The following is a 105,545-nucleotide window of genomic DNA, read 5'->3' as shown; positions in this document are numbered from 1 at the left end:
AAACTACTTGCATTTACTCTGAAACAGATCATAAGCTAATACACAAGACCTTTAAACTTTTCAGTTCAATTCCATGAATAATTGTTGAGTGGTTACTGTGTGTAAGTTGTTACTAATACCAGGTACTGTGAAGGAGGGGATACACCCATGAGTAATCAGCAGCTGTAAAAGGATAGAAAGGTTCATATTTGTATTGTGCATTTGCTGGGGTTTATCCATAAGTTTCTACTGCAGATTCCCTGAACTCCCTTCTGATGTTAACTGTTTGTTTCCACTTGCAGGGTCCATTCCCAATGCTAATACTTCAGATGCCCAGGAATGGACAAGTGGGGGAGTGGGATGGAAATAGCTTCATTGGTCATCTTCAACAATGTCTCCTATTTTCCTGTTTTCTGTTGTCCTGTCCTGTTGACTCTAGTGGTATTCCTTATTCCAGGCTATTTCCCTTGGACTTCACACTACCATTGTTTCTGCCTTCCATTTGACCTGGTGTCTTTCTACTTCTCTGTCAGTCTGATACCTATTTATCTGTTTTTTTGACTCTTGGCCCAATCAGACTCCTGATATCTCTGTCTTGTTGTCCATTCATCTACTCCTTCACCAGCCCTTGGCTCACATTGCAATCTACCTTTCCCAGCAACTTACCCAGACCAATCGAGCCCACACCAATATATGCCCAACTGCTGCTAATGTCCAGTGTACTCTTGATTAAAAACAGCTTATAGTAAAGGAAGCAGTGAAGTAAATAAAGCTATTTATATGTTTAAAATAACTAGAATTAAAAATTCTAGGACCTAGAGACATACAGAGTGAAGAAAGTCAGAGAAAATTATCGTATATTAGCACATATATGTGGAATCTAGAAGAGTGGTACAAATAGGTGAATCTATTTGCAAAGCAGAGATGGAGATACAGATGTAGAGAACAAACATGGACATCAAGAGGGGAACAGGATTGGGGTGGGATGAATTGGGAGACTGAGATTGACATACATATGCTACTATGTATAATATGGGCTTTCCTGGTAGCTAAGTGGTAAAGAATCTGTCTGCCAATCCAGGAGATGCAGGTTGCATTGGGAAGATCCCCTGGAGAAGGAAATGGCAACCCACTCCAATATTCTTGCCTGGGAAATCCCACAGACAGAGGAACCTGGGGGCCTATAGTCCATGGGGTCACAAAAGAGTCAAACATGACTTAACAACGAAACAACAACAGTGTAAAAAATAGATAACTAATGAGAACCTACTTTTAGTGCAGGGAACTCTACTCAGTGCTCTGTGGTGACCTAAATGGGAAGGAAATCCAAAAAAAGAGGGGATATATGTATACATAAAGTTGATTAATTTTGCTCTACAACAGAAACTAACACAATATTGTAAAGCAACTACACTAAAATAATTTCTTTTTATTCTAAATGTTAGTAGATAAACCTTGAATAATCTTTTGTTAGAGTATAAGACACGGGACATAAAAATTAATGGAATGCATCACATTATAGGTATCAATCAGTTGAGAAATATTTGAGTGCCCACCACTGGCAAGGCATTGTACTTCAGATGATCTCTAGAGACTGGAATATGTTTCCCTTTCAATGAATAAACAAGGTAGCAGAAGATATTCCTTGGGGAGATTGTTAAGAAAAATTCCACAAAGAAATAAAACCCAAAAAGCCTGCAAAATCAATTCCACCAATGCCATAGCAATTAAAATGACAGATCTTAACTTACTTCTGGCTGAATTGGTTGATAGCATATTTCAGCAGGGCTTGGAAAACCAGTTTGGTGTTTTAGATAATCTGAGAGAGGTGACTTTCATTTTGTCACGTGGGAGTACCAATAGTCCAGTTCCTCATTCCAATCCACTCCATGTTTATGAGAGTTCATTAGCTGGAACAAGAAGAAGGAAAAAATGTCAATGCAGGAAGTCATCCAATCCTGATAAGTTGATGGTGTTATTTATCACTAAGGCAGTCCTGATTAAGGGTTATACGTGTGTACAGTTGGAGGAGGGACAAGCAAAGGGGAATATAGCTAAGTAAAGTGAAATAGAGCTGATGTATTCAGAGCTTACATTGCTAGAGGTGAGATCAGTTACCTACTTGCAACTGAAATTTCAAACTTCTGCTTAGCAGGGACCTGCATGGACAAATGGTGACTGATAGTTGGAAAAATCAGCAGACATCTTAAATTTTATGATGAATGAATGAACAATGAACCCGGAGACTAAGTCCAGTTTTCAGCTGCTGGTAATTTTTACCTTTTTATTTAAAATCACAGCACCTTTTTCAATTAACGCCTATGTGACTGTGACTTACTACAATGAAACCAGCAACTACACTTCAGCAGAGACATGCGAATGTGGTGTTTATGGCTTAGCCTCACCAGTGGCTAATGCTATGGGGGTGGTAGGCATCCCTAAGAACAATAACTACCAAGCTTGTGACTACAACACTGAGTTTACCTATACTAAGAAGCCCTGGATTGCGCTGATAGAAAGAGGTAATTGTACATTTTCAGAAAAAATTCAAACAGCGGGCAGAAGAAACGCTGATGCTGTTGTGATTTACAATCTTCCAGAGACTGGCAACCAGACGATACAGATGGCAAATTTCGGTAAGAACCGATTCCCAAAGAGGGTTAATGTCTTTGTTTATCTTAAAATGGTATTTCTATCTAGAATGGGTCTAGGATCTGGCAATGAGACTGTTACAAGTGTATTTTAAATTTTTTTGCCCAGCACTACTCTGAGTTACTTTACTATTAATATTTGGAATTAATTTGTTTCAAGAACAAAAGCAATTCAGGAAGTGGTTCCTGTTTTCCTTCATGATATTCTTAGCTCTATTAGTTTTCTCAGTGCATATTATATAATTGCTTTTTAATAAATGTGCCTTTACCTGTAAACATTAAAGAAAATATAAATGTTTTAATTTCATTCTTAATTTGTACTTTTCATTTTGATTCAGGGTTGTATGTATTCAAGTATGCAGTAACTGCAAAACTTATTCATTATTATGATCAAACAGTAGCATGTTTTAAGTGTTCAAAATGTTTACAGAAATGAGAATTCAACTATCTGCTGTATGCATGTGAGATTTTAATATTTGTGGGACTAATACGTATAAAACTACTCTGTAAGAAACATTATACATTTAAAATGGTATGGCTGAAATTGGATATCTCTGTAATTCACACCAAAAGTAAAGATTTCCCTTAAAAATGTTTACTTATGACTCAAGTAAATATAATTATCTAATGTATTAACTTTGTAAAGGAATTTACCCCTTAGAACTACTGTTTTAATTTTGTTTGTTTTGTAAAAAATGCCAGTTTCGAAATAAATGGTTTTAAACCAGTGAAGAAGTAGACTTCTGAAACAAGTCTTCTATACTTTAGGTGGATATAGGTATTTTTGACCCCAGACTTGGCCAAAGGAAAAAAATAATTTCAAACAGAGTAAGATCTGGTCGAATGCAATATCAGGATAATTAGTATTCTCACCACCAAATTTTGTGTTTGAGAAAATTAATGTAAATTAAATCAACCAGATTTCAAAATTGTAAGAAAAAAATTAAATTTGTGTTGAGTAGTAGAATGATTGAAACATCCAGGTTGTGTACATACAATATGGCAATTTGGTACTAATGTTTGAAAACCAAGCTGCTTGTTCCTCTGGGTATTGAAAAACCAGGTAACATGGTAGCAGTACAAAATTGTTGTAAATGTACAAAACTCTACTTGCTACCTTTTATAACATATGCTGGACATCACCAGAACCCAAGTATTCACATTGTTTTTTCTTCTGAAGTTAAGAGTACTCCATAAGCATTCCCTGTGTTCCTATATTTTTACAGATGACTTTTATTCTTGTAAAAATAAAATGAGGCACTTCTGTTGAAAATTAGGAGTTAAACCTCTTCTAAGGAACCTATGTGCTCTGTTTCAAATTAGAGACTCTAAGTATTCAAGGTTTCCTTTTATATGGACAGTCACATTCTGCTGTTTACTCCCCTGGTTTATTTAGCATAATTTTTTAACTGAAGTATAGTTGATTTACAATGTTGTATTAGTTTCCATGTGTACAGCAAAGTGATTCAGTTATATATATATATATATATATATATATATATACACATACACACACACACATGTATATGCTATATAGTAGGTCCTCATTGGTTATCAATTTTATATATAGTAGCGTGTATATGTTATTCCCGAAATTCCTAATTTATCTTTCCTTCCCACCTTTCCCCTTCGGTAACCATAAGTTTGTTTTCAATGTCTGTGAGACTGTTTCTGTTTTCTAAATCCTCTGGTTTTCTAAAAGTATAAACAGTATCAGACTAAACAGCAGTCATGTTTTCAAAACTTGCTTTGCAACATGAAGGGCCAACTACTGAAAAGTAGGTGCCCAACTATTGAATTTAAAAGATTGCCAAAACAGTAAATCTCTCCAAAAGGCATGCACAGTCATTTGAGTATATGTCTCTGAGTACAGTTTAAGAAACAAAGCAACTACATTTATCATTGAATATATGATACCAATATAATCAAGGTTATGTGGTCAAAAACATTTGTAAAAACTACAGCATTGCTCCTGTTTTAAAATAAGCACACGGGAAAAGATAGCATTATCACAGTAATTGTAATAGTTAATATTTATTGCCATTTAATATATGGCAATAAATATTAACTAAATAATAAATAAATAAAACAGGCACTGTTTTAGGGTCTTTATTTTAACTAATAAATGGTGATCTTTAACACTGAATGATCTCAACCCCAAAGAATTAAAATTGTAAGTTTAGTGTTTTGCAGCTAAACCTGTCAGCTAGTGTGTTATTGGAGTTCTTCCTTCCTAGAAATTCCTCTTAGATAGAAACTATTATGTAATGCAGTTGACAAACAACAAACATAGGGAATTGTGTGGATATGAAAATTCAATGACCAGCCCCTAGGCCATTAAAGACTGAGTCATTATTATATAACATAAGCCAAAACTGTGTTTGTTTTTGCTATCTTTCATTAGTGTGTGTGTGTGTGTGTGTGTGTTTTCAGGCACAGAGCATGGGGGAACAACTCCTGCTCCTTCTACAAAGGCTCTAGGCTTTACCTTCCATCACCTTATCTTTTATCACCCCTGAAAACCACCTTTTCAGAAAACCACACTCTACCCCCTCAGGGCTGTAGCACCCTTTCACTTCCTTGCTTCCCACTACCTCTTCATTCCTTCAGTCTCATTTTCCATGCTAGGCCTCCCTAGCCTTTCCATAATGCTGTGCCTCTTTATGTCTTATTGATGTCAACACCCTCCAACCAAAGGCTGCTAGGAACAGACCCGTAGTTTTAAAAATTGGATTTATTACTTACTGCAGCAAAAGGGGAATGCATACCATCAAAAACGGTGGGGTATCTTAGTAAGAGGGCTTTAGAAAGGATTTCTAGGATTTGGGCTTGCTTCAGATGACTTGGGGGAGGATTTACAGAAACAGGCCTTTGACCAGACATCCCAGTTTGCCTGAGACAGGAATTTCCTGGATTGTGGGTCTTGCAGTGCTAAAGCCAGGAAATTCTTGGGAAAACCAAGCTGAGTAGGTCACTCTAGCTGGCATTGTTCTGGATTTGGATGCTGTCATAAAGTAGGGGGTAATTCTGTGATTGGATTTCTAAATAAATCTTATTTATAAGTGGGGAAGACTAATCTGAACCGGCAGATAATTGGTAAAGAAGTAATCATCACTCATGTTTGTCAGGATGGAGATGTTTGGTCATTTTTGTGCCTTGGATGCTGTTCATATTTTGACTGGATTCAGACATAATTACAGAATGGTCTTGTCTTTGTCTTGATCCATCATGGGTACAGAATGAACTTCTCTACTATTGATGCTCTGTGAAATTATTTATGTTCAATAAGAAAACACCAAGTCCTGATTGTTAGTACCAAGCCAGGTCCCAAATATCAGGGGCTGCTTGTCTCTTTCTCATCAACAATACACTATGTCTTTGTCTTTACTGATGTGCAAATACATTATCTCCCCCCATTTTATGTATCAGTGCTTCCCCACCCCCCTATACCCTGCCTTCAAAGTCCCCAAGAAGCCCAAGAGATGTTTCTGCACCCCTTACCTCTCAGGGTTTCATGATATGGATACAGAATGTCTTTACTCCTGGGCCCAATTCATTCATAGCCCCCCTACTAGCAGAATCCTTTTTCTGATGGAGACAACTTCAGTCTGAGACATGCTCTCACTGAGGAAGAATGGTGTATAGCCCAGTAAAGCTTTAATTCTAAATTTCCCAGTTTACAGTGTATTTGGATTTGCATTTTGATGTGACTGGAAATAGAAAGATATGTTTATGGTATCCTTAAGTAATTATGTAACTTCTTAACAACTCTTTCCAAATATTTTGGAGACATCTATCTATCCAGTTGTCCCAGATGTGCAAGAAAAGGCAGGACTCCTCAGTTATTAACGCAGAATGAATTAATTAACTCTGAATGAATACGTTAAGTATTGGCTTTCTGACCAAACAGGTTTTTTTGAAAGTTAAACATGCTATTAATAGGTTAATTGCCCTAAGAAGCAATTAGATTTGAATGTATTGTAGTTTATTTTGGCAAAGTCAGTAATTTGAAAGGGATAAAATGGTTCTTTATCTATTTGACTATGTTCAATGAAATGGATTACAGGGTGCTGTCTATAGTCTTTCAGAATCCCCCAAACTCACCAATTCCCAAGCAGTTATGTGCATGGAAGGAAGAGTTTCATCAGAACAGTAAACTCACATGTTTTAGAAAAATGTTTTCCTAGAAATGAGGGGGTAAATAAAAATATAGTATATAAATGAAATGAGAAAATGATAAAAACTTCAATAAGGCTTAGACTCTGATACACACACACACACACATCAGTTCAGTTCAGTTCAGTTCAGTCGCTCAGTCGTGTCTGACTCTTTGCGATCCCATGAATCGCAGCACACACACACACACATACACACACACACACACACACACACACACATATATATGGACTTCCCTAATGGCTCTGTTGGTAAAGAATCTGCCTGCAATGCAGGAGACCCGGGTTTGATTCCCGAGTCAGAAGATCCCCTGGAGAAGGAAATGGCAACCCACTCCAGTACTCTTGCCTGGAGAATTCCGTGGACAGTGGAGCCGGGCAGGCCACAGTCCATGGGATTGCAAAGAGTCAGATATGACTGTGCAACTGACTTTCACTTCTATATATAAACTCATATATATATATATATATATATATATATACACACACACACATACACATATATATATACATATATATATATACACACATGGGTGTGTGTTTAATTCAAGAAAACTAATCAGTTCCATTTCAAATGAATCTCAAATCTGCCTGGCACCATCTCCAAGACTTCATCCTCAGACCTCTGCAATAGCTTTCTAACTCATCTCTCTGCTTCTTTTGTCCTCATCTAAGCCCACTACCCACTCTGAAGCTAAAGTGGCTTTTGAGAATAAAACCAACCACACCTTGTTTAAAACCCTCAGTAGCTTCCCATGGCACTTAGAGTACATTCAGACACCTTTCCATGTCCTCACCTGGCCATGAATCACCTGGCTCGTGCCCACCACTCTGACCTCATCTCCTCTCACCTCCCCGCACACCACCCCCTACATTGAGCTCCAGCCACACAGGGCCCCTTTCAGGCCCTCAGTCCCAATAAACCATTCCCTACCTTGAGCCTGAAAATACTTGAAAGCACCCTCTTCTTTACACTCCCACATCTCATTAAGCATCAAGTCCTGTTGATTCAATCTCCAAGCATTGCTGAAATCCGTCTTTTCCCACCTCTGTTGCTTCAACCCAAGCCCAGGCCAATATGATGCCTCACCTGCATGCGTGCTAGGTTGCTTCAGTCATGTCCAACTCTTTGCGCCCCTATAGACCATAGCCTGCCAGGCTCCTCTGTCCATGGGATTCTCCAGGCAAGAACACTAGAGTGGGTTGCCATGCCTTCCTCCAGGGGATCTTCCCGACTCAGGGGCCGAACCCATGTCTCTTACGTCTCCTGCCTTGGCAGGTGGGCTCTTTACCAGCTGAGCCACTGGGGACCTGGACCATGACAATAACCTCCCAGCAGCTCTCCCTCCTACTCTCGCCCCCCTACAGAGTCTTGTCTTCCACCCAGCAGTCAGAGTCATCCTGTGGGAAATGGAATTCAGTCCAAATTAGAATAAAACCCAGGCTTCATGCAGGTTCTACAAAACCCTGGGTGATGAGACCTGATTCCACACCCCTCTCCCCCACATTACTATGCCTCTGCCACTCTTGTCTTTCTTGTTTCTAAACCAAAAGAGCTAGCTTTTGCACTTGCTGTCCCCTCTACTGAAGTCATTTCTCTTTCATGTTTTCATATAATGCTGCCTCCAAAAATATAACCGTGTCACTACTTTCTTGACATGGCAGCTAGAACGATCTTCTAAAAATAGAGGTCAGATCACATTGCTTCTCTTCTCCAAACCAACCCCCACCCCCAGTGACTTAACATTATTCTTCAAATAAAATCTAAACTTTACCATGCCTGAAAGGACTTGTATGATCTGGCCTCTGCCTGCCTTCCCAACTTAACACTGCCACCCACCCTGCCTAAAGCCTAACCACTCTGACCCTCAGGTATTTTCACTAACCCACAAAGCTTTTTCTGCGAGGCCCTTTGGGCTTCTTTTTCTCCTCATCACCATCATCACTACAACACATGATATTCAGAGTATTCAATACTCTGAATCCCAGTTTAAATGTCTCTTCTTCACAGAAATCTCCCCTGACCACATTAATTTCAATCAAAACCGGGTCCTCATTTCTGTTGAAATCTCTTATAAAGTGTAATGACTGTCTCATTTGCTTATTATGCGTCTCTCCCACTTGATTGTAAGTTCCAGGATGGCAGAGAACATGTCACTCATTGTACAGAGCATAGTGCATAGTCTTCCCTAGTTGTTAAGTGGATGAAAGGTTAAGAAACTAAAAAGCAACTCCCTTTTATGTATGAAAAGATGGACAAGTTCAAATGAAATTTAGGTGAATTCAGCAAACTATTTCACTCTAAAGTTGTTTTTATTTTTCCCTATGCAGGTAATACTTTCTCTTTTAAAAAAAAACAAAACACAAAATATAAAGTTCTCCTTGACCATTGCCCCCAATCTCAGGCCTCTCCCAAAAGATAACCATTGCTTCATTCAGTAGGTAACCTTTCAGGCTTTTTGTATTAATTATTGCATATGTATACCAATAGAACGGAGAAGGCAATGGCACCCCACTCCAGTACTCTTGCCTGGAGAATCCCATGGGCGGAGGAGCCTGGTAGGCTGCAGTCCATGGGGTCGCGAAGAGTCGGACACGACTGAGCGACTTCACTTTCACTTTTCACTTTCATGCATTGGAGAAGGAAATGGCACCCCACTCCAGTGTTCTTGCCTGGAGAATCCCAGGGACGGGGGAGCCTGGTGGGCTGCTGTCTATGGGGTCGCACAGAGTCGGACACGACTGAAGCGACTTAGCAGCAGCAGCAGCATACCAATAGAAAATACAAAATCAACTATCTTTTATTTTTCACATTAATGAAGTTATTCTGCAACTTGCTTTTGTCACTCAACAGTAGGAACTGGAGTTATCTCCATGTTAATAAATTCATATTTAGATTGTATCAATTTTTAACTACTGCATAATATTTCATAGTGCAAGCACACTCATAACTTATTCAACCACTCCTCTATTAATGAACAATTAGGTTGTTTTCAACTTTGTTTTTTTATAGACAATACTCCAATGAACATAATTAATGCTGATACCTAAGGAAGCCAATGACATTGACCTTGCATCACTATTGATGTTGCTCTTACATCTGACCACTTTGTTAAACTCTTATTTTATTTTAATAATTTGTTCTTGAATTTTCAGGATAAATGACCATTTTCTCTACAAAGTTTTGTCTTTTATACTAATTGTACCTCTTCATTCTTTCCAGTGGTCTTATTCTACTGTCTAGGGTTCCAGTGGTGGTAAAATGTACCCCTTTGACTTGTTCCTGACTTTACTACAAAAATGCTCCCACTGTTCCACCAATAAGTATGTTGTTTGAGAGAAGTTTCTGGGGGACACTCTTTATCAAGTTTCAAAACTTTAGCAAAGCTTTTGAATCTTGTTATCCTTACTGGCAAGCTATAATATAAATACATATGTATAGGCATATATTTACGGGAACAATAGGTAAAAGGGACAGTTTTGTTTTTCTTCCTTTTTTTTAAGATATCATTGTATTGGTGCCTTTTTTGTTTGTTTGTTTGACTGCACTACACAGGTTGAGGGGTCTTAGTTCCCCAACCAGGGATCCCACCAGTGCCTTCAGCAGTGAAAATGCCGAGCCCTAACCACTGGACTGCCAGCAAATTCCCAGGTGCCCTTGATAAAAAGATTGAAAACATTTTTGTTGCTCATACATATGACTTCAAGTTGAGTGTCAAATTGTAAGACACAAGTGAAATTTAAAAATATCTTGACAAATTAGAAAAAGTGTCTATTAAAACAAGATGAAGTGCCACAGAAAATAGTAAAGAATAATAAATATAGAGACATGTAAAACAGAAAAATCTTAAGACAGGTTTATAACCAAAATATTTGACAGTTACATTGTGCATGCGTGCTAAGTCACTCAGTTGTGTCCGACTCTGTGACCCTACGGACCATAGCCCACCAGGCTCCTCTGTCCATGGGATTCTCCAGGCAAGAATACTGAAGTGGGTTGCCATGCCCTCCTCCAGAGGATCTTCCTGACCCAGGGATTGAACCTCCATCTCTTACAGTGGCAGATGGGTTCTTTACCACAAGTGCCACCTGGGAAGCCCAGTCACATTGTACCACAAGTTAAATAAAGAATGACACACAGTTATTTTAAAACTAGCATGATCATAAGATGTACCAGCAAGTATATAATATGTTAGGCCTGGAAAATACCATGGTTATGCTTGGAATTCACAAAACTCTGAAAATATCATAAGCCTTACTATAACCTGGCTTACAATAACAGGACTTTAGTACCTCTCTCTCATATTCTCACATAAATTCCCAAGTGTCTGTCTCTCTTTCTCTCCCTGCCCCCACCTCCCACCATATAGACACAAACATACACAACTGCATAAGTTTATGTTTTTATAAGTGAGTTAAAGATACAGTACCTCTGAATGTTGGTTTCCAGAAAAATAACAAAATGAGTAAATTCACTATGAGCTATTTAAAGGACATTTTATCTCCCCTTTCTCCATTTTAAAATCTAGGAATATATTTTTTAATCAAGGAATATTTTGTAAGTCTAAATATGTGCTTTTTGTTTATTGATATATTCTCTGCTTAACTCCTGTCCTCTTTCTCCTACACTAGATGGAGAAATGCCTGAATAGCATTGCATACAATAGAACAGTTCCTTTTTTTTTTTTTTTTTTTTTTTTTAATTTTATTTTATTTTTAAACTTTACATAACTGTATTAGATTTGCCAAATATCAAAATGAATCCGCCACAGGTTTACATGTGTTCCCCATCCTGAACCCTCCTCCCTCCTCCCTCCCCATTCCATCCCTCTGGGTCGTCCCAGTGCACCAGCCCCAAGCATCCAGTATCGTGCATCGAACCTGGACTGGCAACTCATTTCATACATGATATTTTACATGTTTCAATGCCATTCTCCCAAATCTTCCCACCCTCTCCCTCTCCCACAGAGTCCATAAGACTGTTCTATACATCAGTGTCTCTTTTGCTGTCTCGTACACAGGGTTATTGTTACCATCTTTCTAAATTCCATATATATGCGTTAGTATACTGTATTGGTGTTTTTCTTTCTGGCTTACTTCACTCTGTATAATAGGCTCCAGTTTCATCCACCTCATTAGAACTGATTCAAATGTATTCTTTTTAATGGCTGAATAATACTCCATTGTGTATATGTACCACAGCTTTCTTATCCATTCATCTGCTGATGGACATCTAGGTTGCTTCCATGTCCTGGCTATTATAAACAGTGCTGCGATGAACATTGGGGTACTCGTGTCTCTTTCCCTTCTGGTTTTTTCAGTGTGTATGCCCAGCAGTGGGATTGCTGGATCATAAGGCATGTCTATTTCCAGTTTTTTAAGGAATCTCCACACTGTTCTCCATAGTGGCTGTACTAGTTTGCATTCCCACCAACAGTGTAAGAGGGTTCCCTTTTCTCCACACCCTCTCCAGCATTTATTACTTGTAGACTTTTGGATTGCAGCCATTCTGACTGGCGTGAAATGGTACCTCATAGTGGTTTTGATTTGCATTTCTCTGATAATGAGTGATGCTGAGCATCTTTTCATGTGTTTGTTAGCCATCTGTATGTCTTCTTTGGAGAAATGTCTATTTAGTTCTTTGGCCCATTTTTTGATTGGGTCATTTATTTTTCTGGAGTTGAGCTGTAGGAGTTGCTTGTATATTCTCGAGATTAGTTGTTTGTCAGTTGCTTCATTTGCTATTATCTTCTCCCATTCTGAAGGCTGTCTTTTCACCTTGCTAATAGTTTCCTTTGATGTGCAGAAGCTTTTAAGGTTAATTAGGTCCCATTTGTTTATTTTTGCTTTTATTTCCAATATTCTGGGAGGTGGGTCATAGAGGAACAGTTCCTCTTAAGTAACCTCTCCATTTTCAGCAATCCTTGGTTCCTAAGTCCTCTTACCCTAGCTAGTTCTCTTCCATCACTCAAGCTTACCTTCCCTAGACAGCAAGGACTTTATGTAAAGAAATTATATCCATTTCCATCTAAACTCACAAGTCTTATGTCCTACTCATTTAGGTAATTATTAGATATGCCAGAGCTACTTTAATAAAGTATCCCAGGGAGAACTTTACTAGTTGTCTCTAGAAACAACATGATTTAAACAAACAAACCTGATTTCTGATGATAATATCAGGACCTTTGACAGAACTGTGGAACAGGAAATTGGAGGAAATCATATTTCAGAGCATCCCTTATCACATCATACAAGGAGCAATGTACTCTACCTAAGGTTTTAGATTTTTAGACATATGTCATATTTGTATCTAAATTTTAATAATATATATTATGTGATTTTCTAATGACTTTACATGCAGTGATACATAGTGATACTATATGGTTAAATAAATTGGTCTCTGGCAGTGATCAGTACATTGGCATCTCCTTAGTGGAAAGTACAAACAGAGGGAAATGAAAATTTGCTTAATAATTCACTTGCTCTCAATTTTTAAAAAATGATTGTCTCCATATCATTATCCCTAAGATCTGGAGCTCTTTTCGTTCAGTATTGTACCTAATTCCTATTAAAAACTGGTTTTCCTTGCCCTTTATGAGGGCAGTTGTTAACAGTAAATATTCTATTAGCTATGTGCTGCACATAGTGTAATTAATCATTTCAAAAATCCATAAGGTACAAAGTGTTAGTATTCATATTTCCTATCTATGGAAACTGAGACATAGAAATGTTGGTTAACTTTCCCCTCATAGTCATAACAACTAGTAGATTATAAAACTAAGGTTTGCAATCCTAACATCAGAACCTGTGCTTTTAAACAGTACACAATAATACCCTTCTGGTGAGCATACACAACACAAGGTGCCATACAAAATAGTACCAAAACACGATCGCTGCCCTCAAGGAGGAAAATGTAGTAGGGAAAACTGATATCTACACAACTAGTTAAAGGCAGAATATAGAAAGCACTATTCAGAGAAGTGTTGAGATTGTTGGAGCTGAAGGGGTTAAGAAATTATGAGGTCATAGTGTTGGAAAGGTCATCAATGTGGGTGGATGTTAAAGTTATAAAAGATAATAGCAAAGAACTCAAAGATCAGGAGTGGGAATATAAAAGGGAGAGCTACCCGAGGAGGCAATTAGGAAGTGAAATATTTCTGTTAAGATTTCAGAAGTTGAGAAGATCAGGATGATAATAATGTCCAGAGTCTAGTCATGACAGTGGAGTGACTACAGTGGAACAGAGACAAATGTCCCTGAGGTTGAATCACAAGGAGGCCAGACTGTTGAATGATAGAAGAACTTAGGGTGGAGAGAATAACTGTGATTCAAATGCCAAAGTCTCCATGTTTGTGGGGGAATGACTAGGAAGTTGGTCCATGACCAAATAGGGAGAGAAGGACTTGGAGGTGGTAAAACCAAGTGCCATGAGTCTCTTGACTGCCATGAGTTTCCAAGAAATGGGTTTTACTCATGATGGTTGGGGGAAAGTGGTTTGGAAACAACCATGTGGGAGTGAGGAAACCCCCTATAGCTCTGAAATATGTGGGATACAGAAGGATGAGCTGTCTCTATTAAAAGTAACTGAAGGAAAAGTGGTGTCCTCTGGGGTAAGATGGGTCAGGGACCATAAGGAAATATCATAAGTTTTAGTATAACCCTCAGTAAAGAGGAAATGAGGGAATTTTACCAGTTAAGCATATGTCATGGAACCAGAGACCTGGAAGACTCAATGGAAACTTTGGGGGAAAGAGCAGTGGAAGAAGAAAGTAATGAACAGAACAAAGAGGGGAGCACAGAATGAAGATTAAACAAATTAGCTTCCATTTGGGACAATAACTAAGGATGATATGAATGTGAGATCAGGAAGCATTAGTGTGAAGATAAAGATGTCTTAGACAAATAGAGGACTTGGTTTACCAGTGTAAAAGGCTGGCAGTGTATATAAAACATAAGAGAATTATTCACAAGAGAGCAGGAACTCTTGAAAAAGTTGAGAAGGGCAGAGCTGAATACAGTAAAGCTGAAAATATGAAAGAATTGAGATCAGTAGGGTCCTAGAACTGTGGCTATAGATTACAAGAGTGAAAGAGGGGAATGTGAATGTTTGAGCAGGGAGGGAGAGTACACTGAAGGTAATAGATGCTGAAAGACCCGAAAGTAAAACTAACCAGTCTTAAGCTTCCAAATGGAACTTCCTTAAAGTCTTAAACCAGGTGTAAGTTGGGACTTGCATCCAGTGGAGGATGTTTCATAAAAATATGAAATCCTTATAAAGAGTGAGCTCATGACAAAAATTATTTGGGTCCATCTAATAAATTAAATGTTCTGGGAAATGATCTGTTTGTTATGACTAATGCTTTTAGTAAAAACTGGTAGAAACCTAGTCAAGGCCTTAGGATGTCAAAACTGCAATGATTAAATGCCTGGTTGCCCTGCATTCCAGAATTGAATTAAATCCAACCTACATTTACTTGTATGTATTTTTAGCTTTTAAATGGAAATATAAATTGAGTTCTTTTCCTCAGAGCAGTCAATTCAGTGATGGAGGCTGAGTAGAAGGAGTGGAGAATCGGTCAAATAAGATGTTTGACATTATTTTAGCTCTAAAAAAATACTTCCATGGACCAAATAACGGTTTGTCAAATTAATTTTCCCACTGATTATTTTTATTAGCCTCATATAGGATATAACCGCATCTAAATGCTCACTAACTTGTGTATGGTAAAGATCATTTGCAATTGGAGGCCACAGTGGTTAATTCTTAGAAATGTATTACTATTCCAACCATACAGGCAAATGTTCTTAGAAAATTAGTCTTGTTCAAAAGCCAGGATATGCAGAAAGGCTGTATTTACCAGAGGGCTTTGTGGAGAATTCTTGGAACAGAACTCAGATGGAGAGAGGGGTTAGTTGCATTTTGGCTGAAGGAAGATGTATGGTTTCTCTGACCATTTCACAAAGAACACATCCTTTCTCCTCAGAAAACTGCAGCTCTTTGTCTGAACAAGAGAAGCTTAAAGAAGGCCTAAAGAGAAATGCTAGGGCCCTAACCTGATGCATATTATACATGACACCTCCCCCATCACTCCTGGGATACAAGAGGTGAGGTTAGACACTAGGGCATAAAACCCCTGGGTGCCACTCGTCCTTGTTTACATATCCATAACCTGGGCCTAGGGATAGCTCTGCAGTGACTAAGATGTAAGCTCCTAGGGAGAGCAAGTTCTGGCTGACAATTGGGTTTTCTAACATGGGAATAGAAAGAGACATAAAATGTGGGGTCTTTTGTTTTTTCATCTAAAAAGCAAGGATTTATTTATTCATTTAACAAATACGTGCAAGGACCAACTATTGGTCCTATCTTCCCAAATTTTACATTTCATAGCTCACTCACTCTCAGCCTTCAAAAATGTAACAAGGGCTCTATGAGAAGCAGTGGCATGTCATAGTGATTTAGGGCATGGGCTTGGTAGGGAGACAGATCTGGATTTGAATATCAGGTCTACTGTTTGTTTTCTAGCTGTGTGATCTTGAACAGGTTATTTAACTTCTCTGAATTCCAGTCTTCTCATCTTAGTTCTCTCATCTGTAAAGTGGGTATACTGCAGTACTACCTTATAGCATGGTTGTAAGGATCAAATGAGATAACACATGTAAAGAAAGCACTTAGCATGGTGCCTGTTCTATCACAGACACTCAAAAAATTGTAATAGTAGGATGATGATGATGAAGTAATTCCACTTCTTGATTTATTCCCTCTCTTTTCCTATCCAATTCTTTCTCACTTTAAACTCCTGGCCAAAATTTATGTCCTAATGAAGACTTTCTTGACTAACAACTTACCCTGATCTCTCCCTTGGTATGGTGGTGGTTTAGTCGCTAAGCCATGTCCGACTCTTGTGACCCCATGGACTGTAACCCCACCAGGCTCCTCCTTGAAAATCCAGGATTTTCAAGGCAAGAACACTGGAGTAGGTTGCCATTCCTTTCTCCACGGGATGTCCCCAACCCAGGGATTGAACCCATGTCTCCTACATTGGCAGGCAGACTCTTTATCACTGAGCCACTAGGGAAGCCCAACAGATACCATCAGTTCAGTTCAGTTCAGTCGCTCAGTCGTGTCGGACTCTTTGCAACCCCATGAACTGCAGCACGCAAGGCTTCCCTGTCCATCACCAACTCCCGGAGTCCACCCAAACCCATGTCCATCGAGTCAGTGATGCCATCCAACCATCTCATCCTCTGTCGTCCCCTTCTCCTCCTGCCCTCAATCTTTCCCAGCATCAGAGTCTTTTCCAATGAGTCAGCTCTTCGCATCAGGTGGCCAAAGTATTGGAGTTTCAGCTTCAACATCAGTCCTTCCAATGAACACCCAGGACTGATCTCCTTTAGGATGGACTGGTCGGATCTCCTTGCAGTCCTAGGGACTCTCAAGAGTCTTCTCCAACACCACAGTTCAAAAGCATCAATTCTTCAACGCTCAGCTTTCTTTATAGTCCAACTCTCACATCCATACATGACCACTGGAAAAACCATAGCCTCGACTAGACGGACTTTTGTTGACAAAGTAATGTCTCTGCTTTTTAATATGCTGTCTAGGTTGGTCATAACTTTCCTTCCAAGGAGTAAGCAAATTTCATGGCTGCAATCACCATCTGCAGTGATTTTGGAGCCCAGAAAAATAAAGTCAGCCACTGTTTACACTGTTTCCCCATCTATTTGGCCATGAAGTGATGGGACTGAATGCCATGATCTTAGTTTTCTGAATGTTGAGCTTTAAGCCAACTTTTTCACTCTCCTCTTTCACTTTCATCAAGAGGCTCTTTAGTTCTTCACTTTCTGCCATAAGGCTGGTGTCATCTGCATATCTGAGGTTATTGATATTTCTCCTGGCAATCTTGATTCCAGCTTGTGCTTCCTCCAGCCCAGCATTTCTCATGATGTACTCTGACATAAGTTAAATAAGCAGGGTGACAATATACAGCCTTGATGTACTCCTTTTCCTATTTGGATACCATAGCAAGGATTAATTCACTGATAGTGACTTGAGTGCAAAATGGCAGATGGGATGAGCTGTGACCTAGAAGCAGTACTAGACAGTTGGAGATCCAGGGAGCTTGTTTCTTTCATGTCAATATACATAGCACTTAGCACAGTAACAGACTAACACTAAGCCCTCACTGATGATTGATGAATGAGGCTAAAAAGAGAAGCGTATACTCTCCCAAACAAATATTACCTACTTCACAACTCTATCTATAGTAATACCAGTGTGTTGGGGTTCCTCAACTTAGTAATAGCCTTGCTGGCTATTAACATGTTCTTTTTATCTCCATCGTCTCTCCCTTAAGCTATTTGGTGTCTCACCTTCAGCTGGCAGTCAGGACATGACTTTTGTTAGGCTGCTTCTATATAAAGCCCTGGCAATAGGAACTGCCTAGATTACCACCAGTGATTCACACACTTACACAGAGGGCTTACACCCACACAGGTTCATGGGGTGAAGGATCCAAATTCCAGTTCAGGTCTTGTTTCACTGCACAATATCGTGGAATTAAAATGACTCTTCCACTTCTTTATATAAACTATTATAGATGTAGTGATCTGTATCATACTATGTGAATTTGGGTAGCATGTAAGAAAAACCTCATTAATTCTCACCAGTGTTTAAGTTAAAAATGTGGGGTTGGCACTTAGAAGAGTGGGGAGATGATTAACTGCTTCAAAGAATAGAAAACTGTTTTTATGTGGTACATAAAAGCAACTATTTTCCTGCAAACAATCTTTGCCTGTTCATTAAAAGAGCCCCAGTAGTGCTTCTCTTTGACATGATTTTAGTACCAATTCATTTGTGTTATTGTATTACTTGAAAATAATAAAGCTGCATTTCGTATGTTGTTAAAATTTTAATAGGAAAGCTTGTGTGACAGGAAATCACTGAACTCTGGAAGGGCATTTGAAAGAATATTTTTTTCAGGCATATAACAGTAATGTAATCAAGGCTAATGAAATATAGAAATCTGCTTCAAAGAACAGTGAAAATGATTTTAATTAATAATCTAATTGCTTTTATGTAAATGAATGCTTCCTAAGGCACTAGAAAAATTGGTTTTCTTGTACAAGGTAACTGTTCTCAGTGCAGAACTTATCTACACCATAAATTTCCTTTCATCACAGAATGAGCCCTAGCCCTTCTCCAAAATAATGAAATATTATTCTATAATTCCAATTATAGCACTTGCCAACTTCAAGCAAGTCTGATTTAGTAAAGTTTTTCTCTCTCTGCAAAATAATTTCATAATGAAAGTAGAGCTCTATTTTCTTTATTCTATATACTTGGACTGTATTTCTGGCAATGAAAAAAGTGAAATCTAAAAGAATATCCACATTGTTCATTTGTGAAAATTGTTTTAACTCTTGGATATCCTATTAATACTTCTCTGAAAAAAAAATCAATGTCCACAGCCCATTAATCCTCACTCTGTGAATGCTTAAAATGTTAGTAAAGTGGTAAATAAAAGATGCATCTTCTTCAAGCACTAATACTTCACATACCTGGTCCCTTAGGCTGCCATTTAATGGACCTGTGCTCTTAACCTGTAATTACATTTTAAAAACATGCAGTTGTGGTGTTCAGTGGTTTTTTTCTGACATTTATCTGGGACATTTTTATGCTATAACTTCTTATGGGAATATTTCTATTCCCTTACAATAAGATCTTGGAGACAGTATATACTGGGTTGGCCAAAAAGTTAGCTCAGGTTTTTCCATAAGATGGGATGGAAAACCCAAATGAACTTTTTGGCCAATCCATATTTTTAAAATACCTTCTCAAATTATGTACCTATTGCACGTGAGAGAAAGAAAATACCACTCAGAGTAGGAGGGTAATTCAAGACTTCTTTGCATTCAGCAAACAAAAGGGCAAAAAGAAACAAAAAAACACAAAACCCCTATTGTCTTAAATGTACCTGCAGATAAATTTAATTACTGCATAGATTGTAGTATTCTGATTTCTGAAAGGCTACACAGTAAAGCACCATGTTTTACTGAAATATGAAAAAATAGGTAATCTAAATTCCTTTAGTATGTTTGTTTTCCTGTCCTGTAGTTAGTTTCACCCTTGTCTTTGACATACCACTAACATTCATAACAAAAGGAAAGCAGCAAAGACTAATATACACCACAAGGCAGATTTCTATAATGCTCCAATCATTATCTTTGCAGTTATTATTTATTTTGTTAATAGTACAAGCAATTGGATGCTTCAGAAAACTCAGAGTACAATGATTTCATTGAGGGCATTGACCTAAATGAGTCTGGAAGAATTTTCAGTTTGATAAAAATGAAAACCTTTTTGACTCCTTTTTGACTCCCAGGGCTCTGAGAGCTGATCTTGGCGCCTTAGCGAGAAATTCATTAAAAAAACAAACAAACAAAAAAAACAGCCAGTTATATTCTGGCCAGTTCTATTTTTTTGAGTGCCAGTTGGAACTGGGTAGAGGAGAAGCAATAGTCTCTGGATTTTGTCTATTTTCATGATTTGCTTCTTCTGAAGCTATAAGCAGGAACACGTGGTCAACTAAAATGTGCCGATTATAGTTTATACAAATGAGCTGTGTACACCCCCATTTGACTGTAAGGAATTTGTAGGGAAGATCCTTGGTGGATATTTGTTACTATACCACTGCTGCTGCTGCTAAGTCGCTTCAGTCGTGTCCGACTCTGTGCAACGCCATAGACGGCAGCCCACCAGGCTCCCCCGTCCCTGGGATTCTCCAGGCAAGAACACTGGAGTGGGTTGCCATTTCCTTCTCCAATGCATGGAAGGGAAAAGTCAAAGTGAAGTCGCTCAGTCGTGTCCGACTCTTCACGACCCCATGGACTGCAGCCTACCAGGCTCCTCCGTCCATGGGATTTTCCAGGCAAGAGTACTGGAGTGGGGTGCCATTGCCTTCTCCACAGAGGATATTAAAAAATATTTTGATCCAACAAAAATATAAAAATAATTTTCGCTTAAAGAAAAAACACTGAACCTAAATCTCCATTCTTCTCTAAAATCAAAACACCCTCTTAATTTACAGGAAGGAACACCTACTGATTCATAGGATTTGGTCTCAGATAAAACCCTGGGGATGCGGGGAGGGGATAGGTAGAAATGCATCTTTGCAAACCCTGCACAAATCTTGAATTAAAATTCACCTCTTCACAGATATTCTCTTGTAGCAGAATGATTTAGTTGTAACAATGTAATAATTACATAAAATATAATAATGGTAAAATTGTTTCATTTGTTTACATATTTTTGGAGCGATTACCTGACAAGGAGATGCTCTTGCTTCACAAAACACAAGGGAATTCCCAAACGCATGATGAAGTCTTCGTTTCTTTGGGTCGAGATAACGTTTAAATCTTCCTTTTGAAACCAGCTAAGTGAGCCAGACTTATTCATGCCAGAAAGACTCATGAATCTGTACTAAGGGTTTATTCATTGCATGTGATCATTGTGGGGAATTCCTTTTCTCAACCCGCTGTACAACCAGATGACACAGCATTTTTCAATTCCAATCTTATAAAAGAAAGGCCCAGCAGAGGGCATGTTGAGCATTTTTATGGCTAATACAAACACCTTGGTACTTGCCTCAAGGATATTTAAGCAGTAACATGCTATATTTGCATCTGAAGTAAAATTTCCAATGTCTTCTGATGTCATATGGCAACTCTTTCAATTAAGAGAACACCAAGATACTCAGTCAAGTTCAGCCAAATAGATTTAAATAAAACAAAAATCAATCTAATTGATTACTTTAAAACCAACTACCTTGAAGATGTGAATAAATTCCCAGAATGAATAAGACCAGTGAGTTCATAGATCCTCTTTAGTGGTTACATGCTCATGGGAGTAAGGCGATAGACAGAATATAAATATGCTAAGTTATGCCATTAATTTAATTATCTGCATGCAGCTAGTCCACTGGCAGTGTTTAAATCTCAGGCTAATTTTCTTTGATCACTCAAGCTACTTCAGAGTCACCTCTTATGGGTCTGAAGGGAATGCCTGCATAAAACATAAGATGAAAATATGCTGAAAAATGTATTTCAAAGCCAACTCCAAGTGTCTTTGATAATCTGCTCTTTTGTATTATCTGTATCACTGCTTCCCATATACTTCTATCTATAACCGAGATCTGACTCAACTCTTTCTTAGGGGACTAATAAACAGTGACCCTAAGAAATCTAAACCTTCAGTATAATAATTCTGGTGAGCACCTAGATGCTTGGGGCTAGTGCACTGGGACGACCCAGAGGGATGGTATGGGGAGGGAGGAGGGAGGAGGGTTCAGGATGGGGAACACATGTATATCTGTGGTGGATTCATTTTGATATTTGGCAAAACTAATACAATTTTGTAAAGTTTAAAAATAAAATAAAATAAAAAATAAAAGTTGATTTCAATATTTGAAGGAGAAAGCCAGATAGGCAAGAATATTATTTACATTTTAAGAATATAATTCTAATAAGAGAAAGATCATCAGAGCTTTGGAAAATGACCACTACTTTAAGTATGAATGCCTTCTATTTCTAAATACTTGACAAACTGCAATGAATGAGAAAATTGCAAGACACCAAATGGCACCCCACTCTAGCACTCTTGCTTGGAAAATCCCATGGATGGAGGAGCCTGGTGGGCTGCAGTCCATGGGATTGCGAAGAGTCCGACACAACTGAGCGACTTCACTTTCACTTTTCACTTTCACGCATTGGAGAAGGGAATGGCAGCCCACTCCAGTGTTCTTGCCTGGAGAATCCCAGGGACAGAAGAGCCTGGTAGGCTGCCATCTCTGGGGTCCCACAGAGTCGGACACGACTGAAGCGACTTAGCAGCAGCAGCAGCAGCAGTTCTCTTACATTTTTCTCCATCTTTTTTTCTGCCCACACATCTAAAATGTTACTCAACTCAGCTATTTATCTTCCCATCACAGGAATTAAAAATCTTGCTTCTCCTCTCTGTTTTAATAACCCTTTGCCACAGTTAGTATCATATATGTTTACATGACACCGAAATAAATAAAAAATACTAGTTGAACAAGGCAACTGAATGTTCTACTTTTAGCCAGTTGTTTTGCTATTATCTAGGTAAGGTTGACTCTTGAATATCTCCTGAAATTATTCATCTGTATCTCTGTTGTCTTCCAAAATAGTGCACTTGAAACAATTCTTCCTATTTGCAAGTACCAGCCCTGTTTTCTTCTGCCATTATATATAATAATTTAAATGGTAAACATTCAGTGTCTAGAGCCTACCTAATTCACAGGCATCTCAGTTAGTCCCTTGGTTAAGACCAATACAAAAACAAGACATTTGTGGATAAAATAGAATCAATCTAAAGGAGGAATTCTTAGGCTGGAGTCCTTGGAGATGCACAGATAGGTCATACAAAGTCTCTATGCCTGAAGTATTCTTTTTTTTTTTTTTTTTTTTTTGGCCACGTGGCATGTGGGATCTTGGTTTCCTGACCAGGAATCAAACCTGCACCTTGTGCATTGAAAGGGTGGAATTTTAACCACTGAACCACCAGGGAAGTACCAAGGTAAAGTATACTTGAAGTTACCAGTACATGGAGTAGATTTTTTTTTAATCATTCTAAATGTCAAGAGCAATGCAGTCCAATAACATTCTGCAATGATATAAACTTCTATCTCCATGCAGTCCAATATTATATAGCCACAGCCTTTTGTGGCAGTTGAGCACTTGAATGTGGCTAATGAATTTTTACTTTTATTAAATTTAAATAGACACATGAAGTTGTTGACTACTGTATTGAACAGTATAGCACTAGATGAACATTAACACGGGGTCACTGGGATAAGCTTCATGAGGTCCATGAAGTCCTTGAAACTGTGCACATATTTGTGTGTGTTCATTTACTCTGTACATAAGTTTCATCAATGGACATGAGTTTGAGCAAACTCCAGGAGATAGTGAAGGGCAGGGAAGCCCGGCATGCTCTTTAGTCTGTGGGGTCACAGAGTCAGACACGACTGAGCAACTGAACAACAACAAAGTTTCATCAAAGTTTCAGAAGGAACTCTGGCCCCCCAAAAGGTTAAGAATCATAGCAAAAGCAGAAGTAGTGTCCCTGTTTGGGTTGTATGCCTCCTAACAACATAGTTAGAACTAGAAACTTGGTGAATTTTATTGTTTTTTCAAAAATTTAATGTCTTAAGAAAACATCTGAATCCCTCGGCAAAAAAAAAAAGGGGGGAGATAATTTCCTAGAGTTAAATTCAAGTAATGTATTATACATTTCTACAACCAACACACATTTCTCTTTTCAAAAAACTTATTTTGAGATAATTGTAGATTTATGTGCAGTTGTATGAAATAGAGATCCCATATACCATTCACCTAGTTTCCCTGAATGTTATCACCTTATGTAACTATAGAACAATATTACAACCAGAAAATTGACATTAATGCAATCCACTGAGCTTATTTAGATTTTACTAGTTTTACATGCACTCATTGCATGTTCTGGGACTTCCCTGGTGGCTCAGATGGTAAAGCATCTGCCTACAATGTGGGAGACCTGGGTTCAATCCATGGGTCAGGTAGACACCCTGGAGGAGGAAATGGCAACCCACTCCAGTATTCTTGGCTGGAAAATCCCATGGATGGAGGAATTTGGTAGGCTACAGTTCACGGTGTCACAAAGAGTCAGACATGACTGAGCAACTTCACTTTACTTTCTATTACATGTTCTATGCAGTTTTATCACATGTGTAGGTTCATGTGATCACCACCACAGCCAAGGTTCAGAACAATTCCATCACTACATTGTTCCCTCATGTGGCCCTTTTATAGTGACACACACCTCCACCCCATACTCTTTCCTTGACTCTGCTGCTGCTGCTGCTGCTAAGTCACTTCAGTCGTGTCCAACTCTGTGCGACCTCATAGATGGCAGCCCACCAGGCTCCCCCGTCCCTGGATTTCTCCAGGCAAGAACACTGGAGAGGGTTGCCATTTTCTGCTCCAGTGCATGAAAGTGAAAAGAGAAAGTGATGTCGCTCAGTCATGTCTGACTCTTCACGACCCCATGGACTGCAGCCCACCAGGCTCCTCCATCCATGGGATTTTCCAGGCAAAACTACTGGAGTTCCTTGACTCTAGGCAACCATTAATCTGTTCTTCATTACTACAGTTTTTCATCTCAAAAATGTTATATAAATGGGGTCATACTGTATGTAATTTTTGCAGATTGGCTTTTTTCACTCAGTGTAATTCTCTGGAGATCCATTCAGATTGTTGCATATATTCATAGTTCATTCTTTTTTATTGCTGAGTAGTATTCCATGGTATGGATGTATCACAATTGGTTAACTATTCACCTATCAAAGAACATTTGGGTTCTTTCCAGTGTGGAGCAACTATGAATGAAGCTGCTATAAATGTTCATATACATATATTTTAGTGAACATAATTTTTCATTTATTTAAGATAGAGGCCCAAGACTAGTATTGCTGAGTTATATGGTAGTTATATATGTTTAATTTTATACGAAACTACCAGACTCTTCCAAATTTGCTGCATGATCTTACATTCTCACCGACTGTGTATGTGTGATGCAGTTTCTCCACGTTCTCACCATCATTTGGTGTGGTCATTTTTTTAAGCCATTCTGATAGGTATGCAGTGATAGCACATTGTGGTTTTAATGAACATTCCCCTAATGGCTAATAATGTTGAACATCTTTTCATATGCTTATTTACCATCTGTATATCCTCTTTGGTGAAATGTGTGTTCTTGTCCCAGGGGGGGAAAAAGCATCCCAAATAGGAATGGGTTCTTTTTACATAGGAACTTGAATAATACCAGTGGATAATATAGTTTTATAAAAGAAAGAAATGCTGTTCAATCAGGAATATTTACTGGCTATCTGCTAAGATAGAAGCCTTAATATTAATTGATACTTACAGTGGCTCAATGGTAAAGAATCCTCCTACCAATGTAGGAGACATGGGTTCAATCCCTGGATTGGGAAGATTCTCTGGAGAAGGAAATGGCAACCTGCTCCAGTATTCTTGCCAGGAGAATCCCATGGACAGAGGAGCCTTGCGGACTATGGTCCACAGGGTTGCAAAGAGTCAGACATGACTGAAGTGACTAAACCACCACCACCACCACCACCATCCCAGTGAAGATGTTTCTGTGGAGAAGTAGAAAAATAGAATCCAGGAACAATACTTGGCTTTTTGATACCTTGACCTAGAGAGAATTGAGAGAATACAAATGAATGGAGAGATAAGAGAGCTTTTGGTTAAGTATTAGATTAAGTCATTTCATGAACGTGTTCTCTAGTAAGTACCAGTACCACAAATATTTTATATCCTTGGTATGTTTTTGATATATTTAGATGTCATTTGTGGCCTTGTTTCTTGGGTCATAGTTGTATATACTCACCCAGATAGAGAGCTGTCTACTTCAGCTCAGGCAGGGCAGATTAGGTCATTTCATGAACATGTTTTCTAGAAAGTACCAGCAGCACAGATATTGTATATCCTTGGTAGGCTTTTGATATATTTAGATGTCATTTATGGCCTTGTTTTATGGCTCACAGTTGTATATACTCATCCAAATAGAGAGCCACCTACTTCAACTCAGGCAGGGCAGCAGAATTACCTGCAGGCAGAACTATTACTCTCCTCTAAGAAGAGCTGGACTCAAATACCTGCAATGATGATTCAGGCATGTGTGCTACGTCACTTCACTCCTGTCCGACTCTTTTTGACCCCATGTTCTGTAGCCAGCCAGGCTCCTTTGTCCATGGGATTTCCCAGGCAAGAATAGCAGAGAGGAATGCCATGCTGTCCTCCAGGGGATCTTCCCAAATCAGGAATCAAACCCAGTACTCTTATGTCTTCTGCATTGGCAGGCGTGTTCTTTACCACCACCGCCAAATAAATCAAGACCAAATTCCTAAATACATTATTCAAGATCAATAAAGTCCTAACCTACCTTTTCTGTCCTGTCTCCCAATACTCCTCCTCTTATGCTTAAACAAACTGAAATAATGTTCCCTGAATCCCCCTGCTCTTTCCTGACTCTGAGCTTCTGTTTCTGCTATATCTTTTACTAAAATATCTTCTCTCACCTATAAAAATCACACCTACCCACCCCTCAAGGCCCTGCTCGGACAGATGCTACTTTCTCCATGAAATCTCCCCCAAATCATTAAGTCAAAAGCAAACATTCCCCCCTCTGCATTCACATAGGACTTTGTACCCCCTTCCAGCATCCATCTCTCTAACCACTCTCTTGTTTAAATGTCTTGCCATTGCAATAACATAGATGAGTCTCAAACGCATTTTACTAAGAAATCAGATGCAAAAAAACGATATACTTAGTGATTCCATTTACATGACATTCTAGAAAAGGAAAAAAAAAACATAGGGACAGAAAACAGATGAAGAGGTGCCAGGTGTAAAGGATGGGTGCAGGGGGAGACTTGACTATAAAGGCATAGTATGTGGAATTTGAGGGAGTGATGAAACTTCTATATTTTGATTGTGGTAGTGGCTACATGACTATATATTTGCCAAAATTTATGGAATTGTATACTAAAAAAAAAGAGAAGTTTATTGTGCATAAATTATACCTTAACAAACACAGTAGGGAAAAATTAATACCAGCTAGTCAGCAAACTAAAGAGGTTGCCCTACAGTTCTTGCCATCCACTTGCATGTGTGTGCTTAGTCATGTCCAACGCTTTGGGACCTCATGGGCTAGCTACATGTAGCCTGCTAGGCTCCTCTGTCCATGGAATTTTCCAGGCAAGAATACTGGATTGGGTTGCCATTTCCTCCTTCAGGGAATCTTCCTGACCCACGGATCAAACCCATGTATCCTGCATTGGCAGGCAGGTTCTTTACCACTGAGCCACCTGGGAAATCCTGCCATCCATTTAGTGTTTTTCAAATGTGTTCTAATGTACCAGGCTAAAAGCTGGGGCTACAAAGAAGAAAAATACATGATCCCTTCTCTTAAGGAACTCAGTCTCTGATGGAGAAGATATGTAAATAAATAAATGCACCATAGCATGGAAGATACTATATATGATACAGTGGAGGTATAAAGGAGACAGTAGTCAGATGGACCTAGATTGTTGAGGTCCTAGCCCTTGAAGCCTAGAAATTTCTACTCTATTCAATACACAATGAGAAGTAACATAGCTATGTTTTAGAAAATACAGTATGGCAGTAACATGAAGGATGACTTGGAGTGGGGCAGAGACTAAAAGCAGGGAGATCAATTAGAAGGCTATTTACAATTGTCTAGAAAATTAATATCACTTTTATTCCTTATTAGTAGGCTATCGAGATTAGACTAGGCTTTCAACTAAAGCTTTTATTGACTATAATCTAGATGCACGTAGGCAAAAACAAAAAGAGGGCTCACAAAATTTTCCTTGGTATAACTGACTCCCAGTAGACTAAGATATTTAAAGGAGGGATCTGGTTGCAACTATCTTAAGACTTTGTAGACATCAGAAGCTCTAAAAAATATTTATTATTCTAATGAATAAATTCAAGAATGTGTGAATTTTCTTTTAAGTCACCGAAGTTCCAGAAGAGAAAATCACAAATCCTGCATGCTCAGTGATGCTTATCACTTAACATTTTATGTCATTCGACAGCCCAGAGGGTCAAGGTTAGCGAAACATTTTATTTTCCCAATTTGAATACTGACTGCAGTGATCAGGTGGGATTAGTCTAGCACATTTTTCCCCTGGAAAGTCCATTCTTTGCTTGTTCACTGCTATGTAACACGACTTGCAGTGACAGGGCTAAGATTCTGTTTAAAAAAATAGGATAACAGCAGGCATTATAAATCTACACTAGAACTACCCTTGGGCTTCCCAGGTGGAAAGTTAAGTGAAAGTGAAAGTCGCTCAGTTGTGTCCAACTCTTTGTGACCCCATGGACTATACAGTCTATGGAATTCTCCAGGCCAGAATCCCAGGTGGTGCTAGTGGTAGCGAACCTGCCTGCCAAAGCAAGAGATGCAGAAGACACCAGTTCAATCCTTGAGTCTGGAAGATTCCTTGAAGAAGGAAATGGCAACCCACTCCTGTATTCTTGCATGGAGAATCCCATGGAAAGAGGATCTGGCCAGCTACAGTCCATGGGGTTGCAGAGAGTTAAGACATGACTGAAGCGACTTACCATGCACACACTACCCTTAAGCAATTGACCATTCCATCTATCTTGGAACTCGAAAATTTCTGCTGAAAATACCGTATGTGCGGCAGAGTTGAAGGCACTGATCTGAGATAGCCTGGTTCCTGGAATGTACGTGCTGAAAAGTGTTCATCCTGCCTTGAATCCAAACAAACAGAAAGTCCTAAAACCAGCAGGATGTTGGGCCCTAAACTCCTTGTAGAGCCCAAACATATGCTCTCATCGGGTCTGGAAACAAACATCTCAACCATCTCCACCTCAGCAAAACTAAGATATTTAATGAACTGGTGGGATTATTAAAATAAACTTGATGAACCTCTTCAAACAAATAGGAGTTCAGGCTTTCAATGTCTACTTGCTCCCTCTCTTTTTCCCCCCACTACACAAAAACTAAACATTGCTAAGCTACTTCATTGCCTCTGCTAAAAGGCTTTCTGTGGCATCAGAGCTGACAACATCCAGAATATTAAGCAGTCATTGGTCTCTGCATCCAAACTACTTTGCTCTAAAGAACATGAAGGATACTGATCCGATCTGCCCCCAGAGTTACACAGACACAGCTTAGGAAAGAGTGTTATCCACCCTCTGCTAACTAGAAGATTGACAGCTAAGGGAGAATTTATTTTATGGATTCCTGGATGTGCTGTGGTTCAATGGATCTGGGCATTTTTTCCTTGTGATGGTTCTGTTAGTACTTTACATCATTAAAGTTCCTATATTTTATATGGCATGATTTGTGATAAAGTCAAACCAAAGTAAGTTTTGTAGTCATAAAATACCCTTTTGTTGAAGACGTGCTTGTCTCTTGCCTGTTTCCTGTGACCAACACAACCATGACAGTTATCTAATTATGGTGTGACTGAACTTAATTACTGTGTGAATCATGAGTGGGAGACCAGCTAATTTCATTTGTCTCAACTGTGTGTTAGTACCTGATCATTATTGCCAGATGCTTGTTTACTCCCAGTTTTTGATCGATTTTGAGCTCTGGCCAGCAGCAGCTAATCCTAATGCATATTGTTGGCAGCTGTGAATTTTTGACTTTGCCCCTTGGAATACAAAGGCCACCTTTGCCCACACTTTAGTTTCTAAACAGTAAACCTTGGCCTCACAGGTGATTGTGATTATGCACTACACTATAACTATATTTATTCTTAAACTGCTTTTCAGAAGCTTCAGTTTTACTAGGAATTACCAAATCAGGCTCCTATTGAAAAGGAATCCCATTCTGTCTGTAGGTTAAAAAAAAATACTGCCCATGTACATTTTGAAGAACTTAACCCCTCCCTAATTTAGTAAACTGATCTTCTCCATGCCTGCCAGGCCCACTCCCTTCTCCAGCAATTCTGTCATTTGTCCTAGGCAGTGGCAAAATCTTAGATAATTTATTTTAGCTACACTAGCTGATCTGGTAGGCTTTAATCTGAAGGAACACTAAGTGGTTCAGAATATATCTACACAATTTTTTCATTATTATTATCCCTATTTTGTAGCTGAGAAATAAGAAACAGAAACTTCCTCGGTGTCACATAACCAGTCCACAACAAAGTTAAAAATAACAACAGGATCTAGTCTACTGAGTAGTGCAAACAGATTGGAAATAAACCTCATATATGTGGCCATATCTGTAGGGCTGCTGCTGCTGCTAAGTCACTTCAGTCATGTCCGACTCTGTGTGACCCCCATAGATGGCAGCCCACCAGGCTCCCCCGTCCCTGGGATTCTCCAGGCAAGAACACTGGAGTGGGTTGCCATTTCCTTCTCCAATGCATGAAAGTGAAAAGTGAAAGTGAAGTCAGTCAGTCGTGTCTGACTCTTTGCGACCCCATGGACTGCAGCCCACCAGGCTCCTCCATCCATGGGATTTGCTAGGCAAGAGTACTGGAGTGGGGTGCCATCGCCTTCTCCTATCTGTAGGGCACAATTCATTAAAAACATTTTCCCCAAGCAGTTGTTTTTCTTTCTTTTAATATACAGAAATCTCTTGTGTTCACAGATTTAATTCTTTGAAAGTCATCTTACTAGAAACCTAAAAAGAGAGAAAAGATTGCATGAGAACAGATTAATTTCCCAAGTATTTGGTTGAACAAAAATTTCTTTCGGTTTTTCTGTAAGATTTTATGGAAAAACCCAACAAATTTTTTGGCCAACCCGATAACGTTGTCCTGATACTGCAGGTGAGGGTAAAAATCACTCACATCCATCATTTCCTTCAAGCACCTCCCTTGCCCAACTTTCCCCTTGGAACCATTGCTGACCCCATGTCTTGGGCTCTTCCTTACTCATATCCCTTTTTAGCAATCTGTGATCCCCACAATCATCCCCCCAAACTCAAGATAGCTAACTTGATTCCCCTTCCCCATAGCAGTCAACTTGTCACAGTTCACTTCCAATTTTCTTCACTGTCCTTATCAGTATGATTCCTTTCTGTACTAGTTTGCATCAGTGATCAGAAAACACTCTTTCCACACATAACATGTGTTCAAGCACTCCTCTCCACACAAGCATGGGGGCCAGTGTGTACAACTCAATGTAGACATTTATAGAGGATGATGAAGCACTTGACTAAATGGACTTTCATTATCTCTGTTATCTAGGATTTTTAGGGCTGCTCAGCAAGAAATCAGTGCACTCTGGTGAAGGGATTCTTAGTAGGTTCAATGTGTTACTGGATCTGACTGAAAAACAACAAATCTTTGCCCCTTGTAGTAATACCCTCACTAAGTATGCAGAGAAGAAGTACAGCAAAGTGAAAATGGCATAGAATTTGGAGTCAAATATAACTCCCATGTGGATTCCAACTCTGCCACTTATTAGCTGTGTGACCTTCAGCAAGAAACTTCACTTTTCTGAGCCTCATTTTAACAGGATTTTATTACTTGTTGTAAGAATCAAATGATATAATTAATACATGTAAAGTGTCTGGCACATAGTAAGTTCTCAATAAATATGTTTCCTTCCTACTCCTACTTTGGTAGGTAGTTTATGGAATGTTATGGAATGAAAAGTTGTACAAGAAGAGTGTAGTTTTGTTCTAAGACATGGAGTCAAATTCCAATTCGATCATTAGGTTATTCCCTAATGGGTGACCTCAGCAAGTTACTTAACCTGAGCACACATTTCTCCTCTGGTAAGATGAAGCATATAACACTTAACACATGGGTATAACGTGTCTGGCTCCTGGCAGGTTCTCAGTGGTAGCTATTACTGTTACAGGCATGAGAAGACTGTTCTTAGAGTCAGATATAGCACACCTACCTATTGTAAAGCCCCTCTCTGAAATTCTATCTTTTCTTTGAGTGCATGAAATCTTTGTTTAAAAAAATATCCATTGTTTTCTAATAGTTGTATACCCACTTGAGCTGACTGAGGTTTACCTGCACTTGCAAGTCATGGGACATAATTTGAAAGTATGCCACAGCACCACATTTGGGGTTTAGGGTTCTGTTTCGTTTGGCTCTTTGCTCTCTCTGCACTGCCATCTTCTTCTTGCTATCCGAAGGGCAACTGCCTCAAGTGGAAACGTGTTGCCATACATTCTCTGCACCTATATTGTCGAGCTGTTTAGCTACAGCATGGATTTGATGCCAGGTCACCAGTTGTCCAAGATGGTACTTTGCCACTTATTTAATGGTAAGATGTGGTGTCTCATTTCCTGGAGATATATTAAAGGCTGAACGCTCTTGTCCATCTCTGCACCACCACAGAAACTCCGTGTGACCGGAAACTTAATCAGCTGCTGTGGTACCCTGCTGTTGCTTCTGCAGTATGCTGCTCTGTTTACCAGTTCATCATTAGATAGTGCACTGCTCAGGGTGGCTTTCAGTTCAGTGTTGCTGATATACATATTTGGCAAGGCTAGCCTTTGTGGTAGGATTTGAGGAGTTGAAAAAGACTCCTGGCCAATATATCTCTGTCACTGGTCACAGTGACTGAAATGCATGCAAGAAACTTTTCATATGAACTTTCCTTCTTGGGTGTAAGGCAATGTTAGAATGCAAATACCACTCTCGAGAGGAAAGATACTGGGTCATTATTGGCTATTAATACTTAGTCAGAAGTACATTGAAATCCTGACTCTATTACTAGCTATATGAGTTTCAGATCAGATCAGATCAGTTGCTCAGTCGTGTCCGACTCTTTGCGACCCCAAGAATCGCAGCATGCCAGGCCTCCCTGTCCATCACCAACTCCCGGAGTTCACCCAGACTCACGTCCATCAAGTCAGTGATGCCATCCAGCCATCTCATCCTCTGTCGTCCCCTTCTCCTCCTACCCCCAACCCCTCCCAGCATCAGAGTCTTTTCCAATGAGTCAACTCTTTGCATGAGGTAGCCAAAGTACTGGAGTTTCAGCTTTAGCATCATTCCTTCCAAAGAAATCCCAGAGCTGATCTCCTTCAGAACGGACTGGTTGGATCTCCTTGCAGTCCAAGGGACTCTCAACAGTCTTCTCCAACACCACAGTTCAAAAGCATCAATTCTTCGGCACTCAGCCTTCTTCACAGTCCAACTCTCACATCCATACATGACCACAGGAAAAACCATAGCCTTGACTAGACGAACCTCTGTTGGCAAAGTAATGTCTCTGCTTTTCAATATGCTATCTAGGTTGGTCATAACTTTCCTTCCAAGGAGTAAGAGTCTTTTAATTTCATGGCTGCAGTCACCATCTGCAGTGATTTTGCAGCCCAGAAAAATAAAGTCTGACACTGTTTCCACTGTTTCCCCATCTATTTGCCATGAAGTGATGGGACCAGATGCCATGATCTTCGTTTTCTGAATGTTGAGCTTTAAGCCATGGAGTCACTAATCCTCTCTGCAGTACTTTGGCCACCTCATGCGAAGAGTTGACTCATTGGAAAAGACTCTGATGCTGGGAAGGATTGGGGGCAGGAGGAGAAGGGGACGACAGAGGATGAGACGGCTGGATGGCATCACTGACTCGATGGATGTGAGTTTGAGTGAACTCCGGGAGTTGGTGATAGACAGGGAGGCCTGGCATGCTGCAGTTCATGGGGTCGCAAAGAGTTGGACACGACTGAGTGACTGAACTGAACTGAACTGAATCTTCTCTGAAACAGTTTTTTTTTTTTTTCTGAAAATAAGGATAATAGCAGACTTCCCTGGTGGTCCAGTGGTTAAAACTCTGCCTTCCAAGGCAGGGGGTTGGGTTCCATCCCTGGTGGGGGAACTAAGATCCCACATGCCAAAGGTGCAGCAAAAAAAAAAAAAAAAAAAAGAAAATTTAATGAAAATAAGGATAATAATGGAGGGTCGTGAGAATTTAATGAGATAATGCATGTAAAGAGCATAGTAAATGCTCAACGAACAATAGCTCTTATTAGCCTTGGGGACCCGGAAGGAATACATCTAGAACTGGTAAACTCAGTTTGAGAGCCAGGAAAAGGTGAAGTCTGGTACAGGGAAACTGCTCATAGCAAAGATCCTGGTGGAGTGCTGATAATACAGCTGGGGAAGAGCATGGAAACTCTGGGGAGCTGGGGTAGGAAGAATTGGATGGGAGGAAGAGGAAAGACTGAAGCAAAATCACAGTACATCTCTAGGAACTTTCTAACAAGAAAAGCGTCGTACTATTCAGGATGCAGTGCTCTGGGAGGTAGTAAGCTCTGACACTGGGAGTGTTCAAGCAGAGGCTGGGTGCTGGCTACCTGTCAGGAATACTCTAGTCTACCCCAGAGTAGACTACAAATAACCTGGGAATTTTGTTTAAATGCAGATTCTGATTCAGCAGGTCTGGGTGGAACCTGAGAGTCTTCACGTCTCAGGAGCTCACTGACGATACTGATACTCCTGATCAACAGATCTCACTCTTAGTAGCAAAGGCTCTGTTGCAGTTTGAAGGGAAATCATAGTGAGACAGAGGGATTTGGTTAGGGAAAGCCAGAGAGTTACCCAGTCAAGGCTCCATAAAATGGGAGCACTCTAATGCAGTCAGGATCCACAGTCTGGTCCTTAGCTTCATAAGCTTTGCAATTTGATTTGTAGTATAACCAGAGCCTGGCCTCCTGGGGACTGACTCATGCTTAACCAAATTCACAGGAGACCCATATACAAGTCAGAATGCCAACTGATTAATTTCTAATGATAAGCATAATTTCCAAGAGGAACAGATACATTATCGCCCTGTAGGCATATTTACATGAGGAGCTAAATGATAATAAGAAGGTTGCTTGGTGAGGGTGGACTCATAGCAAGGGGAGTTCATAGGATGATTTTAACAGTTTATGTCATCAAGCTATGATAGTCTGATACCTCCATCTCCACCACTGGGCTAGAATGGTCTAGGGTGAGGGTGTGGGCCTCAATACCAAGTCTGTTTTACCCTTATACAATTCGGATGATATATGTAAGCCTAGGTCTGGTAATATCATTCATTTGATACACTTCAATATAAATTTACAATCTAAACTCATCATTACGAAAAGTTTAAAATATAGAGAAAAGCTGAAAAAATATTATAGCAAGCACCTATATACCGACCATCTAGATTCAACAATTGTTATCATTTTGCCATATTTACTTTATGTCTCTGTGTGCACACATGTGCATTGAGCCTACACTGTTTAACATAGATTGCTGAACTCTTCATGCTCTGGCACAACCCACTTGACCTGCTCCACTCCTCCTGGCTCCCCCTTTGCTCCCCAGACATACCTAACTATTGAATGGGAATTCTCGAATGTTCCCTGCTATTTATTACCTATTGCCTATGTCTGAATATCCTTATTTTCTTTTTCCTTAACTCTATTTGTTCGTAAAGACAGCCATACCCATGTTGCATCCTATACTCTTCGCAATGATAACATGTATTACACTATGCTGTTATTTGCTTGCCTCTCTTCGTGGCTCACATGGTAAAGAATCTACCTGCAATGTGGGAGACCCGGGTTCAATCCCTGGGTAGGGAAGATCCCCTGGAGAAGGAAATGGCAACCCACTCCAGTATTCTTGCCTGCAGAATCCCATGGACAGAGGATCCTGTTAGGTTATAGTCCATGGGGTCGCAACGAGTCAGATGCAACTGACTAACACTTTGACTTTCTTACTAAACTATGAACTCCTTGAGGGCAGGGACTGTTTCATTTGTCCCTGTATACCTGTACCTCTCAAGTGTCTTGTGCTTAGTAGGTGTTCAGTAATCAGAAAATTCCACTGCCAGCTGGACAGTTCTACCTAGTTACATCACGGGTACCTTGAATTCAACATGTCTAAACTGAAATAATTTCTCTTCCTACCAACTCTACATATTTAAAACCCTCCTCCTAATTAAATGACATTCAGTCTTCCAAGTCAAAAACCTCAGAGCAGTCCCTAACTCTTCCCTCTCATTCATCCTCTAAACAAGTCTTATTGATTCTATCTCCAAAATACACTATAATCTGTCCATTTCTCTTTATGTCCACTACCTATTTAGTCTGGGCCACCTTCATTTCTCACCTGGAGAGCATTGGTTTCCCTGCAGACAGAGGATTCCCTGCAGGAGACTCTTGTCTCCTCCAAATTTTTATTCACAGAGAAGCCATAATGATCACTAAAATTCAGATCTGATTTTATTACTCCCTGCTTAAACCCTGATTATATTACTCCTTGCTTTTGGATCAAGTTCAAACTCCTTAACTTTACCCAAAGGACTCTCAAGAACTGACCCCTTTGAACCTCTATAACTTTATCTCTTGTACTCCAGGTTCCAAACACTTGGTGTTTATAGAGTCTGTAGTACTTGTTGTTTCTCAACATTTTCAGTTTCATGCATCAATGCCTTTGCTTGTATTGTTCTCTGTCTAGAAAGGCTGACACTTTCAAAATCAGCACAATTGTAACCTCCTCTGGGAAGCTTTTTCTTAACTTCCCAGTCTGAGTTAGTTCCTCTTCTCTAATACCCACTACTGCCCTACACCTAACTCTAGCATATCTCTTACACTATATACATCCAGCACTCTATACATAGTACAATGATCAGTTTGCTTGTTTGTCTGATCAAAAATAATTTATGAGCTTTCTGAGAGCAGAGTTAATGTCTTATTTTTTTTATCCCAAAGCTTAGCCCATGATTGACATATAGGAGATTGCAATAAATATTTAAGAAAAGACAATGAATATTAATAAATGTCTCTTCAAACTTCATTATTGTAAACACCTTATAAAAGATCTCTTTTCTTTTGAACACATTGTTTCCTCAAAGTACCATATAGTTGTTTGTCACACAAGTAATTTTGATTGAATGTTGAGTGCTCTTTACCAGCAATTTCAGACAATTTCTGGAATCATACCATCTCTTTACATGGCAGATGCTATCCTTTTATTTTACTCTAGGTAATTTTTATCTAAGAGAGTAACATAATCAGTAGTTGGGGATGCCAGGCTATTGGTCCCATATACTTCCCTTGACCTCTACAGTCTCTTTCAACACCTACAGTTCATGGTTCAAAAAATTGCCTGTTTATTTGGATTCTAGGTGCTGTTTAGTTACGGTATTAATTTTCCTCTAGGTTTCTCTCAAACCATAAGGGTATCAAGTGCAGAATTGTCCCATGCTTAATCTTGGTGAATAATATTGATTAAGTAAACGTTGGGCCATGGGTGTGAAATGATTGATTAGGAACCTAACAAATGTTGGGCTGGATAAAGTAAATTATATTTATTTGAACTGAAAAAATTGTTAAAACTAAACATTCTGAACATTACTTTCTCTGATTATTACCTCAAAGTAACAACCTTGATATTCTTTAAAAAGTATTTGGTCCCTGACTGTTTAATAATAATAGTATTTAACAGATATAATTTTTATATTCTGCTAGTGAAGTGAAAGCCTCTCAGTCCTATCTGACTCTTTGCGACCCCATGGACTATACAGTACATGGCACTCTCCAGGCCAGAATACTGGAGTGGGTAGCCCTTCCCTTCTCCAGGGGATCTTCCCAACCCAGAGATCCAACCCAGGTCTCCCACATTGCAGGCAGATTCTTTACCAGCTGAGCTACAAGGGAAGCCGTATACTCTGCTAGCACTGTTCTAAGGGCTTTATATGTATGAACTCATTTGATCATCTGGACAAGTCTATGAGGTAGGTACTATTATCACCCCATTTTATAGATGATGAGGAAACTGAGGCACGGAGAAGTAATTTTGCCAAGGTTGAAGATTCTTCATGTGTCAGACACCAGAAGTATTAATTCAGTTTAATCCATGCTTATTTATTGAGCACATACTAAATTAACAACTAACAGGGTAAATGAAAATTGTATACTTAAAATAAGGAGAACTCTTAACGCCAAAGTGCCATGAGCGAATTGTCAAGGTGAATCAGGCTCATTTTTGTTAGTGGGCAATGGAGAAAGATTAAGTTAAGGTCATGAGTTGGCGGAGACATATCCGGTTGGGTAAATCTGGTTTGCGGAAGATGGAAGAGGCTTAGTTTCGAGGAGTATGAAAACTCATTCTTTTTTTGAGAGCTAAGATTAGCTTTAGAAGGGGCATCTAATGCAGTAGATTTAGGATGAGGTAAGGGTAAAAGAAAATACACAGGTATGACGCTTGTTTAGAGCAGGAAAGGAAAAATTAAAAAAAAAAAAGATAATGGGTTCTTCCTGCCCCTCCCCCCTTAGAGAATTAGTAAATAGCCTGTCTAGGTACCACCCACCTACCCAAATTCTCTGGACTGCAACTCAGACCCTTCAGATCTGGGCTTTTTAGAAGTACTTTTCGCATTCTGGCACCTTAAGCCTGAACAGCCTTGTGGGCAAACGTTACGAGGGAAAAAAATACATTCTTGCAGTTCAAAATGGACTCGAATCCTACCAGCGAGCGTTTCTGTTCGCGCTGATTCCACAGTTCCTCACCTGTCCATTTTTCATACAACGACTCGACACACCTGACCACACAGCTTCCGATCCTAGTCTAAAGCCTTCCCCTCCTGCTACCCTTTTAAGAGGCGGTCCCGCAATGTCCTTTCCTCCCTCCCAGCCACCTCTACCCCCAGTCGGCGGGGCGGAGCTTCGCGCTAAAACCCCGGAGCCCAACGCGGCCCCGGCAGTCGCGGAGAGGAGTGGAGCCACAAAGGGCTTCCTCTGCGGCAACATCTCCGGCGACGCTACGTGCCCGCCGGCTCTGACCCAGCCCGCCGCGCGCGCCAGTCTCGCCCCGTCCTCTCCCTACCTGGCGCGCACCTGGCCCAGGCCGGGGTCCCGCCGAGAGTCGGGAAGGCACGTGCCAGGGGCCCTAGGGAACCTCAGAGCGCGCATATCATGGGGCCGCTGCCGGGGGCCGGGGTCTTCTGCCGCGGTGGTTGTGGCTTTTCCCGATTGCTGGCCTGGTGCTTCCTGCTGGTTCTGAGTCCGCAAACCCCCGGCTCCAGGGGAGCCGAAGCCGTGTGGACCGCGTACCTCAACGTGTCCTGGCGGGTTCCGCACACCGGAGTGAACCGCACCGTGTGGGAGCTGAGCGAGGAGGGCGTGTACGGCCAGGATTCGCCGCTCGAGCCCGTGGCTGGGGTCCTGGTACCGCCCGACGGGCCAGGGGCGCTCAATGCCTGTAACCCGCACACGAATTTCACGGTGCCCACGGTCCCGGGGGACTGGGGCAGCAGCGTGCAAGTGTCTTGGTTGGCCCTCATCCAGCGCGGTGGGGGTTGCACCTTCGCAGACAAGATCCATCTGGCTTACGAGAGAGGGGCGTCTGGAGCCGTCATCTTTAACTTCCCGGGGACCCGCAATGAGGTCATCCCCATGTCTCACCCGGGTGAGTGCAGCTATCCGATTGCGCCCCATCAAACCCCTGCCGAGGCCGTTTTTTCCATATTTCTCTCAGGGTATTCCTCCCTCTATCCCCTTGCTCCGAAGGAAGTCGAGTGTCCTTTCTGTCCCCATCGAGTGAGGCAGGGTCCTCTCTTCCCCGAGCTTCACCCTGCATGGGGGGTTGGGCGGGAAAATCCTTCAGAATTTGCCTCTTTGGTGGAAAAGGGTAAAAACCAACGGATTGCAGAGGCTGGCAATTCGAGAACTGTTGGGGTTCTTTGAGTCGTCTTTTCCTGCTGTTTGTGAGGGTGCTTGCATGGGGTGGGCATTGGTGGTGGGCACTGGGTTTAATATGACTTGGGAGGCAGCCTAACCGAGAAGCCCATCTGGAAAATGCCTTCCTCAATCTTGTCCTGATTCACAGCCTCAGGCCCGCCGCAGATTTTTTTCCCTCCGCTCTCCCTGTTTTCTCTGCGTGTTTCCTCGAATCAGGTACAAGATTGTGTTACTGTGCCCTGTTAACCTCATTCCAGTTTTGTTGGAAACTATGTTCAGCCCTCGGATCCTTCTCTGCCCCTGGGTCTCAGGTCCCAAGTGACTGTTGGCATCACTGCTTTCCTTGGCCTCTGGGGAAAAAAAAATCTGATTTAGCTTATTGAGTGACAAAACAGGTGCCATTAGTGTTACTTAAAAGGGAGAGGTTTATGCACGAGGCTAGCAAGGACCTAGACTTCGGAAAATGTAATCCAGGTAGATCTTACGGTTGTGTAGATGAGGTGGGTTAATCTTTTTCCCTTTTCAGTTATCCTTCCAGAAACCTTCTCCATATTTATGTTTAGGTATTCATACCATGTGTACATAGTGATCCTAGGCCCCAAAAGACAAAGAAAAAAATGTGGGGGGATAAAAAGGCAGAGACACATACTAGCAGTATATCATAGTTGTTGAGAGCTGGGCCTCAAGTCAGATGTTGGTTAAATTCTCCCTCCATTGCTTGCTAGTCCTGTGACCTTGATCAACTTATTTGAAGTCTAGCCTGGGTTCCCTCCTCAATCAAATGGAAAGGAACTAAGAATGAACCACTCCCACAGGTTTGCCAGGAGGATGAAGTGATTATCCTTTTAGGAGTCACTGGAGAGATGAATCTGCTTGTTTAGCTATTGGAGGTTTTGTGTTTTTCCTAAAACAGTGTGTCTGGCCCTGCCTAGAGAGCACTCATAGAGAGTGGCTGGGTGGTATAATGGAAAGGGCACTGAACTGGAACTCAGGAGATTTGAGCTCATTTTAGTCCCTTCTGTGCCTCTACCAGCTTTGTGACCTTGTACAGGTTACTCAGTCAAATGATAAATAGTACAGAGGTAGGAGGGGGAGGCCAAGTTGCAGATTGTGCAGAGACAAAAATGAACCAAATAAACTCCCTTCCAGCTCTAAAATGCTGTGAGTCTTAGATTTTATATTGAGTAAAAATAGCAGCAACTCCATCTCTTTTGGTTGATAATTCATTGATTAGAATGAAAAGACTTTTTAAAGGCTGATAGAAAGGAAGAATAAGGACTCATAAATTTTAAAGTCCTTCCATTTCAATTGGCTACTTACATGCAAGGTTTTGACTTTGCCTCCTCCAAATGAGATTCGTTTGCACGGATGATTTGGAATTGAAAAGTACTCTTTAATTAGAGAGTTCTGGTTTAGACTGCTTTCATCCTACTTCTGTTTAAGGATATAAGCTTATATTTATCTGATAGTTTTAGGGGACAATAAAATTAATTTTTTTGCGTTCCTACTATGTTCCAGGCACTCTGCATACATCTTACTTATACTTTGTGGAGAGATAGTATGATGTACTAGGAAAAGCACAGACATTGTAGCCAAGAATGAGAATCAAATTCTGAATTTACCACATAATAGCTTTGTGTCCTTGGTCAGAGTCTCAGTTTTAACTTTACTGAGTCTCAGTTTTCCCATCTGTAAGATGGAGATATTTACATTGCTGTGATCATTAAGGATAATGTATGTAAACTACGTAGCAGATAATAAATACTCAGTTAAAAGTTAGTTATTATAATAGGCTAATGCAAACAAGATGCAAAAAAATTGAGCAAACAGAGGCTTACACAACTGTCAGGGTAAAGACAATTACACTGGGAATCTCAGCATGGCTCTTTTGTTTCAGAATACTATATAGAAATAAAGCCCTAAATACACTGGGAATCTCAGCATGGCTCTTTTGTTTCAGAATACTATATAGAAATAAAGCCCTAAATAGCGATCACATAATTAAAACTCAGAAGAGTATTTTGATACTTTAAAAAATGAATTATTATCTGAGATGTAGCAATGAATTCTTATCTGACTGTAGCAATGTTACACTTAGGTTAACTAGCTGAAAGAGCTAGCTAGTTACTTGAGGAATGGAATCACATTTCTCCCTTTAACTCCTGGAGAAACTACTTTTCAACACAGGGGGAAATCACTTTGCATTTCATCCATGTATGTTGTTAAATATTTTGTTTGCAAAGTGCTGTGTTGTTTGCTTTGCTCATTCCTGAGAGTAATCCCAGGGTTCATTGTAATCTCTGGTCAAAAAACGATTTCTCTTGGATCCTAGTGGCAAAGAGGTAAGACTGAAGTTTAAGTGTTGATTAACGTAATATATATTGCCATGAATTCTACAAGGGCTGCTGAATGTGGAAAAGTCATTGCTGTGGACTTCGTTTTACAAAACCTTTCTCCACCCCCTCTCACAGGGGCCTGTGCTTGAATTGTCCTTCACTGGGATTAGTGCTGATCATCCACACTCCTACCTATCACAGTTCTGTGACCATGAATATCCATTTGTTTCAAGTAATAGAACTAACTGGTTTAGAGCAGTAGCTTTAAAACTTTTGTATATTGGAGAGAAACTCCACTATCTAACCACAACCAATTAGAAAAATCAGGCTGTTTTTATGGATAACAAATTTTCCCAAAGGGTAGCTATAGCCTTGCAACCTAGCAGTTTATTTCTGTGTACTATCTTCCAGAAAATCTTGATTCATTCAGATAAAAAATTGTAAATGATAGATTTTTACTAACAGCTGATCCTGCAATATCTGGATATTTTTCATTCAAATTGATCCAGAAACGGGGAAGAAAATTCAGAGAAAATTTTGGTTTCACAGTTAAATCACTATTCGTGTCTTTTTTAAATATGAAAATCAGATACGAAGCAGCCAAAACTTAGAGTAAGCACTAAAGCCATCTAAAATGCAGGGTTGTCACGATGAGACACGTTGCGCATGCTCTTGTTATTGCACAACTAACTAGTCTGCTTTCCCAAGCAGATGAGCCTGAGCCTTGCATGCTTTCTAATTGAACACAGCCCACGGGTTGAAGTGGTGTCAGTACTTCCTTGTATAGTTTTCCTTGAGTCAACATGTGCAGGCATGAGTTTATTGAAAGACCTGTGCAAAGCTTCCACCTTCATAATCCATGACATGCTTACAAGAACTTGAAACATATTCAAAAGGATGGCAGGAGAAGCATTATTCCTGAGGGTTGTAAAAAAGTGAATGAACCAAGCCATTTAAGTTAGTGAATGATTTGGTGGTCTCCCTTGGAATAGAGTTTGCTATATGAAACAGTTGCTTGTTGTATACATTGTTGAAAGACTTCTTAGAGCATATTAAGAAGATGACCTTTGCCACTTTTTATTTATTTATTTTTTATTTTTTGCCTGCTCAGTGCAGCATGTGGGATCTTAGTTCCCCAACCAGGGATAGAACCTGTGCCCCCTCCAGTGGGAGTCAGGAGTCTTAACTGCTGGACTGCCAAGGAAGTCCCCAGGTTTTTTTTCTTTAATTGAAATATACTTGTGTGTTGATTTACAGTGTTGTGTTAATTTCAGGTGTATAGCACAGTGATTCAGATACACACACACACACACACACATTCTTTTTCAGATTCTTTTCCCTTACCCTTATGTGCCATGCTTAGTTGCTGTAATCACATCTGACTCTTTGTGACCCCATGGACCATAGCCCGCCAGGCTCCTCTGTTGGTGGGATTTTTCCAGCAAGAATGCTGGAGTGGATTGCCATGCCCTCCTCCAGGAGATCTTCCCGACCCAGTGATCAAATCCTTGTCTCCTGCATTGCAGGTGGATTATTTGTCTGCTGAGCCATTGGGAAGGCCCAATTCCCTTGTAGGTTATTATAAAATATTGAGTATAGTTCCCTGTGCTATACAGTAGGTCCTTGTTGATTATCTATTTTATATAAAGTACTATGTATATGTAAATCCCAAACTCCCTCCCCCTGCCACTTACTATTTTTAAAATCTTAGGTCAGTATTTTACTTCTCTATGTCTTAGTTTTCTCCTATGTAAGATGGACATAATAAAAAACTTGCCTGACAAGGTTAATGGATTAAATGATATAATACAGATAAAGTGTTTAACACAAAGCCTGACATTTAGGAAGCAACTATAATTTTTCTTAGGATAGGATAGTATTTTAGAAATACATTTGGAGTTAGGATAGGGATAGTTAAATGTATTTTAGAAAATGAAAATTGATTTGTATGTTTGTGGTATATAATTTGAAAATGAATAGCCACGAGTACTCCAAGGTCCATATTATCTGACATCTAACTGTAACTAGGAATAAGTTGAGTAAACTGAATGCCTTACAAGAAAATAATCTTTTGGCCCGCATATGTTTGTCATTCTTTTCTCAAATAACTGCTTGTCCCTTGAGTAACCAATCTCTTTTCCATTCACAAAGACTTTGGAATAGGATTTTCCACTGGTTTATTACCACCCAGTTCCTTCTCAACCATTTGACATTTAGTTTTTATTCTGAGTTTTGCTGTTGTTGTTTGTTTTTTAATTTTTATTTTTTAGCCCCTAGTAAGTTGACATCAAAAAGAACCTCTTTAGGCTCAAAAAGAAGTTGAGAAGAGATTGGGTGGTGATGATTTACCAAGGTAAAATACCATTCCAAAATTTATTCTCACGTTCATCCTTTTTGATCTCTCTGCAGAACTGTATTTGATATTGTTGACCACTCCTTCTTTGAAACTCCTTCCCAAGCAGTCTCTTGCTTCTCTTTTGTTTCATTTCTGTTGTTTTATTAACACATTCATCTCCCACCTTTTCTTCCTTGCATTCACATCCAGGCCCTCAACGCTCTCCCTCTAATAAGTATCTGCCACGTCCAGTTGATTTAAACTTTTCCTTCTTCTCACTATGTTCCCTTCTCCCTCACAATTGTTATTACACTGCTTACAGTTCCAAATGTCTTCTAATGGAAACAAATGCTTAGCCTCCTAATTGGTCTCCCTGCCTTCAGTCACTTCTTCCTTTCAGTTCTTCTTCCACATGGCCACTGTAACATAGCTCTGGACACACATATGCCATTGCTCAAGAGCCCATTACTTATAATTTTTAGATTATGTTTCTCAACATGGCATATAAACTCTTAATAATCTAGTCCCAACCTATTTTTGAAGCTTTATGTACCTCTTGTCTCATATTGATCCTGAAACATATTCTCTAGCCTTTCCCATTATCATTCCTTTGCTCATACTTCTGCTTTTGCCTGTGTACCCTTTTCTTCCCAGCTCTGTTGATCAGAAACTTACCCATTCTTCAAAACCCAACACAGATGCCTCCTCATCGTTGAAGGTTTTCATAATTCCTTCTTTTCCTCTTCTCACCACAAACCCCACAACCAAAAACAAAATAATCTCTTATCTCCCATAGAATTCCATCCCTTATAAGTACTTTCTGCATTTTGCTGGTAGTTTTTGTTCATGTATTTTCTCTTCCTACTGTACTGTAATCATTTTAAGGTTTTATTAATTTCATATTCCCCATAGGAACCTTTATTAACTTTCCTGTTGGCTCAGTGGTAAACAATCTGCCTGCCAATGCAGGAGATGCGGATTCCATCCCTGGGTTGGGAAGATCTCCTGGAGGAGGAAATGGCAACCCACTCCAGTATTCTTGCCTGGAAGATCCTATGGACAGAAGAGCCTGGCGAGTGTACACGGGGTAGTAAAAGAGTTGGACTTGACTTAGTGGCTAAAAAACAACAATTTAGAAACCTTTTTACTGTATGTGCTCTGAAAATACTTGTTGAGTGGCCTTAAATACACAAGAATGACAGAGGATCATAAGGTTCCCTAGAAAACTATCTAAAAAAAGGGATTGAAACTCAATTCACTGAACATTTATCAAGGGTCTACTGTATGCTAAGTACTGAGCGTCCTGCCTCAATATACAAAAAAAGGAGAAATAAGATTATATAAATACTTTAAGATTGCAAGCACCCTAACTTCTATGGTAGTCACCATCATGTGCTAGTTTATGGTTTTTAAATAGTAATATGACCTAGATAACAAAGAAATAAAGACAATGAGTATTTCTGTTGAACCTTCCTTTTCTATTTTTTTGATATTTAAAAAATTTAATTTATACCATTCAATTTATGTCTCCAGCTAAAGTGCTTCCATTGAACATGTTGGTGAATGTTGAATTCCATAATATAAAAATTCCATAATATAAAAGTCAATATAGCTTGATTGATGAATTGTTTTTCTAAGCACATAAGGAACTATTTCCCCTAGTCCATGGAAGATGTGTGTTGTCTCATCTAGAATGCATTTAGTCTCTATTCTTAGGCTTCGATGGAGGAAATAGAGGAGAGTACCAAAGATATTGTCTAAATTATTTTCTGATTATAAACTTAACTATGCTTCTTGCAGAAAACTTGGAAAATACAGAAAACTAAAAATAAGAGCTCCACATAATTCTACAACGCAGAGACGGTATCGTTAATATCCCTTGTCTCTTTTTCCATGTATAGGTATAGTTTGGTATCCTACTTTTATCATGAATATTAATATAGTATTAAGAAAATACAGACAATTTAAAGGAAAACAGAAAAAGCCATAAATGTAACCATTTTAGCATTTTGGGGTGTTTTTGTTGCCATTTTCTCCCTTTGCTCTGTATATGTATTATGTAAAGAATTATAATTATATACTAGATATGTAGTTTTGTATCCTACTTCTTGTTGTAAGCATTTTCCCGTGTAATTAAAAATAGAAAGAGGGTTCTCTTATAAGCTAAAGATGGCAGTCTTTGGTGGGAGTGGGAATTGAGCTTCTTTTCCAATAACTAGCAAAAAGAAGTACAGAAATGGTGATGGGGAGGGATGTGAATTGGAACATTTAAAACAAAAATATACCCCAGAGAGCTTTATATAAAATATGCTAACTAGTCAAAAACATGATCTGGTCTAACCCATATTCATTGCCTATTGTGGCCTTAGCCTTTTGAAAGATTTGATCACCATTTGTGCCTTAGTTCCTCTTCTCCTATGGTATTCTTATAATATTCCTATATTATAGGATTTAGGTCACAAATGAGGTTTACACCCAGTTTCCTTGTTGCTTGGTTAAGCAGCACCTCATTGACTAAAATGGCTTTTCTTAATCATGACGGCCACTGAACTATAAACTATTGTTAGGTTTTCCCCAAAGTTTACTTGATAGGGTACCACAAATACTGCTTAGGGGTGAATAATTTTTTGTATATGTAAATTTTATTGACGAATAATGTACATACCAAAAAGATACAGAAATAATTAGTGTATAGCTCGGTGAATTTTCACAAAGTGAGCACACTTGTGTAACCAGCACCTGGATCAAGAAGCAGGATAGTCCCGGAACCCCAGAAAACGACCTTGCGCCCCACAGTGAAGAACCTTTGAAGCAGCACAATTGTCAACTTTGTCTTCAGAGGAAATGACTTCTTGCAGCATGTGGTAGGAGCCCACTCACCCACAGAAACAAATCCTACACTGCATTGGAGCTAGTTAACTGTGGTTGATCCTTAGCTACACATTATAGGGAGTTATTTCCAAGGACTTTTGACAAAGTTATTAAGCCAGTTCAGAATTGCCACATTTTGCTGTTAACACCCACTTTGGAGCCCTGTGGGCAAAGCAGAGCACAAGGGCTCTTTGTTATTTTTCCATTTCCTGTTCTGCCTCTTTCAGCTGTATGTACCTCTTTCTGTATATCATGACATATAATTATTGCCTGAATTTGCCCCTAGGCTTGTTACAATATTGATTGCTTCCAGAAAGAAAGTTTGGTGATTCATGCCTGACTTTATGGGGGCTGTTAGGTTCAGAACCTAGACATGATTTACTTGGTTTTAATGCTTGAATGCTCAAGTTAGATACAAATCAGTGATTTTGAGTTAACCCTATTTATTTTGACCTTTTTTGAAAGAAGATGGTGCTTGAACTCACTTGGTGTGTGTGTGTTTCTCTCAGGATATCAGTCTTTATCATTTCAGATAAAATGTTGAATAAGTTTAGTTAAATGCTGCCTGCAACTAAAAAGTCTTAGCCTAAAAAAAAAAAGTCTTAGCCTTTGAAAAGAAAATACACCAAAATGTTAACCGTGGTTATATCCGGTTGGTGGAGTTATAGGTGATTATTGTTCTCTTCATAATAATTTGTCTCTATTTTATGAATTTCCTAAAATGAATGTTTTATACTTATAATCAGAAAAATAATGTTATTTAAAAATCCAGAATACTCCTATAGTGTTCATAAATCCAAAAGAAAGCATTAATTATGTGACTATACCAATAGCAGGAACAAAGCATACCTAATGGTAGAAATGATTTATAGACTATTATTAGAATTTAAAGAAGAATTACTTTGGTTTTTTAAATCTATCTAGCTCACAAAATTGTTAGCATGGTCCTTTCTTGTTAATACTAACTGGTTTTTTCATATGTAAAATAAGCCTTGAACACTAAAGAACTTTAAAGACTGACTTTTTCAATTTATAATATAGAATGTTTCTCTTCTCTTTACCCTTTGTATTACGATTGGTATTTTTCCTTTCCCCCCTTTTATACATACCTTACCTTTCTTGTTTTTTGTCTGTTTCTTTTTCATAAGAGGCCTGCTTGCCCTCCCAAGCCCTCTTCAATATCTTTTCTATTCAATACTTTTAAAATTAATGCTAAATTTAATAGCTTAATATGAAGAATCCAATATATTGGCAGTTTTCACCCATGACACACTGAGTTCATCTGATGACAATTTGTTGTTCAGTTACTCAGTCGCGTCCAACTATTTGTGACCCCATGGGCTGCAGCACCCCAGGCCTTGTCCTTCACTGTCTCCTGGAGTTTGCTCAAATTCACATCCATTGAGTCAGTGATGCCATCCAACCATTTCATCCTGTCATTCCCTTCTCCTTCTGCCTTCAATCTTCCCAATCTTCAATCTGCCCAATAAAATAAAGTCTGTCACTGTTTCCATTGTTTCCCCATGTATTTGCCATGAAGTGATGGGACCCAGCATCAGGGTCTTTTCCAGTAAGTCAGCTCTTCACATCAGGTGGCCAAAGTATTGGAGCTTCAGTCTCAGCATCAGTCTTTCCAATGAATATTCAGGGTTGATTTACTTTAGGATGGACTGGTTTGATCTCCTTGCAGTCCAAGGGACTCTCAAGAGTCTTCTGCAACACCACAGTTCAAAAGCATCAATCTTTGGTGCTCAGCCTTCTTTATGGTCAAACTCTCACATCCGTACATGACTACTGGAAAGACCATAGCTTTGACTATATGGACCTTTGTCAGCAAAGTGATGTCCCTGCTTTTTAATATGCTGTCTAGGTTTGTCATAGCTTTTCTTTCAGAGAGCAAGTGTCTTTTAATTTCATGGCTGCAGTCACCATTCACAGTGATTTTGGAGCCCAATAAAATAAAGTCTGTCACTGTTTCCATTGTTTCCCCATGTATTTGCCATGAAGTGATGGGACCAGATGCCATGAACTTAGTTTTTTGAAAGCTGCATTTTAAGCCAGCTTTTTCACTCTTCCTCTTTCACCTTCATCAAGAGGCTCTTTAATTCTTCTTCACTTTCTGCCATAAGAGTGGTGTCATCTGCACATCTGAGGTTATTGATATTTCTCCCTGCAGTCTTAATTCCAGCTTGTGCTTCATCCAGCCCGGCATTTCGCTTGATGTACTCTGCATATAAGTTAAATAAGCAGGGTGACAGTATAAAACCTTGATGTACTCCTTTTCCAATTTTGAATCAGTCCATTGTTCCATGTCTGGTTCTAACTGTTGCTTCTTCACCTGCATACAGATTTCTCAGGAGGCAGGTAAGGTGGTCTGGTATTCCCATCTCTTTCAGAATTTTCCATGGTTTGTTGTGATCCACACAGTCAAAGGCTTTAGTCAATGAAGCAGAAGTAGATGTTTTTCTGGAACTCTCTTGCTTTTTCTATGATCCAATGAATGTTGGCAATATGATCTCTGGTTCCTCTGTCTTTTCTACATCCAGCTTGTACTTCTGGGAGTTCTCGGTTCACATACTGTTGAAGCCTATCTTGGAGAATTTTAACCATGACCTTGCTAGCATGTGAAATGAGTGCAATTGTGTGGTAGTTTGAACATTCTTTGGCATTACCTTTCTTTGGCATTGGAATGAAAACTGACCTTTTCCAGTCCTGTGGCCGCTGCTGAGTTTTCCAAATTTACTGGCATATTGAGTGCAGCACTTTCACAGCATCATCATTTAGAATTTGAAATAGCTCAGCTGGAATTCCATCACCTCCACTAGCTTTGTTCATAATGGTGCTTCCTAAGGCCCACTCCACTTTGCACTCCAGGATATCTGGCTCTAGGTGAGTGATCACACTATCATAGTTATCTGATGGCTCAAATCATGAACTCCTTATGGCAAAATTCAGACTTAAATTGAAGAAATAGGGAAAACCACTAGGCCATTCAGGTATGACCTAAATCAAATCCCTTAGAATTATACAGTGAAAGTGACAAATAGATTCAAGGGATTAGATCTAATAGACAGAGTTCCTGAAGAACTGTGGATGGATGGAAGTTTGTAACATTGTACAGGAGACACTGATGACGATAGCTTTTGTCATTCTAGAAAAGAGGAAGAAACCTTATGAGAATAAGGACAAAGGAGAATCATGGTATTCTTATTTTACAGTTTATTAATGATGTGCAGAACATACAAGCTCAGTCAAAATTGTATTTAACACATCATTAAAATTGAATTACAGATCTTCCTCGATTTATGATGGAGTTACATCCTGATAAACCCATCATAAATGGAAAATATCATAAGTCAAAAATGCATTTAATACACCTAACCTACCTAACATGATAGCATGTTCTTTAATATGCTCAGAACATTTATATTAGCCTACAGTTGTGCAAAATCATCTAACACAAAGCCTATTTGATAATAAAGTGTTGATTATCTCATGTAATTTATTGAACACTGTACTGAAAGTGTAAAACAGAATTGTTGTATGGGTACACAGTGGTGGTGAGTGTATTAGTTGTTTACTTTCATGGTCATATGGCTGACTGCTCCCGCTCAGTGTCTCGAGAGAGGATCGTACCACTCATATTATAAGTCACATCATCATAAGTTAGGAACCTTCTGTACTTGTTTTTTGGGGGCTTCCCAGGTGGTGCAGTGGTAAAGAATCTGCCTGCCAATGCAGGAGATGCAAGAAATGCTGGTTCGATCCCTGAGTTAGGAATATCCCTTGGAATAGGAAATGGTAACCCGCTGCAGCATTCTTGCCTGAAAAATCCTATGGACAGACGAGCATGTGGGCTACAGTCCATGAGATTGCAAAGAGTCGGACACAACTGAGCATGCATGTATTTGTTTTTTAAATTGGCATTTCCTTTGAAATAATACTTTGCTATGCACAGGTTGGTGATTTGCACAAGAAACTGTCAAACTCAAGAGTAGTTGTTATACCACTTCTTTTCCTCTTAGGGTACATTTTGTGTCCTACTTTTCTACATGCTTCCTTTGCCTTTCATAGCTCAATCAATTCTACCTTAGATATAGTCTCTCTCTCTTGCTTTCGCTTTTATTATGTCCTTCTGAGTCCCATTTTTACAAAGAAAAAATTGAGCTTCTTTCTATGTGATGCCATTTCTTTTGAAGTGAAATTAGACATAAAGAAGCCAGTGCTGTCAATATCTTAACAACCTTAAATGTGTCCATAACTAACTCCCACAGTCTCTACAAAAACTTCCCATCAACCATGTAATCCTCCTGATTAAATATGCATTTTTCTTATGTCCCAGAATTTAAGATATTTTAAATGTTTTGGTTTTTTTGCTTGCTTGCTTAAGTATTTCTGAGATTTTTTTTACTGAGAAGTCTTATTATAAATTTGGGTTAAGTCATAATTTATATTTGCTTTGAAGTTTTTAGTCCTCAAAGCATTTCTCATGGAAATAATCTGGGGGTTAATTTGGGAGCTCAAACTGTGTTTACCAACATTACTATGGGAAAATGTATTGTCTCTAGTTCCAAACAACTCATTTGCAGATGAATTTTTGAAACGCAACTCATCAGTGTTTCTCTTGTGGTTTTTGTTCATAATGATAGCTCCATTAAATATAGTTTATTAGGTTCTCCCCAATCATGCTAGTTTAGAGAGATTTCTCTACTTAATCAGTTTTTTTGTGATATTGACCAAAGCACTACCTCACCTTTTACATGTGTTTTACCTTAAGGAATCTCCATTTTCTTTTCCTAACCTATGATCATCTCGGAGGTTGGCTTATTTTAATAGCATTTGTAATGTTCCCAAAAGTTTCAAGAATGTAATTTTGATTTGTGGCTTAGCCATTAACAGATTTCCAAGTCATTACATCTTTTCTCATTTTAGAGGATTTCGACAGTCATTCAGATGAAGGCTAGAAAAGTGTGATTATATTGAGTAAGGTTTTCATTAGTAGATATACACAAGCAACCTATATTTAACAGAATTCCAAAGTGCTTTGAGTTATAGGAGTGCTTCAAAGTTTTGCTTCCCACCACCATCATTTCATCTTGGCAAGAGAGCAGGATGTGTGAAAGAAACGGAAACTGGCCAGTGCAAAAGCATCAGTCACCTCCCTTGTCCTAGACCTCAACCCTCCTCCTACTTTGCTGCTTCTGTCTGGCTGATGTCTTTTTGTTGAACTGGCAATCAAGATAAGGAAATTGACTTACTTTGACTAATGTAATTAAAGGCTAACAGATTACCCTTTTTAGCAAGGAAAGATACATGATTACTCTTTTTTATTTCAACCTATTGTACTAGAGGTGAATGTGTTCTGTTTGAAATTGGGAGATAGCATATTGTAATGGAAAAACAGATGTCCTTGAGTCAGACTGCTGTTTTTGAATTCTAGCCCTACTAATTAATATACATGTAGTCTTGGGCAAGTTGTTGACCAGGACTTCATTTATCTTGATTTATATAAAGGAGGGGTAATAATGCCCATTTCCTGTGATATTGTAAATAAAGTGTTTGGCCTGAGGTGGGTGTTTTGTGACTGTTAGTTCTCTTGAACCTTTTGTTGACAGTTTTTTCTTTTTTTAACTAAACATAATATTTCAACTTTGATTATTACAGCTGTTTACTACCTCATTTTGAAATAAGTAATTGCTTTATATGTAGAAGTAGGAAAAAATGTGGCATCCAAATTGCTATTTTTCTGGTAGTTTTTGAGAAATACAGGTAGAAATCACATAATCGAGAAACTGAAACAACTCTTGTCCTTCTCCCCTGTGTATTTCCATTTTAAGCAGCAGCAGGACCTTAAAATCAAGATGTTAAGTTCTAACAATAGAAATGGCTTTGAACCTTTTGAGGTCAAAGTGGTCCAAAGATCAGGAACTAAGGAATGAGGTAGATTTTGACTTAAATCCCAGATCTGTCATGTAATAGCTTTGTGACCTTAACCAAATTATTCTCTATAACAGGAGTCCCCAACCTCTGGGATCTAATGCCTGATGATCTGAGGTGGAGCTGATGTAATAATAATAAATTAATAATAATTATTAATAGTAAATTAATAATTTCTATTAATAAAGTGCACAATAAATGTAATGCACTTGAATCATCCTGAAACCATCCTCCCACCAACCCCAGTCCATGGATAAATTGTTTTCCATGAAACTGGTGCCTGGTCTCAAAAAGGTTGGAGATCACTGCTCTATAAGACTCATCTGTTGAACAGGGGATGATAGTTGTACCTGTTTCATAGGGTTATTATGAGGGATAAATTAGACAATATATAATACACTTAGTACATAGCCTTGTTCATTAAAAAATAGCTTAACCACCTCCTTACCCTCATATAGCCCTATCTTGGAGACTGGCAATATATATCTCTGTGGGACTTCTCAGAACCTCTGAGAAGTCTAGATGAGTCTAAAACACTTTAACTTTGTCTAATGCATTATTTTCTAAACTTATTTATCTATAGAATGCTTTTTATCTCAGAATACTAAACATCTGAAATATAATTTGGAAAACACTGATTACCAAGCACTTGATAACTTCTTTCCTCTCTTTCCTTCTTTCCCCCTCCTCCTCCCCCTGTCTTTCTGTGTGTCTCTTAGACTGACCTCATACTTTAACTGTACCAAAGCCCTACCAGTGTCAAGGAGTGACTACACTAGTTATCTCACTATGATAAGAAAGAATGTTTTCAGCTGCGATGACAAACATACATGTTTCTTGGTACTAATATGGTACCTTTTATATCAAGTTAACGTAACTTTATAGTTCCACAGGTTTATTCTTCTTATTGACTTGCAGAAACAACTTATTGTGAAAGGATAAAAACAAATGAGATGGGTTTGTGCTTGTTTTTATAAATTAGTGTATGGGCCTAACTTAGCCTTTGCAATAATTAATACAGGAGGAAATTTAGTATTCTCAGTTAACAGAGTGTTCTTATTTATGAATTTTTTATACTAAATGGTACCACAATTTCTGTAGAGGCATACCAAATTCTCTTTTTCTCTGATTCAGATACCTAATAGAATACTAATTTAACATCTGTAACTTTTGCCTGTGTAGATTCTTGTGGCAGGATCAAAATGAATACCTTATCTCTCAACATAATGCTCTGTCTGATTTTAATGATTAATGCAATTTCCAATCTAATTCCCCTGTTATAAACTATACGTGAAGAGAAGACACACAAAAAGAGGTTCCAATTGCAGCAAAAGTTTGAACACCCCTTTATGACCAGCCTTGTGACTGGATATTGTAGTAGGAGAATAGTAACAGGAAGTAGTTACTAGATAGATAAACGATGACCTGGTCCTTACCATCTAGGTTACATTTTCAGCCTGTGTTGCCTATTTTTTGGCTAATAGTGATATTTTTGTTTGGCACTCAAATATCAATAAAGGTAGGGCTTTTTGTTGTTGAGTCGCTCAGTCATGTCTGACTCTTTGTGACCTCATGGACTGCAGCACACCAGACTTCCCTGTCCTTCACCATCTCCCAGAGCTCACTCAAACTCATGTCCATTGAGTCGGTGATGCCATCCAACCATCTTTTCCTCTGTCGTCTCCTTCTCCTCCTGCATTCTATCTTTCTCAGTTTCAGAGTCTTTTCCAGTAAATTGGATCTTTGCCTCAGGTGGCCAAAGTATTGGAGCTTCAGCTTCAACATCAGTCCCTCCAATGAATATTCAGGACTGATTTCCTTTAGGATGGACTGATTGGATCTCCTTGCAGTCCAAGGGACTCTGAAGACTCTTCTCCAACACCACAGTTTGAAAGCATCAATTCTTCAGTGCTTAGTCTTCTTTATGATCCAACTCGCACATCCATACATGACTACTGGAAAAACCATAGCTTTGACTATACAGACCTTTATAGGCAAAGTAATGTCTCTGCTTTTTAATACGCTGTCTAGGTTTGTTGTATCTTTTCTTCCAAGGAGCAAGCATCTTTTAATTTCATGGCTGCAGTCACTAGGGCTTTTAGACCAACACAAAAATGTCACTCTCTAGAGTCTGGCCATATTTAAGGTTCCGAGTACATTTTCCTTTCATACATTCTTGTACTAGTTTCACATGACCTGGAAATTTGAGGGTTAAGTGGCAAGTGATGGGGGCCATATTTGAATTTTATTTTATGCCTAGGCTAAGGCAATGGCACTCCACTCCAGTACTTTTGCATAGAAAATCCCATGGACGGAGGAGCCTGGTAGGCTGCAGTCCATGGGGTCGCTAGACTCGGACACGACTGAGCGACTTCACTTTCACTTTTCACTTTCATGCATTGGAGAAGGAAATGGCAACCCACTCCAGTGTTCTTGCCTGGAGAATCCCAGGGACGAGGAAGCCTGGTGGGCTGCCGTCTATGGGGTCACACAGAGTCGGACACGACTGAAGTGACTTAGCAGCAGCAGCAGCATGGCCTCCTTTTGTGCTCATCCCATCCCCCACCCAATACAGTAGTAATTTTTTCAGTAGAATTCTCCTTCTCAAGGTCTCACATTACAAGAAAACGGAATCAATGACTACAAGGAGAAAAGAGCACTATAATTTTCTAACATTTGTTTGTATAAGTTTTCTTTCCTTGAAACCCTAAATCTCCTGCTTAACTTTTTTTTTAACTGCTCAATAAAGATCAGGTTATTATTAACCTGTGATGTATATATTGTAAGTCAGTAATTCCTTTACCTTGAGCCATTAAATATTCTTATCAGATTCTGAATAGTTCCGGATATTGTGCAGTTTATTATCCCAAAGGATTGAATACACTGATGCTATGGAGTTTACTGACTAGCATTCCTCTGGAAAACAGTAATAAATAGCAACAACAAATGTTGAATTGGTTTCTCAAAATCTTACCTCCCCCAAACAAAAACTGTAGCAATAGAAAACTTTAGCATAAACATTTTAATGCAATCACAGAATACCCTTTTAACCAAATAAAATACATACTAGAATTTCTGCCTGGCCTGGCAATAGCATATCTTATTATTTTCTTTTCCTCAGTATCAGTACAAATTTAAGGTGGTATAAATACTCAGCCTGTTCCAATACTTTAAGACCTTTTAAGTCCTCTGAACTTCCTCATAAGTGCCCAAACAACCAATCTCCTAGTGAACCAGGATGGCTGACTGGGTTCTAACTTGAACTTGGCACTAAAATGATATCTGTCCAGCTCCTGAATGCAGGTGTGAATCTGTAGTGAACTCAAATCCCAGGATAGAGAGGGATTATTGTGACCATTAGTACTGCTCTGGCTATATGTTGATTTCAGTGGAATCAGCACTGAAGCAGTAACCGTCACACTAAACCTAAGATCTGCAGAGTAGGATTAGTATTTAATTTGTTACTTATTACAGATATGTCCTTGCTCTAGGCAGACGTGTCTTGAAAATATGCCATTGTTAAATGTAGGGAGGGGATGCATCTTAGACTGTTCACACAATTATCTTTAATGATGAATTTGTTTTCAGATTCAATCAAGATTTAAATTGTCACTAAATATAGCATTCTTAAATTGCATTCATCAAACATTTGACATGTGTTACGTGCCAGGCACTCTGTTAGATATTGTAGTTTCAGTGATGAAAAACCCAGCCCCTAATGTGAAAGAGTCCATAGTTTAGTGAATCTCAGGTAAACCAGATAACCTCAAGGAAGCCTGCACTGGACAGTGTAAAACCTGACTATCTAATGTAGATGAGTCAGGATCTTACAAAAGGAGGCTGAACTTTATTTTGTAGGTGAATGAAGCTACAGAGCTTTATGGAGTCCGGTTAGGGATCTTTGGCAAAGAACTCTTTAAGAGCCTTTGGCAAAGGAATCACATGAACATTTTTCCCATTTAGAAAAATGTGTCTGGTAGCCATGAGGGGACTGAATTGAAGGACTGAGACTGGTAGCTTGGAAACTAGCTAGCAGGTTGTTACAGTGATTTAGTTGGCACTAGTGCAAGGAGATCCAACCAGTCCATCCTAAAGGAGATAAGCCCTGGGTGTTCATTGGAAGGACTGATGTTGAAGCTGAAACTCCAATACTTTGGCCACCTGATGCGGAGAGCTGACCCATTTGAAAAGACCCTGATACTGGGAAAGATTGAGGGCAGGAGGAGAAGGGGATGACAGAGGATGAGATGGTTGGATGGCATCACTGACACAATGGACATGAGTTTGGGTGGACTCCGGGAGTTGGTGATGGACAGGGAGGCGTGGTGTGCTGCGGTTCATGGGGTCACAAAGAGTCGGACAGGACTGAGTGACTGAACTGAACTGAACTGAAGTGGTGAAGAACCCACCAACCAATGCAGGAGATGTAAGAAATGCAAGTTTGATTCCTGGATCAGGAAGATTGCCTGGAGGAGGGAATGGCAAGCCACTCCAGTATTCTTACCTGGAGAATCCCATGGACAGAGGACCCTGGTGGGCTATAGTCCATGGGGTTGCAAAGAGTTGGACACCACTGGAGTGACTTAGCACAGCGCAGTGATTTAGGTGAGGCACAGTGGTGACAATGGAGCTGTGTTAGAAAAGAAATGGGCCTGTTTCTCATGTGGCTGATTTTCTAACTTCTCTCTATGAAGTACTTACTGATAAAATAAGTCTTGGCAAAGTCTTTCTATGCAGAGTCAAGGATTGGTTTTGTTCTGGCTAGAGTGACTGGACCACTGTCTTGAAACTCCTTGGCCATAACATCAGTCAAGTTATAACCAAATTTCAGCCAATATTTCTAAAAGTATGGGTCACATACTACATGCAGTCAGTGAACCCACAGAATTTGTTAAACTGCAGTTTCCCAAGCCTCACCCCAGACATACTGAATTAGGGAATGGGCCCAGGGATTTCAATGTTTTAACAAGTTTCTGGTAATTCTCATGCATGTTAAAGTTTGAGGATCATTGATCTAGTCCATAGTTTTCAAAATACGATCTTGGAGCACTGTCCCCTGAGATTCTTTCAGGGACCCATGAGGTCAAAACTATTTTCATAATACTATGTAGACATTATTTGCAGAATTCACTGTTGACATTTACATGGATGGTTTAAAAGCAGTGGTGGGTAAAAGCTGCTGGCACCTTAGCACCAATTAAGACAGAAGCAGCAAACTATATTGTATACATTCTATGCATTTGCAGTAAAAAGGAAATGCCGGTTTCACTTAGGACTGTTCTTGATGTAACAGTAAGAATAATTTTTTTTTTTTTGAATCTCTACACAGCTTTTTTTTTTTTTTTTTTGCCTGTTCTGTGTGGTGACAATGGGAAGTAGTTGCAAAGCACTCTTATGACTAAGTTGTGAGCCAAACTAGCTGTTAACTCCAAGCAACTGCTTTTTAATTTGAAAGAACTACCGACAAACAATAGTTATGCAGCCTGGGGTATTTGGAAGACCTTTTGTCAAAAATGAACTAAGTGAATCTGTCCTTTGTATGCTAAGTCGCTTCAGTCAAGTCCAACTCTTTGTGACCCTATGGACTGTAGCCTGCCAGGCTCCTCTGCCCATGGGATTCTTCAGGCAAGAGTACTGGAGTGGTTAGCCACCCGCTCCTCCAGGGGATCTTCCTGACCCAGGGATCAAACCTGTGGCTCTTGCAGCTCCTGCATTGCAGCAGATTCTTCACCGCTGAGCCACCAGGGAAGCCCTTTCAAAGAAAAGAAATGACAGCATTTGCTGCTAATGATAAAATTTAAGTGTTCAAGCAAAAATTAGGATTTTGGAAAACTTTTACCTACCACATGAGCTTGACAGTTTCTAAAACTTAGACTTTTCCAGTGAAAACTGTAGCAATATTAACAACCATGATTTTTTTTATATTGTATAATCTTGAAATGAGTCATCATTTTTAAAATCTGCATAATTCAGTGAATCAGTACTCTCCAGATGACCAATGCATGGTGTCACAAAACCATGCATAGATAAAGGATCCATTCAATATATTAGATCAATGGATTTTCATTTAGCTAAGTAGAAAGAATTGATTGATAGGATTTCAAATTCTCCCTTGCACCTAATATTTAAGAAACTACCACTTATTGAGTTTTGTTGTAACATAAAAGAAGAATATGTACAATTATTTGAAAATGCTATTAAAACACTCTTCAATCTTCTGATTACATATTTGTGTGAGTACAGATTTACCTTCATATATTTCAACCAGAAAAACAGATCACAGGTCTAATGCAGAAGCAGGTATGAAGATCCAACTGTCTTCTATTGTCTGACATTAAAGAGGTTTGCACAAATGACAATGCCACTCATGACATTTTTTAGAAAAAGTTATTTTTAATAAAAATGTTAATTACATTAATATATATTTATAGCTGTTATATATGAATGAATAAATATTTCTAAAATTCCTGTTAATTTCTAATATGGTTTATATGAATAGAAATCTACATAAACAAAAGTTCTTTGGAGAGTTTAAAGGAATCCTAAATCCAGAAATTTAGAGAAATGCTGATCTAGCCCTTGTGTTCTTAACAATGTGCTAAACATTACCACTTGTGGAAATCAGAATAGGCCTGGCAGGACTAGGTTTTTTTAATAAGAATCCTAAAAATTGTTTACCTGTAAATATGGTATCAAAAAATTATGCATCTGTGACCTTTTGAACAGTATTGTTTCTAATTTTCTAGTGCCTTTAATATACTATTTCCTGAAAGTTCCAGCTGCCTGAAAATTTTTGGTGCCATATCAAATCTGTCACCTATTCTCTAAAGTATTATTACCTTCAAAATCTTACAGCAGAAGTACTTGGGGATACAGGGCAGAAAGAAAGTCAACTTGTTGAACTACCCATGGCTGTGTGCCTCTGTTTCACTTGTTGGCTTAAAAGGATGATAATAATAAAAGGTGATTTTGGTCATCTTCACTGCCACCACCCTTCCCTCAAAAAGATGATTTGTAACAGTGCAAAAAGTTAAGAACCATGGCTTTAACAGGCAACCTGTACTAAAACCTGTTTCATGTTCTGCAATAGACTAGAATTTACCTAAAGGCAAGTTAGGAGCGTCCGTCTGTCCTAAGTCACTTCAGTCATGACCGACTCTTTGCGACCCTATGGATTATAGCCCGCCAGGCTCCTCTGTCCATGTGATTCTCCAGGCAAGAATACTGGAGTGGGTTGCAATGCCCTCCTCCAGGGGATCTTCCTGATCGAGGGAGCAAACCAGTGCCTCCCTGCATTCCTGCAAGAACTTCTGCGGTTCCTGCATTTCAAGTGAATTCTTTACCTCTAAGCCACCACGGAAGCCCCACAACACATTAAAGGGATGTGCAGTACTGGTTTGTCTGGTTCCCAGTAAACCACAGACATATATTTCCAGATACTTTTAAGAAAGCACTTGTATATTTGTTTGTTGAGGTGCAATGATAAAAACTAAAATTTTAATTGAGAGCTGCTATGAAGCAGTCAATTGAAGAAACTAAATTTGGTTTGTTGGTAACTGGTAGTAACCAGAAGTGAGCAAAAAACAAGTCGTCAAAAACAGGAATTTGCATAAAGAGAGGTTAGTTTGGCTTAAAAGTTTAGATAATTTTTTTTACTCACTTAAAAAAAAATTCCACTTAGGACTGCTTGGTTTGGGGAGCTTTGGTATCCCACTTTGAAGTACATTGACCTTCCCCAGTTGTCCAAAGAGTTTGGGCTATAGGGAAGGAAACTGAGCCTTTAAAAGCTACTTGGTGAGGACTTCCCTGGTGGTGCAGTGGTTGAGACTGTGCTTCCACTGCAGGGGTGCGGGTTCAAGCCCTGGTTAGTGAACTAAGGTCCCAAATGCCATGGTGGTGTGGGCCAAAAAAAAGCTACTGTGGACAAATGAATATTTAAGAAGTTCACGTGAATTGGTTCCAGATTTTCTAAAGGAGGAAATGTTTGTTAGAAAATTGTGTTGAAATTTACCACACCTAGATCTTGTTCATTCCATATACAAGTGAATTCAGAAGCGTTGACCCCATTAGTATCATCAGAATGAATGTGAGCTTAGTTTTTTAAGAGCTACTTTGGCTTTCAGTTGCCCTTATTATTTGCAAGTCACTCATTGTGAAGATTTTTTTCTAATATTAAAAGTGAAAAACTGGTTGAAGGAGATATTAGAACAGCTTTCCTCACCTCCTTGTATTTTGTGTTTGAATGCCAAGATGCTGTAAGTATGTCATCATTATGCTTAGGATATTTCATATTTTATAAAATATTTTAGAGTTCATTTTACATTTTGACATGTTAATATTAAAATGTGTGAGGAAAAGATCCTGAAGCACAGAGCTCACTACATAGTTTGCATTTGACAAATAATTTATTCCATGAATTTGTCTGTGTTCACAAATAAATAAGATTAGACCCAGACCATAATATCACTGGAGATATTGGAGAAGAAAATGACAACCCACTCCAGTATTCTTGCCTGGAGAATCCCATGGACAGAGGAGCCTGGTGGGTTACAGTCCATGGAGTCACAAAGAGTCGGACACGACTGAGGCAAATGAAGCAAGCATAATATCACTGGGCTTCCCTAGTGGCACACGGGTAAAGAATCCTGTCAATGCAGGAGACGTGGGTTCAATCCCTGGGTTGGGAAGATCCCCTGGAGAAGGGAATGGCTACCCACTCCAGTGTTCTTGCCTGGGAGATCCCATGGACAGAGGAGCCTTGCAAGCTACAGTCCATGGGGCCACAAAAGTGTCAAATATGACTTAGTGACTAAGCAACAACAATAATTTTGTTAGTTTTTTGAAAGAAATGAATGAGATTGGTCACCAACAGGATCCTAGTGTCAAATTTCTATATATTATGAATAATAACTATGAAGTGTTTTTTGCCAGTAGTGATGAGGATGCTAATTATAATTGAATGATGTTTTAATTGAATGATATTCAGTAACAGTAGTAAGAGTTGCTACAGCCTATTTTATTACGTTTGTTCCCAAGATAAGCACATACCAAAACCTTTATTCATTGTTTTTTTCCTCAGACTTTAAACTTTTTATTTTGTGTTGGGGTGTGGCCAATTAACACTAGTAGTAAAGGATGCACCTGCAAGTATAAGAGACTTGGGTTTGAGATGCTGGTTTGATCCCTAAGTTGGGAAGATTCCTTGGAGTAGGAAATGGCAACCTACTCCAGTATTCTTGCCTGGAAAATTCCATGGACAGAGGGGCTTAGCAGGCTAAAGTCCATGGAGTCGCAAAGGGTCGGACATGACTGAACACACACACACATATAGCCAGTTAACAATGTTATGGTAGTTTTAGGTGAACAGCGAAGGGACTCAGCCATACATATACATGTATCCATTATTCATTGTTGAACATTTGAGATTAGAGTCTAAATTTCCTCTTATGCTAAATTATCATCTATTCCTAATCTGTCTCTTCTCCCAAAATACCCTAGATAGCAGAGTGAAAATGTGAGAAACTTGAGCCGCATCATGTTATTAATGGTTTTTAAGTGGGAAGTTCAAGGATTCCCTATAGAATTGATTAACTGCTACATTTTGTCTATCAAGGTAAGTGTCGAAGTTCTGCTGGACCCGGGAACGTGTATTTAAGCAACAAGGGTTCAGATTAGCTATTCTTGACCATTAAATTGTCGACTATAAAATGATGTTAACACACTAGAATTGTAAACATGACAGCTTTTCCTTTTTGCTTTTCAACTCTGAAAATTTATCAGAGACAAAGCATTAAAATTTATAAATAAGTCCTTGAAACAAAGTGCAGATTTAGAGAGATTTAAATCCTGAAATGACAGCTATTCTGTGATCAGGGTTTATGCCGTTAACGTTTGTTCTCCAATTAATGATCAGTTTTCTTCATATGACACTTTTAGTCTATTAAAGATTTATCTTTTGGCAGGGAAGAGGTGCGATGATTTTTGGAAAAAACAATGAAATTAATAAATAGCTGGTTTGAAAATTCCATAAAGGTAGCAGAAGAAAGTTGTCTTATTTCTTTGCCAGAATTGATTTTAGAAGCTTTAGTACAGCCCTGTCTCCTTCAGGCAAAACCTGCAACCCAGTGGTGTGATTCCCACTTCAAAGTTATTTTTGCCACATTATACTTATTCCCTCCCTCAAACTCTAGTCCATTTCTGGTGTCCAATTTTTAAATAAAGAGTTCTACTAAGTTCAGAAATTTCAAAACAAGTATAGTTTGTTATATTACAAATTACTGGACACTGAAAGAAAATAGTCTTTTTTATGTAGGAAGCAATTCTACTAACCCAGTATCAGTTCAGAACGCGGTTTGGAAATTATTGTTTTCTACTACTGTCCATGAAAATGGATATGTACAATTCATTTTTCAGGCTTAGTTCATATTCCTAATGGTGAAAGGCTAATATACAGGAGACATCTGCAAATGCCCTAGAGGGCAAGGACTATATTTTATTCCTTTCTGTGGCCCCAAGGCCTAGCATAGTGTCTGTCCTGTGTGTAAATACTTACAAAATACTTAATGAGTTTTGAGGTATTGTCTTCTGTATAAGTGATCCACAAGAAGATTAACTGAACCATAGCCTTGATCTTTTTAACACTATGTTGTAATTAGCTGAGCTCTGCAACCCATATTTGGCTTCCTAGGCTTGGTCCTTTCCAAAGGAGATAGTTGTTATAGCAAAGTTGTTGCATAGAAAAGTGGAACACTTGACAACTTGTTTAAGAATATGTATTAGTGCACTAACATTGGTTTTAAAGATCAACTGTAAGAATGGTTTAAGGAAATAACAATAATATTAAAGATTGTGGTAAAAATATTTGCATGTAATATGTTATTGCACTACTATGAGAGAATAAACTGATACGCAAAATTCTACAGCATGAGGAACATAGATTCAATGATATAGGTTAGTAATAAATGACTAACTTTTTATACAGAATATGCTGTGTGAGACCTTAAAAAATCACTTACAAAGTTATTAATTTTAATTTGAGAGGTTTGGAATCAGCTGACGCATAATAGCAGCCTCCTGAATCTCCAATATTTTAAAGACAAGAAGAAAGCTTAAGGGAGAAAAAGACTTGGCATGCCTGCTGTGGCAAGACACACACAGACTCACTCACATGCCCCAGTCAGAAAAAGGTGTTTTTTTTTTCTTTTCCACAAAAAGAAGTCTGACTGTTCTTCTTTGAAGTTTTGGGGTATATATTCTTTGGGTTTAACAGAGTAGCAAGTAGAAAAACAAATTTAACTTGGCTGTACATGAACTTTGACTGACTTTTTAAAGTAAGTATGAAAAAGTGAAAAGAATAAGCAAAGTATTAATAATTTTGTTATAAGGGTATTCTACATATATTTAAGTTTTGACTCTATAATGTCCAGTTGTGCACTGGAGTTTTCTGACTCAGCCAATTGTACCCATATTTTCCTAACTCCACATTTTTATGGCCATTGTTGTTGTTTGTTGTTTAGTCAATAAGTCATGTCTGATTCTTTTGTGACCCCATGGGCCATAGCCCATCAGGTTCCTCTGTCCGTGGGATTTCCCAGGCAAGAATACTGGAGTAGTTTGCCATTTCCTTCTCCAGGGGATCTTCTTGATCCAGGGATTGAACCTGCGACTTCTGCTTGGCAGGCAGATTCCTTACCACTGGAGCCACCAGGGAAGCCAGTTATATGGCCATGGGAGTAATATTTATGACATAGAAATTGGCACACACTACAAATCAAGGCTTCTTCCATCTCCCTTAAGAGCCAGTCGTTAAATCTTACCATTCCCTCCTCCAATATACCTATTTAATTTTCGTTTTTTACTGTCAAATAATAGCTTTAGGTTTCACTGAAGATAGAGAACTGATGTAGAATGAAGAGCAGAGGCACTGAAGCCAAACTGCCTGGGTTCAGATCCCAATTCTGCATGTATTAGCTTGTGTTATCCTAGGCAAGTTAGTCAGTCTTCTCTCTAATGGGATAATAGCAATGCCTACCTTGTAGGGTTGATATAAGGATTAAATATGTTAACACAGGTAAAACACTTAGAATAAGGTCTAGTTTATAGATCTTATCTGGCAACTTTAATTATCCAGAAAGCAGCCAGGATTCAGGAAGTAAACAAAAATATCACTGAGCAACCAATCTAAATATCAGAGGGTACTTGCCCTGAACCCCTCAAGTTCTCTCTGGAAGCCTGTTTTACTCTTTGCTTAGATCCAAGCTTGACTGACTTTTCAGAGCTGACAGTAGATTAGAGGTATAAAATTAGAAAGAGAGAAAAAGACAAGCTCTCTCCCCCAAAGAAAATTACCCAAAGTGAGAGCTCATAAATGAGTCAGACTGGATGATCTCTAAGGTTGATTCTAGCTCTCCAAATCTGTGACTTTGCTGGAAAATCACAACAGTTTAGGGACAAATAACCTAACTACAATATTAAATAATGGTTTTCAAAGATGATCCACTATCAATAGTAAATCATAATCAGTATATCCTAGTTAGGAAAGTAGGGCAGTATGGATGGCTTTTTAAAATGTCCATTCAAAATTGTTGAAATTAAGTATTTGTATGAAACTTTTTTGTTAAACTTGGGAATTTGGCTTATATGGAATACCTAATTCCCTGACAATACTAGATAAAGGAGAGTGTTGCTATAGTTAACTAAAAGACAGAGGGAGTATGGCATGCCAATTGAAATGCAAAAGAAAATGAAGTACTAGCTAAAAGCTAAAAGCCAAGTGACAGGGGAACAAAGAGGAAATATTTACATTCTCACTTGGAACTTGTGGGGGAGGAATAGCATAGAAGACAACATTTGAACTGGGAGTTAAGTAATACATAGGCAGAAAAGGGAGGAGGAGTGTCAGCAGATGTAGGACATTTTAGACTGAGAGAACAGAATGAACAAAAGGAAAGTTATGAAAAGTGAACGATACTAGCTGATCCTATGTGACTGGATGGATCCAAGTGTTCATGAGATACAGTTGTAGTGGAGATACATCAAACTGGAAAAGTTGGTTTGGGACCAGATCATATAAGGCTTTAAATACTAAGCCAAGAAGTCAAAAATTTAATGAGTAATAAGGAGCCACTAAAGATTTTTGAGCAGGGAAGAGTCATGATCCAACTACATAATGGCAAAAGTCAACCAGGAATGTAAACACTGATGAAACTTTAAGGGAAGGGGGAAATTTGGAGTTAAGAGTGACCAGTTAGGTTACTGAAGTAGTTCAGTCAAAGAAATTATGAGGGCCTATTATATAGGCAACAGGAACGGAATGGAGGTTCTGAAAATGAGAGATGCTAAGGAAATTTTATCTATTGCACACATGCATGTTCAATCGCTAAGTCGTGTCTGACTCTTTGGGACCCTGTGGACTGTAGGCTGCCAGGCTCCTGTGTCTATGGGATTTCCCAGGCAAGAATACTGGAGTGGTTGCCATTTCCTCCTCCAGGGGATCTTCCTGACCCAGGGGTTGAACCTGTGGCTCCTGCCTCATCTCCTGCATTGCAGACTAATTCTTGACTGCTGAGCCACCCAGGAAGCCCGTATTATCTATTGGGCTGGCCAAAATGTTAATTTGGGTTTTTCCGTATGATGTTATGGAAAAACCGAAGGGAACTTTTTAGCCAACCCAGTACATGACTGACTAGGTTAGCAGGACGTATTCAAATGTGATTCTGGTGTCACTAAACCTGGTGACCAGTGGGTTGTGATGCCATTAACTGTAACCAGGAACAGTGGAAGGGGAGCAGTTTTTAAATAGTTGCAAGGGTGTAGAGACTAGGAGATGTATAATAATGTTTAGAAATAGGAATTTTATATGATTAGAAAGCTAATTCAATAGATAGTTGTACTCCATATAGCATATATGAATATGAATTGGGGTGATTGAAGCACAGCATTGTTCCTTATGTGTAGACAATGTACATTTCTTGACTCTCCTCATTTTTTAATCTCCATTTGACCACAAAGGCCAGTATATTACTGAGCATCCACCCCTGCCACCCACCCCATATCTTCTAAAAGAATGAAAATGTACTTCTATTAGTAAAAAACATTTAGAAAGACATCTGTGATTTAAAAAGAAGTCTTTAGAAATATCATATATTCCTAAACCTCATTTTTAGAATGATCTATACAAATATTATACATTTTACAGTATCAGAAGTGAATGCTATAGTTAATCAAAACTTTATAACCAGAAGCTTTCCTGACAGATAGCTTGTAGAGAAAAGCCAAAAAAATTACAAAATAGAATTGAAATAATTTCTGTGCTTTTAGTGCCAAGGCTAGAAACTTAAAGCTCCCAAATAAAGAGAAAATCAGTCTCTCTCTTGCAAAATAGCCAGTTGTTTAGGACCATTTGCATTATATACTGATAGAGGAAAGAGATACAACAGAAGACATTTTAGCCTCCTTCACTTCCTGCCGCTTTTGAAATTTTACTCATGTTAAGAGAGGAGAAAGTGAGTCTTCAGTGTTACCAAACTAAGTAATGGCAAATGAGTCAGCAGTAATATAAAAGAGTTTAACTGAATGGCTATCCTGTGGTAAAATAATGTCTTTGGGAACTTCAAGGATCTCTAATACCCTATGAATATATTTTTTGAGTTAGTAACTTCAAGTGAGGGGAGAATCTTGATCTTTTGTAGACTTTGGCCACTGGGGGCCATAAATTTAGGAGATTACTTAGGTAATAATTCTGCAATAGACATTGCCATTTGAGGTTTGTACTCTTGATTTGATCATTGAAGGTGTGAATAGCAAAGAACTCTAACCTTTTCCTAAATATTACTGGTCTCAGGTCATTTAAACTAGAAGGAATATAAACCATGATAAGCATTGGACTGGTAAGAGTAACATTCTCACACCATTGGGAAAGATTGGGAAAGATAATGTCTGTCCTTTATTTTTAATCACAAGATTTATAAAGTTGGTAAAGCGGGAGATGTTACAGAGATTTAGCCTTTTAGACTAAGACTTATAAACTATTAGACTAAGTAAAAAGTCTCCAGTCCAGGTTTGATGCACGATACTGGATGCTTGGGGCTGGTGCACTGGGATGACCCAGAGGGATGGTATGGGGAGGGAGGAGGGAGGAGGGTTCAGGATGGGGAACACATGTATACCTGTGGCAGATTCATTTTGATATATGGCAAAACCAATACAGTATTGTAAAGTTAAAAAATAAAATAAAAAAAAAGTTCAGTCTAATTTCAGATGACTTTAGTTGGAGTTGAATGGAAACACATTTCTATCAATTGTACATGTTACATTCATTGCTAACCTGATTGCTGCTGCTGCTGCTAAGTCGCTTCAGTAGTGTCCGATTCTGTGTGACCCCATAGACGGCAGCCCACCAGGCTCCTCCATCCCTGGGATTCTCCAGGCAAGAACACTGGAGTGGGTTGCCATTACCTTCTCCAATGCATGAAAGTCAAAAGTGAAAGTGAAGTCGCTTAGTCATGTCCGACTCTTCGCGACCCCATGGACTGCAGCCCACCAGGCTCCTCCATCCATGGGATTTTCCAGGCAAGAGTACTGGAGCACTCGGGTTGCCATTGCCATCTCCAGCTAACCTGATTAGGTCTATGCAAAACCTTAGGGCACCTTGGACAAATTTCATATTGCTTTTGAGGATATAGAAAAATGGCACATGGACATATATATATATATATACACACACACACACATATACAGTATATATATATATATATGTTTGTGTGTGTGTGTGTGTGTGTGTGTATATATATATATATATATATATATATATATAGGTTGTCCATTTGGGCTGTGATCATTATCACAAATTATTAATTCTGATATCTATATCCTTATACATTTTATTTTTCTTTATTTTTTTGACTGTGTTACATGTGGGATGTGGAATCTTAGTTCCCCAACCAGGAATCAAACCCATGCCCCCAGAAGTGGAAGTGTGGAGTCTTAACCACTGGATCTCAAGGGAAGTCCCTTCCTTATACATTTTAGTAGCAGGCTCATGAGATAGTCTATCACTTTATAAATTCAGAAATATACAGTTAAATTTTTCATTTTTCCCAAATCTCAGATTCTCGAGGAGAATTCCCTACTCTCCAGGTGACTACTTTAAGAAAACCTTCATGTAAGAGGCAAATTGGGCCCCAAACCTGATACTTTTGAATTATATGTAGCAAACCTGAGAAGGGGGGAGGTATTTATTATATATTAATATCATGGCTTCCTTACTAAACTATGAGTTCCTTAAGGTCAGTAACCAAGTCTCAGTATGCTTATATTCCCTGTAACTTATGTGTACATATGCGCCCAATAAATGTTAATTAAATGAAGGATTGTCCTTCCTTTGTCTCATTGAGTGTCCTTTAAAATCATTTTAGCAATTGGATTTTTATACTAAGAAAAATTTTATACTTTAGCTTTACCAAACTAAAACTGAATTCCTTTTCTTTTACAGGTGCAGGAGACATTGTTGCAATCATGATTGGCAATCTGAAAGGCACCAAAATTCTACAATCTATTCAAAGAGGCATACAAGTAACAATGGTCATTGAAGTAGGGAAAAAACATGGTCCTTGGGTGAATCACTATTCGATTTTTTTTGTTTCTGTGTCCTTTTTCATTATTACGGCGGCAACTGTGGGCTATTTTATCTTTTATTCTGCTCGAAGATTACGGAATGCAAGAGCTCAAAGCAGAAAGCAGGTTTGTAATGATCCTTTCTTCCAATTTAAAAATATTTTACTGTTTTAATTGTAGATTCAGTATCATGCATTTTAATATGCTTCCCTTGCTGGACAATGATCCATGCGTGTATTTTGTGAAAACTGGTAGATTTTAAAAGTATGTCAGCATCTGTACTCTCAGATCTTTTATTTTCTGAAACTGGTCTAAGGCCTTAATCCTACTGGGTTAAATCTTCTAATACTTTATTAGAGAGCACAGCAAGCGTTTAAGTATATATGGGTATAAATACATATGTCCTTTTGCACATTTTTCTAAATGACAAAAGCATTTCATATGCAATATAGAAAATTTAGAAACTGGAAAGTACAAGGTGGTGGTTTAGTCACTAAGTCGTGTCCCACTCTTGTGACCCCGTGGACTGCAGCCTGCCAGGCTCCTCTATCTATCCATGGAATTCTCCAGGCAGGAATACTGGAGTGGGTTGCCATTTCCTTCTCCTATGTGCCTATGCATGTGTTTATTTGCATTTGGGGGCAGGGCTGGGAAGAGAGACTAGGCTGAATATTATGAGTAGGCAAATTTAAAGATCTAATTGTTCACAATATAGTACTTGATTCCAAACAGAGTGACAGAGTCATAATTTCTCCCATATATTAACAACTGGTGTGTAAACAAGTACAGAGTATAGAAATAATAGAACAAAAATACCGAAGTATCATTGAACAGGGAAGTACCTGTTTGTCTAATGTTGATCCTACTACCTTTAAACTGCCCCTCATCCCTCTGATATCCTCACTTCTCTTCCTTACTCAACTTAACTTCCATAGCCATTCCCATGCATGTATCTTCAGTTTCCTTGGCCCTTCTCTCTCTTTGTTATACTTGCTGTCAAAACCCAATCCTGATTATATCTTACTTCCTACCTATTCTGTGCCTGTTCTTTGCTTAGCTGAAGTAGCAGAAAAACATTAGCATCTCTGCAACTAGCTAATCTCACTTTAAATTTGTGACCACAAACTCAGAATGAGTTTGCTTAATGCTGCCCAACAATCATACCATCTTTTCTTAGCCATTTCTTCTTTCATAGATGACTAATCATACACATTCCTTTCTCTTCAAATCTCTAGTACTTACCTCCAGTTTTACTCTCAACTTGTATTTTGGGTCTTATTCCACCGAGACAATTGAAGTAATCAAGAGTACTTCCACAAGCTTCTACCACATCTCTGCATCTGTGTCTATACCAGCTATCCTCCGCTTTGTCTTCTGTTACTGTAGACACCCAAACATACTAGTAATTGCTTCCATTTTCAAAAGAACTTCTTTTGACCCCAGGCCAGAAAACTTGGGAGTTAATTCTTTATTCTCTTTCTCTCACTTCCTGTATAACCTCTATCAGTAAGTCCTTTGTTTCTACCTTCATTGTATATCCAGGATCTGATTACTTCTTAGCACTTCCTTTACTTCCACTCTAATCCACACCACAATCATTTCTTAACCTCTTCTCCCTCTCAAGAATTCTAAACACAACAGCAAAGCTGTGTGCCACTTCTCCAGAATGTTCACTAGGGATTTAAGGCTTTCAGCTGATCACATAGTGGGGGGCAAGATTATATTTTATATGTACTTAAAAGTTTCTCCAAAGACAGATTCTGACCATTTCATGAACTTTTTCTCCAATAAACAAAGATGAACCCAATTTATTTGAGAGTGGGGGAGCAGTGAGGATTTCTAGACGGCAAGAAAATAAGCTTAGGAATAGATGAAAAATTAAAATCTTATTATAAAAACTTTGTAAAGATTTAGACACCAGCATATGGTAAGGAGTGATGATTATCTCAATGTTTAAAGTTAATTGACTTCTGTACTTCTCTTTAAAGCAGCAGCTTATCACATTGGTGGCAGGTTTAGCCTGTTACTAGCTGTGGTCAAAAGGATGTTTAAAATTCCTGTGCCAGACGATTCAGTAGTCTCACACTGTGTTAATATTTGACATTTGTATATTGTGCTGGTTTTTATCTCTGAGACTGGAAAGAAATTGGTGTCCAGTATAATGAACTATTCAAAGGTTATAGTTACAATGAGAAGAGTGTTTGGTTTGTGAATGTTCATGGTGAGGTATATATTTCTGTTCTTCAAGTGCTATGTGAAGTCTGTTAACATGGCATTAAACCCCATAAGCAAATAATATAGTTCATAGAGAACTACCTGGTATTGCACAAGCTACATTGATATTTAACTCTGATCTCATCACTTGTTTAAGTAATTTTCATAGTTTTATTTCTTAAAAAAGTGAACGTCTGTACAAATAGTTAAGAATAGCATTAAAACTTCTCACCTTTTAGAGAAGGCTTTAAGAGGGCATCTTTCACTATTTAATGGGCTATATCTGATTATTCTTTGGTGACTAAAAGATTAAATATATGAGACTGATGATCCCTTCTGCTTATATATACTTGAGAGTGCTGAAATGTCATTTACATGTTATTTAATTTTCATAACTTCCTATTTTAAGATGTAGAGCTTGATGCATATGATAGTTATAACTATCACTAAATATTTGACTACATTATCTCCACTTCACTGGTCGAAATGGTGCTGAAACTGAGCTATAAAAATTTACCTTCATTAGAACATTAGGAATTGATTAAATTATTTGGGTATGTCTTCCCTCTGAACCATTTTGACACATAGCAGATAATGTGAGGCAAATCAATAAATGTATAAGCATAAATTTGATGACCAAAATGCCAAAGTATAATGGACAGCATGTAGTGGTTGTATGCCTGACAAGCCATAGTATGCTGTGTAAGAACACACATTATCCCTGGTTTTGTGGATGGAAAGCTTTTAAACAAGATGAAAAGTATCAATGGGTTGTGAATGAAAATAACATATTAGGCATTATATGGTGGATTCAGGGAGAAGGCAGTGGCAACCCACTGGAGTACTCTTGTCTGGAAAATCCCATGGATGGAGGAGCCTGGTAGGCTGCAGTCCATGGAGTCGCGAAGAGGCAGACCCTGAGCGACTTCCTTTTCACTTTTCACTTTCATGCATTGGAGAAGGAAATGGCAAGCCACTCCATTGTTCTTGCCTGGAGAATCCCAGGCACAGAGGAGCCTAATGGTCTGCCATCTATGGGATCGCACAGTTGGACACGACTGAAGTGACTTAGCAGCAGCAGCAGGTGGATTCATGTTTTCACCGGGGACCACCCTAACCTAAGACAAGAAAGAGTATGGAAAACCTTATGGCATGCTCAGACTAAACTGAATTTGGGAGTGACCACTATACACATGACTCTGGCATGGGACACCCTGCATTTTGGGGATACAGTGCATGTACCTTAACCTTATTCAAGCAATCAATACTCAATGGAAACAAGATACATGTTGGGTTAAACATCGGGCAGTGAAACCAAAGAGGGCTCTAGGTGAAATAGAAGCTGGCCTTGGTGTAATGGAACAAGCTGAATTCACTTTTAGTGAAAAGTGTCTTTCAGAAGAAAAGAAATTACTCTGACATAGACAGATTGGTAGGAATCATCTTCCAAGAGCAAAGAAAAGAATGGGAATCTACTTGGAAAGATGATAAAGACTTGGTAATAAGGTCATACAGAGCCAATAATAATGCTAGAGAATGCTAGCATTCAGCACTGGGAAAGAGCATATACTCTGACACAACAGGGTCTGTTAACTATTTTACTTTGAATGGAGATCCAAGTAGTCATGGGGTAATGGCTTTCCATTTTTACTTATGGAAGTTGAAGAGCTTCTTTAAGACACATGCAGATCCTCAAACTTATGGAAATTTTCTGAGTGAAATTGTAGCTTACATTATTGATCTCTGACTTTTACAAAAGAATGGACCAATGAGATGAGGTATAGGAATAATGCTGAATGATGCACATGTTTTCCCCATGGAAGGGAGATGGTCTTGCTGCACAACAGTCAGTGGGAAAACTGTATAATAGTGTGACTTGAAACAAATGATGGGCTTTGTCCTCAGCTAACATGGAACCTAGAAATGACATCACCACTGGTGATAACACTTGTCCATGATATCTGATATGTGGGCAAAGAACAATTATTCTAGGAAGATTTAATAAACACTTCTGTGATACTTCCCAATTTCTTTTGTATCCAAATGAAACCTGGTTATATCAAATATTGTGATGGTGTAATACTGGTATTGTTGGTAAGATTCAGCTGCCTTATATAAACAAATTTTATGATAATCAAATGTATTGGGAAACTGAACTACAACCTCCCAGCATGTGATGTCAATGGAGAGTGACTAGCCTGAGGAAGAATTAGATGTAGTTCATTACTTTAAATAGCTCTTTACAATGTTATCACAAAGTTCAAGTGGCGATAGATCAAGGGAGTAAACAGATAATTAAATTGTTACATCAATATAAAGATGTCTTAAATGGTCTTATTATGACTAGAAGAATAATTTATCTGAGCCTATTTTCATCCTTCGTTGCCTTCTGCAAGTATTAGATATAGTTATGTTGCTCTTGCTTACCTTATATATAAATGCTATACTAATTGTAAAAGCCCAAATATGACTATTTCATTGTTAAAAAGACCTTGATTAAAATAGAGGGTGTGGATTGTAAAGAGACAATACAATAGATTTAGTTGCTTACTCCTTGAGAGTCTCCCAGGAAACCATGCTTGGCCCTTAGCCAACCCTGGGAAAATGGTCCTCAAGATGGTTTTATTTTGTTTGTTTTGTTTGATTTTCTGTTTTTTCCACTTTTATTGAGATATAATTGACATAGAGCTCTGTGTAAGTTTAAGGTGTACAACATAATGATTTGACTTACATCCTAAAATGATGACCACAGCAGGTTTAGTGAACATCCATCATCTCATGTAGATAGTCATTAAAGAAATAGGAAAAACAATTTTTTTTTACTTGTGATGAGAACTCTTAGGATTTGCTCTCTTAATAACTTTCATTTATAATATATAACTGTGTTAATTATACTTGTCATATAGTACATTATATCCCTAGTACATACTTATCTTATAGTTAGTAGTTTGTAGCTTTTGACTTTTATCTAATCCCTCCTCCCCCCACTATCTGCCTCTGGTAGCCACAAATCTGACCTCTTTTTCTATAAGTTTTTTTTTTGAAGTATAATTGACCTATAACACTATGTTAGTTCCTGGTACGTAACACAATGATTTGATATTTCTGTGCATTTCAAAATGATCACCATGATTGTATAGTTGTTACTTGTCACCATAAAAAGATATTGAATAACTACTGATGGCTTCCAGATGGCGCTTGTGGTAAAGAACCTGCCTGCCAATGCAGGAGACTTGAGTTTGATCCCTGGGTTGGGAAGATCCCCTGTAGAAGGAAATGGCAATCTAGTCCAATATTCTTGCCTAGAGAATCGACTTAGAATGCACACACTCATAATTACTGACTATATTCCAAACACTGTGCATTTCATACCTGTGACTCATTTATTTTGTAACTGAAATTTGTACCTCTTTATCTCCTATATACAGTGAAATATTATTCAGCCATAAAAAGAATGGAATCTTAACCACTTGCAACAACATGAATGGACCTAGAAGATATTATGCTAAGTGAAGTAAATCAGGCAGAGAAAGACAAATAGTGTATGATTTCACTTACATGTGGATTCTAAAGAACAAAACAAATGAAGAAACATAACAAAATAGAAACAGAGTCATAGATACAGAGAACAAATAGGTGGTTGCCAAAGGTGAGGGGGATCGGGCTGGGGGGCAGAAATAGGTGATGGAGATTAAGTGGTACAGACTTTGATTTACAAAATAGATTAGTCAAAGTGTTCTTTATGTTAATGGTTGATAATTCTGTTATATACATCTGAAGCAATAGACCATGTTGTACCAGTTTGTCATGGGTACTTGGCACAACAATCAAGATAAATAATATGCACTTGGCTTCATTGTTGGGGTCCTGAGTTTGGGGCAGCATAGCCTACTGCTAGCAGAATTATGTAGTGACCAGTCAGTTCCCCATTGGAGCTTCACATCCTGAGATTCAAATTGGCTTCCTGGGCAGAGATCTGTCACATGTGTCCTTGAAGTTTGCTGCCAAAGAGATAGCACTCCTGTGTGGTCTCAAATGAGGAAGAACTTAGCTACATTAATATCTTAAAATTTGTCCTTGAACTTCAGTTCAGTTCAGTTCAGTCGCTCAGTCTTGTCTGAGTCTTTGCGACCCCATGAATCGCAGCACGCCAGGCCTCCCTGTCCATCACCAACTCCCAGAGTTCACTCAGATTCACGTCCATCGAGTCGGTGATGCCATCCAGCCATCTCATCCTCTGTCGTCCCCTTCTCCTCCTACCCCCAACCCCTCCCAGCATCAGAGTCTTTTCCAGTGAGTCAACTCTTCACATGAGGTGGCCAAAGAACTGGAGTTTCAGCTTTAGCATCATTCCTTCCAAATCCCAGGGCTGATCTCCTTCAGAATGGACTGGTTGGATCTCCTTGCAGTCCAAGGGACTCTCAAGAGTCTTCTCCAACACCACAGTTCAAAAGCATCAATTCTTTGGCGCTCAGCTTTCTTCACAGTCCAACTCTCAGATCCATACATGACTGCTGGAAAAACCATAGCCTTGACTAGATGGACCTTTGTTGGCAAAGTAATGTCTCTGCTTTTCAAATGCTATCTAGGTTGGTCATAACTTTTCTTCCAAGGAGTAAGTGTCTTTTAATTTCATGGCTGCAGTCACCATCTGCAGTGATTTTGGAGCCCCCAAAAATAAAGTCTGAAACTGTTTCCCCTGTTTCCCCATCGATTTCCCATGAAGTGATGGGGCCAGATGCCATGATCTTTGTCTTCTGAATGTTGAGCTTTAAGCCAACTTTTTCACTCTCCTCTTTCACCTTCATCAAAAGGCTTTTTAGTTCCTCTTCACTTTCTGCCATAAGGGTGGTGTCATCTGCATATCTGAGGTTATTGATATTTCTCCCAGCAATCTTGATTCCAGCTTGTGCTTCATCCAGCCCAGTGTTTCTCATGATGTACTCTGCATATAAGTTAAATAAGCAGGGTGACAATATACAGCCTTGACATACTCCTTTTCCTATTTGGAACCAGTCTGTTGTTCCATGTCCAGGTCTAACTGTTGCTTCCTGACCTGCATACAGGTTTCTCAAGAGGCAGGTCAGGTGGTCTGGTATTCCCATCTCTTTCAGAATTTTCCAGTTTATTATGATCCACACAGTCAAAGGCTTTGGCATAGTCAATAAAGCAGAAATAGAGGCTTTTCTGGAACTCTCTTGCTTTTTTGATGATCCAGCAGATGTTGGCAATTTGATCTCTGGTTCGTCTGCCTTTTCTAAAACCAGCTTGAACATCTGGAATTTCATGGTTCATGTATTGCTAAAGCCTGGCTTGGAGAATTTTGAGCATTACTTTACTAGCGTGTGAGATGAGTGCAATTGTGCGGTAGTTTGAGCATTCTTTGGCATTGTCTTTCTTTGGGATTGGAATGAAAACTGACCTTTTCCAGTCCTGTGGCCACTGCTGAGTTTTCCAAATTTGCTGGCATATTGAATGCAGCACTTTCACAGCATCATCTTCCAGGATTTGAAATAGCTCAATTGGAATTCCATCACCTCCACTAGCTTTGTTCATAGTGATGCTTTCTATGGCCCACTTGACTTCCCATTCCGGGGTGTCTGGCTCTAGGTGAGTGATCACACCATCATGATTATCTTGGTCGTGAAGATCTTTTTTGTACAGTTCTTCTGTGTATTCCTGCCACCTCTTCTTAATATCTTCTGCTTCTGTTAGGTCCATACCATTTCTGTCCTTTATCAAGCCCATCTTTGCATGAAATGTTCCCTTGGTATCTCTAAATTTCTTGAAGAGATCTCTAGTCTTTCCCATTCTGTTGTTTTTCTCTATTTCTTTGCATTGATTGCTGAGGAATGCTTTCTTATCTCTTCTTGCTATTCCTTGGAACTCTGCATTCAGATGCTTATATCTTTCCTTTTCTCCTTTGCTTTTCGCTTCTCTTCTTTTCACAGCTATTTGTAAGGCCTCCCCAGACAGCCATTTTGCTTTTTTTGCATTTCTTTTCCACGGTGATGGTCTTGAACTTAAAGCATGACTAGAAATATCTGAAACATTCCTGGTCACAATAAATTTTCTCTGCTCTCCTAGTATATGAAATTAGCTTGAAGACTTACCAGGTGGCTGCATACTGTACCAGTATCTATCTATCTATCTATATAAATATCTATATAGATATATATATCTATATATCTATATATATATATTTATAGTGGGTGCATGTGTATGTATCTGTTCCTGCTTAAATTTGAGGTTTAGAACCCTTTACAAAACTACTGGTTTGGTTCTTACATGAGAAGAGCAGATTAAACAAATTCTTATCTGAGTAGGACCTAGTTTTATAGTCTTTCTGTGATTTTCTCATTGAACAAAGGGAAGCTCTTACAATGAGTCTCTCAGGACTTTTTAAAAAAAGTATTCACTTACTATAATAAAGGTTTTGATTGTTTCTTTGAAAAATGCTATAATCTGAGTCATAACCTATCCCCTGGGTCAAATTCCCCCTTTTCTCAATGCTCTTCCTTACAGTGTATTTCTTCACACTGTTCACCGGGATCATCTTCATGCAAATGATCTGTACTCGTATTTCTGTAATTCCATAGACTTATGGGAAGCTGTGTTACCGTCTGCAGCTCCTCTTTCCTTTAGGAATCCTCCCATTCAAATATTATACATAGGGGTGTTTTTGCTTACTCCTCTTAAAAATTATTTTTATTTATTTGGCTGTGTCAGGTCTTCGTTGCAGCATGTTGAATCTTCTAGTTGCAGCATGCAAATTTTAGCTTTTTAAATTGAAGTATAATTGACATACAATATTATATTAGTTTCAAATGTATGACACAGCGATTCGATGCATAGGTTTTTGATTGGGGAAAAAATAGATTTCTCTCAGTTCTCATATATCAAAATAGCCACGACACTCAGACTTTGATTTTGTTCACAGGAATCTGAGTAAAAGAATCCTCTTACCATAATTCTTGATTTTAAGATTTCTGTTTTATAAATTCTAAGCCAAATTTTTAAGAAAGCTTTTATTTTTTAAAAAGTGGTGGCTTAAGAACAGGAAAATCTAGTTTGCTTATATCCACATTCTTTTCTTTCTTTTATATACTCACCCTGCCCAGCCCCCCATCAAGTAATTAGGTTCGACTACATGCCTAGTTATTTATGTGGGTTTCAGTTAAACTGAAAGCTGAATACCTTGGGACCAAAAATCAGGCTGACAAATAACCAGACTAAAACATTTATTTTACTTAGTTCAATATAAATTCATAGGTAAAATAGGTAGAATGTCTTTGTGTTCACTGTAATTTAAAAATTGAACATTGTAATATAAAATGAGAATTGCCGCAAATCTTCATTTTTCGGCCCACTTAAAAGTGTCACTCAGAACAACAACAAAAGAAACTGTACAGCCGAAATTCGTCAGTGACTAGAACCATCCCAGCTTTTGAATAGAGTAATGACATTAAGCTTCCGTTAACAAAATTGGCCAACAACCAAGCTGCTTTGAATCAGTCTTCTATTCTGCCAAATTTCCTTAGACCAGGTATCTCTTAGAACTGGGGAGGAGGTGGGTAGAATATGTTGATATAAAATACTTGTTTAAGCGAGTTCCCCAAATCACAGTTAAGTAGTCAAATGAAGAAGGATTTGAAGATTGGATAATAGCTGACTTTGAGGGTTTTTTTTTCTTTCATTTATCTTCTTCACAAGGAATGTGAAGCCCTTTAAAGGCTTCTTTGCTGTTACACAATGGAGGCAGTGTACTATAGTGGAGAGATCATGGGCTTTAAAGCCAGATAGAACCTGGGCTTGAATTGAATCACAGCTCTGCAACTAACCAGCTGCCTGGCCTTTAGTCAAGCTTCAGGACCTTTTCTTGTCTATAAAATTTGGATATTAAAATGCCTATTCCATAAGGTTGTTACTGTTTAAATAAGATGACACATGTAAAAGCTTAGGGTTAAACCTGACGCATGGCAGGAGTCCAATACATGTTCTCTAAACCTTTTTTCCCTCAAAATTGATTGAGTAGAGTCTTTTAATGAATAGAACTTAAATGAGAAAATCTCTTTTTCTAAATTCAAAAGCTATTCTTTGAGCAAAGATTGAGCATTATGGGGATTTTTTTTTTTTTTTTAATGATTAAGGCCCAGTCTTCCACCTACTCACAATCTACTAGGAGAAAAAGACACATGAATAATACAACTACAGAATATAAGAGGTGGAAACAATGTGCTGTTGGAATTTATAGGATAGGAATTCTGATACGATGGAGAGGTACTGAAAAGGTGTCTGAAGCAATTTGTGTACCAAAGTAGATAAACTCTTAAGTTCTGTTTTTTAAGAAGTAAAACATAAACTATAGTTTGCATTGGGCACATTGTCTTTAAATATTAAAGCATATAGGGGCACCCAAAAGTTTGACTTAATATTATTCAAACGTGCTGTTTAGTTACTAAGTTGTGTCTGACACTTTTACGACTGTAGCCCACCAGGCTCCTCTATCTATGGGATTTCCCAGGCAAGAATACTAGAGTGGGTTGCCATTTTTTTCTCTAGGTGATCTTCCCAACCCAGAGATTGAACCTGTGTCTCTTATGTTTCCTGCATTGACAGGTGAATTCTTTACCGCTGAGCCACCAGGGAAGCCCAAAATATTGTTGTAAAATCCTATATAGGATTATTAGTATTCCTACTTACTGGTGAGGAGACAGAATTGGAGAGAGGTTTCATATTTCCCAAAATGTTAATTTCTTAGTCATGTCCAACTTCTTGTGACCCCATGAATTGTAGCCTGAAAAGCTCCTCTGTCCATGGAATTCTCCAGGCAAGAATCCTGGAGTGGGTTTCCATTCCCTTCTCCAGAGTATCTTCTTGACCCAGGGATTGAACTGGGGACTCCCACATTGTGGGCAGATGCTTTACTGTCTGAGCCACCAGGAAAATCTCAACATGTATTTAATATAAACTGTGCTGTGCTGTGCTCATTCATGTCTGACTCTTTGCGGTCCCATGGACTGTAGCCCACCAGGTTCCTCTGCCCATGGAATTTTTCCAGGTAAGGATACTGGAGTGAGGTGCCATCTCCTACTCCAGATCTTCCCAACCCAGGGATTGAACCTGCATCTCTTGTGTCTCAAACATTGGCAGTCAGATTCTTTACAACTAGTGCCTCCTGTTGTTGTTTAGTCGCTTAGTCATGTCTGACTCTGTGACCCCATGGACTGTGGCACACCAGGTTTACTCTTTGTGTCTTACTCTTTGTGACCCCATGGACAGCACCATGTCAGGCTTGCCTGTCCTTCACCATCTCCTGGAGTTTGCTCAAACTCTTGTCCATTGAGTCGGCGATGCCATCCAACCATCTCATCCTCTGTCGTCCCCTTCTCCTCCTGGGAAGCCCTTAATATAAACTACTTGGTCTTAATCTTGTTCTCATATGTCAGTATTTAGAGGAATGGGTGCATCTTGGAAACTCCCACTATCAATGTGACAGTGAAATATTAATATTTTGAGTGCTGATGGCAGTTTTAAAACCTTTATTCAGGTTCTAAAAATTGTGCTTCTTAACAAAACCACAAGTCACACCTCCGTATTGAAAGAAAGATATTTTCCTTATAAAAGCTTGGTAGGAGTCATTCCGATTTCCTTTCAAAGGCTTTTTAAAATTCTAGGGCTGCTTCCTTAAATACTGGTATATGCTGTGCTACAAATCTTTTAGAAATCCTTCATAATCAAGTCCCTTGCTTAGGATATTCTGGCATCTTGGATTTTCCCCTATATTTTTGTCTCCCCTCAATTTTTTTAAAAACATTTGTCTTAATGTAAGTTCCACTTTTCTCATCAACATAGACTTGAACATTACATTTAAAGTTTGCTTTTGATCCCACCTCTCAAATTAATTTGCAGTTAGTCTTGGATATAATCAAAGTTGTATAGTTAGCATCCATCCCTGATGAATAAGCACTAGCACTGGAGGCTCACGCATTTATATTTTGTTGAATATTTTGGAATGAGAAATCAAACTGTGCAGGCTTAATCATGTAAATACACTAGAGATGTATCACTTCCTTGTGAGTACATTTCCTCAGTTGTCGTGGAACTGGTTGCTTAAACCTAAGTCAGAAGCGCTCTAAAGACAAAGTGCAAAATGGTTGTCAAAGACTTCTCATCAACTTCACTTTTTCCTTGTCATATTTTCTCTTGTTGGCTCTATTTTTGTATCATCTGCATTTTTCTCTTCTTCATGTCGAAATAGCTGATGTTTTATAGAAAACGAAAGTAGTAATGTTTGGAAGTTTAGGCCAAGGCCAGAGCCCTGTGGGCATACTGCTTGTTCACTATAAGAACTGGCCATAATTTGCCAGACCATAGAATCCAGGAGTTGGAAAAACTTCAAACGATTTTGGATGGCTGTATTATAATGGAATCTTGGGGTATGAAGAGCAGACTTCCTGTACTAACTCTGTTGTTTAGAGGTTGCGTTCCCTTTTGGACAAATTATTTTACTTTTGCAAGCCTCCATTTGAATGACATTAAAATAGAGATATTGTCTCCTTTAGGGGATATTGTGAGGGTTAAGTGAGGTAATAGATATCAAAAATAATTTTAAATTATATAACAGCTATTTTCTAAGTCTCCTGTAAATGTGTTATCATAACTTTCACAATTTAAAAAAATAAGAAAGAGAAAAACAAAACAAACTAAAACATTTTTTTAAACAATTATATAAATATAAGGAAGTAGTAGTACTAGCTTCCTACTTCAAGCCACAGTAAACAAAAGATGACTACCTTGATGTCAGAGTTAAGTGTTCCCAAACTCTGGGCTTCAGTGGGACTGGCACTAACCAACTCTGAGATTTTGAGCAAGGTATTCTTTCTCTTTGGGCATCAATTTTCTTTTTTGTCAGATTAGATATCAGGCTAGGTGAACTCCCAAGAATTTTTCCAGCTCTAAAGACCCTAAGTGTACCTCATTTCACTGTCATTCTATTATTTACTTGTGATGCAAGTAACAAAATAGAAGGGAAATATTTAGGCTCAAAATTAAGTACCATCATAAAATTCCCCTTGTGAGTGAACTCCATGATTAAGTCTCCCAAACAGGGAGTGAAAGGGCTTCAATTAGCACTTCTTTCCTTCTAAGGGCTAGGCCTTCCTATTAACTGTTTCTTTGAGCTATGTTTGCCAGTCAGATAATAATCTGAGAAGTTTCTGCTGCTACTGTGACAGCAGAAAAATACTTTGGCAGTAATCACCTTGGCATCAAGTCAAATACCTTTCACAAAATGATATCTTACATAGGAGGCGGTTTTGGGCATTAAGGAATAGCTTCACATACCTATATTCATGGATTATTCCCGTCCAAAATATATTTGCTACAGACACGTATAAATATGCTTACTGATGAAAATACTTTATATTTTCATTTAATAAACATTTTATTGAGTGTCTGTTATCAGCCAGACATTATGCCGGATACTTTACTTACATAGCTTCCCTGGTGGTTCAGATGGTATAGAATATGCCTGCAATGTGGGAGACCTGGGTTTGATCCCTGGGTTGGGAAGATCCCCCTGGAGAAGGAAATGGCAACTTACTCCAGTATTTTTGCCTGGGAAATCCCATGGACAGAGCAGCCTGGTGGGTTACAGTCCATGAGGTCGCAGAGAGTGGGACATGACTGAGTGACAAACACTTAAATTATCTCTTAGTTTGCATATAGCCTTGATGTCAGCTAGGGGGTCTCCCTCTGGGGATGGAGGTACATACAGGGGGATGAGGAAGCTGTTGACATTCTCACAAGACTTCTGGTTCTGCCCATCTACTTTTTGCTGAATTTCTCTAAGTTTGTTCATTTCACAATACAAAATAGGAAGATTGCTTATCATATTGCCCTGCTAAACATGCTATCTCTGTATTCCATACAGCATCCACCCAGGCGTGAAACCTGGCCTCTTCTTTAATTTACACGTATATTCTCTTTTCTTGAGGTATTCGTATATGTGGTAGATTTTACTGAAATAGAAGGAAGGTTTATTTGTGGCATCACAAATAATTTCAGATTAACACTGAATGTCTCATACTACCTGGCTTTCCCCCCACCCCCACCTTCCAGTTCATCCCACACAAAGAGATAGTCTCTCATTGATTGCTTTCCTTCTCACTTTTCCCTCGCCTTTTAGATTTCCCCCATACTTTTTTAAATTTTATTTTTTAATTTATTTTTATTTGAAGGATAATTGCTTTACAGTGTTGCATTGATTTCTGCCATACATCAACATGAATCAGCCTTAGGTATACATATGCTCCCTCCCTCTTGAACCTCCCTCCCATCTCCCACCCCATCCAACCCATCTAGGTTGTCACAGAGCACCAGGTTGAGCTCCCTGTGTTATACAGCAACTTCCCACTAGCTATCTGTTTTGCACATGGTAATATGTATATATTTCAATGCTACTGTCTCAATTTTTCCCACCCTCTCCTGCCCCCGCTATAAGTCTATTCTTGTCTGTAAGTCTATTCTTATGTCTTATAAGTCTATTCTCTATGTCTGAGTCTCTATTCTTCCCCTACAAATATGTTCATTGGTACCATTTTTCTGGATTCCATATTAAAACCTCACTTTTGATTCAAATATATACATATGTGTATATATGGATAGATAGATATAAATGTAATATTTTAGTCCTTATTCCCTAAATGAACCATGGACTTGCCTTTGCATATCCAGACTCATCTAGGTATATGTTAAGTGAAATAAACAAAAAACTCTTAGCATCTACCAACCTTACAAGGCAGTAGTGGTTATAAACAGCAATGTTTTTCCCCTAGTACTGAATAACACTGGAAGGATTGATGTTATCCTCATTTTATAGATGAGTAAACAAGCACAAAAATTTAATGACTTGTCCAGGATTTTTCATTTCATAAGTGACAAAGTCAGAGTTTGAATCTAGGTTCATTTGAATCCAAATCCTATGTACTTTCTACCAAATGACACTATTCAAAAAAAAAAAAAGAAATTGGAAAATATGTACTTTAAGACCTTCTAGGCTTTTGAAAATAGGAAAACTGCTTTGAAAATTCATAGCATCTGAATTCATTTGGAATAGAGACATAGAGCTTTATCATTGTGGCCCAAAGCTGCTGTTTAAGAAGGTAGGAAACATAAGGTTTCAGTAGTTTAAAAAATCCTGTTTGATATGAGATAAATGGACATTTATTATGGTTAATTAAATTGTGTCTTTCAGCATTTACTTATACACTGACTTTTACCTTATAGATATTTATTAATCCTCTCTACCTCTTTTATCATATTTGTTTAAAAATTTTTTTCTAATACCTGCTATTTTTTATTACAGAGACAATTAAAGGCAGATGCTAAAAAAGCTATTGGAAGGCTTCAACTCCGTACACTGAAGCAAGGAGACAAGGTGCATTTATGACTTTTAAATGCTATTTGTTTTAAAGCAGTGCTACCAATCCATTTTTTAAAGTTCATGTTCTTCCAAAGTATGATTTTAATTGGAATTTATAAATATAACTGATTTTTTAATCTATTTAATGCTGGAGGTTGGCTGAATAATGACCCTCAAGGACATCTAGGTTTTTTTCTTTTTTTTTTTAATCCCTGGAGCCTGTAAATGTTATCTTATATAGCAAAAAAGACTTTGCAGATGTGATTAAGTTAAGGATCTTGAGATGGGAAGATTATCCTAGATTATCCAAGTGAAAGTGAAGTCCCTCAGTCGTGTCCAACTCTTTGCGACCCCATGAACTGTAACCCTCCAGGCTCCTCCGTCCATGGGATTTTCCAGGCAAGAATACTGGAGTGGGTTGCCATTGCCTTCTCCGGGGGATCATCCAAGTGGGGCCTAAATATAATCACAGTGTTCTCATACGAGGGAGGAAAGAGGAGATTTGACAGTGAAGTAGGAGATGTGACAATGGAAGTAAGAGATTGGAGTGGTACAAGAAAGGGTCCATGAGCAATAACACTTAAGAGTATAAGTTTGTGCATTTTAAGCCACTAAGTTATTGTAATTTGTTGTAGCAACAACAGAAGATGAATATAGTATTTAAGTACAACTTTACTTGAACATCGATTTTCAGATTTAGCACAGTTGAAAAGTACCATTGATGTTTAAAACCCATATAAAAAAATAGCTATAGAGGTTTATACGACAATGAAAATATAGCTATAGAACTTACTGAAATAAAAAAATACCATCTATAATAGCACCAAAGCCATTATATACTTAGGTATACATCTTTCAAAATATGTACAAGGTCTATATGCTAAAAACTGCAAAATATCAAAGAAAGAAAGAAATCAAAGAAGACTTAAAGGAATGGGGATATACTGTGTTCATGAGTTAGAAGACTCTCCCCAAACTAATCTAAAGATTCAATGCAGTTTCAATCAATATATTAGTTGCATCTTTTGTAGAAATTGACAAGTTGATTCTGACTTTATTTGGAAAAGCAAGAGAACTAAAATAACCAAAATAATTCTGATAAAGAACAAATTTGGATGACTAATGTTTCCTGATTTGCACAGTTATTTTAAAGTTATAGTAGTTAAGAAGGTGTGGTATTAGGAAAAGGCTAGACCTTTAGATCTTTGGAACAGAAGAGACAGTCCAGAAATAGACCTACATATATATGATCAATTGATTTTAGACAAAGATGCAAAAGCAATTTAAAAAAAAAAGACAGCCATTTGTTGGCTCACCATAAACAGTGACTGAATATCCATATACAGAAAAAATGAAAAATGAACCTCAGTCCATGCTTTATACCCTCTGTAAAAATTAACTCAAAATGGACCACAGACTTAAATATAAAACCTAGAACTATGAAGTTTTATAAGAGAACTTTGGAGAAAAATATCTCTGTTGCTTGAGTTAGGCAAAAATTACTTAGATATGATACCAAAAACAAGTCCATTAAAGAAAAAAATGAGAAATTTGACTGTTAAAATTAGCTTTTGCTCTTTGAAAGACACTGTTAAGATACTGAAAAGATGAGCCACAGACTTGAATCACATATCTGATAAAGGACTGTATCCAGAATATATAAAGGACTCTCAAAATTCAACAAAAGAAAAAGCAACCTAGTGTAAAAATGGGCAAAACAGACATTTTACCAAAGAAATATATGGTTAGCAAAGAAGCACATAAAATGTTGCTCAACATCATTCATCATTAGGGAAGTGCAAATTAAAACCACACTGTGATACCCACAGCACATTTATTAGAATGGCTAAAACCAATTGAACCTACAATACCAATAGCTGGTCAGATGTGGAACAGCTGGAACTTTCATGCATTTGCTGGTGAGAATGCAATATACAGCCAGTTTGGAAAACGATTTGGCAATTTTATGAAGTCAAATATACACTCTCCAAAGAACCCAGCAATCTCACTGCTAGGTGTTTACCCATTTATGTAAAAGCTTGTTCAAAATTGTTCAGGGAAGCTTTACTGATGATTACCCAAAACTGAAAAGAAGCCAAATGTCCTTCAGATGGTGAATGGATAAAAAACTGTGGTACATCTATATTAAAGAGTACTACTTAGCCATAAAAACAGCAGAACCCTACTGATATATTCACCAACAGGGATGAATTGTAAATGCGTTATGTTAAGTAAAAGAAGCCAGACTCAAAGGCTATATAATACACAATACCACTTATAAGATACCCTGGAGAAGCCAAAATAGAAGGCACTGAAAAACAAATCAGTGGGTAACAGAAGATAGAGGTAAAAGGAGGGTGTTAATTACAAAGGGATATAGAGGAATTTATTGGAGTAGCAGGACTATCCTGTGTCTTGACTATGGTGGGGATTAAGTGACTGCATGCTTCTCCAAACTTGCAAAACTGTTTACTCAACATTTAGAATGAATTTAACATCATATGAATTATACCTTAATTTTTTTGATGGAAAAACATAGCCAAAGAACTTATGCTGCTGCTGCTGCTGCTGCTAAGTTGCTTCAGTCATGTCTGACTCTGTGCAACCCCATAGACAGAGGCCCACCAGGCTCCCCCATCCCTGGGATTCTCCAGGCAAGAACACTGGAGTGGGTTGCCATTTCCTTCTCCAATGAATGAAAGTAAAAAGTGAAAGGGAAGTCGCTCAGTCATGTCCAATTCTTAGCGACCCCATGGACTGCAGCCTACCAGGCTCTGCCATCCATGGGATTTTCCAGGCAAGAGTACTGGAGTGGGGTGCCATTGCCTTCTCCAAAAGAACTTATGGCACTGTGTAAATTCTAAAACCAGGAAAAAGTTTATGTCAGTGCTTCATGTTTCTCTTTATACTATTCCTCTTGGGTTGACTTTATTCTTTTACATTTATTTATTTATTTCTGTCATGCTACATGGCTTGCAAGATCTGAGTTCCCCGACTAGGGATTGAACCCAGGCTGTGGCAGTGAAGAGTTGACTCATTGGAAAAGACCCTGATGCTGGGAGGGATTGGGGGCAGGAGGAGAAGGGGATGACAGAGGATGAGATGGCTGGATGGCATCACTGACTCGATGGACATGAGTTTGGGTAAACTCTGGGAGTTGGTGATGGACAGGGAGGCTTGGCGTGTGGCGATTCATGGGGTTGCAAAGAGTCGGACACAACTGAGCAACTGAACTGAACTGAACTAATGGCAGTGAAAGCCCAGAATCCTAACCACTAGGCTACTCAGGAATCCTCTTCTTTTACTTTTTAAAGTCTAAGTATTTTATTTTCTAATTTCAATTACATAATACACAGTGTTATCAACTCTAGTCGCCATGTTTTATATTAGATTTTCAGACCTCATAGTTGAAAATTTGTACCCTTTTACTAACTTTTCCCTATTTTCCCCACTCCTCAGCCCTTGAAAACTACTTTTCTACTCTGTTTCTATAAGTTTGGCTTTTTTTTAGATTCCAGTTAAGTCTAGATAATTTTAAATTTCTTATTGAAAGTCATTTTAGTGATATGATGCTCCTTATGTAGGAATTTAAGTAATGTATTAAATACATGTATATTCTGATCTTGCTCTGTAGTTCAGTGTGTTTTTCTTATCCATCAGAATAACAGTAACTCTTTGCTCTTAGGAAATCGGCCCTGATGGAGATAGTTGTGCCGTGTGTATTGAACTATATAAACCAAATGATTTGGTGCGCATCTTAACCTGCAAGTAAGTTTGATTTTCTTTTATGTTGTCAATAAAAATAGCTGATTTACAAAAATGATTATAGTGCAGGAAACTATTTTGAATGTCTCCAAATAAAGAAAGTGTTTGTTTTTAACTTCTTTCATTTAAATACAGATGATTGCTTTATTTTTAATATCATTGGAAATAGTATGAGGCTAACTATATGAAGTTTCCATAATCTGGTACAATTTGGAAACTACTTCTGTAAAAAACTGAGAACCTAGCTAGCACCACTGTTTATTGTGTGTGTGTGTGTGTGTGTGTGTGTGTGTGTGTGTGTAGCCAGCACCACTGTTTATTTGTGTGTTTGTGTGTGTGCGGTACTGGATAATTTAATTCAAAAGATTTCTGCCCATCCTGTTGAGAAAAAAATAAAATCAATTTATGAGCACCTGTTTGGAAGTGTTTGTTAGCTTTTCATTATCCATTTCCTGGAAGTTATTCTTAACATTCTTTTTGCTATTAAATCGTGGTATTCTTGGAATTTGTCACATTTCCTAAATTATCAGAATTATTTTGCACTCAATATTTTGTCTATATTATCAACAATGACTAATTGTACTAGTTTATAGTTCAGTTCAGTTCAGTAGCTCAGTCATGTCTGACTCTTTGCAACTCCATGAATCGCAGCACACCAGGCCTCCCTGTCCATCACCAACTCCCGGAGTTCACTCCAACTCATGTCCATCGAGTCGGTGATGCCATCCAGCCATTTCATCCTCTGTCGTCCCCTTCTCCTCCTGCCCCCAATTCCTTCCAGCATCAGAGTCTTTTCCAATGAGTAAACTCTTGGCATGAGGTGGCCAAAGTATTGGAGTTTCAGCTTTAGCATCAGTCCTTCCAAAGAACAACCAGGACTGATCTCCTTTAGAATGGACTGGTTGGATCTCCTTGCAGTCCAAGGGACTCTCAACAGTCTTCTCCAACACCACAGTTCAAAAGCATCAATTCTTCGGTGCTCAGCCTTCTTTACAGTCCAACTCTCACATCCATACATGACTACTGGAAAAACCATAGCCTGGACTAGACGAACCTTTGTTGGCAAAGTAATGTCTCTGCTTTTGAATATGCTATCTAGGTTGGTCATAACTTTTCTTCCAAGGAGTAAGTGTCTTTTAATTTCATGGCTGCAGTCACCATCTGCAGTGATTTTGGAGCCCAGAAAAATAAAGTCTGACACTGTTTCCACTGTTTCCCCATCTATTTCCCATGAAGTGATGGGACCGGATGCCATGATCTTTGTTTTCTGAATGTTGAGCTTTAAGCCAACTTTTTGACTCTCCTCTTTCACTTTCATCAAGAGGCTTTTTAGTTCCTCTTCACTTTCTGCCATAATGGTGGTGTCATCTACATATCTGAGGTTATTGATATTTCTCCTGGCAATCTTGATTCCAGCTTGTGCTTCTTCCAGCCCAGCGTTTCTCATGATGTACTCTGCATAGAAGTTAAATAAGCAGGGTGACAATATACAGCCTTGACGAACTCCTTTTCCTATTTGGAACCAGTCTGTTGTTCCATGTCCAGTTCTAACTGTTGCTCCCTGACTTGCATGTAGGTTTCTCAAGAGGCAGGTCAGGTGGTCTGGTATTCCCATCTCTTTCAGAATTTTCCACAGTTTCTTGTGATCCACACAGTCAAAGGCTATGGCATAGTCAATAAAGCAGAAATAGATGTTTTTCTGGAATTCTCTTGCTTCTTCCATGATCCAGCGGATGTTGGCAATTTGATCTCTTGTTCCTCTGCCATTTCTAAAGCCAGCTTGAACATCTGGAAGTTCACAGTTCACATATTGCTGAAGCCTGGCTTGGAGAATTTTGAGCATTATTTTACTAGCATGTGAGATGAGTGCAATTGTGAGGTAGTTTGAGCATTCTTTGGCATTGTCTTTCTTTGGGATTGGAATGAAAACTGACCTTTTCCAGTCCTGTGGCCACTGCTGAGTTTTCCAAATTTGCTGGCATATTGAATGCAGCACTTTCACAGCATCATCTTTCAGGATTTGAAATAGCTCAACTGGAATTCCATCACCTCCACTAGCTTTGTTCATAGTGATGCTTTCTAAGGCCCACTTGACTTCCCATTCCAGGATGTCTGGCTCTAGGCGAGTGATCACACCATCGTGATTATCTGGGTCATGAAGATCTTTTTTGTACAGTTCTTCTGTGTATTCCTGCCACCTCTTCTTAATATCTTCTGCTTCTGTTAGGTCCATACCATTTCTGTCCTTTATCAAGCCCATCTTTGCATGAAATGTTCCCTTGGTATCTCTAAATTTCTTGAAGAGATCTCTAGTCTTTCCCATTCTGTTGTTTTCCTCTATTTCTTTGCATTGATCACTGAGGAAGGCTTTTTATCTCTCTTTGCTATTCTTTGGAACTCTCCATTCAGATGCTTTTATCTTTCCTTTTCTCCTCAGGTTTTCGGTTCTCTTTTCACAGCTATTTGTAAGGCCTCTTCAGACAGCCATTTTGCTTTTTTGCATTTCTTTTCCATGGGGATGGTCTTGATCCCTGTCTCCTGTACAATGTTGTGAACCTCCGTCCATAGTTCATCAGGCACTCTATCTATCAGATCTAGTCCCTTAAATCTATTTCTCACTTCCACTGTATAATCATAAGGAATTTGATTTAGGTCATACCTGAATGGTCTAGTTAGGATATAACAAAATAATCAAGATCTGAATTACTGTACATCTTAGATCAGGCAATATCTTAACTATTTTTTAATAAGTAGTATTAAAAATAGTTTTTATGAAACTAGGGTAATGAGGCTTTTATATTTAAAAGTACTGTATTATGAAATTTCTAAATTTTGTTTCTGTAATTGTGTGTTTTAAAGGGAAAAAAGTCATTTGTTAAAAGACCAAGTAAACTTATAGAGTAACTTGTTAGTGTATTAGGCAAAGCGTTGTTGCTATTTCACAACAGATAACCAATTTATATGTTTTTCCTTCATTAGCCATGTTTTCCATAAGACATGTGTTGACCCATGGCTGTTAGAACACAGGACTTGCCCCATGTGCAAATGTGACATACTCAAAGCTTTGGGAATTGAGGTAAACATTGCTAAACTATTTATACAAAGGAACTTAACCAATGTGTTATTTATATATCTTAACCTTCAGGAAGTTATCATCCTATTTTTTAACTATACAATGTGCTAGACTTATAGGTTATATAAAAAATGGGAACTACTTATATCATAGTGACAGTGAGATGCCATGTTGGACCACCTGTATTTTCCTCCTTCTTCCCCCTCCTCAAATGTACTTATTATGTGGTCAGAACTTGAAATGATAACCCCAGCTGACTTCTGATACCCCTTGTTGTTTTTTACTATCTTACTATTGCATTGCAACCAAACTTGTAGTTAAATGAGCATGTAAAGTTTGAGAAAGTGTTATAAATATTGAATTATATTTCATAAGTGAAAAAACTACCTGTTTCACAATATACACAACAGAGAGTCAAGCTCAACAGAATCTTCCTGACTTGAGGAGATATATAGATGACAGTGATTCTCAATACTCCTAGGGGACTGCATAGTAATTTGTTTTTTGAGTGCGTTCCTTGTCTCAGGCATTATATTATGAAGTGTTCACCCAGATAAACATGTCAAATGTTGATGGCAGTCTGCCTGTAACATCTTTCACCCCATTGGACCCTGTTACTCCAGTGGTCTGGCTGGGACCAGCAAGAGATGTTTGTGATCATCAAAAAATGGATTGTAAGTTTCAAAAGTCAAGAAGCCTTGCTCTAAGAAGTCACCTATGAAGAAACTTTGTAATAATATGTCAAGGAAAAGTGTGTACTCTGAGAGCCTGTTAATGTGGTCAAATGCTTTCCACAGGTGGATGTTGAAGATGGGTCAGTGTCTTTACAAGTTCCTGTATCCAATGAAGCTTCCAGTAATGCCTCTCCTCATGAAGAGGATAACCGCAGTGAGACTGCTTCATCTGGATATGCTTCAGTTCAGGGAGCAGATGAACCACCTTTGGAGGAACATGCACACTCAGCAAGTGAGCACCAGGCTGAGGGGCCCCAAGTGCCCCACAAATGATCCGCTGGAGATTAGACACCCAGGCAGAGTACTCCTGTTTTTTAGCATTTATTCTGTTCATCCATTAACACAATTAACACATTCTAGGTTTTTTCTAGTGACAGTGATGCAATGCAGGATGCACCCCTCTTTTGACTTAATATACACATATTCAAATATACCTGAAACAGATGAAATGCTTTAAGAATGGGGATTATTCACAGAAAAAAGATTTTTTATTAGAAAGTTGCTCTCAAATGCATTTAAGTGTTGATTTATTAACTTACAGAGGCTAAGGACAAGTTTTCAACTTTAGAAGCCATTCTTTATTGCATATCAACCAGAAATTATGATAAAGAACTTACGGAATGATAAAATATAATTTAATTTCCAAAACCCTGATTTATACACAACTTCTCCAGAACCACCCCCTCCTTTTTTTGCCAGATGGGAAACTGTGTTTAAGAACAGTGTGTTGCCACCTGTTATTTGCCATGAAATGAACAAACCTTGGAAACTAAAAGTGAATGTATTAATTTCAAAATAGTAATGCCATACCAGTAGAGAGATTTTAGGGAATTCTGTTACTTTTTTCCTTAGAGAAAACCCCTATACAAATTATTTTCTCTTTCTTTAACTTCCACCTTTGTCTTTTGGTTTTTGTTGGTTTGATAGTTTTTCCTCAGTCCCCATTTTGAGATGACCTAATTCTGGCCTAAAAAATTAGAGGAAAATGAAATGTCAAGATGACTTGTAAAAGTTGCAGCTTCCTATAACATGAACCTTTGTCCTTGATAGGCTTATCAGTGACATAGATACCATTTGTACAGAGGTCACAAGGAATACCATCATGCAAAACCTCATATTGTAATCTAATCTTTGAACAGTTTGTAGAGTACAAAGTAGTCATAAGAATCTTAATAATCTGTGTTTTATTCTACCTATAATAGATAATCATTGTCTCTTAGCCTCAGATGAATTTTGGGTTCCTGTAACTGTGTGCTAATAGAATTCAGTGATGAGAAAGGAGAGGGTATGGCATAATTCAGTTTAGCAGCATTGGTAGTTCAGTGGTAGAATTCTTGCCTGCTATGCAAGAGGCCTGAGTGTATGGGATAATTCAGTTTATTGCCAGGTCAGTTTAAAAGAAGAAGAAAAGTCCCAACCTACCATTTTGGTGTTCTGTTTTTATGGGGGAGGGTGGAAGGCAGAACAGTTTTTGCAGAGAATTTAAGAAGCAAATAAAATGACAATTCATATTCCTTCTCCTGTATTCTTTATCTGCATAAATGGTAGGAACACCAACCCAGGTGCCTCAATCCAGAAACTTAGGGAGAATCCTAGATTCTTCCCTCTCCCTTTCCTTTTGATTCAATATAATTTTTTCTTTAATCCATCTCCTAATTTCTAACCTTAATTCAACAGTCATAGTTTGAACCACTCTCTTCTCTCTGCCCATTCCTTCCACTCTTGCTCCACCAAGAAATTGGGGGAAGTCAAGTCCAACTCCTGTTCCTCCTTTAAAACTTGCTTCCCTTTGAGTTTGGAGAATGGATACATATATATGGATGGCTGAGTCCCTTTGCTGTTCACCTGAAACTATCACAACATTGTTAATTGGCAGTTCAGTTCAGTTCAGTCGCTCAGTCGTGTCCGACTCTTTGCGACCCCATGAATCGCAGCACACCAGGCCTCCCTTTCCATCACCAACTCCCAGAGTTCACTCAAACTCACATCCGTCTAGTCAGTGATGCCATCCAGCCATCTCATCCTCTGTCGTCCCCTTCTCCTCCTGCCCCCCCAATCCCTCCCAGCATCAGAGTCTTTTCCAATGAGTCAACTCTTCACATGAGGTGGCCAAAGTACTGGAGTTTCAGCTTTAGCATCATTCCTTCCAAAGAAATCCCAGGGCTGATCTCCTTCAGAATGGACTGGTTGGATCTCCTTGCAGTCCAAAGGACTCTCAAGAGTCTGCTCCAACACCACAGTTCAAAAGCATCAATTCTTTGGTGATCGGCTTTCTTCACAGTCCTACTCTCACATCCATACATGACTACTGGAAAAACTATAGCCTTGACTAGATGGACCTTTGTTGGCAAAGTGATGTCTCTGCTTTTGAATATGCTATCTAGGTTGGTCATAACTTTCCTTCCAAGGAGTAAGTGTCTTTTAATTTCATGGCTGCAGTCACCATCTGCAGTGATTTTGGAGCCCCCAAAAATAAAGTCTGACACTGTTTCCACTGTTTCCCCATCTATTTCCCATGAAGTGATGGGACCAGATGCCATGATCTTAGTTTTCTGTATCTTAGTTTTATTTTGTATTTGTATTTTAGTTTTATTTTGTATTGGGCTTAGCCCAATACAAAATAAAATGTTGAAAAGAAAACTTGCTCCCCTGAGAAGCCTATCTTTAGTTATATGTGTGGCCCTACTGTCTACTTCCACAGAACTTCTATCATTGCACTTATTGCACTGAATTGTGTTAAAAAGTCCATTTGGGTAGGGGCAGTGTCTTATTGTTCACTATGGTACACCCAGCACCTAGTACAAGCTGCCTTACAGCAAATACTCAAATAAGTGTTGAATGAGTGACCACACAGAATAGATTTTCCCACTCACACAACTAGAGAAAAGCCCGCATAGCAAATAAGACCCAGCACAGCCAAAAATAAATAAATAAAATAAAAAGAATAATAGTTTAACCCACATAAATGGTGTTTGTTTGCCTTAATAAGAATAAAGTAATATGTTTCCTGTAACTATAATATAAATTAGACAGAAATGTTTAAGCTGTGTGGAGTAGATTTGTTTCAACATTAGGAAACCAGAAGTTTTATTAAATTTAAAATTAGCCCTGATTTAAAATCATGTATTTTAAGATAAGCTTCTGATATCTAAGGGAAGTATTTCTTTGTATTTTAGTTGTAATTTTTTATTTTACAGTTCAACTGTGGCCCCTAGTCGTCATTATTACGCTGAGATGGTGAGATATTCTAATTTACATCTAATAGTTTGTAGAAAAGTTACACATACAGAAATACTCATCTTTTCCCTGCCTTTTCTTCACTTTTAGAAGCCATATGCTATTTCTAAAGTCAGTAACAGATACCAAAAACCAAACCAGTCTAAGAATACCTGTTATAAAGTCAACAACCTATGTTACTTCCTCATATGATTGGATTTTGCTCAGACACTAAATGTTTGAGGCATGCCAAATATACAACCGTCACAAGTGTGAGCACCCAAATAAATGGATATATAGAATTGGTATGGCCTTGGGGTAAAATCCTCCCATTCAGAGAGTCAGAGCAAAAATAAAAGTTAAGAAATTTAAGCTTAGTTTCCTAATACTTTATTATGCTCTTCAAACAAATCAAATATTAAATTGACTTAAACTAACATCTTTGAAGGTGAATGTGTTAGTGTGACTTTTGTGACTACTTAAAATGTAATCATGGATAGAAGTGGCACACTTGCCATCCCTTTTATATATTGATATTTGGGGTTTCATAATTTAAGGGTTACTTTTCCTTCTTGGCTACTTCTCCTATAGTTTAGAGATACTGCTAATAGATGAATTGGTGCCTCAGTCATATGTCTTTTTTTTTTTTAATTTTATTTTATTTTTTAAACTTTACATAATTGTATTAGTTTTGCCAAATATCAAAATGAATCCGCCACAGGTATACATGTGTTCCCCATCCTGAACCCTCCTCCCTACTCCCTCCCCACACCATCCCTCTGGGTCGTCCCAGTGCACCAGCCCCAAGCATCCAGTATCGTGCATCGAACCTGGACTGGCAACTCGTTTCATACATGATATTTTACATGTTTCAATGCCATTCTCCCAAATCTTCCCACCCTCTCCCTCTCTCTCCGAGTCTATAAGACTGTTCTATACATAAGTCTTAAATTAAGATAATATACTTCGCTTTGAGGGAGAAGGAGACAGCAACCCACTCCAGTATTCTTGCCTGGAGAGTCTCATGGATGGAGGAGCCTGGCAGGCTACAGTCCATGGGATCGCAAGAGTCGGACATGACTGAGTGACTAAACCACCACCACCACTTTGCTTTGAGATCAGACTACAACCGTGAATTTTTAAATTGGTTTTGAAAAAAACATTAGAACAGCAAATTTAATATTAATAGTAAAGTAGACTTGTCAACTGGAGGAGGAAATGGCAACCCATTCCAGTATTTATGCCTGGAAAATCCCGTGGACAGAGGAGCCTGGCGGGCTACGGTCCATAGGGTTGCAAAGAGTCAAACTCAACTGAGCACACACACACACTCACACACAATTATATATTAATTGTTTTGGCACCCTTCCTATTAACTACTGATTATTATGGTGATAGTTGGTTTAAATAGCTTCGAAAACATACAGTTGGTTAGTTTGTGCCTGTGTGTTCCATCATTGTGCTGAGTTTTATTAGAGCACTGGTTTTCAAACTTAAGCATACCTTGAGTCACCTAGAGGGCTTGTTTAAACAGAGGGGAGGACCCTCCCTGGTTCAGTGGTTAAGAATCTGCCTTGCAATGCAGCGGACACAGGTTCAATTCCTGGTCTAGGAAGATCCCACATGCTGCGGGCCAATTAAGCCCCTGCGCCGCAACTTGAAGCCAGCGTTCTAGAGCCCATGTTCTGCAAGGACAAGCCACAGCAACAAGAAACCCATGCATTGCAACTAGAGAGTTAGCCCCCACTTGCTGCAACTAGAGAAAGCTCGTGCACAGCAACAAAGACCCAGCACAGCCAAAATAAAATAAATGAATAAAAGTTTATTAAAAAAAAACAAACAAGCAGAGTGGCAACCACTAGTTTCTGACTCAATAGGTCTGAGATGGGCCCTGAGAATTTTCATTTCTAAGAAGTTTCCAGGTGGTAATGATTCTGCTTGTCCAGGGACCACACTTTGAGAACCACAGAATAGGGACCCTAGTTCTTAATCCTTGCTGCACATTAGGATCACCCAGAAGAACTTTAAACATTACTGATACCTGGACTCTACCCCAGAATAGTTCAGTCAGAATCCATGAGATGTGGGGCCCAAGCACAGTTTTGGTTTTTTTTTTTAATAATTTCAGCCTGACTTAAAAAATGTTTCAAAAATAGTAAAAAGAATGCCCATCACTGAACTTCTCCAAGTGTTAACATCGTATATAACCATATACAGTTATCAAAATCAGGAAATTGTATGATAAAATGTTAGTAACTAAATTGAACTTACTCAAATTTTACCAGTTGACCCATTAATGTCCTTTTTCTGTCCTAGGATCCCACATTGCATTTCCTCTTCTCTCATTTCCCCCTAGTTTTATTGAAATATACTTGACATATAACCAGAGAAAGATTAGTTACCAAATCTATCATCTCAAATAATTACAAATTGTGTGTGTATGTGTGTGTGTGTGTGGTGAGAACATTTAAGATCTACGCTTAGCAACTTTCAAGTATTTACTACAGTATTGTTAACTGTAGTCACCATGCTATATATTAAATTCCCAAGAACTTATTCATCTTATAACTGGAAACTTGTATCCTTTGATGGACATTTCTCCATTCCCTCCTGCTTCTAGCCTCTTGCAACCACCATTCTATTTCTTTGAATTTGACTTTTTAAAAAAAGATTCCACATATAAGTGTTATCATACAGTGTTTGTCTTTCTCTGTGTGGCTTATTTCACTTAGCACAGTATCCTCAAGATCTATCCATGTTGTTGCAAATGGCAGTATCTCCTTTTTTTCATGGCTGAGTAATATTCGTGTGTGTGTGTGTACATATATATGTATCTCACATTTTCTTTATCTGTTGATCAGTCAATAGAAACAGGTTACTTCTATGTCTGGCTATTGTGAATAATGCTGCAGTGAACATGGAGGTGCAGCTGTCTCTTCAAGATAATGATTTCATTTCTTTTGGGTATATACCCAGAAGTTGGATTGCTGGATGATATGGTAGTTCTATTTTTAGTTTTTTGAGAACCTCCATACGTGTTTCCCGTAGTGCTGTACCAATATACATTCCCACCAACTGTGCACCAGAGTTCCCTTTTCATCACATCCTTGCCAATGCTCATCTGTTATCATTTTGATAATAGCTGTTCTGACAAGCGTGAGGCAATATCTCATTGTGGTTTTGATTTGCATTTCCCTGATGATTAGTGATTAACATCTTTTCATGTACTTGTTGACCATTTGTATCCACATATCTTCTTTGGGGTGCTTCCCAGATGGGTCAGCAGTAAATATTCTGCCTGCCAATGCAGAAGCCACAGGAGATGCAGGTTCAATCCTTGGGTTGGGAAGATCCCCTGGAGGAGGAAATGGCATCCCACTCCAATGTTCTTGTCTGGAAAATCCTGTGGACAGAGCAGCCTGATGGGCTACAGTCCATGGGAGCAAAGATTTGGAGATGACTGAGCAACTGAGCATGCATGCATGTCTTCTTTGGGAAAATATCTTTTCCCCCAAAAATTTCAATTCTGCCCAGTTTTAAATCAGATTATTTACTTTTCTGCTATTGAATTGTATGAGTTCCTTACATATTTTGGATATTAACTCCTTACCTGATATGTGGTTTGCAAATATTTTCTCCCATTTCGTAGCTTGCCTTTTCATTCTTTTGATTATTTTTTGCTGAGCAGAAGCTTTTTGGTTTGATGTAGTCCCGTTTGTTGATTTTGGCATTTTAAGTCCTTAATCTATTTAGAGTTCATTTTTTAAGTGGTGTGAGATGGAGGTCCGGTTTCATTCTGTTGCATATTTATCCAGCTTATCCAACACCATTTATTAAAGACTGTCTTTTCCCCACTGGATGTTTTTGGTTCCCTTGTCAAATATTAGTTCATCTCACACATGAGGCATGTGAGGCATGTGAGATCTTAGCTCCCTGACCAGGGATCCAACCCATACCCCCTGCATTGGAAGCTTGGAATCTTAACCAATGGACCACCAGGGAAGTCCCTATATATGTCCTTTATGTTTGGATATGTTCTTTCTATACCCAGTCTGCTGAGAGGTCCACATTACATTTAACTGTCATGTCCTTTTAGTCTTAATATGTGACTGTTTCTAAGCCTTCGTTTTTCTTAACTTTGTCACCTCTGAAGGCCACCAGTTAGTTACTTTGAAGAATATCCTTCAATTTGGAGTTGTCGGCTGTTTCCCAATGATTAAATTCATTGTCCATTGTCTATTTCTGGCAAGAAAACCACATATCTTATCTTGTCTGCCTGATATCATGTAATGAGGCACATTATGCCCATGTCTTATTATCAATGTTTTTAACTTTGTTCACGTGGTTAAGGTGGTATCTGCCAAGCCTCTTCTTTTAAAGTTATTATTTTTCCCTTTATAATTATTGTTTTATAGAGAGACACTTGGAAACTATGCAAATGTCCTATTTCTCATCATAATTTTTACCTACTAATTTTAGCAATCATTGATAGTTCTTGCTTACAATAATTATTACTGAAGTGTGTGCCAAATGGTGATTTTCTATTTCCATCCTTCTTTCTACATTAATTAAGCTTCTAATTTAAAGAAGAGATATCATTTCTGCACTTATTTATTCAACTGTTTATAATAATATGGACTCACAGATATTTCTTTTTCTCCATAATATTATTCTCATGATTTATTCATGCTAAGATTGTCCTAGATTTGGTCATTGGGAACTCCCTCAAGTTGGTTGATTTTCTTTCAAAATAACCCCGCCCCCCCTTTTTTTTTTTTGAGCGCTTCCTTACTTTCTATTATCACAAGATGTTCTAGGCCAAGGATTGGCAAACTTTTTCTGTAAAGGGCCAGATAGTAAATATTTTAGGCTTTGAAGACTTTAGGTCTTTGTTGCTTTGGGGGCTGGGACAGTGTTGTTTTATCTTCCAACCTCTTAAAAATGTCAAAATCACTCTTAGCTATGGATTTGGCTTGCGAGCTGTAGTTTACTGGCCCCTAGGCCAGAATCTAGGTTAATCTGCTCTCTTGCCCTAACCCGAGAATCAGGGAGTGGGGCATTTTATTGGAGAACAGCACCTCAGAATCAAGATCGGGCATTAGGTATGCTCATTGCTTTTGGAGTATCATTGCTATTAGCCCTTTCAAGGAACAAAGCGAGGAAATATGTGTATGTACTCACACAAATATACACACATCTACATTCACCTAACTGAAGAACAGCTAGTTCATACTGATGTATGATTCTAATCCAACATCACAGAGTTTATTCTAGCCTTCCTCTTTCCTTACTTTTAACTCCATTCTTGGACATTGAGAAACCCGGCTGTTATTATCCTCAGTATATTTACTTATTTGTTCAATCCTAAAGTACATGTAAGTTGTAACATTGCTAACATACCCTTGTGAAAAACAGTTTCACTAACCAGTGTAGTTCTTTGGTTTTAACCTTATAGGATATAGTCAAAATATCAGTCTCCAAAATTACTTAGGTTAGTTCTTTTCTTTCCCACTCTCTTCAGAACGATTATATATATTTCATCTATAAAATAATTATATTCACTTGTTACTACATGTATTCCATTTTGGGAACTCCCTCCACAACTTCCTGGTTGATTAGCTTTAGTCCTTCTGTCTATTTATCTATCAGTTGGTAAAGAATCTGTCTGCAATGCAGGAGACACAGGAGATGTGGGTTCAATCCCTGGGTTGGGAAGATCCCCTGGAGAAGGAAATGACAACCAGTATTCCTGCCTGGGAAATCCCATAGACAGAGGAACCTGGCATGCTACAGTCCATGGGGTCATAAAGAGTTGGACTTGACTGAGCATGTACACAGATCTATCTTATCAATCTATCTATGTATATGAAAAAGCATAGATAATTTTTTAAAGTGCCCAGGTGATTCAAACATGAAGTTGATTTTTTTTTAATTTTATTTTATTTTTAAACTTTACATAATTGTATTAGTTTTGCCAAATATCAAAATGAATCCACCACAGGTATACATGTGTTCCCCATCCTGAACCCTCCTCCCTCCTCCCTGCCCATTCCATCCCTCTGGGTCATCCCAGTGCATGAAGTTGATTTTAAGAGCTATTATATTTAGAATAGAGAAGAAATGGAAGACACAACTGTTGCTCTTAAGAATGCTATGATGTAGGTAAAAATAAGCACATGTATGAATCAACAAAATAGTAATTGTAAATTAATATAATGCCATAAATGCTTTAGGGCTTCCCTGGGTGCAGTGGTAAAGAACCCATCTGCCAATGCAGGAGATACCAGAGGCAAGGGTTCGATTCCTGAGTTGGGAAGATCCCCTGGAGGAGGAAATAGCAACCCACTCCAGTATTCTTGCCTGGGAAATCCCATAGACAGAGAGCCTGGCAGGCTACAATCCATAGGATCACAAAGAGTCAGGCACGACTGAAGTGACTTGAGCACACACATAAGTGCTTTATGTAAGGCAGCAAAATCATTTTAAAGAAACAGGGAATTAGTGTGATAATCAGAGTGTGATTGAATTAGATAAGAAAGACTTCTAGACATGTGTGTTGAATTTTGTCTTAAACAACAGAGGGGTAAAAGCATCCTAAAATTGCCATTAAAAATTAATTTATTTTAATTGGAAACTAATTACTTTACAGTATTGTGGTGGGTTTTGCTATACATTGACATGAATCAGCCACAGGTATACATGTGTCCCCCATCCTGAATCCCCTTCCCACCTCCCTCCCCATCCCATCCCTCTGGGTTGTCCCAGTGCACTGGCACTGAGTGCCCTGTTTCCTGCATCAAACTTGGACTGGTCATGTATTTCACATATGGTAATATACGTGTTTCAATGCTATTCTCTCAAATCATTCCACCCTCGCCTTCTCCCACAGAGTTGAAAAGTCCATTCTTATATCTGTCTCTTTTGCTGTCTCACATATAGGGTCACCGTTACCATCTTTCTAAATTGCATATATATGCGTTAATATACTGTATTGGTGTTTTTCTTTCTGACTTACTTCACTCTGTATAATAGGCTCCAGTTTCATCCACCTCATTAGAACTGATTCAAATGCCATTTTTTCTTTAAAGATGAAAATCTACAGCTGGTAAACCATGAAGCAAATTCCATGGCAGTGGATGTTGTTCCTCACGTTGACAACCCAACCTTTGAAGAAGATGAAAGTCCTGATCAGGAGACCACTGTTCGAGAAATTAAATCATAAAATCTGTATCAATAGAAAACTTGAACCTTTAGTAATAACAGAACTGCCAATCAGGGCCTAGTTTACTACTAAGGAACTGGATAAACTTAATAAAATAAGAATGATACTGAAAGTGCTGATATGACTAATATTATGCTATAGTTAAATGACTTAAAATACTAAACCTATTAACTTTTTCCACAAACACATTATAATGTTTTTCATAGGCAAGTTTCCTCTTGATAGCAGTAGCAACATTTTTAAATATTCAAAACTCTTGTCAAGTAATCATGTTTTCCATTTATAACAATTTTCTTATCAAAACATGTTGCTTTTAAAATGTGGAACAGCTATAATCACTTTATTTTATGATAGTATCTTAATTAAAAATAATACTACTTTAGCTTGGGCTATATGTGTCAGGGTTTTTCTCCAGGTGCTTATATTGATCTGGAATTGTAATTTAAAAAACAATGCAAACTTAGGCTAGTACTTCATGAAATATCTATTTAAGCTGCATTAAGTTGATAGAACAAGATTAAAGCAAAATACTCATTTTAACAATTTCTTATTTTTAAAATCAGGCTAAATTTACTTCATTTGAGTGTCAAGCATAGTTTCTTAGAGAATATGGACTGGACTGGATTGATTGGTATATTAATGACACCAATTTGACAAAAGATCATAGACACAAACTTTCCTTACAAAAACACTGTATAACTATTTCTCAAACCTTACTTATGGGACTTTCAAAAGCAGAACATATAAATCATCATACCATTTGAAAATGATTATTAATAAGTCACACAAAAATTGGTAATTGATCTCTGTGTATGAATTTGTCTACAGAAATTAGCCTATAGAAAATGTTTTCCAAACAAAGTTGACTTAAAATTGAGTTTACATTTTACCTAAATGGACTTTATAAAATAACATTAGGTAAAATAAAATTCTATCTGTGTAGCTATAAATTTCGCGAATGCATTTTCTTGGTGTTTGAAAAAGAATTGGTGTTGGGGGGGGAGAATTCCAGGTGCCTTATTATAAAGTTTGAAGCTTCATCCACCAAAGTTAAATAGAGCTATTATAAAAATGCACTTTATATTTTCTGTGGCTTATCTTTGGTTTTAGAGTTTTGTTTCCAGTACAAATTCCAGCAGAATTTAAGCAAAAGCAGAATAGACATGTATTTTTGTTGGCTAAATGTAGAGTGGATGAAACCATTGCATTCTTGTACACTGATTTGAAATGCTGTAAATAGGTCCCGATTTGTATTGATTCTCTTTAAATATAAAATGTAAATAAAATATTCCAATAAAAGTTTGTGTCTGGTGTTTAGTAATCATATACTAACTTTTAACATATGCTTGGATTTAGGAGGAAAAAGGTTTAATGTAAATATTTGTTGATATATTTGATTAATAAAACTAAAACTTTAGTATTTGGGCTTCCCTCATGGCTCAGATGGTAAAAAAAAAATTCACCTGCAATGTGGGAGACCTGTGTTCTATTCCTGGGTTGGGAAGATCCCCTGGAGGAGGTCATGGCAACCCACTCCAGTATTCTTGCCTGGAGAATCCCCATGGACAGAGGAACCTGGCAGGCTACAATCCATGGGGTCGCAGAGTCGGACATGACTGAGTGACTAAGCACAGCACAGCGTGTTTACATATTTCACTACATAGTGAGGAACTGCTGCCATTATAAAATGACTGAATCTATCATGAATTATTTTTAAATG

The 105,545-nt window shown here is 38.5% G+C and overlaps 1 protein-coding gene across 5 annotated transcripts; it reads left to right on the top strand.

Moving 5' to 3' along the window:
* The first annotated feature begins 39,102 nt into the window (after nt 1–39,102).
* RNF128 (ring finger protein 128) lies at nt 39,103–105,124 on the top strand. Of its 5 annotated transcripts, none has more exons than XM_025277211.3 (8): nt 39,103–39,810; nt 70,054–70,301; nt 85,759–85,830; nt 89,501–89,583; nt 92,560–92,656; nt 93,451–93,619; nt 96,585–96,624; nt 97,580–97,808. In XM_025277211.3, exons 1-8 carry the CDS (start codon nt 39,318–39,320, stop codon nt 97,689–97,691), a joined length of 1,314 nt encoding a protein of 437 aa, XP_025132996.1. In that variant the 5' UTR covers nt 39,103–39,317; the 3' UTR covers nt 97,692–97,808. The 5 variants fall into 5 exon arrangements, with proteins under 5 accessions (XP_025132996.1, XP_006052840.1, XP_006052841.1 ...); XM_006052778.3 differs by lacking the exon at nt 97,580–97,808 and adding an exon at nt 103,692–103,819 and having other exon boundaries at nt 39,104–39,810; XM_006052779.3 differs by lacking the exons at nt 96,585–96,624; nt 97,580–97,808 and adding an exon at nt 103,692–103,827 and having other exon boundaries at nt 39,104–39,810; nt 93,451–93,688.
* Nucleotides 105,125–105,545: the final 421 nt, after the last annotated feature.

The sequence above is a fragment of the Bubalus bubalis genome, chromosome X (assembly GCF_019923935.1).
Source record: "Bubalus bubalis isolate 160015118507 breed Murrah chromosome X, NDDB_SH_1, whole genome shotgun sequence".
Taxonomy (NCBI): domain Eukaryota; kingdom Metazoa; phylum Chordata; class Mammalia; order Artiodactyla; family Bovidae; genus Bubalus; species Bubalus bubalis.
Note: the sequence above shows the minus strand (reverse complement) of the source record. Positions and strands in the feature narration are given on the sequence as shown.

Excerpts from the sequence above, each read along its gene's own strand:
- RNF128 (XM_025277211.3), top strand. The coding sequence starts at position 39,318 with ATGGGGCCGCTGCCGGGGGCCGGGGTCTTCTGCCGCGGTGGTTGTGGC. Across the intron at positions 85,831-89,500 it reads CACTGAAGCAAGGAGACAAG|GAAATCGGCCCTGATGGAGA; the intron begins GTGCATTTATGA and ends CTTTGCTCTTAG. Across the intron at positions 92,657-93,450 it reads TCAAAGCTTTGGGAATTGAG|GTGGATGTTGAAGATGGGTC; the intron begins GTAAACATTGCT and ends TGCTTTCCACAG.